Raw genomic sequence first — 131,592 nt, forward strand, 5'->3', positions numbered from 1 at the left:
TCACTGCTGGTTTTCAGCCTCAAATTGCTCCCTCAAGGCATCCCTAATCCTTGCAGCCCCGCGCTGAGCCCCTGTAATAGCCCTGCTCTCTGGCTGTGCAAATTCAGCCTCCAGGTGTTGAACCTCGGAGGTCCATGCCTGAGTGAAGCATTCATCCTTCCCTTTACAAATATTATGGAGGGCACAGCACGCGGATATAACCGCGGGGATGCTGTTTTCGGCTAAGTCCAGCTTCCCATACAGAGATCGCCAGTGGCCCTTTAAACGGCCAAAGGCACACTCCACAGTCATTCGGCACCGGCTCAGCCTGTAGTTGAACCGTTCCTTGCTGCTGTCAAGGCTCCCTGTGTAGGGTTTCATGAGCCAAGGCATTAACAGGTAAGCGAGATCTCCAAGGATCACAATGGGCATTTCAACTTCCCCTACCGGGATCTTCCGCTCTGGGAAAAAAATCCCGGCCTGCATCTTCCTGAACAGCCAAGTGTTCCGAAAGATGCGTGTGTCATGCACCTTTCCGGGCCAGCCTGTGTTAATGTCAATGAAATGCCCACGGTGATCCACAAGCGCCTGGAGAACCATAGAGAAATACCCCTTCCGATTAACGTACTCGGATCCTAGGTGGGGTGGTGCCAGAATTGGAATGTGCGTCCCATCTAGCGCCCCTCCACAGTTAGGGAACCCCATTTGTGCAAAGCCATCCACTATTCCCTGCATGTTACCCAGAGTCACGGTTCTTCTGAGTAGGATGCGATTAATGGCCTTGCAAACTTGCATCAACACGATTCCAACGGTCGACTTTCCCACTCCAAACTGGGTTGCGACCGACCGGTAGCTGTCTGGAGTTGCCAGCTTCCAGATTGCAATAGCCACCCGCTTCTCCACTGGCAGGGCAGCTCTCAATCTCGTGTCCTTGCGCCGCAGGGTGGGGGCAAGCTCCTCACACAGTCCCATGAAAGTGGCTTTTCTCATCCGAAAGTTCTGCAGCCACTGCTCATCATCCCAGACTTCCATGACGATGTGATCCCACCACTCAGTGCTTGTTTCCCGAGCCCCAAAGCGGCGTTCCACGGTGCTGAGCATGTCCGTGAATGCCACAAGCAATTTCGTGTCGTACGCATTACGCGGCTCGATAGCATCGTCGGACTCCTCACCCTCACTCTCACTGTCACTTTGGATCTTAAGGAATAGTTCGACAGCCAAACGTGACGTGCTGGCGAGACTCGTCAGCATACGCCTCAGCAGTTCGGACTCCATTTTCCGCAGACAGATCGCGCTGCACAGAAACCGTTGAAAGATGGCGCCAAAGGTGGATGGAAACAAAGGGATTTCTGGGATGCGAAGCGATGCATCACGGGGCATTGGGACAGGACCCAGATTCCTCCTGCACCCACGCCCCCTTCCCACAACCCACGGCGCCAGAATGGGAAAAGGTGCTCTGTGGGATAGCTGCCCATAATGCACCACTCCCAATAGCGCTGAAATTGCCGCAAATGTGGCCACAACAGTGCGCTGGGCAGCTGTCAGTGTGGACAGACTGCAGCGCTTTCCCTACTCAGCTGCACGAAGTCAGGTTTAACTCACAGTGCTGTACATCTGCAAGTGTAGCCAAGGCCTGTGTTACTGGATTCGGACCTGACTGTGAAGATTGGTACATTTGTGGCTTCCAGGCTTGTTTATTGCAACTTAGGAAAGAAGCCACACACCTTGAAAAAGCTCCACCTGATACAGAATGCATCAGACTGCATGAATAACACATTCTCTGTGAACACATCATCCAACTGCATTGTTTCACTGGCTCCCAAGCCTTTATGTTAATATTCAGAGGCCTCCGGGATTAATCGTAACTGTCCAATGATGCATTTTTCATTCCGTGACCGTTACTTCAATGTAACAGAGCTTGATGTTTGGATAAATTAGACGGTGAGTACAGGAGACAGAAATTCACCAAGAATTGCATGAAGACAGTGGAACTCAGTTCCACAAGAGCTCATCGTAATTACAATCAGATCTTCACTCTTTCAGGACTAAAGGCAAAACTCCATTTTTAGTCCTGCAGTTCATGGACTTGATTCTCCTCTCACTGGTATAAATTAGGAGTGATTTAACTGAAGTCAATGAAGTTATAGTGAAGTAAAACTAATAAGTGAAATCAGGACCAACTGCTGTAATTAATGCTTACAATTGCTGAGGCTGAAGAGTAATGCACATAGCTGGTTGAAAAATGCCAATTCTTTTTCATGGTTTTTTTTTTTTTTTTTTTTTAATTCCTCATGAAATTCTTTTGGTTCCTTTTAAATGAAAAACTGAAATCACACCCCAAAAGAATTTGATTTTCAAAAACTGTAATCAATCTTTTAGGTTTCAAAAATCAAACTAAGAATTTTTTTTTACCAAAAACTAAACATTTTTTTTCAGAAAAGTTTTTTTGATTTCCCATTTTTTGATGTAAAACCATTAAAAATCCAACCAAATTCTGCAACATTTTCTTTGTAGTTGAAAAGCCATTTTTGATTAAAAACGTGTTTCCTCCTCCTGACAATTTCAGCCAAAAGATTTTTTTTTTTTACAACAGAAAAATAAATGGGGCACCAGCACAGAGATATAAAAATGGGGATAGAGAAAAGGCTGGCATCATCAAATATAGAAAGTCCCATAGCAGAATTCCCTATAAATGAAATTGACCAGTGCACTCATAGAGTGTGTGTGTGTGTGTGTGTGTGTGTGTGTGTGTGTGTGTGTGAGAGAGAGAGAGACACACACACACACAATTTCATAAGGAGAAAAAGGGAAAAAAAGGTATTTTTCTAGGAATTTCCCCCCAAATTGGACAGAAGTCACCATAGTTATTGTACAGATGTAGGTAAGAAAAATTCCTCAGTGTAGGGGAACAGAAATAGAAATGCTTCTGGTTACATTTCTACTGGCAAACATACTGCACTAGATTCTCAGGTATGTCTTGGCACATCCAAGGTTGAGGGGGAATAGAAGGTTTCCTCCAGGCTGCCCGTGACACCTAGAAAGCCCCCAGAACACTGGAGTCCACTGTGACAGGTTCACACCAGGGTATCACCTGGAACTGGGGTACTCCTGAGTACCCTGACCCACCAGCCCTGGCTCCCTCTTGCACTGTACTGCTGTGACAAACTGCACAGCCCTCCAGCCTGCACTTTCACCAGCAAACATACAGGTAGGGACACACCCAGCTGCAGTTACGTGCAGGCTCTCTGACCAGCCCCTGTGTGACGGTGCCCCCATAAGGCTTTATGGAATATGCTTATGATTGTATATGTGACATAACTGGAATATGTTTTAGGCTACATATGCCATGTAACATATCTATGTAAAGGTTATTATCTACTGAATGTATTCATCCTATTTGTATGCATGTATCATTTTTGTATTCAAAGTTTTGAATATTGGCTGTGTACTGGCTTGATTTTAACTAGCCCAGTAAAGCATTTGGTCAGCTTCTTGAGAAAAGTGCAAATTAAGTGCCCAATTGAAAAACACTTAAGCCAACAATGAACTTGAAGATGCCAATCCACATCTGAACCTTCCCAGAAATGTGGCTTGGCTGGTAAAAACTGAGTCATGCATGGACATGTGACTTGCCCATGTGTCTCCAAAACTCCATCTTGGAGCTGGACTTTGCATAGGAATGAGGAGGGGGGTATTCACCCACAAGAGAAAGTCTATTTAAACCCCTGGGAGACCCCTCCATTTTTTCTTCAGCTGGCAAAGAGAGAGCCTCTACACCCCCAAGGATACCTAAAAGAAACTGGAACAAAGGACAGTAACTACAGGAGATGTGAGTGATTGCTGGACCCAGATTAGCAGGAGTCTAGTCTGTAAAAAGGAAGCTTACTGGAACTGGTGAGGTTTTATTTGTATTCAGTTTCTTAGACATAGACTTGCGTGTTCTATTTTATTTTACTTGGTAATTCACTTTGTTGTTACTACTGGAACCACTTAAATCCTACTTTCTATATTTAATAAAATCACTTTTTACTTATTAATTAACCCAGAGTATGTATTAATACCTGCGTGCGGGGGGGCAGCTGTGCATATCTCTCTATCAGTGCTATAGAGGGTGAACAATTTATGAGTTTACCCTGTATAAGCTTTATACAGGGTAAAACGGATTTATTTGGGGTTTGGACCCCATTGGGAGTTGGACATCTGAGTATTAAAGACAGGAACACTTCTGTAAGTTGCTTTCAGTCAAGCCTACAGCTGTTAGGGGACGTGGTTCAGACCTTAGGTCTGGGTTTGCAGCAGGCTAGCAGGTCTGGCTCAAACTAGGCAGGGCACTGAAGTCCTAAGCTGCCAGGGCAGGAAAGCAGGGGCAGAAGTAGTCTTGGCACATCAGTTGGCAGCCCCAAGGTGGTTTCTGTGATCTAAGCCGTCACACCCTGCATAGGAAGGATACAGATAAGGCAACTCCCAGCTCCTCAGGCATGCACCTCCTCTGGAGTATAAACCCAAAAATGATACCGTCTTGCACTGCACAGGGAACTGTATAGCGTACGCTCATAAAATTCACCCTCTTCCCTCAATGTGGAGAGGAATATACAACAGCCTTTGCCCATGAGTTATGATTCCCATGCACACCACTCCAACTCACTGGTTTAGATAAAACAAAAACAAGTTTATTAACTACAAAAGATAGATTTTAACTGATTATAAGGGATAGCAAACAGATCAAAGCAGATTACCTAGCAAATTATAAAAAACACAAATTAAGCTTAATATACTAAATAGATTGGACATAACTAGCAGATTCTTACCCTAAGAGATAATACATGCAGGCTTCAGATTCTTAAGGGGGAAGCTGCACTTGCTTTATAGCTTGGAATCCCGAGGTGTTTCATTCACAGGCTAGAAATCTCTTGAGACTCAGTCTTTGTTCCTCAGGTGTTTTTAGGAGTCTTCTTGGGTGGGGAGTGAAGAACCCCAGATGATGTCACTCCCCTGCCTTATATAGCTTTTGCATAGGGCGGGAACCCTTTGTTCCCAAAGCTTGGTTCCAGTCTGTGGAAAACCACTGACATCCCAAGATGGAGTCTAGAGACATGTGGTCTCAGAACATGTCCTTGTAGAGTCATAGCAGCCATTGCTAGGAGGAGGCTGTCTGTAGCGTTCTCAGGAAGGCTCCCCAGGTGGGAGAGAAGCTTCTCCTAAGGCCTATTGTTTTTTCCTAATGGCCCATTGCCCTGAACAGGCCCTTCCCATCTAGACTGAAAGCATGTTGTCTAGTGGGCATTACCCAGGTGTAACTACATTTGAAATACAAATACATAGTCAATAGTCATAACTTCAGATACAAAAATGATACATAGGATAATCATATTCAGCAAATTATAACTTCTCCAGTGATACTTCACATGACTTATCTTGCATAATTATGCTATACTCATATCATAATAATATCACTGTGAAGAATATGCTCCCTGTGTTGGGCCTGGGCTAGGAGCAGATGACACAGAGCACACTATGTATCTTTAACCTGCTTCGGGATTCTCCTGGGCAAGGAGAACACACAGCTGTCCCATTAGGATGGATTTCCAGCTTCTGGCACCTTAGAGGAGCAGGAATGGGCAGCAGTGGATGGAATGGGAATGAAGATCTGGCCCACTTTATGTAATCGAGTGATGGGCCACAGTGTTAAGATTGGAATATGGATTACATTTAGCTGGGATTCATGTTTAGTTTCAAGGCCTAATCAGGGCTAGGATTCGATTTTGGGTTATGAACTCTCTCAATGTTTGTTCTTGTGAGACTTTGTCCCTAAATAATGGAACTCGCAAGAGATTAGTTACTCACAGAATCAGATGATCACCATCTGGGGATAAAATCTCACAAGAACAGTTCTCAAGAGAGATTGGTCACATCAGAACAAAAATTGTAAAACTTTTTTTGGTTCTGGATCCAGCTCAGAACTAAAACGACTGGGGTGGGTTTGAATCTAAGAATTTGAATCTGAAAACAGCCATCCTGAAATTTATGGTGGTTCAGATTAGGAATTGATGTTTGCTCTCCCCGCTATTGTAACCCATCATCTGATCTCTTTAGATTTGAACTCAAGAGAGAGACTATAATCAAAATGCTTTGTTTTGTTACCAAACAGAAGCATTTTTAGATGGGTCATTCTAAAATTAACCTTATAACCAGAGTTACAGCAAACAGCTTTTACCTACAGTTTAATAAAACTTCTAAATGGACCTGAAATAGGGGGGATGAGGGTAGTGTTGATTGTCTTCACCTTTGAAGAGGATTTCCATATTCCTTTCTCTTTTCATTTTCTTGTATTAACAGGTTTCTAGTCTATACAAATTATGTTAATTGCAAGGATTTTACAGTAACAATAGAAAACTATCTAACTAATTTCAAGTATGGATTACCCATGCCATTTTCAAGTGGAAAAGTACACAGGCACCTGTGTGTGGTTTAAATAACTGTAGGTTACAGTTCCAAGTAATGTTAGCTTTCTCACTTTTCCATAGTTCAAGTAAGATGCTATTCTATTAACACTGCTGTTTCTCGTACTGTTGAGTCATGCAGTATAGATATTTTATCTTGCACATGTCTCTGTTCTCAGACCACAGATCATGTTATCACTGTACAAATATAGCATATTAGTGCATGTGGAAGGCTAGTCAGCTGTGGGGTTCAAACAGATCTGGCTCACCATGAACTATGTTGCTGCTGTAAACAACCTCAGCGTCTCCAATTAACTAACCACAGTGCATACCCAGGAGCTCTGGATACTTGTGTTCCTTTAGTTGTAGGTAAGTGGCAATTTTGCTGATTACAGTTTACAGTCTCTTTGGATTCATGGGGTCAGGGTGGGAAGCAGGAAGGAGAAATTGTCATCAGGTCTTTGTTGCTTCTAATGAACTGCAAAAGAGAAAGATATGTATATGAGAAAGAGAACAGAAATGCAGCATATTACACCCTAAGAGATGTATATGTTTTATATTTTAAAGATAGCTGGCCAAATTCACCTCCGGTGTAACTCCACTGATTTCAATAGATTTACACCTGGGACAAATTCAACCCAGCGTGTTGTATTATACACACACAATGCTTGTGACTCCAGATATTTGCTCTCTCCACGTCTGCGCTGTAATAAACCTTTGCTATTACATCTCAAGGACATATGTTGGTGTGAAAATGCTTTTCAATAAAATAAATGGTTGGAGAGATTGGTCATTTATTTTCACTGGCTGTCAAAATTTACGGTAGAATTGAAAAAGAGTTATAGAACTTCAGCCTCTGAAGGCCACTTACACCTAAACTAGCACTGGTAGAGGAACTCTAACCAGCTAATAGATCCTTGTGAACAAAACATACCATTTTAAGTTAAACATAGTTGTTGTCTTTAGTAAAAGTATTTGTATGGTGTCCATCGCTGTGATATGAGGGCATGTGTTCCTTACTGTAGGCTAAAATGGTACTGAACATCCCCACACCCCAAAAACTGTGAGCATGCACTGTGTGAACCTCTATAGCAACTAACTCAGCATCCTTGAGAAGATCAGTGATGTGAGATACCACCCAGTGCACAAAGGTTCAGATCTTGGGTGCTGGCTCCATCCCCTATGCACCTCTCTGACAGCACAAAGGAGATAGAGAACTGCTTTAATGGGGAAGCTGAGGACTGCCCTGATGGAAAGTGAATCCCTGGGGGATGTAAACCTGGTGTCACCAGTTCTGTGCCACCTGGTCCCTAGATACCAAGGCATGTAGAGGGAATTCTTGGAGAGGCTGAGGACATGTCCATGATCAGGAGGAGGCAGAGCTGGAGTGTACTGTCCTCCAGAGCTCCTCAGCCAGTGGAGTGGCCCTGAGGTGACAAGTCTTGATGGCATAATATAGTCACTGGAGCAGGAGTAATTTAGAGCAGCTCTCCCTCTAATCTGTCTAATTGGTGTGCCCTAAATTCTTATACTGCACTCATCACCATGACATCAGAGTGTGAAGGAACTGAGCTGGCAAGAGCACATTGCCCCGGCTCCCATGATTTTGAGACTGATAGCTGAAGTGTTCCTTCCAAGTGCAGTAACTGGGGCAGATGTGGGGCCTGATTCACAGGTCAGACATAGGCATTTTACTCTGTTCCTGCAACATAAAAGGGTCTTAAACTGGCCAGGGAATACTTCTCATGTAAGGGAATGGTGCAGAACGCTAGCAAAATGGCTTGCTGACATCCCCTTTCACAGATCCCTGTGAAGGGACTGTGACTAGTGCAGAAGAAGGCGAGGCTAGAATGAAGGGACACAAGGGCTCCATGGGCAACTGAGCCCAGTTTAGAGAGAGCCTTAGGATGCTATAATCTCTGAAGGGGGCTAAACTTGCCTCTGGAGGACTCTGGGATATGGAAAAGATAAAGGTAGTTTAAAACTAGGGTCCTATACCATGTGGTACTTGGCCAGACCTGAGAATAAAGTCTGTAGTCCTTAAGTCAACCAGGGACTAAGTCAATGGGGCGTCCTGCTTAAAAACTGGTGACATAAAATAGCCCTGAGGTAAGTGGGCCCTTAATTTTCCTGTTTTTAATTAACAGAGATACATTGTAGCTAAGAGCCTATATGATTCCCTCATTAAAAAATATTCTGCTTTATTTTTAAATTTCAGTTTTCCCTTTCACATAGACATGTCCCCAAATTCAGCTTCATTATAAATATAGCAGGTCTCTTTCAATATTTATGAAAATTAGTCAGCTTCTCTGTGAAGTCCAGTAAATAAAAGGAAGAAAATATACCACAAACATCAGCAAAAAAATTTTTGGTTCCATTGTAGGAGAAAGAATCACTTTGCTGAATAGATTGTCTGTCTGTTCACTGAGGTGCTGGGGAAATACATCTGTAATAAATCCCCTTGCAAATGTAACATCTATCATGCTTGATGACAAACACATTAGTGCTACAAGAGTTGACAAGTATAAGGAATACTGTAATTCAACTGCTAATTAATCCACGATTAAAAGACCTAATTAATGAATAACCCAGTGAGAAACTGTCTCAGAAGGTGCAATGAGAAAAATGATAAAGGGGAATCTCGTTTATGAGATCAGTTAATTTAACTAAGAGTAGAATTTGAACAGATTAATGAAAATTGTTACCTAGACATTGTGCTACAGTGATAGGCAATCTAGAAATATGTACATAGAAAACAATGCAGGAGACAAGCTCAGTTTTTGCATACCTGTTATCTGCACGTTTTTGTTATTGCTGCTGCTTAAAATAGCATTAACTTGATCTTTAATGGAAAAGTTAAAGGAAGAAATATCTAAGTGACTTATATCAACTTTATTATTAAATGGCCACTTTTATAATATGACTTTTATTATGGTCTTTTCTTTTTTAATGTATTGTTACTACAGTATAGCCACATGACATCCATCAGTGAGAACTGTGCTCAGAAGAAAATAAATTGTAAGGTGCCACACACACCTAGGCCACTATATAAATAGGTGCTTAAATGAACTGGGGGCTTGGATGAGCACTCACTGGCTGCAATTCACTCCCAACAAGACAGAAGAGATGATGGTGGGCTGGTAGAAGCAGCTGGAAGAGTTGGTAGACATTTTTACTCCTGGAGTCCTAAGTAATGGCTGCCAAAGAGTTCTTTCTTCCATATCCACCAGGCAAGATGGGTGTGATTTATCTCTACAGTGTGGCTCTGTCACAATTACTCATGCTTTCATTGCTTCAAAATTAGATAAATGGGTTGTGCTCAACCCAGGGCTATGATTTGGTACCATTCAGAAGCTAAAGCAGGATGCTGCAGCCTGTTTATTAAGAGAAACTGCACATTTGGAGCACATGCTCTGTGATCTGCACTGGTTTCCCTGGAGCTTCTGAGTAGAATTCAGTGTTAGTTTTATCTTATAAAGTTTTACGTTGTTTGGGTCATGGTTACCTCAGAGATTGCCACTCTTCCCATGACTTCCACAGGTGAGTTTAACCAAAGTGATTTAGCTGGAGCTCCCTCAGTATAAATGAGAGGTGGTGCACTGATGGGAGGGCTTCTCCTGTCAGCAAAGGTAATCCACCTCCCAAGGAGGCAATAGCTAGATTGATGGAAGCGCTGTCTACACCAGAATTTTTTATGGCCCTGAGAGACGTAGCTAAATTCCTAGTGTAGACCAGGCCTCAGTGAGGAGTTGTCAGTTCTGGCCCTTGCTTCCTCACTTGGTCTGCCAGGCCCAGATTTATTAATCTTCTGAACACATTGCAAAGGCCATTTGTTCTCTCTCTTGGTTAAAGCTGGTGAGGATCGTGTGGCTGAGATAGATATATTTATGTGTAGTCCTTGTTTATGTTCATATTGTGAAATTGTAAACTTCTTGGGGCAGGGACTATCTTTTGGTTCTGTATTTGTACAGTACCTAACACAGTGGGATCCTAGTTCTCAAGTAGGGTTCCTAGGTGTTACCTTAATACTAATAATTTTTTATTTATGGGATAAGCACCTAGAACATTGGACAGACAATTATAGATTTTTTTCAAAAATTGCTACAAGCCATAGCCTGTGGTGCCTGTTGTCATGCATGCAGATACTTAGCAGATACTCATCCTGATGATGGAGTTGTGCATAAATACTACAATTATTTCAGTAAAACATCTGATAAATACCATCTCTTTATTCTTGGCCTTTTGGGCCCTGATTCTACCAATGCTTATATACACAAATAGATTTATCCAAACGAGTACTCCCATTGACTTCAATAGCCTACTCGTTTTAAAAGTACTCACATGAGTATAAGTTTTCAGGACTGGGCCCTAAGTTGTATTTCTGAAGAATAAGTAAAACAGAAAATTGATTTTAAATCCCTTTATGTCTGGAAAACAAATGTGAAAATAACAAAAGCAGAAAGAATGAGATATGAGAACAACAACATTCAACTTCTACAGCCTGCAGCTATGAGATAATGTTGGAACTACGTATTTATAATGGTACTTTAAAATCATTCAGCAGTTGATACCAGAAAAGGACATTTCACCCCCAATTTAATTATTTAAAAATAATATACACTACTTTGAAAAATAGTCTGTATGCAATGTATCATATTCCCTTAAACAGCAGGCAAAGATTTTACAATATTCTTTACAATAGACATGAATTATAGTTAATGGATGAGCTTAGTTCCTGATCGAACTCTACTGAAATCAATAAAGATACACCAGGGATGAATCTGGCCCAATGTGTTACATTTGAGGATATTGATTAAGGCCCACTAAATTGCCCATATGTGAGTGTGAATTACTAGTGGTAAAATTATCTGCTACCATCGACTCCCATATGCAGAACTCCTTTTTCCAGAGGTGATGCTATTGTAAATCATACCCATGCTTTCTCTTTATAGTCCTGGAGCCTTCCTTCCCTGGAAGGCACTGTGCTTTCATTATACAGTAGTATATTACCAAAGAGCCTTGCTTTCATGATCTGTCTCACTAACACTTCATAAGACGGAGTGAACATTATAACAATGCATCATCCGAGAAAGGGGCTTTGATGATCTGTAATATAATTCAGAAGCAGACCTCATCCACGGAAGAAGGTATTCAGCTGCAAACTCAATACAGTTAAAGAGTAAACTTTGCAGACATTAGAGCAAATGCTCCTCTGGCCTGGATGGTGAAAGCCTGCACAAGATAAGAAATATGCTGGATTCAGTGTATTCTCCTCTCTCACCTACTGGTTCCTTCTAGTTAGAGGCAGAAGCTGTGTGCAGAGCTTGACAGCCCTCTCACTCATGGCTGAGACTACTCCCACGTCTGCTGGTGCGAGGACGGGGAGGAAAGGGAGCTGAGTTTTGTTCAGGATGACTGGGCATGTGGGGGAGCATGATGAAACTGTGATGCGGAAAGGATTCCTGCCACCTTCCTCCTGTGAAGGTCTTTAGCAGCTAGCCCAGCTATCTGTGAAGTAGAGAAGAGTATTTTCTCCTAAGTGGTAAACTGTAAATTGATAGTGAAGTTAGGTTATGTCTACACTAGCACTTTTGTCGGTATAACTTATGTCACTCAGGGTGTGAAACAAATACCCCTCTGAGCAACATAAGTTACTCCGACAGAAGGGCCAGTGTGGCCAGCACTATGTCGGCAGGAGATGCTCTCCCGCTGACATAGCTACTGCCACTCATTGGGGGTGGTTTAATTATGCCGACGGGAGAGCAACACGAGCGATCTGGCAGCGGTACAGCTGTGCCACTGTAAGCTCGCTAGTGTAGACATGGCCTTTGTACAACACATCTGATTATAGACAAAGCTTTCCATAGAGGAGTAAGGTCAGTGTTCTCATGACATTGCTATTAATGGGGTTTTGACTTTGCTGTTGTCAGCAGTAGGTTGAAGAGACACTGGGAGTTATTTGTTGCTTCATTGTTAACACTCAGATATAAACAAACAACAGAAGCTTCTTTACAAGCAGGAAAGGTAAAGTTCATATAGTCATCCAAAGATACAAAAGACACTGGCATAGCAAAATACCTGACCTATCCCTATGTCAGAGTTCAGAGGCACTGTATCGTCATGATAGTACTTAGGATTTTTCTTACAGATATAACAAATAGGATATAACCCTACTTGTTGTTCTTATCAGTCTGCATTTGCCTAAGTCACCCCAAGGGTTTGGTTAGGGGAGACTAGGGTGCTGTGTTGATAAACAATGTATTTTTGTATTTCTTAATATGCCCTCTTGTATGGAGATATTTTGTAGGTTAAGAGAAAAAGAGCATTAAGAAAAGGTAGAATAAAAGAAAAAAATAGGGATTTGGTGACCATTTCTCCCTGCCTTCCCCTGCCCCAAGTGTTTTGACTCAAGGCCAGACTGTAAGTGACCCCCGTGGAAGGATAGGAGGCCTGGAAACAGTGATCAGAAAAATTGGAAAAATTAATAGCTGAAACCTTGAAAATACACACTACGGTAAGGGACAGACTATTTGTTCAACAGTAGCTTGACAGCTCAAGGCCTTTGTGTGTTTTACTAATGAACAATGTAATAAAAGTGGCATCTAATGAAATCTCAAGTGAAGTTAAAAAAAGAGAAGAAACAGCAGTTTTTATCTTGGTGGAAGCAATTATTTTTAAAAGGCTTTCAGAGTTCTGTTTTATAAGTTTTCCTCATGTTGGCTCAGTGAACCATTGTATGAACAAGTAGGCATAACAAAAGCCCTCTATAGATAGATTAGCTGCATCTCATGATAAAAAAATGGAGTTGAGATGATTACATCTTCAGCAATGACTCTGAGCAAGAGAGAACAGTTCCCACTCTGCTCCTATTAAAAGCAATGGGAATTTAGCCATTGACTTCACTAAGGGCTTGTCTACACTGCGACATTGTCGACAAAAAAGCCCCCCCGCGAAAGACAAAAGTTTTGCGGACGTGAGTGGCAGTTCTCCTGCCGACTAAGCGAACACCGCTCACGGGGCTGGAAGTATTTTGTCGGCCAAAGTGCCGACAAAATACCAACAGAGAGCATTCACACACGCTGACTTTTAGTGACAAGGCCGTGTCGACACAGCCTTGTCGCTAAAAGCTGCGTAGTGTAGACAAGCCCTAAGAGCAGGAGCAGGCTGCAGGTAATAGCCCTGTATCTAATTTGTCTCTGCAGTTTTGGCTGGACACAGCATACTTTACTTCCTGGCTTAGGCTCCAATTCAGAACTGTACTCAATGGCTTGCTTAAAAGTAGGCATGTGAAGGTCTGGCTAAATGGAGGTCCTATTGCTATGTTCTACTAAACAACTGCCACCTTTCACAAATTGGTGATTGCATTTCAGTAGTAGATGAAGTGATTTCTGTATCTGATGGGACTGATCCTGCAGCCCTTAATCACATGATGAACACTTACTTGTGCAAGTAGTCCCATTGATTGGAATAAGGATTAGTAGCATGAAAAAGGGTCAATAGGATGATGGCCTAAATTTGGTAAACACTTTAGGATCATTTGGGATTGACAGGAACTTTATAAACTGTTATTATTACTATTATTGTTAATTGAATCATTAAAGAAAAAAATATTTTTTTTGGATGATACTTAAACAAGTTAATATTTCTTTGTCCATTTTTTCCCAAGCAAGCTATAAGGAACTGGACCAGAACATTAAATATTTGTATTAATTGTTTTCTTCCCTTTTTATGATGACATCTTAATGATATACTTGTTTTTTACAGGAAAAGCTTAATGTCAGTAACATGGGACATCAGGTGATAATATTTGACATTTCTGTTGTAAGAGGCTTCTGGGAAACTCAAGTCAAGAAGTATAAAGAAACTCGAAAGAAGGAGAAGGAAAGATTAGCACAAAGCTCATTAGAGAAGTAAGCCAACCTACTGTTCTTCTGTTTAACTGAATTCATTAACATATTTGTTAATTTCATTACATACAAAGGATAGTCAAATGATCCTAGGAATCCAATTTAATTTAGTTGGTTTGGATTTGCTGACGCAACTTTCTACCTCCCCTCAAATGACTGTAAGAGAAATACAGCACAGATTATATGTATATTGCCTTGTCTTATTAGTTACTGAACTTTGTGTGTAGACTGCAGTTTACTGATGGGATATTTTGCTAGTTCATTGCATAGATTTAATTAAAAAATACGGAAGTGCTTTCCCCTTCTTCTATTCTTGTTCATGAAAAGTGCAATATTAAGGTACTGCATTTATTGTGAAAAACTTATGAAAATATACTTGTGAAATTCAATAGTAAGAAACGTTTTGTTATGTTGTCAGCAGAAAAAAAAGGGAAGAAAGATACATGCAGGTACAGTGTTGCTGAATACCATAAAGGAGAAAAAAGGGATAAGAACAAAAGAACTATCAAATGAGCCTTCTGTTGACCCAACCTAAATGCAAAACAAAAGGCTTGAATACAATAGTGTTCACCCCTACTGTTCATACTGATTGCTTTACTATAGTTTATTAATGATTTGTTTAAGTGATATTTCTGTTTCTTTCTGATCATCTCCATTAGAGTAACTGGAATATTATACTAGGAAGATAGTGTAAGCATAGGTGCTGACTCCATGAATGCTCCAGGGCTGGAGTGGGGGGCAGGCCTGGGGCGATACAGGTGTCAAGCACCCCCAGGGCCGCCCAGAGGATTCAGGAGGCCTGGGGCAAAGCAATTTTGGGGGCCCTTTCCATAAAAAAAAGTTGCAATACCATAGAATACTATATTCTCGTGGGGGCCCCTCTGGGTGGCCCTAAGCACCCCCCGGGAATGTAGAAAGTCGGCACCTATGCAGGAGTTATAGGACTTGACTGATACCATCTTTATTGCTCAGGGAAGAGGAAAAAAAAAGAAAAGAATCTCTTTGCTGAACAGTGCCTAGGGCTGAATGGTGCCTTTGGTGAAGGGGACAGCATAAATCTCTAGAATGAAATCTGGCTGACCCAGCAGGAGTTACTCCTGGATTCTCTGGTGCAACTCAGCCTGATATAGTAGCTACATCACTGTTTAAAAGCCCAGGACAAGGCACATGACCGAAAGCACTCTTGTGTCAGGGATCTGGCTATGGAGCAAACTTCCAGAGGAGATCAGGCGAATCCAGAATCTTTTGGAAATGCTGTAAAATCTTCTTCTTTGAAAAAAGTTTTTCCAACATAAGAGTGACACAACACTGACACCTCCTGCTGTCCCTAAATCACTACCAAACAAAGACAAAACAACATACCCTAAGCAGAGCTTTTACCCCAAAAAGGAGACAGTGCCAGAGAGTTCATGAAGTCCCACAGAGATTTATCTATTGCTATTGATTTTACATAGGAGGGACTCAAATACTCTCATGATGGGTGGCAGTATAAAACCCTAAGACAGTTAAGCTGCTTGAAGGAGGTGCAAAGTGCTTCTTTTTCTGTGCCAGGCAGCTTCTCTGACTGCTCTGGGGATGAGAGACAGGCCAGTGGCCTCACCTTCACCTTTCATCTTCTTGCCCCCTTTCAGGCAACTAGTGCCCACAAAGTTGTTAGGAGGAACCAGGGCCTGCACTTTCCAGCCAGACTATTGCTGGCCCCTGCAAAGGGGAAAAAGGCAGGAAAAGTCCATGCACCCTTTGGGCACCGATGTAGTGGCTGGCCACAATCTGACCCCTAATTTGTGCATCTCTCCATCTCTCTGCTTTTCTCTCTCCGACTCATTTGTACAGAGTGTAGGTTTTCTAAACATTCAGAACCACAAATCATTTTGTTTCCTATTTGTGTTGGCTAGTACAAAAGCAAACCACAACTGACATACATCGGGGAAATTCAACAGAGATAAAAAAAGAGGGCACCTTAATATGGTAAGGAGTAGTTTTTTCTGCTGCAATGCAGCTAATTTTAGCTACCTCACTTTTTGCCAGTGGACTAGGGCAAGACCCAGAGCTGTTCTGTGAGTCATGTTTTCCATGAAGACAACAATCTCGCTGTAGTTGACATCTGTGCTTCTCATTACCCATCTCTTCTACTAAAGTAACAGTGCTTGGTGATCTGTTCTGCCCAATCTTACATTCATTAACGAGGTTCCAAATTCCTTCATTATATTTTCTGTACCAATGAGGGTAGGCCCAGGATTTGGTATAGAATACAGCAATATATAGCATTTGAACTTTCTATATCCACAAGGGAAATTTTTTAAAGACTGAAATGTATACAATACTTTGTCCCACAACACTAGGCCAGTTTCTGATGCTCTTAATTTATGTTGAGAAGCATCACACTCTCCAAATAATCCCATTGATTTCAAACGGGAGTACTCCAGGAATAAGATATTACTCAGTGTAAGTATATCAGAACCTAAACCTGTGTTGTTATAGATTGATATTGTACCTCTTGAAATTAATTTCAAAACTCCCATTGATTTCAGTGGTGCAGGATCAAGCAGTTAAAACAGGGGTGGGCAAACTACGGCCCGTAGGCCACATCAGGCCGCGGGACCGTCCTGCCCAGCCCCCGAGCTCCTGGCCCGGGAGGCTAGCCCCTGGACCCTCCCCTGCTGTCTCCCCTTCCCCACAATGCTCTGGGCGGCGGGGCTGTGAGCTCCTGGGGCAACATAGCTGCAGAGCCGGCCTAACTTGGTCTCTGTGCTGTGTGGTGGCAGCGGCGGCGGTGGCAGCGTGGCCCGGCTCTAGCCAGGCGGCGCGGCTGTAGCACTGCCAGCCATCGGTGCTCCAGGCAGTGCGGTAAGGGGGCAGGGAGCAGGGGGGGTTTGGATAGAGGGCAGGGGAATTCGGGCTGGTGGTCAGGGGGTGGGGGTGTGGATGGTGGTCGGTGGGGAAAACAGGGAGTTGAATGGGGGCGGGGTCCCGGGGGGCAGTCAGGAAGGAAGGGGGGTTGGATGGGGCAGCAGGGGGCAGTCAGGGCAGGGGTTCTGGGGGCAGTCAGGGGACAGGGAGAAGGGGTGGTTGGATGGGGCAGGGGTCCCCAGGGGGCTGTCAGGAATGAGAGGAGGGGTTGGATGGGGTGGCGGGGGTCCGGGGGCAGTCAGGGGACAGGGAGCAGGTGTGTGTGGATGGGGCAGGGGTCCCAGAGGGGCCGTCAGGGAACAGGGGAGGTTGGATGGGGCAGGAGTCCCAGGGGGAGGGGGGGTGATGCAGATAGGAAGTGGGGGCCAGACCACAACCCCCTTCCCTAACCAGCCCTCCATACAATTTATGAAACCTGATGCGGCACTCAGGCCAAAAAGTTTGCCTGCCCCTGAGTTAAAATAATGTGGCCAAAGTCACAAAGAAAATGGCAATTAATGCAAAACTCACAATTAGAGGAAAAACCCTCTTGTCACATGACAGAATTTCCAAGAGACGTGTGTGCTTAAAAACACATATATCAGCTACTGTTGCCTATTGTGTCTCCTGGGCCAGATTGTCAAAAGAGCACTCAGACCAGTTTTCAAATTCTCAGTAGCAACAACTGTTGGTGGCGCCCTTTCAAAAATTCTAACCTTAATGCACCATCCTACATTAGTGGATGCAGCAAAGGCTCATTATCCCAGCAGGAGCCCCTCAAAGCTTGATGGCTTTTAAAGCAGGAGCAGGTGAGGTGGGAAGAAACCGCTCTCTGCAATTGGTAGAGAGTTACTTTCTGAGAGCTATTAATCCAAAAGTTTTTTTCTCTGCTTTTAGTTTGTTTTAATACACAGCACTTACACAGTGTATTATGCTTTTCACCAAAGTAACAGTTTTGCCTGAAAAGAAAAGAGCACTGACTGAATTCAGACAGTAAGTTGATCTGCTGAGTAAGAAAGTGCCATTTTTACAATCTCTCCCTGAGTAAAAACAACATGGAGTCTTGTGGCACCTTAAGACTCCTCATTTTTTTTGCTGAAACAGACTAACACGGCTACCCCTCTGAAACTTGTCTCCCTGAGTAGAAGTTCAAGATAAATCTTCCTGTTTATATTTACAAGGATATCCAGATCAGATTAAGAATCCCTGTTTTCAAGTTTATATAACAGTCATGAACATGTTGTGCAATAGTCACAGTATTATGCCTGAAGTGGTCTCCTACTACACTGGGAGTAGGATTTGGCACTATAAATATTCATGTACTGTAAAGTCTATTTTGTGACATGTAGCCACAATCCTTGAGTAGGGTGTGCTGTGGACTGCACCATCCCAGAGAAGTGTTAGTGAGATTTTGCCTTAGACATTCATTATTTCTCCAGTATTGCTCCCTGCATGTGTTGTGTGTGTGTAAGGATTTGGAATCAGTGATTAGGCTGGTATAGAATTCCCCCCACTCCGTGGGCCAGTGGTGTGTGTGTATATGGGGGCAGGCATTATTAATACATGACCCCGCCTCCTTCCCACTCCTCCTCACCATCTTTTGGTCACCTACCTCCATGCAGAGATCAAGAGCAAGTAGTCCCTGCTATCCACAGAGCACAGGGAGTGGACTTGACTTTGGCCAGGTTTCTTGTATGTTAACATTGGCCAGGTTTCTTGCATGCTACTTCACCCCTGTGCAGGAGAGCAAGGGTAGCACACAATCTGTCCCTACTTATGTTGTATATGCGTTCACATAATATCTGAGAAACCATCCATAAAAGCTGCCCACTAGAGAGATTATGATTGCTAACCACTTAAAAAAAAGAGACAGAAATTCAGCTTTAGATTTTGCTGCTTGTTATCAATCAAAACATGCATATGACTTTCCTAAAAGCCACTTCCCACATGGAAAGAGTAGGTGCTCATGCACCTAGTTTGTACTGATCACTGGGGCTCCAAATTATAAGGATCAGATTGGAAGTGATTCCTTTGATTTGTTTTGATGCTTTGAAAGGCAGGAAAATATTTTGAACCTTTCCAAGTAACCCTCAACTACAGATAAAGAATGTACCTGGGATTAAATTCCTAACAGGAGCCACTGTCTCCTGGTAAGGAGGAATAAAACCTCACTGTTTTAGGGAGTCTCATGTAGGACCAGATTCTGATGCCCTTCTTCACATTGAGTAGTTCCTTACTTCGCAAGTATTTCCACTGAAATCAATAGAAGTACTCAGTGCATACTCAGTGTGAGTAAGGGTATCAGAATCTGGCCCACAGTGATCATTTAGAAGTAGGGATTCAAAGAGAAGGCTGTTTCAAACAGCAGTAGGTCAAAAGGGACCTTTTAGTGTACAGTAGCTGGGTCCACATGGTAATTTGGTGTGTGACAAAGTAGTACGCTATAGATTTACACCCTGGCTTGCCACAAACTAAGTCTCATATGGACAAGCCCTGAGTTTGAAGGGACTTGCTATTATTTAGTCAAATTCTGTAAGCCTTAGTTGAAAGAAACTCCCAGTGAGTTTTGCTGGAGTAGAGAAAGCAGAATTTAGCTCTTAAAAGTTCTAAAACAGTCTCACTGTGAAAAATGTAAGATTCTCCTCCATTTGTAATCCTCTGAGATACAAGATTTTACAAAGAGGAAACCTTACCTATGCAAACATGGATTTTGATAAAGGAATTCCATACATTTTTGAACTGTGTTTATGTTAAAAGTGACAAAGATTATGAACCTTTTACTAAGAATTCCACTCTAAAGTGTTAACAGCTTGTCAGCAAAACCTAACTCTGAAGTATGATGATGTGAGAAATTGTGACTGGGTGTGTTGCCTATCTGGGTCCTATGATGAGGCCCTGGATAGCTGGGCCCTGGATCCACTTGGGCAAAGTCAAGTGAACCATCTGTTTCCCTGTTGGCTCTCCAGAGTTGTGAAATTAGAAAGAAAAGGATTAAGGAGTGGAGCCAATGGAGCTGGGCTACATAAACAATCAGGACCCAGCATAGGGTATGAAAGGGAAAAGCAAACAAGTAGGGGTAGGTTGTGGAATGAACCCAGTTCTAGTAGGAAGTAGAGTGTGTTGAATAAGTGCTATAGAGGGAATGATATTTATTATGCCCCTAGTGAAAGAAAAGGTTTGCTGTTGTTGTTGCTGTTCTATATTTTATGTCTCACACCAGGAAAGACTTTGTTTGTTTGGGTAAAGGTTGATTGTACCCCTGGTGGGGGACAGCTTCTGCTAGGATGAAGCTTTTTCTGCAAACTTGTTTCTATTTTGGAGAGGAACTTAATGGATTGAAAAGAAACCGACTTTCTACATAAGCAGGGAGGTTCTGTATGCTTCCCAAAGCACTTGAAAGTTGTGTGTTGGTATTTCAATGCACTTGGGGAGACAGAAGTACTGTACGAGAGGTGGTTTTCGGAAATGGAGATGGGTTAGATAAACTCAGAAAAGCGGGTGTATTGCTGAATAGTGGGGCACTTTTACAGGCCAGTAGGTAGCTTAGTGTTTTGCTTTTCTGTCTCTTAAAACACTGGCCACAGTATTCTCCTCAGGAGTAAATGATGGTTTTATTCAAGATCCCAAAACCTACCAGAAAACCTCATAGTAAATTTTCCGGATCATGGCTTAAATTATAAGTCACAATATGTTAGAGATGTACAGTATTGTATGTTCACTACATCTGTATAGAAATCAACACAAATTCTAGAGAATAGAGCCAGCAGCTAATGCGTGGGAATGGGTTTGGTTTAATGCAATGTCAGCATGTAAATAAAGACTATCATTTTAAAATGTAAATAATGTTGCTTACAATACAGCTTCAAATTGGTTCTTCTACATTCTGATGATACTCAGTGATTTTTTGTTGCATCCTGTAATACTGAAGTGTAAATACAAATCTGGCATGCTGTCAGAGAAGCTTCATGTAATATGTTAAGTGCACTCATCACGTGGAAGTCTACCTCCACCTTCTGTCTTCTTTAAAAAAAATAAAATAAAAGGTAAGTACCTTATAACTTATGCCATAATGTACACTTAAAACACAAACACACTGTTAATACAAAGCTAAGACTGCACCATTAAGCTCTGAAAAATGTGGAAATGTCCAGTCTAGCCACCTAAGGTTCTCCCCAAGAAGTGGCTCAGTAAATACCCTTGGTTCATTCCCAGCCCACCAACAAAACATGAAGTGAATAAGGCAGAGCTTACAGAACTGTCTCTCACATTTCTTATCTTCACTTACTTTTTCAGTGTGTAGCTAAGTTAACCATGAGTTGGACTCTTTCTGAATGTATGAAAAAAGCTTGGACAATATTCAGTCGATATGCAGCGTGTAACTTTTTTTCAAAGGCTTATAACTTTGTTGATCAAAACTAACTCTCACTAGAACACTCAAAGCCTCTCCTCTATTTCTCTGCTGGACTTTATTGTTTGAGTTCCAGTTGTTTTACTGCTCGTGGCTATTTTTTTTAAGCTGTAAGAATTTTTATAATAGTGAAAGTATTTTATTTTTGGTCCTTCATTGAGCAAAAAATGGTTCAGCTATTTCTGAGAAACTTTCTGACCACTCACCCTCAGAGGAAGCAGGTACCTGGGGCGGCACATTCTGAGGGGCGGCATTCTGGCTATTCAGTTCGTCGGCCGGCTTTTTTTTTTGCTTGGGGCGGCAAAAAAGGTAGAGCCGGCCCTGATAACCAAAACAATAACACTTAAACAAATAGTCATAATCTCTGCTGATCCTACTCCATACCTCAAAAATACTACCTTGAGGGCTTACTGAAAACTGATACTCGATTGGTCTGTAGCGAGGTTATCACAATGTTGACAGATTTCTAGGGCAAGAGTGACTTCTGTTTCAGCAAGGTGTACTTATTCATATACCTAGCTATCAGCACAGAAATAACCTCATTGAAGCCAGTGTGACTACTTCCATGTTTAACGTTAGGCATATGCTTAAGTATTTTGCTGAACTGGGGCCTCAGATCGCACTTGGGCCCAATTGTGGCCAAATTATCTCTTAAATACCATGAGAATGATAGCCATCTCTTTAAAACAAGTGAAACATTAACTAACGATTAGGATGAGGATCAAGCTATTGCACAGCTTAATAACAGTAAAACTATTACTAATTCATAAAAAGAACACAAAAAATAAACTTTAGGGGTTATGAGGTTTGTCTCTCTGTAACTATCTTACATGTTGCCATATTGGTCCCAGAGTTACCCAGCGCTTTCAGAACTCAAAGCAGTGGTAACAGTTTCTCTCAATAGCCAATAACAATTCATTATTCTCCTGATTAGCAAAGCAGCTTCAGCAAAAAAATTTCAAAGTCAGTTCCCCATATTTCTTTCCCCTTTTCATGAATCTGTCCTTTCACTTTATCGCGCTCAGTAAAACTGCAGTGTGCAGCTGGTTTTGTTCTGTCTGCCTTAGGAATAATTTGTCCTTGCTATGTGGTGTCCTCGCTTCCATTTAGGCGGGGGATGGCGCTACGTACACAAGATGGCTGCAAGTTATGTCAAATCCTGTTTTCTCACAACACCAGGATATTAGAGAGACAAGGCAGATGAGTTAAGAAGTTGGTCCAATAAAATATTTCCTCACTGTTTTATGCATTTGTTGTAGGGGAAAATGTGTTCCAGGGATTTCCTTTAAAAGAAAGCCAGTGTTCAAAACAAAGCATTTAGACTGGAAATCTACTTACTTTCCTCAGAGAAATGTTAACAGATTTAAAAAGGACTGGAAGTGTTAAATAGTTGCTGGTGGAGTGTTTTCTTAAAACAACCCTCCCCCCCCCCCCGCCCCCGGCACCAACCACCCAAGAATTTGTTGAACTGTTTTATAGAATTTTCTCACTCACAACAGAGGCTTTTTTTTTGTTTTTCAAAGGCATGCATGATAGCATTTGATAGCAGAAGTGTGATAATACATAATTTCCCTTATATGAAATTGTCAATCAGAGATAAAACAGTTTATTTTGATAAGGGTTCCATAAGAAATAATGGCAATCACATACTTTTACAGTGACTAGCTAGAACGGAGTGATGAACCCCTAGTTGTCCCTGTCACCTTGGTCTGATATTACCTGTAGCATACAAATGACAGATGTATCATTATATTTAATGATGTTTATCAATTTGTCTGCGAAAATTCTCTGAATTTTGTACCTGGCATCAGATTAGACTAGTAGATTGAATAATGAGCCAACCATTGATTTATAAGTAGGCTTGGCAGAATTTAATTTTTATTTTTTCTAATTTTGATGGATAATATCAACATTAACTTTAAAGCATTTTTTTTTAGGTTTTTACCTATTTAAATTTTCACAGTTGTCGGTAATTAATGACAGTAAAGATGGAGATTCAAAAAATTAAAGCTTTATAACTACTAAAACACAAACTGTCAACATCACATCAAAATATACACAGAAAATATACTTAAATCAGTCCCTAAGAAGTTGTCAAGAAGTATTTTTCTTACTTTGCCTATCTGTAAATTTAGATTATTATAGATGAATTTTTTTTGTTCGTTTGTGTGTGTATGGTGAAAATCGATGTTTACTGATAAAAATCAAATTCTTCCAAGCCTATATAGAAGTCTTTTTCTGTGCAAGGAAAGCTGTATTGATTCATATTTGGTTGGTGATGCAGCCCCAGTGGTACAAGCAGTGATTGCAAGTGATTAGAATATCTGCCCTTGGAATTGACCATGTCTTTATTCTGACACATACTGGATAAAATCAGACAAGTTTGTTGCCCCATTGGTATAATTCACTCTCCATCCACATGCAGTATTTCTCTATGATGCTTAACCTGATGACCATGCGAGATCGTTCTATAAAAGCTCTGAAGAGCATATTGCATTAAGCTGACATTAAAAGGCTATGTAAAATTTCTTCTTCACTGTGTGATTATATTCTTGCTGAATTTGTCATCAAGTTTGTAGTTGTCATAACTCTTTTGCATTCAGTTCCTCTTTTGCTGCATTGATCTATAATTGAATTATCAGAGGTTTGGGTTTTGTTTAACTGCATTTTACTCAACTAACAATGTATTGTTGCCTCTAGATGTTTGTATTTTCTACATTTTATCAGTAAAATATCAGAGGAAAGTACATTCTCTTGTCATTAATGCTTCCCTGGTTGTTACCACAGTTAAAGGATTTAGAGCTAAATCTTCCCCTTTGTGGGTTTTATTGTGTTGTCTTAAGTCTCCCTGGGTTGGGAATAACGGTCAGCGTGGAGGTGGCCTGCTTCTGGGCTGAGGGAAGATTTTTGTGCTCCCACCTCGTCTACTTACTTCAGGTTTCCTGAATTCAACCAGCTAGAAATGAAACAACCATTTAAGGGACTGGCTGAGTAAAGGGCAAGCAAGGCACAAAAAAGCCAATTTTCAGTTCACTGAATTATCACAGTGAAATTTTTAATTCTTTGTGGATGATCAAGGAATTCCACGGGTGTGTGAGGATTGTGCCACAGAATCAAAATTCAACAATTATAGAATGCATATACCTGGAGGACAAGTGAAGGAGGAGAGTACAAAGAAGGAGCAGCACAACAGTGGTATCTAAGTTAGGATTATTTCTAAGATATCAGAGAAAAGAACTCTAGGGGTTTGGGTACTTTTTAGTTTTCCCCTTTGAATGGTTCAAATCCTGTTGTTTTTCTTTTTCTCTTCCCTCTTTTTCCTTCTGGGGTTTATTTTAATTTTTCTCTGCATACTTCTGTCTTGCCCACCTTTTCGCTCACAACAACAAAAAGCTTTTATAGTTAATTAGATGCACTCACTGGTAGAATAATTTTAGAAAACAGTATGTAGGTGTCTTGGACCTATTTTTCCCAATGTATATTATAACAGTGTTTTTTAGATTTTTCCTAGTTGTTCCTATGTGAACTCTCTATTAACTCTTACCTTGCCACTGTCTGCTCCCTGTTTTGCCAGTGATCTCTGGGTTCATAGAAGAGTTTGTCTCCATTACCAAATTGCATCAGTATAATTTAAATTGGCTTTTAAACTAATATGGTTAAACTGGGGCAAAAGGCTCTGTGGAGACTCTTCTTTTGGTATAAAAATGGCTTATTTTGGTTTAGTTACACCTGTTCCTTAATTGACTTGAGCCAAACCAAAATAAGCTACCCTTAAACCAAAATATGTGTCTCTAAAATTAAATGCCTCCCTCATTTATACTGGTGCAACTTTTTCCATAGTCAAGCCCTAAGTAACATTCATGTTGAAATTAGCAGGGGTAAAATATATTACCTGACCTTTAACTTCACCTCTTCTATGACGTACACATCATAATTTTAGAAGACAACGGTTTTTCTTTTCTAGGTAAAAACTCTTTACTTGAATCTAAAAAGTCAGGAGGAAAAATTATTTCCAATGGCTGCGAAAGGTTGGGAAAATATTTTTCCAGTTGCAAAATTATGGGCATAAACCCAGGACCAATGTAGGGTCTTCATTGTATTCATATATATTTGTAACTTGTTTAGTGTGAGCCTACTCCTATTGAAATCAATGGCAAAATTCATATAGGATAGGCCCTATATATGTGCATTATTTTCTGGAGCTGATCTTGTTCGCATATGCATTAAAGAAGACCCTACTCATCTGAATTATACTATTCATCCTTACAAACCCAAGCATTACTCTTGGGCCAGGAGTTCTAAAAATGGCCTCTAAATTTACATGCATAATTTACATCTTTAGTCATTTGCCTATGCAAAGATGCCTATGCATTTCCAAGTGCAAGTAGGACTGTTTTAGTACAAAAATCAAATGGGTTTCCATCTGATTTGCGTGTATTCAAATGTTATTTACATGTATGAAATGTGTGCACTAATTTGGAGGTTGGAGTGAGTCTCCTTTTAAAATATAAGACTTTAAGTTTTTGAGTTCTGTTATTTGGATTCATAGAAACTCTTTATCTGCACTATTTCAGGATAAAACAAGAGTGGGACTTTGTACTAGAGTGCAGAAAGAAAGGCATTCCACAATCTGCATACCTAAAGAATGGTTTCATAGATACCACTGTGAAGGTCTTGGATAAAACTGAGAAGAACTCTCAGCTCTGTAAGAAGAGAACTTTGTCAGATGAAACAGACAAAGAAAGAAGCAAGTTTATTTTTCAACTTTCTGGAGATCACTGGACGGTAAGCTTAGTCTGAGCCTTTTTCTGCAATATTTGGCTGATTAGCATGGCACATTTTTTTTCCCTAACAAAACATTTTATGCCAAAGCCTGACATGCTAGTCCATTCTGAGTAGTTTTCTACTGCATTAGAAGTGACAATAATATTACCTTCCTTTCTTGCTATAAGTTAATAACATTTTTAGTTTTAAAATATGTTCGACGGTTTGGATCACAAAAACCCCCTTGGGGCTGCCACTGATGTGCCAAGACTACTTCTGCCCCTGCTTTCCCTGCCAGCTTGGGACTCCAGCACCCTGTCTTGCTGAGCCAGTCACGCCCGTCTGCTCCAACACAGACCCAGGGTCTAAACCACGTGCCCCAAAGCTGTAGATTTAACTGAAAGCAGCCTAGGAAGTGTTCCTGTCTTTAACACTCAGATGCCCAACTCCCAATGGGGTCCAAACCCCAAATAAATCTGTTTTACCCTGTATAAAGCTTATACAGGGTAAACTCATAAATTGTTTGCCCTCTATAACACTGATAGAGAGATATGCACAGCTGTTTGCCCCCCCTCCCCCCAGGTATTAGTACATACTCTGGGTTAAATAATAAGTAAAAAGTGATTTTATTAAATACAGAAAGTAGGATTTAAGTGGTTCCAAGTAATAACAGACAGAACAAAGTGAATTACCAAGCAAAATAAAATAAACTGAATACAGATAAAATCTCACCCTCAGAGATGTTTCAATAAGTTTCTTTCACAGACTGGATGCCTTCCTAGTCTGGGCACAATCCTTTCCCCTGGTCCAGCACTTGTTCCAGCTCAGGTGGTAGCTAGGGGATTTCTCATGATGGCTGCACCATTTGTTCTGTTCCACCCACTTATATATCTTTTGCATAAGGCGGGAATCCTTTGTCCCTCTGGGTTCCCACCCCTCCTTCTCAATGGAAATGCACCAGGTTAAAGATGGATTCCAGTTCAGGTGACATTATCACGTCACTGACAGACTTCATTGCCCACTTGCCAGCACACACGTATACAGGAAGACTTACAAGTAAAACAGAGCAATCTACAGTCAATTGTCCTGGTTAATGGGAGCCATTAAGATTCCAAACCACCATTAATGGCCCACACTTTGCATAACTCAATAGGACATCAGAGTTATATTTCATATTTCTAGTTTCAGATACACGAGTGATACATTTATACAAATAGGATGACCACACTCAGTAGATTATACCTTACAAGAGACCTTTTGCATGAAGCATATTTTAGTTACATTATATTCACACTCATCATATAATCATTATGATTTTCATAAAATCATATAGAGTGCAATGTCACACTGTTGATCATTAATTCTGCACTGATGTGTGTAATGTAGTCCTCTGGAAAGCTTGGTAGTAAACCATCACAATACAATGGGATTGTTCCCGAGTTCCACCTATGGTGCAAAGGAGATGGCAGTAACGATATCAGTTTAGGTTGGCTTGTCAATTACTTTTAAAATACCCAAAGGTTTGCTTGCATTCCTTGATGGTTCAGAGACAAATTTTGTTCTGCATTTGTTTAAAACAAAATGATAAGTAAAACTTACCAGTCATGGAGTAGTAGAAATAACACTTGGCATTGCTTTTCATGATACTTCAGTTTAGAAGTGAGATCAGGAGTCCACTTCCTCAACTGATGCCAGTCAATTAGTAGTGGAGTTGGTTTCTAGAGAGATAAAAGTGTTCTGAAGCATATCCTATTTTCACAATCAGAGATAATTCATTATGTGTGTATTATGAGAAAAGGGGGGAAATCATAAAGCTACTCAGAGAGTAGCTTTTGTCTGCCTAGCTATTTAACTAGGGGCATGTCTATACTACTGCAGCAAGAGCAGCACAGCTACAGTGTAGATTGACCTTGAATCTGTGGAATTCCTACAGAAATGAAGGACCATCACAAACTTCATCACCTTCTGCTATAAGAGCAAGGCATGCTTCTTTGACCTTGCTTTCTGTGATATAAACATATAGCAGCATCTACAGTTAAAAACCCTCCAACAAACCCTAATAAAACAAAGCACTTCACTGCACCCACTATTCTCTCCCTGGGGAGAGCATGAAAGAGAGAGTTAACCATACATGACAGATGTTAGTCATAATGTAATGCACTACTGGAAGGTGCTGAGTTGATGAGGGTGGTAGAAGAACATGTATAGATTAATTTCTGGAACCACAGTTTGGGTTGAAGTGTAGATTTCCAGTTCACAGATAGAGCTAACCCGGCAGCAAACAGTAAGTACTGAGTAGTCCTGGGACAGTGGATCTAGTGTATTGGTCTACAAAACTTTTTCCAAGTGGTGTCATTTGAATCTTCCAGGTTAGTGGGAAGATTGTCCATCCAGGAATTAACTATTATAGGGTGTACTTGCCAAATAGGAAAGAAAACTTCTATGCCAGAATAACATCAGAATTTATGGAGTCACTCTCACTCTCATTTGTCCTCCCATTGCATGACTCTTCTCTCTGCAGCTCCTTCAGAGGTCTCCCTTTATAGTGCAATTCCCTCTCCATGTTGTTTATCCTTATCTGCCCTTAGAGAATCTCCCAAGTGAACCCCTGATGAAAAAATAATGTTGTAGTGCTTTTAGACTCTGAACAACATGTGTCTGAATCAGCTACCTAGCAGAGAATGACAACCATTGATAAAGCTCTTAGCTGAGATTCTTTGTGATTTTACCACAAACGTGTACCAACTGAATTAAATAAGTTCTTCAGAGAAAGCTTTAGCTACTGCAGATGGGTGAAGGCTGTAAAAAAAACCCCCAATGTCATGAATATTTATTTGAATTATTAAATGAATTTACTTTGACTGGCTTCTTGCCATTTAAGTGTTTCATTCATTAGTTATTCACAGAAAGCAGTTTACCGTCAAGAATGTTCGTGGAATCAGCAAATTTTAAGTGAATGTTGGAAAATTTTCAGGAAAAGCAACTTTTGAATTTGTGACTGTCAGCATTAGCACTAGAAAAAGTGCCTATACTTATCCAGTCACGCAGTCAGAGAACTGAAAAACACCATGGACCAGATCTTGGCTATATTGCTTTATGCCAGCTGGGGATCTTGACCCTCATTTCCAGCAGTACATGTCCAATAAAAAAGCTTGAATATCAAATGCATTCAACAAACTCCTTGCTAATGAACTACAGTAAAATAATTATTTATGAACAAATCATGACCTGAGGTACAATTAATGAAGATTAAAATACATGAAATTCACAGAAAAAAATAATTTATTGCAAATTATTCTCTCAGTTTTACTCTGCGAATTTCAGTTACTTTGTGACTCAGTAAGGAGGCTACTTCCATTTGTTATTCCAAACCTGCTGGTGACAGTGAGTTATGTGTTTGCCATAATAAGTCAAGTTTCTTTATGTGAAATAACCACACCAGAGGGGACAAATTCTGTCGCATCATTATATCATTATTATACACCCCCAGATGTTTTATGAGATCATGAAGAACCTGCCCTGGTTAGGGAGTAGAGATGGGTCTGAGTCTTAAAGTTTGGAACCAGCTCCAAACTTTCTCAAAACTAAGGGAGGTATTTGATTCCAGGCTGTTGGTTTGGCCCATTGCAGATAGAGTGGTAAGTTTGGATTGAGATCAGAATCTGAACTTCTCTAAAAATTGAGTGTTTGGAGTCCAGAGTTTTGGTTCAGAAACATCTCTAGTAGGTAGATTCTGTTCTCACTGGTGATACTTAAATAAGTGGTGGGTACCTTGGTATATTGCCTTTAAATAGTTTTTCAAAATCAAGGTGTTTTGTGATATTGTTTTACTCTTAGAGGCTAAAACTCAACATTTTCCAAGTGGCATTCTTCATGGAGTAATTTATCAGTAATTTGCCAGCTTCAATACAGTGGCTGAAGATTACAAAAAAACCACCAGGGAATCGAAGAGGAAAGCAAAAATATAAAGCCTGTGTAAATTTCAGTTCCTACTACTCACTGGTTTAGCAACACAGATATATGTATTGAAAGAGGGAATATCCTGAAAAAATGGCATACTATAGAAAAACATTAGGTTGTTTATCCCATATAATACTGGGTATAAAGAAAGATTGTCAGAGAAAACTTGGAAGTCTAGACAATTGATATAAATTCAGACCTTGTGTGAGTGGGTTCAACTCCACTGCAATCAGGTTTGAATTTGGCCTGATTACTGTACCAAAAGTCCAGAAAGAATATCTTGATACTGGGACTGTTGATTAATCACACTTAACTCATGCGATTAACTCAAAAAATTAATTGCGATTAAAACAATTAATTTTTAACAGTTTTAATTGCACTGTTAAACAATAGAATACCAATTGAAATTTATTAAATATTTTGGATGTTTTTCTACATTTTCATATATATTGTATTCTGTGTTGTAATTGAAAACAAAGTGTATATTATTTTTGAGTATAAATATTTGCATTGTAAAAATGATAAACAAAAGAAATAGTATTTATATATAAGTACTGTAGTGCAATCTCTTTGTCGTGAAAGTGCAACTTACAAACGTAGATTTTTTTTGTTATATAACTGCACTCCAAAACAAAATAATGTAAAACTTTGGAGCCTACAAGTCCACTCAGTCCTACTTCTTGTTCAGCCAATGGCTAAGACAAACAAGTTTGTTTACATTTACAGGAGATAATTTGCCCTCTTCTTATTTACAATGTCACCAGACAATAAGAACAGACATTTGCATGGCATTTTGTAGCCAGCATTGCAAGGTATTTATGTGCCAGATATGCTAAATATTCGTATGCCCCTTCATGCTTTGGCCACCATTCCAGAGGACATGCTTCCATGCTGATGATGCTCTTAAAAAAAATAATGCGTTAATTAAATTTGTGACTGAACTCCTTGGGGGAGAATTCTATGTCCCTTGCTCTGTTTTACCCGCATTTTGCCATATATTTCATGTTACAGCAGTCTTGGATGATGACCCAGCACGTTGTTCATTTTAAGAACACTTTCACTGCAGATTTGACAAAACGCAAAGAAGGTATTAATGTGAGATTTCTAAAGATAGCTACAGCACTTGACCCAAGATTTAGGAATCTGAAGTGCCTTCCAAAATCTGAGAGGGATGAGGTGTGGAGCATGCTTTCAGAAGTCTTAAAAGAGCAACACTCTGATGCGGAAACTACAGAACCCGAACCACCAAAAATGAAAATCAACCGTGTTCTGGTGGCATCTGACTCAGATAATGAAAAGGAACATGTGTCAGTCTGCACTGCTTTAGATTGTTATCGAATAGAACCCGTCATCAGCATGGACGCATGTCCCCTGGTATGGTGGTTGAAGCATGAAGGGACATATGACTCTTTAGCACATCTGGCACATAAATATCTTGCAATACTGGCTACAAGAGTGCCATGAGAACACCTGTTCTCACGTTCAGGTGACATTGTAAACAAGAAGCGGACAGCATTATCTCCTGCAAATGTAAACAAGAAGTGGGACTGAATGGATTTGCAGGCTCTCAAATTTTACATTGTTTTATTTTTAAATGCAGGGTTTTTTGTACATAATTCTACATTTGTAAGTTCAACTTTCGTGATAAAGATATTGCACTACAGTACTTGTAGTAGATAAGTTGAAAAATACTATTTCTTTTGTTTTTTTTACAGTGAAAATATTTGTAATAAAAATAAATATAGAGTGGGCACTGTATACTTTGTATTCTGTGTTGTAATTGAAATCAATATATTTGAAAATGTAGAAAACATCCAAAAATATTTAAATAAATGGTATTCTATTATTGTTTAACAGTGTGATAAATCACGATTAATTTTTTTAATCACTTGAGAGCCCTACTTGATACTAATATAGCAATCCTTAGTTCTTAATGAAACATAAGTAAAATTTTCTAAGCCTTTCAGATTGATTCCAGACAATGGAATAAATCCCTAAATTGTTATTTATTCATTCCCAAAGTTATGAAGGAGTCAGATGGCTGGGATCTGTGTCTGAGATAGCAGAGAAAAGCCCAGCACGTTGGATCAGTTTCTCTCTAACAAAGAAAAAGGTTTTGCATGATTATCTTTTTACTTATGGAGAACACTCAGGATGAAATCCTGGCCTCAGTGAAGCTGATGGGAGTTTTGCCATGTGTCTCCAATAGGACCAGGATTTCACCCTCAGTGCTCACTTTGGTGAATTAGGAATAACAGATGTTAGGAGAATGTGTACAAGATGGAAAGAAATGGCAGACCAGTGAAGGGACAGCAATAGAGCTAGATCACTGCAGAGCCAGGGAACAAGGAAGTGTAATGTGCTTTCTCTCTGCCGTCCACTCTTCCCAACTTCCAAGGAGCAGCTACCTGAACCTTGCCCCTGGGATGGGAGGAGAGCATGCCAAAGACTGTCCCTCCCTAGCAAGTGGGAATGAAGTGGATGAGGAGAGGAGTGTGCACCAGTCAGTGGGGGAAGAGAAATACCTTGGGTTTGGTAAAGGGATAATGCAACGTCCATCTAACCCTCATGCCAAAGTGGAGCTCTGAAGGAATTGTGACTAAATGGAGTGTCTCTAATCTATCTAGTTACTTACATGGCCCTTATTACCATCCTATCTGAACACCTCACAGTCTTTATCTTCACAACACCCCAGTGAGGTAAGGAAGTGCTAATATCTCCATTTTACAGATGGGAAACTGAGACATAGAAAGGCTAAGTGACTTGCCCACAGTCACATGTGGTAGAGAAGGCCTTTGAACCTGCATCATGTAAGTCGTAGGTTAGCCCCTTAAGTACTGGGCCACCCCGCCACTTCCTCCCTGACTCCCAATTCCTTCTGAGAGCTCCTCCTTGGCTGGTACAAGTATGTGTTACCCCATAGGTTGAAGCTTCAAGTTAAGTCTCAGTTTAGCCCGTAATGGTGGGGAAAATCAAGAATGAGATGAAAGAAAGCAGTCATAGTTTGAACCTTTATGATTTATTTATTTATAATAGATGTAAAAATAAGTACTGCACATTTGGAGGGGTTGGGGGGAAGGAAAGGGTGGGGTAATCTTCCCCAAGAATTTAGAAAGATTGCTCATTACCAGCCTTGAGGCAATTCAGGCATTTTATTTTTTAACTACCACAAACTGACAAATATATAAAATGGATCAAAATATGATATATACTTCCTGGGCAAATAAAGCCAAAAATGAAACAATCCATATGAAAAAGAGAAGGGGGAACAAAAAGAATTACATACAGACTCAATGTCTGCAGATTTATATATATATGAAGTCATGGAATTAGAACTAGCATTAAATTATTCTTTAAAAAAAATCCCAGTGGTCAGCATTTGAATGTCTGTTTCAATGTACTGCTAATCAAGTTAAGATGAATGATTTAGCTGTACATAAGTAGCACTATTACTGGTGCTTAATTAAGAGGAACCTATTAAAATATGTCACCGTATTAATATTTTGGGGGAAACTAACAAATCTAAAGAAAAACTGAGGTTTCTGATCTTAAAAACAAGTTAAAATTGTGGCCTTCGCAGTTAAAGTTGCCTTTGTAATGTAAAATTCTAAAAGAACAAAACAAAACCCCCACACAAAGATTTAAAGGGAGTAAAGGTGGAAACTATTAAAACTCATTTTATGAGGCAGAGTTACTGCTGCAGAGATGGTAATGGCGCCTCAGCTAGATTATTTATTTCAGATGTTACCACTGCAGAATGATATAAAACCTAGCAGTAAGATTGCTAGATGATATGCTACTTTACAAAAATAGGGTCTAAAATTACCTAATTTTCATCTTTATCAACTGATTTCTATCTGACCCAAGTTTAGGGCATTTGTTGCATAATTCAAACCATGAAAAGTTGGTCAGAATTGAAAACCAATTAACTAAAACAATTTAGTATGAATTCAAAGGCTTAAAAAACCTGCACTCCCCATCATTCAAAACACCTGAAACACATGGGTTAAACTGAATGGAGTTTTGAAAATTACCCCAGTAGCAAATTCTTTCCCAAGTATTTGAAATAATTCTAGAAATTGGCAAGGCAAAAATTGCTTCTAATTAATGAGCTGTTTAAAGACACTATTTCCATGCTTCCTGGAGCCAAAAGAAAGATCCGGGGGTAACATTTTCAAAAGCGCTTAAGTGATTTAGGAGTCCTATGTCAGAAAGTGAAAGTGAATGGGAGTTGGGCTCCTAAGTGCCCAGGTCACTTTTTGAAAATGGGATTTAGACTTCCCAGTCACTTAGGCTTGGTCCACACTGGGCCGGGGGATCGATCTAGGAAACGCAACTTCAGCTACGAGAATAGCGTAGCTGAAGTCGACGTTTCCTAGATCGAGCTAAGTTTACTTACTGCGGGTCCACGCGGCGCAGGCAAGCTCCCCCGTCGACAGCGCTTCCTCCTCTCGGCGAGCAGGAGTTCCGCAGTCGACATGGGAGCGCTTCTGGGATCGATCTCTATCCGCCGAATCAGGCGGGTAGTGTGGACCTAGCCTTAGACACTTCTGAAAATTTTACCCATGATTTTGACCCAGTGTTGCTATGTCGCTATATGACCAAGTTAAAAAGAGTTTGCACTCTTCAGTCTCAGTGGGTATGTCTACATAGCAATTAGAGACCCACAGCTGGCCTGTGCCAGCTGACTCTGGCTGCGGGGCTCTTTAATTGTGGTGTAGATGTTGGGGCTCGGGCCGGTGCCCGAACTCTGACCTTCCCCCTCGCAGGGTCCTAGAGCCCAAGCTTTAGCCTGAGCCCAAAAGTCTACACTACAGTTGCATAGCCCCTTAGCCTGACACCTTCAAGCCTGAGTCAGCTGGCATAGTCCAGCCACAGGTTTTTAATGGCAGTGTAGACATACCCTATATTCCTTCTCAGCAGGAGACAAATTCGGAAACATTGATAAATGCTAAAAGGCAGATTTCAAAGGACCAGACTATTCTGGACCTGATTCAACAAAACACTTAAGCAGATGCTGAAGTCAATAAGACTTAAGCATATGTTTTGCTAAATGAGCATGAGATTACTCATGTGCTGATAGATAAGCATCTACTTATATGATTTGCTTAATTTGTGGCCTCTATGACTAAACTTATTTGAGTTCAAGACTGAAGAAACCCAACATCCAAACTAGCATGAGAACATTAAATATTTTTATAGTCAAAAGTAAGGGAGCAACTTGCTATGCTTAAATTTGGAGGCATATAGGAATGCAAACTTTATTTATTCTACAGTTTAGTGAGGCCAAAGTTGTCAAATCTGGGTGCCTAACATTAGATGCCTAATTGTGTAAATAACGGTTTGCCTATATAAGGTGATGTAATGCACTCTATGTAGGTGTGATTACTAAAGCAAACTAATGTGTTGTACATTAATTGGTCCATGTAGACCCTGCTGAAATGCATCCATTCTTTTTCTGTTGTTTGTGAATAAAGTCTTAGTGAGATACTTTGGGAATAAGTCCACTGCTTTTGCCCTTTCTCCAAGACAAATTGAATATTAATACAGTGGGTTTGTTGAGAATACGCACAGCCTTATTTAGGCAACATTCACAGTAAATAACCATCATCATATGCAGAAATAACTATTCCCTCCCTCTCCTTCCCAAGTCTAAGGTCATCACCTTCACTGACTTCTCATAGTGACTTTGGTCACTCCGGTATCCTGGGTGAGTCTTGGCCTTCCCTACTTGTGGGGAAGTCCTTGGTTTGTGTCACACTCCCTGCCTTGCTGGTTATGGTAGCACTTAGGCCTTCCATAAGAAGGTCCTGTTGAATTCCAACAAATGAGCCTGATTTTGCCATCAGTTTTCTGCATAGAGAAGTCTAATTGAAGTCACTGGGAGTTGTGTGTGTATACTAAAAGGCAAAATCTGACCCAGTGGCTTTGGATGGTGATCTGTCTGCACTTCTTCGAAGTCTTTTCAACACCTTTGATTATAACTGCTTTGCAAAGACAATATTTACCATCCTGTTGCAATAAATTGTAAATGATGTGCACTATGCACTGCAGCCCTATTGACCAAATACACTTTGGTACCTGGATAGGATGGTTGAAAACGATCACTGGCTGGACAGGACCCACAGTCCAGGCTGACTGTTGTAAACCAATTTAGGTAGCAGTGAGCAGTGGCAAAGCAAACTCCTGGAAGGGATGTTAGCAAAGTACCATCCTACCCCAAGACAACCAAAGGGAAATTAAGAGGATAGATGTTAGCCTGGCTTTAATTCAGAAATATGGAAAAATAAAACACTAGCCAAATACTCTTGATTTATGTAATCTCATTTCATTATAGGAATTTCCAGATTCATTGAAAGAACAGACACATCTGAAAGAATGGCATATCTACAAAACACAGATACAAACCATTCCAGCCTACATTGCCCGGTTTCAAGAGCTGAAAGTATTGGAGTTATCAAATAACCAGATCACACATCTTCCAGTTGAAATTGGTATGTTGATTTGGATTTAGCTGTTTAATTTTATGGTTAAATGTGCAAATGCATGGTGATCAATTGGCATGAAGCTACGAGTAAATATAGACCAACCCAGTCCCAAAGTCTATTCTCTCTACCGTTTTCAGCAAATAGTTATGCCTTGATGTTTACTGTTTTTCAGATACTTTATATGTACTGAATCATGAATGATATTTTGCAGTCAAACCTGGCCAAAATATAAGAGAAAATGACACTCACCTATTGTTAGGCAGTGACTTTGGTTTCTATGGTGCCATTGTTTGTTTTTAAGTTCTACTTAAGAATGGACAGCATTTTATGGCCCATTGTTAGATTATCAACAATGAGAACAACATCACAGAACACCAACCTGAAACACACAAGTTAAAGCACGTGCACGCGCGCGCGCACACACACACACACACACACACAAATTAAAATAAATAAATAAAAATTCAGATACTAGCAATGGGGAAACCCACAACATATAATTTTGGATAAAATGCCTTCTTTTAATCCATCCATTTCGCCTCAGTAGTGAAGGGGTCTTAAAAAAAGTGCTGTTTCCAATCCAGGCAACCAGAGGTTTTGCTAAAGACAGAATTTAATTCTTAACTCTTATATAGTCTGGCTTTTATGACTTTAAATTTAAACAAATGCTCATACTATTTGGCCTTTTAGTGGTTTACAGTGGTCTCTCAAAATTGTATTTTGTTTTGAAAGATTCTACCAGTTTGAGAGAGCTTTGTTATACTTAAAATGAGGAATATTGCTGGAATTGGTACTACCAAAGTAGAAAAAACCCTCTGTGCAGCTGTAAACCACACTAACATAGTAGGGCTATTGCCCTACTCTAGTGCCTAGGCCAGGCAGAGAGATTTGAGTCTGCTATTGCTACCTACTCTTTTGGCAGTAGAGACTCTTGCTTTGAGATCGAGAGGTCCCAGGTCCATGCCCTGCAGATGACGCAACTGGGGTGTCAGTATATATATCTATATACTATGCCAGTATATTCATTCAAGTAAAGAAATGAAAAAGAAAAAAGACTTAAAAAATGAAACCGCCCTCTTTTCAATTATCTATCCCAGAATCTTACGCAATAACTTTGCTGGAAACACTGCAGCGGAGCTGCTGTAGCGCTTCATTCATTCATTCATTCATTCATTCAAGACACTCAATACAGTGATGGGAGGGGTTTTCCCGTCAAGGGAGTTAATCCGTCTCCCCAAGAATTCTTCTATTGACCTAGCACTGTCTACACTGGGAGTTAGGTTGGCATAGTCATTTTGCTCAGGGGTGTGGATTTTTCACACCTCTGAGCAATGTAGCTGTGTCAACATAACTTTTTAGTGTAGACCTGGCCTTAGCTTTTATTTCTATTTCTTTTAGTTAGAGACTTGGTACTTGGAGTTCACTGCCACATTTGGCTTTCCCAGATGGTAGATTAACAATGATACTTTTGATTTATTTGTTTACTTACATTGTATTTTATACAGATAATTGCCCACTGACATAAAAAAATATTTTATAGGGGCATTCCGGTGGCTAAATAGTGTAACAAATTGTAAACAAGACATAACGAGGAGATTATGAACATAAAGTAAACACTCCTGGTCTGGCTGTTTTATCCATTCTTTAACCTTAGAACTGACATAGGCCAGTGGGCGTAATTGGCGGAAACATTCCACGATGCGGCAGTAGGGAATGGGGGGAAACATGATTCCAAAATTAGATTCTATGTGAGGTAACATGAAAAAAATGGCTAACCATAGTTGTCTTAAATTAACTAAAGACAGGACTGCCTAGACTATTGTGTGCCATATTAAAAAATTACCACAGCTTGACCATTTGAAGCAGGTAAAGGCCATTACAGTTTCTTCAGTCTCTGGTGATACTGGATATTAAGAAAGGAGTCAGTCCTGCCAATCAAAGCTGATTAAGAAAAGTAATAACATTTGTTTCAAGGAATAAAGACATAAAACTAGGTATTACTGGCATGACCTGTTCTCTACAGAAGGATGATTTTGAAGCCATTCAAGACCTAACTTGGTAAATGAGGATAAAAAGTTTCAGATTTGTTTGCTACCAACCACTTATCTTTTTTTAAAAAAATCGATACATTCATTGGACTAAATTTTGCCTATGATAATTTTCATGCAACTCCCACTGAAAGAATTATTTTGGGGAAGTTCTATGACTTGTGTTATACAGGAGGCCAGTCTAGATGATCACAATGATCCCTTCTGGCCTTGGAATCTATGAATAGCAGCTGGAGTTTCTCTGCTCTATGGGTGAAATTCAGCCCTGTGTGTAGGGACTGTGTGGGGTTTATAATTACCAATTAAGTTCTGTTTTGTGTTTTTTCAATGGTACTTAGCTTTGTGTGGTCTCACTGCATAATGTTGAGTTTTGAAGGTTTGGGGCCCTACTATGCCAGTGTGAGGTTCTCCACACCACATAAGCCCTGTGCTGAGAGGAACTGCCTGCACAGCAGACAAAGAAGGGTGTCTTCACAACCCTTACCTGCAGTGGAAAAGTCTACAGGTCAACTGTGCATACGTTGGTCTTGAAAACCGTGGTTGGCTGTGGGTCCCAGCAATCCAAATCTTGCCGTGTAATTGTCTGTGACATAAGGGCCTGATCTACAGCCCATTAAAGTCAATGGGAGTATTTGGGTCCCTTTGTATCAGGTGCCTCACGAGAAGAGGCTGCTGCTGCTATTTCAAGATATAGACTAGAATACCAGCTAAGGGGGTGGATTTCATTTCCCCAATACCTTTGCAATCTACCTGTGTAGAACTTGATTACTCAGGCTTTATGCAGGTGGAAAACTTTAAGCACATGTCTTTCCATGCAAACCTCTGTGAATATTGACAGGTATAAACAGAAGGATGCCCTTGATAGCTGACTTCCTAAGATGAGCCAGGCTGGCAGAGGGTCACTACTGAAGACCTCATAAACTAGATGGGATGGAGGTTTTGGGGGATATCTAGCCAAATTTTCACTTTACAGATTTTTTTTGTTTAAAGCAAACCCCCAAGAATTTCCATACACAAAGCTGTATTTTGTTTTTGAAATAAAAGAATTGTAGGATATTGTGTTGCATTATTTGAAAAGTACTATGTGGTCATATAATTAGAGTGTCTTTATGGGATTGTTGATTGTGTGTTCAACCTTAACTTTGGGATTGCCTGATTTTGAGCACTTAACTGTGAAACCTTGATGTTCTCTCCAATATAGGCTTTTTTTTTTTTTTTTTTTATGGAACATGTAATCAGTTAGTTCAAGTCTAATCTAGAAAATGTACTTTAGTCTAAAAAGGCAGCTTGGCTTTTAAAGTTTCTTTGACTATTAACATGCTGGCTGAGACATCAGTTTGGAAACCACATAAGCATGATCTTAACATCCATTGACTTAATGGGATGTACGTACGCTCTTAATCTCTTTGCTGAAGCAGGCCCTGAATGTGTTTACCCCGCTCTAATGACTAGTCTGCTACCACCTAGTCAAGCTGCTCCTGCAGCTCATGTGGTGGAGAGTTGTGCTTTGGCATTGAAAGTCCTGGCTTAAATCCCTGCTGATGGATGACCCCTGGTAGGAGTTGTTCTTAGGGAAACAACTACTTTTTGCACCATTGAGCTGTTAAAAATAGCTCTCAATGACATTATTCCCTGTTGTTTATTCTGTTACTTTGACAAACATTCCATCACTTGGTAGTAAGTTTAAAAGTGAAAACTTCTATTAAAGTGGCAGTTAAATTGATCATGCTGTTGGTGATATGTGAATTATAGACTTGTAAATCACAAATTATCATCTCCCTCACACACACCCACTCTTGTAGAAATCAGGGTGGTTTTTTTTCCATTTCAGGTTGAGCAATCATGGGTACTGTATTTGCATAGATAATATCCTGTTTGGCAATATTAACTGTAGCATTACACGAACATAGAAACTTGTTAAATCAGGGGTATTTTAAAAAGTAAATTAAATGGTAGCAAAATAACTTCTAGCAAGTATCAAGGTATCTTCATTAGGTTGGACTTAAGCCTCCTTGATGCTGCAACTTCAAGCTTGCTGTTTTATGCTCCTGTTGCAACCCCAGGAAACTTATGAACCATGGTGAATATTCTATACTCTGTTTGTAGCTTCATGATAATTGACAGTTACCTTGCATAACCAGAATGAAACATGCTGCTACAGGGATGGCTTTAGAGAATTTTTTACAATATTCCCTCTTGATTGCAAATGCTTTGGCTTTTAAGTAATCTTTGCATATGGAACTCCCCATTGGAATTCACTATGAACGTGATCCAAAGTCCACTGAAGCCAATGGAAAGACATCTGTTAGCTTCAATGATGAGACCACACGGCTCTGTCTAAACTAGAGTTTTATAGACATGTACTATGGATCCAGTTGTACAAAACTCTGAGTGGGGAAAAAATAATGAATTACATTTTAAAATTGATTTCATAATACCTAAAATTCTCAGTGTGCTATCTCAGTGAGCTTCCAGAATTAAGCTGGGAACTCAACCCCCCTTTTCCAATGTTATATAGTCCAGAGGAGTTGGATAGTAGGATAGTAGATCTTAACTTTTTCACATGTTCAGTACTGAATATTGTCCAGAGGAGGGTAACATTTGAAGAAAAACTCCCATTTGGGGGAAGGTGGAAACATTTCTCTGGCAGGTTGACTTTTTAAGAAGTGGCAGTTGTTTGCAGCTGCTCACAGGTTTGGGATATTATAATAAATACTGGGAGACATGGATTTATAGGCATAGGGGAAGTGTGAGGTTATCATAAGATAATTTATCCCATGGCTGTCTCCTCCACATATGTGTTATATTCTATTTTATCTATCTGTCTAATCTATCTTTTAATTTGCTTAAGATATCAAGAAGGTGAATAATACACTAAAATGTAAAAAAACCAAACAAATAACCCCCCTCTGCTTTCTAGACAACAAGGGACTTTGCCAAGGTCAATGAAAATAAATAAATAAAAATTTGCTTAATTACTTCCAAGGGCTTCAGATAGTGGCATTGTATAAATCAGAGCTCCCACTGTGAATTCTGACATGCACATGCCCCATTTATGTAACCTCTCTTTGCTAAAAAAAATTGTATCTATTGATTTATCTTTTGGTTTTATGCTACCTCCCATCACTGTAGTATCTCAGAACATTACAGATAAAATAATCTGGTAAAAAAAAAATCCCCTGGTGGACATATCCGGCTCTATTCTCCTTTTAAATAATAGGAAGATCTGGGTGGGGTGGGAGGAAAAAAGCTTTATCAAATAGAAAGAATTTGCTGCATTTCTTAAAAGTGATTGGACTCTGGATTCCTCTAACCTTCTCCAGATGTTAATCTGACAGCTAGATCCCTTCCACTGAGAATGCTTTATCCCTGGTTTCCATACACTTTGTACTGGACTTTGTGATCTCCATTGTCCCAGAAGAATACAATTGTTTTGGTGGTCCCCAGAGAGATTAGAGTTCGTATTCCATTTATCTGTTCAGAAAAAAAAAATCATAGTTAGATAAAGTTTATATGGAGCCTTGATCCATCAAATTCCCTCCTTCCAAAACAAATAAAACTAAAACCACACATCTTCCCTCTCCTCACCACAGAGATTTCTTCCCACCACTCCTTGCACCTCTCTGACTCCTTGAACTTCCTCCTCAGTCTTCACAAATGGTCTCTTACTCCTAGTTCTTTTTCCCCAGGTGGAGTCTGTTTCCATCCTCCCAACCTACATGGACTTCCTCATCTTCCCCTTCCACACATTCTACTAGAGAGGGACTTCTAGGTTCTCTTTGACTCACTGCCATATCCGTAACCCTCTGACCCTAGATCCCCCATCCCAAAGATAATATCTCAATCTGTCCATGAAAAATAGTGCAATTGCAAACAGGATTGATCTTGTCTTTCTGATTTATTAAATCCAAAATTTTAGATGTGGATACATAAAAACTGGACAAAGAACAAAATTTCACTAACCAAGGTCACTTTGTTGAATAATAATAATGATAATTTTAAAAAATGGTAGTAGTTTCTGAAGCACCACCCACAACCCCAAGCTTTGCCTATTTGTTATGCCACAATCTGATGCCAAAGTAGATAGTTCAAAAAATTATAATCCCTCTCTTTTTCTGGGATGCTTTGATTAGCAGTGAAATAATGAACAATGTTGACATTTAAATTGTCATCAGTAAGCTACAGAGTTTATACCCCTTGAAATGAAACAAGGCCGGAATCACTGGTGTACCAGAGAGGATGAGGAAAAGAGACAATTTACCATTTAATGGACCAAAAGAAGCTCTTGTGTCCAGCTAATTTGACTATTTCGGACCAATGCAGACACCTGCTTTGCAGTTTTCTGTAGGCTTATACGGGTGGAAGAACATTGGTGAAGAATACTGTCCTTAGGTGATAAAAACTACTTTATAATTTTGTCTGCTTTTACTCACTTAGCCATCCCCTTAGAAACTCTAATGCAGGCTTGTCTACCTCTTCAAGTGGCATGGCAATCACTATTGTGCTGCTTTGCATATTAAAAATTAAAAGTTATAGGGTTTAATTACTGGGTTTAATTTTTTAAATAATGAGTTTAAAAAATCACAATGAGAATAAATGGTATCTTATGCAACAACTGTGATGGCATAGCAGGTTCTAATTAAAAATAAAATATTCTTAGACATGAAATTGCCAGGGAAACTATGGGTTTCATTACTGCTTTAACTGCCTCTGCTTGGAAAATACAAGAAGATGTTAGCTGTTTAATGCTCTAATTTATATTTTTTATGGAATGGAAAACTCAGTGCACTAGCCTCATAAAGAGAAGTCAACCACAAAGCTGTACCAGCAGCAAGTTTATTATTGTGGGTTTTTTAAAATTGTGAATTTATGCTTGAGCACCATCTGACACATGTGGGGCCAAATCCTGATCCATTCCATGCAGCCAAAAAGGGGGAGTACCCCTATAGGACTACATAAACGGGCTGCATTTCAGGCTGCTCAATCTTAAGGGTGGCTGGGCCTGATACATAAGGTCTGGTTTTAGAGGGAAGGAAATACAAATACGGCAGTGCTTGTCCACCTCATCCTGCTCAATCAGTAGGACAATTTTGTTAAGATTTCTCACTGTTGCTATCACCAGTTCAGCTTCACAAGTGGTAATGCTGCATTCTGCAGATCTACCCTGAGCAGGGTTAGACAACAAATGGCTTAATGGTCCTCTGAAGCCTGGTGTACGTTAACACTCCATCCGCCAATGGAGCAGAAATGGTAGTAGGGATGGCGAGAAATTTTAGCAAAAATTTCCTGGCAGGGACCAAATTCTCCTCTGGTCTAAATGATTCCAACTCCTATTAACTTCAATGGGAGTTACTCCTGTTTAAAGCCAGGAAGTAATTGGGCCCACGTTGAAACAAATCTTTCCCATCAGACTTGATGTGTTCTTCCTCCACACATCTACAGCTCAATGATTTATTTTTGCTATAACAAGGTGATAAATTGATGTAAGATAGGCTAAATAGTACAAATAATACCTTCATTTCTCTAAATCATGTTACACTCGATAGGCTAACATTATATTTTGATGCACTTGTAAATAGGATAAGCGGTTCACACATTAACACCCTAACTACTGCTATTATCCTCTTGCACCAGCCAAATGAATCTTTTGCAATAATACTACACTGCCAAATCTATGTCTATTGTAGTCTAAAGGCTAATTCTTCTCTTGCCAGTTTAACTGAAACATCACTTAAGAGGAAAAAGGGAAAACAATAATTTCATATGTGCATAGAGCTTAAATACTTACTCAGTTCTTTGTGAGGCAAAGCTTCACCGAAGGCAATGGGAGTTTTGCCTGAGTAAAAGAACTTAAATAAAAACTAAAGTCCAGGTCATGCCTCTTAGCTCAGTGAATCTGCCTCAGATGCCACAGAACAAGGGAGGGGGCTTCTACTTCCACAGAACCATCCTAGGCCCTGTCCCTGGGAGGGTTCACTGTGGATATGGGGCTCGGTAGCTGGGGAGAATGTAGGCCAGGGCAGGCTGACATGGAGGCAGGCATATCATCCTTCCCTGCAATCTGTAGAGGCTCCCCTTGCAGAGCAGATTAACTCTCCTGTGGCCCGGGGCTATTAGATTTTGTGGGGCCCCTGTATACAAGTCTTTTTCCTAATTTAAAACAAAATGATCACAATTGTGGCATTGAGACTACTAATGCTATACTAAACTTGCCTTTTAATTAATATAAAGTCATTCTGTGGTTACATTTCAGTCTTAAAACATGTAGAATGTAGTTAAGTTAATTCAAAATAACCTACTTCTTACCTTAGAAGAGTTGTTATATTCGTTTGGGTGCAGGAGGGGACTCCAGGCTGGGGCAGAGTGTTGGGGTGCAGGAGAGGGTGAGGGGTGCAGGCTCTGGGAGGGAGTTTGGTGCAGGAGGGGATTCTGACCTGGGGCAGGGGGTTGGGTTGCAGGAGTGGGTGCGAGGTGCAGGCTCCGGCCGGGAGGCGCTTACCACAGGCGGTTCTCGGCCGGCAGCCCAGCAGAGCTCAGGCAGGCTGTCTGCTGCCATGACCCCACGCCACTCTCGGAAGCGGCCAGCTGCAGGCACATCTCTGTGGCCCCTGATGGGGGATGGGGGAAGGGGGCTCCATGCACTGCCCCTGCCCCCAGCACCATCCCCGCAGCTCCCATTGGCCAGGAATCCCCTGGCCCCACTGCCTAGGAGCCACTGCCAGAGGGATGTGCCGGTTGCTTTTGGGAGCCGCCCGAGGTAAGCACCGCCTGGCCGGAGCCCGCACCCCTCACCTCCTCCTGCATCCAACCCCGCTGCCCCAGCCCAGAGCCCGTACCCCCCCCCCCCCCCCAACCCCCCCCCCGAGTCTTCCCCCCCCCCCCCCCCCCCCCACAGGTTGCGGTGCAGGAAAGGGTGCGGGATGTGGGCTCTGGGAGGGAGTTTGGGTGTGGGGTGTGGGCTCTGGGCTGGGGCAGGGGGGTTGGGTGCAGGAAGGGGTGAGGGGTGTGGGCTGCGGCTGGGTGGCGCTTACCTTGGGCGGCTCCCAAAAGCAACCAGCACATCCCTCTGGCAGCAGCTCCTAGGCAGGGGGGCTAGGGGGTTTCCGCGTGCTGCCTCTGCCCGCAGACACCGCCCCCACAGCTCCCATTGGTTGCAGTTCCCAGCCAATGGGAGTTGCAGAGTTGGCTCTTGGGGCAGAGGCAGTGCGTGGAGACTCCTTGCCCCCCTCACCCAAGGGCCACAGGGATACTAGCCGCTTCTGGGAGCGATGCAGAGCCAGTGCAGGTAGTTAGCCTGTTCCCCAGTGTGCTGGGAGGGAGAGGAGTTGGGGGTGGGAGGAGTTTCTCAGTGGGGCCCGCGGACCCCCTGGAGTACCCTCGGGGCCCCCAGTTTGAGAAACGCTGCCCTAAGATATCATCAGTGCCTAAGATCCAGCTGACAAGGAGCATAGCTTTCAGTAAAGCAAATAATGTAATAACTGTACATTCTCCTTGTCTTTAATATCAGATATGAGCACCAAAGTCACCAAGATTACACAAAAGAGTGTATAATGCTTGATACTTGCCAGATGCAATTCTTGATGTCCTCCAGTAAGTTTGGTGGCAGGAGAAATCAATGATGATAAAGGCCATGCCAATTGTCACAGCACTCTCCAGCCAAAAGGCAAACTCTTTATTCCTTTTTAGCAGTAACTGAGGGCCTAATTCTGCACATGAGCCAGTTCCTACTGAAGTCAATAGGAGTTTTGCCATTAATACCAATAGAAGCATGATCAGACCTTTTGTGAGATGCTGAGTCCTTTAAACTCCCACGGAACTCATTGGGAGTTGAGGGCATTCCACACCTTGAAGGACTGGGCCCATAGTGACTTCAGTAGGGGTGGCTCCAGACACCAGCGCACCAAGTGCGTGCCTGGGGCAGCAAGCCACGGGGGGCAGCAGTGAGGCAGCCTTCGGCGGCATGCCTGTGGGAGGTCCGCCGGTCCCGCGGCTTCGGCGGCAATTCGGCGGCGGGGACGCGAAGGTGTGGGACCGGCGGACCTCCCGCAGGCGCGCCGCCGAAGGCTGCCTCACTGCCATGCTTGGGGCGGCAAAATACATAGAGCCGCCCCTGGACTTCAGTGATGTTCTGAACAATATTTATGTCTGAATACTTTTTCTTTTAACTAACTGGCACATAGGGTGGCTGTTCCTTTGTTAACCTGAATAGACTTTTGATTCCTTTGTGCTTCTGCCCTACTGATTTTAGCTCTTTATTTTAACAGGTTGTTTAAAACAACTGAAAGAACTCAATGTGAGTTTTAATAATTTGAAGAGCATCCCTCCAGAATTGGGAAACTGTGAGAATCTGGAAAAACTGGATTTGGCTGGAAATATAGAACTTACAGAGCTCCCATTTGAAGTAAGATCTCCAACTGCATTTCTTGTATCTGATTTATTTGGGCTGTTAGATATTTCATCACATGCAGCATAAACAGAGATTCTTACAAACTGATTTCACACACCATCTCATACTTCAACAATACAGTTTTAGTAGCAATGTCATTGAAAATATCTTAGAACAGAGCAGGACAGAGCGTCTGAGTGTCACTTGACAAATGGCTAAATCCTGCTCACATTTGCTGTAGTGCATAAGGCTGGGAAAGGGGCCAAAAGGGATTTTGCATAATGTTGGTGGCTAAGGGAAGGCTGCTGAAGGCTTCCTGCCATGAAACACAAGTGTGAGTTGTCAGCTTTATCCATGTAATACCCCAAGTTGCAACCCCATGTCTATGGGGTGATGGTTTGTTAAAGGAACACGGTGCTGTCCCAAGCAAATAATGCTGTATGCTTCCATGAGCAGCAAAAAATGGTTGGCAGAAATGTAGGTGCTTACATTACTCCTGAGGATCAGTAAGCTCTACTTACTGCATTGTGATGGTGCATGGAGAGACACCCAGCCCTGCAACAGCAGTATATCCCTTATGTTGGATGTGTGGTTGTCTACTCACTGCATACACACTCAACAGGTGTTTGCTATTTAAGGCAGCAATTTGGTCCAAAATGTCTATGGTGAAATTAAATAAAGTTGCTAATTTCATTTTTAATCTAGAAATTTCCTGCATTTTGCCAATGTCACCATCACTTCTCTAAACCTTGATATTTTTTAAACTTCTTGGTTCTGTTGTAGGTCAGATGTTTGGGTGGAAAGTAGGTGTTCAGTTGTGTAGTAGGGAGAAACTGAGGTGCACACAAGCCTGTCTCCCACAACCTCATGTCACAAGCAAACATTGCATATGGACATAAATTATAGTATCAGGCCAGCCAGCAAATCCCATGTGTGCCTGTCTCTCTGTCTTTATAATCTTTATCGTAGTGGTTAGGGTATCTGCCTGGGATGTAGGGGATCAAAATTTGAATCCCCATTCCAGACTTGAACTCAGATCTCCCCTGCAACCAAAGTGAGTGCTCTAACCACCAGGGTGTAGGCTATTCTGAGGTGGTTGCATTCAGTGTCTTCTATTGAAGTTGTTCCACTTTATGTAGCTACATAAATATTCATTGGGCCAGCGAGAGAGAGAGAGTGGTTAATGCACTCACTTGGAGGTAGGATACGTGGATTTAAATCTTCTCTGTCTGATTCAGATATACAGATAAATAGGCTATTTGCCTGGGAAATTTTAAATTTTAAACCACAGTTTTTTAAAGTAATAACATTATCCTTGATAATGTAATATGTGTCTGACATCTGATTGTTAGATGGGCAAGAGATGGTAACTAGGGTGACCAGATGTCCCAATTTTTATAGGGACAGCCCCAATATCCGGGGCTTTGTCTTATATAGGTTCCTATTACCTCCACCTCCATACCAGTTTTTCACACTTGCTGTCTGGTCACCCTAATAATAACTGGCAATAATTGCTTCTTCATGAATGAAAACTATTGAAATAACTTGAATTGTGTTTGGAAGATGAGAGAGACAGAGAAAGAGAGAGATTTTGAAATGCTTATAATACCTGAAAGAGATGAACATATTTACTTCTGAAAATTACCAATCGGGTGAAATGAGTGATTCACAAGAGAAACATCACAACCTCCAATATGACTAGAGGTATGGTGTGTGTGTGTGTGTGTGTGTACAGAAAAATTACCCACAAAGATATTTTTTATTAATAGATTGTCATTTGGAAAGTTCAACTTTTATTTGACTTTCAAAATCCTTAAAAAAAATCTTCCTTGGAAGGTTACAGAAATGTGCAACTTGAAGAAAGCAGGTAATATTCTCCAATGTAAAACTTGCTTGAGAGAAATAATGACAAACTTCAACACAGCAGAAATGATCAGAGTCTAATTTTACCTTGGTATTGTACATAGAATAATGGCCAGGGAGAACCTGATAATATATATGATGATAGATTCAGGGAGATTGATAACATGCCTGTAATTCAGTCAAGATTTTCTGGCAGTACCATAAAAAGTTTATGAGATCATCAGAACTCTGAGACTGAATTACATCTTCAGTAATCAGTCTCCCTACTCTCTTTCTATCCATTTTCTTTATGACAGCTGTAGAATATATAGAAGTTTTTGAGCTTTTAAAGCAATTTATTGAGGAATTTTATAAGGAGAGAATTCTGGATTTTTAAACAGATACAGAAAGAAAATATTACAAACTGACTGAATTAGAGGGGAAAAATTCAGTTGTGTGTGTCACATAACCTGCTACCACTTTCTACATAATAGTGGCAAAAGCATTGTGCACAATCAGTCTGATCCACCTGCAATTCCATGTACAAATCATGCACTTGCATCCCCAAACACCCATTTGACAACCAGCTGTCCAATCTGTGGGCACACTCACTGTGTTCTGGAACTGCAATATGTGTTCATGCATTTTTGCAGGTGCACCAGTTGCTCCTGTTTTTAACATTTCGTCCACAGTGACAAAGGATGTGCATAAGCCCCAGAATTTGCAAGTCAGCTATATATGAAGTCAACAGATAACTGCTATATATCAGGAATTTTCTGTAGTTTTTTATGGGGTCAAATACTGAGAGGTGCTGAGCACCTGCAACTCACATTTACTTCAGTGTAAGATCCAGCTGCTAGCAGATGTGCAGCACCTTTAATGATAAGGACCATTAACAATACACGATGACTTAGGTCTTTTACATTACATTTTGCTTTGTGTATGGTATAGTATACCTTAGAAACCATATATAGTTAAGTCTTTTTTTCACAGAACAGCTCTGCTTGTAGTCAAATAAACTGCCGTATGAATATTGATATAATTCTGGACTTTTATATCATTATTCCATACCAAAAAAATCCTCCCAAAGCCCCCCAAAAGTCTATGTTAAAAGAACATTATGGTTGCAAACTCAAAGAACTCAAAAGTTAGGAAATACCAGAATTAACACACACTTAATTCTGCCCCCTTTTCCAAATGCATTATGATATAGACCTTAACTACATGAGCTTATACTTTTTTCCCCACAGGTAACTTGTGCTTGGAGCGCTTTACTAGTGAAGGAATACCGGCATACTATCCTGCCAATCGCTTTTAGTGTGCGTGCAGATGCCACTATGAATGAAATTAACGAGCTTGGTACAGGACAGATTTGCTGGTATAGCTGTATCTACATTAGGGGCTTCTGTAACTTGGCACCCTGTGTCAGTCAGGGATTACACCTCTTCACACCTCTGACTGACATAGCTCTGCTGACAGAAGTTTGTAGCATAGACCTGGCGCCAGCGTCAATAAGGACTGCTTTGTGTGAGTTAGAGTTGGTAGGATCATGTGTCTCTCCTTCTCTATCCTCCCTAATGGGCAAGTCCTCACAAAGTATCATAGATTCATTGTCTTCTATGGAGCTGTGACAATTGATACCAGCTGGTGATCTGCCCTATGATGTCTTCTTTCCCCCAAAATCATGTTCTCTTCACATTTGGATGTATCTGGACTAGAAAGAAAGATTTGTTTATTTATTTACTTTACAAACACCACCACCACCCAACATTTTGCTAACACATTTTCATGAACACATTTTAAAGGTCTCATGTAGACAGCACAAGTTATATTTTAATATGTCTTATCTGGTTCAGGTGAAACCAAGCTAACACTACAAAGCTAATTTTTTTTTAAATGTTTTTATTCTAGTCTAGACATGCTTTTTGTGTGCATATACAACAGAGTGGAAACAGCTTGAATCCTAATGTCTGAAGCTCTGGGATTCAAGTGACAATGACTTGAAATCCCAGCACTTCAGACCCTAGATTTCAAGTCATTTTAACTCAGCTCTGTACACACACACACACAGTGGGGCAGAAAACAATGCAGGGTGGAGGGGTAATTTTTACCATGTGCCTTTAAAACAAGTATCTCTGATAGGAAATATTAAGTAGCTACTTTGGATTTGCTGTTCAGGAAAATCAAATTTCAAAAAGGTTAATGGAGGGTGCGTCTGGTGTTCTGAACTTCCTATGCAGTGAATAGTGTATGCTGCTGTTAGGGGGGATCCCAGCAGGTTATTTGGACATCCCTTTGTGCAGCCTGAACAATGCAGAGTGAGTGAAATGGGGTAGAGAATCTGCTCCTGCTCCAGCATATGAATATTTTGTCAGAGAAGAGCATCCTAAAATATCACGAGAGGGAGTGAAAAGAATGTGTGTGTATATATATATAATATCTTGAGCACCTTGAATAAATTAATCAAAATTAGTAAATTTAGCTCTAAGCAGCATAAGGAATCATAGTGTGGTTTGTTTATTTTTAACATAAGGTGTAACACTTCTGCAGAGTGAGCATGTGCGTGTGTGTGTGTGCGCCTCTGTGTTTTCATGTGTATGCATATGTATTTTAATTTTATTACTTAATATCCGGCCTCCAAAGTTCAGAGGGCTGGGAGATCATGTTTTCTTTTTGGCATGCCATAATCTCAGTGTAACAGGTGGTAATCTTGTTTCGCATTATTGCTGCACAGATGGGTTCAAATAAACTGGAAACACTGGTCAACAGTTTCCCAGAGGCCTCCTTACTTTAATCACCCAGAAAGGAAAAAGGCTCACCTTTTCTCTTAACTTCACCTAACTTTCTCCTTGAGCAGCCGTGTTACTAGCCTGTTCACCGTTTACAAGATGCAAGACCTTTATCTTGTTACAGGAGTTTTGCCTGAGTAAGGAGTGAAGTATTGGATCATAAGTAAAAAATGAACTTTATTAGTGCCCAAATCATTTGAGTTTGGTTTGTCCATGCACAGGTTCAGAATCACAAAACTGTGTGCATTGGCTATTCCTTCAGTGAGGAGGTAGCAAGTCAGTGGCAAAAGGCCTACTGTAGGTGAAATCCAGCTTCTACTGAAATCTGTTGCAATGGGACCAGCATTTCACAGAGTATGTTTTGCAGTTTAAGAAAGGTACAGTTGCTTAGCCTTGCTGACTTTCTGTTTGAGAGAATTTTATCTTGCTTTGGTTGTTCGTTCAATGCACGTACTCGCCTGCAAAGATTAAAGCTTTTTGGATGGCAAATCCACCTAACGCTCATGCCAAGTTTCACACTATCATAGCATTTGCCAAAATGCTGTCAATCCAAGGTAAGGAACAGCTGCTTTGTGAAACTGGCATAAGATATAATACCAGACATTAGCAGGAGTGTGTGAAAATCGAAAGGGGTGGGTGCAAAGGTGTTAGGTATCGGAGGAGATAGACAAAGGCATTAGCACTGCATGAGTTCTTATAAATGTTTTGAAAAGACAAGAGAGTAAAGAAGGACATGCAAATGTGTTAGGAAACAGGATTATGTAGTTAGACAAAGGAATGTCTGCATTAGTTGATGTAGTTCTTGACCATGTGATTCAAAAATCTTATAATTAATATAACATCACTTCAAAGACATTGCATTCTCTACCAGAGCAAGTCATTTGCCAATAATAGCTCTGCCTTGTTAGAGAACTGATCCCTGTATACCTTTGTATTGTGATACCAGTGACCTTTACCTTTCACTTGAATTTTAAACAAAAGTAGCATCTCCTTCTACAAGCAGAGTTTAAATGGCACCAAAAACTTTATATAAACAAAGAATTATTAGTGGTGACCAAATGCTACCAAAAACTGAGCAAAAGGGAATTATGTGAACATTAGAATGTCACTAATTCATTATAAAAATGTAGATTTAATTTTAAAAAGGTTTTGTTCTCTGTAAATGAGGAGTGGGGTTTTCAATAGTGTTCAGCATTGGCCCAACCTTGCTATCTTTTAAAGTCAAAAGTTAAATTTTGTTACAGGAGTTTTGCCTGAGTAAGGAGTGAAGTATTGGATCATAAGTAAAAAATGAACAATTCAGTGGCAGGAAAAGTTAGACCAACTCTGAGTGCTTGTGAAAATCTTACCCTCAAATGTTATCTATTCACAAAAGCTAGAAAATCAGAGCCAGATTCTGCCTGATCCATAAATAGGTGTACAGTGGTGGGAGAGGGAATGCAGAACTTTCCCTCATTTGCATGGCCTGCATAAAGAGAACACAGGGATTGCTTTCTCTGTCTCTTTCTTCCCCTGGGGATGTACAGCATCTCAAGGGGGTGAAGAGAGTTAGGGAAAAAGCAAGTCACTTCTCCACAGTGGACCATGGAGTGAAACTAGTGAAGTGGGAAGGATAGCATAACTGGTTCCTGATCATGACTGGAGTTTTTGGGCAGTACCAAATATTAAATAGGAATGTATTAAATTAATTACTGTGTACATTCATCTCAGTTATCAGCTAATTACAGGCTAGTTACATGATTACGAGTTAAATTTTTATAGCTGTCAGCAACATTTAATACTGTTAACCATGCATTTCTGTATATCCTCAACAGACTCTTGTGCGGGTGGACAGGAAGATGGGATGCAGTGCTATCAGTCAGCAGATGGTGCACTGTGGGCTTGAATTCTCTCAGCTGAGCCTGGGGTTTGCTGGGTATGCCCAGTTAATGAGCCTAGCTGGGCTATGGCAGAATTGCCTGATTTGCTGGCCTGCCCTGTTGGCTGGAAGGAGCCATCACGTGTGCATTTAAGCTCAGCAGTAGTGGTGGCAGGCTGCTGGAAACTTAATGCTTACTCCTGCAGCTGCAATCGCTTCTGTGCCGGCCTTGTTCCCAGTCCCGCTCCTGCCTTATTTCTGGCCAGCTTCAGCCCTGCTGCCTTGCTCCAGCTCTGACTCCTGATCGCTGGCCGTGGCTTTGAACTTTGGCTCTGTTTGTGGCCTCTATGATGCTTTGGAGTTTCACCTGCAGCATTAAGTACCCTGGAACCCTGGGTGCTTCTGTGCTGCGTGGCTTTGGCTCAGAGCCCTGACACTAGCCGCCTGCTTACAATACAATGTCCTCACCCTGGCTTCCATCAGCCTGGTTACTCCTTGCAGAGTGACAGCAACAGCCTTTCCAGTCCCAAGTCTGTCCAAAACCACCTCCCTTGCAGTGTCCAGTCCCTCTCATTGGATACTCAGAAATTATTACGTTCGCTGCCTCCAAAGAGACAGAGCTCACATCAGCCTGTTAGTTTAGCTGAGGATTTCATCCTTCAGTTTCATACACAAAACTGAGATGGTTTTGTAATAAACATTCTTGTTTTATTAACAAAGAACAGAAATTTGAATGACAATAAGTAAGAATAGAAGACACAGATATGGTTACAGTGAAACAAAACAAAACACACTTTTTTGTGGCTAAAACAACTTCAGCAAGTTACAATCTTTGTCTAAGCAGGTTTCTCACCTATAGACAGTTCCAGCTACTCTTGGTTTTCAGGCCAAGAGGATCCACTTTTCATCAGCTCAAGGGGCGCTGCTTCCCCTTTGTCACCTAGGTGATGGATGACAAAATGGCTTTTTTTTTTTTTTGGACTTTGCTTATATTTCCCAAAGTCTATTGTCTCTGTTTCAAGAGCCAGAAAGCTTCCTGGGAGTGCAGGCTCCATCCCCTGTCATGATCATTAAGCGGTCTTCTCCCTCTTAAGCTTGATGGCTTAGTTTAACTTGCATGTACTTTTCATTGTCCTCCTGAGGTATTACCTGTCTACATTGGAGACACTGGAAAACAGGGAAAACAATGTTTTTTGTCTTGGATAGGCTAGTTTTATACAATGCTTGCTAAACACCTTTTAAGAACATATTTTCAACACAGATCTAAAATTCTTTATACACCGCTGGTACATACATCACACAATAATATTCATGACCAATGTGTTATCAGTTTGCATATCATAGAATCATAGAAGATTAGGGTTGGAAGAGACCTCAGGAGGTCATCCAGTCTAACCTGCTGCTCAAAGCAGGACCAACCCCAACTAAATCATATGACACCTCACTAAATATGACACCTCACATGATACCTTTTAGATACAGATTATGTCAACTGTGTGTTGAGGCAATGAGTATGTTAGGCTTGATGTGAGTTATGGTTTGATGTGCCCTCTGCCAGTTGGTAGTGAAAGGCTCCCAGCCTCTCACTGCCTCCAGGCCTGACTGCCCATGTCCCAGTTCGTGACACACAGCTCCATATTATTTTTCCATTTTACCTGGAAGATGCCGTGTCTGTACTTTTTCAGTGTCAGGCAAAGATTGGGACTTAAAGGTGAACAAGTTGGCTGACGCTGAGCCTACATATAATGGAAGTGATGTTAGTGGCTTGGTGGAAGTAGATTGAAGACATAGTAGAGTGGTTACTGCTCCTGTTGTTGAAGAGGTTTGTCATAAGAACATAAGAATGTCCATACTGGGTTAGACCAATGGTCCATCTAGCCCAGTAATGCCAGATGTGTCAAAGGGAATGAACAGAACAGGGCAATTATCAAGTGTCCACACACTGTGCAAGAGTTTTACAGCTGTGGGTGATTCCGGGCCCCCAAAGGAGTCCAAGGAGGCATTGTTTGATAAAAGTGAAGGCTTTTGTGTATGTCTGATTAGGTGGATGTTGTGAACTTTTCTTTTCCATCTATGTATTGGTTGTTTGCTCCAACCTCCTTCTGCCTCATTTCCTCATTGTCTCTCTGTGGCCAGCTTCATTCTCCCTGTCCCTCTTTATGTTCCCCTCAATCCGTATATCTTTTCCTCTCTTCTCAGAACCTAGCAGGAGACACCCAGTACCTCTCAGAGCTGGGCTCTGTAATATATCAGAAGTGACATGGAAAGGACAAAGAATCTCATATTATGAAATTAATGGCTGGTAAATTTAGAACAAATGTAAAGAAATGTGTCTTCATACAGCCGATAGGCAACCTATGAAATTCACTGCTGCAGCATGCCATTGAGCCAGTTATTTTGGCTGAATATTAGAAAGTCCTGGATAATTTTATGAACAATATCATTTATAGTTATGCAGGCTATGATAAGGTTAATTAAATCTTATTCTTCAGGTTATAAGCAGATCACTTCAGGGATAAAGAAAGATTTTTGTCACCATGTAAAGCTTTGCAAAATTGATGTTGGATATTGACTGTGGCACAGCATTTTAAAATTGCATCAAGGAGCTTGTGGATCTTCTGTGAAGGAAGCCATGATCTGGTCTCTCCTGACTGCTCTCCAGCTTTGCTGCAGAAAGGAATGCATTCACGGGAAATCAGAGAGGAGTCAGTGCTTTGAAATGTGATTTTTGTTTTCTTAGGCCTCAGGCCAGTACATCACTTAAGCACATGCTTAATTTTAATGGGAGCAGCCCTATTGCAGTTAAGCAAATGCTTAAATGCTTTGCTGGTTCAAGATCTTATTTCTTGGCAGATTCTACACTGAATGCTAATCATATCTATAGCTTCACCCCAGAAGAGACTTCAAAGATTTTAGTCCAAATGAATTGATGAATTAGTAATAAATTCAGAATTTAGATACATAGGATTATTATCCAGATCAGATAAGTCATCCATTTAGTTCAATATCCTATCTGACTGTGGCTTCTAACAGATTCCTCAAAAGGTTGTGTTCCTGTCATGGATTATAATGGAATAGACAGCCCCTTGGAGAAATTTTTTCCTACCCCAGGCAGGTAGTGGTTGACTTATGTCCTGAAGCATGAAGGTTTATATCTCTTATTTTTCTATCCTATCTAATGTACCTGTGAATGTTTTCATTATCTATATAAATGTCAAATCCTCTTCAGAATCCTGCTACACTCTTAGACTCAGTAATACACTTATAAAGTTTGTGGACAATACCAAGCTGGGAGGGGTTACAAGTGCTTTGGAGGATAGGATTATAATTCAAAATGATCTGGACAAACGGAGAAATGGTCTGAAGTAAATAGGATGAAATTCAATAAGGACAAATGCAAAGTACTCCACTTAGGAAGGAACACTCAGTTGAACACATACAAAATGGGAAATGATTGCCTAGGAAGGAGTACTGTGGATCTGGGGGTCATAGTGTCAACCATGTAACACTGTTGGAAAAAAAGCAAACATCAGTCTGGGATGTATTAGCAGGAGTATTGTAAGCAAGACATGAGAAGTTATTCTTCCGCTCTACTCCACGCTGATTAGGCCTCAACTGGAGTACTGTGTCCAGTTCTCAGCACCACATTTCAAGAAAGATGTGGACAAATTGGAGAAAGTCGAGAGAAGAGCAACAAAAATGATTAAAGGTCTAGAAAACATGATCTATGAGGGAAGATTGAAAAAACTGGGTTTGTTTAGTCTGGAAAAGAGAAGCCTGAGAGGGGACATGATAACAGTTTTCAAGTACATAAAAGGTTGTTACAAAGAGGGGGGAGAAAAATTGTTCTTCTTAACCACTGAGGATAGGACAAGAAGTCATGGACTTAAATGGGCAGCAAGGGAGGTTTAGATTGGACATCAGGAAAAACTTCCTAACTGTCAGGGTGGTTAAGCACTGGAATAAATTGCCTAGGGAGGTTGTGGAATCTCCATCATCAGAGATTTTTAAGAGCAGGTTACACAAACAGCTGTCAGGGATGGTCTAGATAATACTTAGTCCTGACATGAGTGCAGGGGACTGGACTAGATGAGCTCTTGAGGTCCCTTCCAGTCCTATGATTCTATAGCAGCGAGTTCCATAGGTTAATTATGTAAAGAAAACTATTTCCTTTTATCAGTTTAAATTTATTGCTTTTCGGATTAATTGGAATCCTTCTTGTTCTTGTAATTATAAGGGAATATATAGAGGAGCAGCTGATTTACCATTTCTCTATTGTTCATTGTTCTGAAAATTTCTTTTTTATTCATCAGCTCTTTCAACTAAAGTGTTATCGTCTTTTCAATTTTTCTTCAGCTTGATTGAGCTCTTTGGGTATTACTGCAATGCAAATATTTAGTAAAGATGATAGAGAAAATTTCTTTCCATTCCTCTGATAGTTTTTGTTGTTCATCTCTGGACCCCTTCTATTTTTTCTGTATCTTTCTTGGCGACAGAGTGACCAGACATCAACATAGTATTGCAGGTCAAGGTGTACTATTGATATATATAGTGACACTATAATAATTTCACTGTTCTAATATATCCCACTCCTTATGTATTAAAGTAGTATTTTCTTTGGCCTCCAGTGTACATTGAACAGAAGTTTTCATTCACCTAAATAATTATCTTTCCATCCCTCCTGGGTTCCAGTTAATTTAGTAATCAGCAATGTGCATGTTAGTAATTGACATTATTTCTTCCAGTTTATATTTGTCAGCACTGAATTTCATATACCATCATGAAAACTCAAATATTTCAGATATGTACCATTAATCATTATTAATTTTGTTCACTTAAATAATTGTTCATTATCCACAGTTTCCTTTCCCAGCCCCATGTTCTGATATATTCATGCTATACTATAGGTATTATTGAAATGCTATCTGCACAGAAAATATTCTGTGACAGTATACAGATTATACACAACCATGCAGAACTATTCAATTGGCTAATACAGATTAAAGCTTATGGGAATACACATCATCAGCAATTGCACAGAGCTAAGCAAAGAAAAGTTTAGGCAACACATTAGAAAAAGGTTCCTAAGAGTCAGAGAACATGGGTAGAGAAATAGACTTTTTTGGAAGGTGCATATGGACACAGTACAAAACTAGCAGCCCCGGGGAGGCGTGGCTAAGGTAGCTTTGAGCCCTGCTCATCTGGGGGTTGGAGAAGCTCCTAACATATCTTAGACAGCACTAGGAGCCTATCCAAGTTATAGCTGCCTCTCTGGACTGCCCGATGGGTGGCAGCACTGCTTGGAATTTCTGCAGCACTGTGTGCTGTGACTCCACCTCAAGGTGCCTCTCCCACCCTTGGCATGCCCCCTACACCAGGGCTTATGAGGGGGTCCTTAGAAGGCAGCCTTCTGGTTGTCTCTGCAGTGTCTGTGCTGGAGGAAACCACTCTCAGCTGGAACTGTTTTGTTTTTTTTTAGGACCCCTTTATACTGCTCCAGACCTTTAATTGGGGTAAAAGAGCAAGTGAGGGGTGAGGACCTCACTCATTGGTTTTACATAGGAATATTTATACAACTGTATGTAATTCTGTTTGATTCACTGCTCCTCCTGTCATATACAGATTGCTTGTTCAGGGCTGAGCCAGCTGGCTAAATATCGAGCCAGATAATTTATTATTATTTTATTTTATTTATTATTTATTTATCACTAATCTAAAGAAGTAAATGTTCTAGCATCTACATCAATTGTATTTCCATCAGCAGACATTTGTAACAAATGAATACGTAATTCTAATAATACAATGTATTCTGTGGGATGTTTGTGTTTTAAAGATACAGCCCCAAGTTAGGGTGATGCAGAGTGGGAGTGATCCAGTGGGAGCTGCTGGAGGCTTTGTGCTGAGAGCCGGCTCCCTTGTGTACAAGAAGGTCCTTGTTAGGCAGCCTTATGGGTGTCTCCTCATGACCACTGTGCCACCTGTCGAGAGGGGGCAGTGTGCACACTCTTCTTCAGCCAGCTAGTTCCCCAGGCCAGGGCAGAGAGGGGTGGAGCCATAGTTCCATCTCCTCTTTCTGAATCCCCTAGAGGTACATGCTTTATAGAGTTTTTGTGCATGCATACAGGGGCAGGACATAAAGAAACCTGTTACATGTTACAAATATTGAGAATTATGTGGAGAGAAAAAGAATAATGCAGGATAATAAACAGGATAGATGAGATGAAAACATTCCACGCTAGCCTGGTGGTGGTAATTAATTAAAGCACAGTAAAAGTAGTTACTCCATCTAAGGCCATTCTAGCTATAATTGGATCTGTGCATAAAAAGTTTTAAAAGAAAACCTCTGGAATGGAAGTGCAAATCTGAGAGCACTCTGCGTGGGTGAAGGAGGGAGACTGCTGAAATCCTGGCAGGGGACAAGACTTTGAATTGCCAGGTGAATTGTTGAAATTGTGCCCAGCTGTAGGCTCATGAAATGTGTCATACCCAAAGGCAGATTCTGTGGATCTACCTATATTAAGAAAATGAGCCATATTTGATAATAGACTTTCAGGCAGCACTGAAAAGGTCATCCACTGATGTGGACAGGCAAATATCCCAAATATTCAGCTGAGTTTTACACCTGATCTGTTAAAGAATGGGACAGGGTTATCCCTGGTGTGACTCCATTGAATCTTGGGATTTTGGCTATGAAAGTGTTAGCTTAGGAAGCAGCAAGCCCAAGCCTAATTGTGGAGGCTTTTCCACCAAAGACTGAGCGGGAGTACTTTTGCCTGCTTTCCTAATTATTATTTATAGACATGTCTGTGGTGCTCATCAACATAGTAGATAAGGACCTCCCAAAGGCTAGTGAACTAAGGTTGACAAAGCCATGGTGAGGTATAGAGAAAGTATTATCACTACCATTTCTACAGATAAGAATACTGAGGCCGAGCGTGATTGATTCTCAGTATGACACAGGAAGTCTGACACTTAGGAATGGAACCCAAAGCTTTTAACTTCTAGTCCTGTTCTGTAACTACAAGACCATTTTTATTCCTCTATTCTCAGCTCCTAAAAATAGGGGGACTGTTCCTGAATTTAACCTCTACAAGTTTTGTTTTAAACTATGGTTCATTACTAAAAACAATTTATTCTTTAAAACAAAGACCTTTACTTTTATAGAACAGCTGAACTCTGACTGGTTGAAGCACCCCAAAAGCCTGGTTTCTTAGTTAATCAGAATCAACAATTCCATAGTGGTACAGTCAGCCATTGTCACTGCACCGCACCAATATCCATCAGACCAAATATATCTACTGTATATCAGTCAGCAACTGTAACAGTACTGAGGCACAGGATCAGTGCCTTTCAGCTTTGCCTTAACATTTATATCTCATCTTTTCTTGATTTTTTTTTAGCATTCGCCAATATTATCCTATGACAACATTCTATTGTACTGATACTGTCTCTTTAAATGTCCTCTGTATATCTTCTAAAGTGAGTCGTTACTAGTTTACCAACCTAAAAGAAAACTGTCAACCAGTGCTTTACAGTTCTTAATGCATTTGTCATCTTCTTGGTTTATAATACTCTTTCTAGCTGCTTGAAAATAAAATTTACTTCTCTACTGATTTTTTTTTTCATTCTCCCTTTGGCAAATATTGATTGATTTACTGTGTGTTTCTGTAAGATCTAAAACGAATATGACCATTTTTAACAAACAAAATGACAACTTTAGTAGATATAGTGCCTGGTCATGCCAAAATGTTTTTGTTTGTGTGTTTATATCATTACGTCTGTGTCACTCTAATAGTATTTCTCCATTAATTGCTGCTGCAGTGTGTAGAGGGAGCATAACAAAATGGTATATTTGTACCTGTTCTGTTATAAAAGTAGACATACATTTTTTTTCATTTATTGGTGATGGAGCAGAATATGTTTTAAAAGAGATCTTTGAAAATCAAAAGATATTTACCATCAGAACATTACTGAGAGGTCAAATAATATGCAATACTATTGACAGGGTTCTTCTAACTAGTGTTTTTAATTAAAGAATATGAAAAGTAAGCCCTTGGTGTGACTTTCTAGGTCCAGGTAAGTAAGTGAGAGTTTTGCTATTGACTTCAGTGGGGCTAGATTTTCACCCCCTCATGTTCCTATGCTATCTGATTTGGAGATCTAGAAAACAGAGCTATTTTGTATTGGCAAATTGCATTGATATGTGGATTACATGTGGTTGGAGTACTAGCAGTATGAAGATTTATAATTTTAACTCTAATCAACAGGAAGTAACCCTTTGGGATATTTGCCGTTTATATGGCCCCAATCCAGCAAAGCACTTAAGCACATGCTTAATTTTAAGCACCTTTGTAGTCCCATTGACTGAAATGGATTTACATGCTTAAATGTAAGTGTGTGCTTTTCTTGCTGGATCAGGTCTTTATGCAGTATAGAGCTTTTGTTATTACCATGCAGTTCTTCAATCATGTATGTTGATCAAGGGATGAAACAAAAGTACAGGAGTCAATGGAATAAAGGAAAAATTTGGTAATTTTAACCAGTTAAAACACTTCCACACATCATGGCTCTTTGCTTGCATAGTCTAGTAATCCTGCTGCCTTTAGTGTCAGTGGTAGTTTTGCTGTTGATTTTGTCTACATTGTGATCAGAGGTATGACTACAGCACCTGTAGACATACCTGTGCTAACTCTGATCTAGCTAGCTTGTGTAGCAATAGCAGTGCAAGCCTGCGTGGGACGGTGAGTGCTTGAGGGCTAGTCTGTGCTGCCACCTATGCTGCTGCAACTTCACTGCTATTGTTGTTCAAGCTAGTCAGATCAAAGCTAGTTCGGGTATGTCTATACATGCTGTTGTCACACCACTGATTGCACTGCAGACATACTCAACGGGAGAAGGATTGGTCCTGCTAGAGCTACAGAACTAACGCTGGAGCAGAGACCATCATTTTATTATACAGTGTGCGCACAGTACCTAGCACAGTGTGGCTGGGTTCTCCAGGAGCTACAGCTATACAAATAAATAACAACAACAATGAGTACATGGTTGTTTTTCTTCTCACCCCCAACGTGGTCCTGATGCCACTTTTACAGTCTACTGTAGGTCATTTCCCAATGTTACAATAATAATTAGTATTTTATATGCAGCCAGTTTACTCATTCTTTGAAATAGTTGGCATTTTTGCTTGCTTCTCAAATCACACGAGACATTTTACTTCATCACTGTTTTCTTTAAGTATATGTAATTTTTTAAAGATAAAAGGGTGAAAGGAAATAGGGCCAACATTTTAAAACTTGGGTGCCTAAAGTTAAACTCCTAAATCCAGAATTAGGCATCAAAATAAATGTGGCCTGATTTTCAGAGGCGCTGCTCTGACTGACTCCAGTGGTACAAGATAAGGGTGTCCAATGCCTCTGAAAATCTTCTTTTGGGACCAATTTAACATTCTTCAATTACCAGAATTCTGTCGTCTAGTTAGGAACCTGCCCCATGTTAAGACTTTGGGGTGAGTTTCTTTATGTTACTGTCAAGATCCTGGGTTGATGAAATCACAGGCTCTAACCCTAGGAATGGTTTTGCCGCAGTTTCATCTAGCATCCTGTCTCTGGTGGAGAATAGGGTATACTTCTTGTTACCAACTCCCTGCTAACTGCTGTACTCTTCTGCAAAAAACCTTGATGGTAATAATAATAATTATTTTTTAAAAATACATACGAAAGAAATGTTAAGGGTGTGGTTTAAATTGACAAGAGCTAGTTAGCTAAGAGTTAAAGCTAAAGAATTGACCTGAGTAGTTCTCTTGTCATCCGTATTGCAGCACAGATGTGTCCCAGTCCTGGAAGTTACTGAGTGCCTCCTGCAAGGTGTTGAGTGACATCCAAACCTGGCAGGAGAGGTTGGGTGACATCCTGGCCTCATTAAAATCAATGATGCCAAACTCATGTTGACTTCAATGGGGCCAGGATTTTCTTGCAAAATTGGGCTCCTCGTGTGTTAGGTCACCAATTGTTTGGACAGAACTGAAAGCAGTTGAGCGTAGCTGTGCTAATTCTCTGTATTTCCTGGCTTATGTTGGTTTTAGTCAGATTGTTTCTGCCACACAATATTTGTATCTAATTTAGTGTTGTAATTTCAGATCTTTGCATTTGCTGATGCCTTGCAATGGGCAGCTCATACTAAAACCACAAGCAACAGACCTTATCAGTAAATCCCTTTCAATGACAAAAATAAAGCAGAAATAAAAACACACCCATTAATCAAACAACTCATTCAACTCAGGGACATAGTGTCCTTTTCTCTCAACTGAAACTTTAACTGTCAGAGAAAAGAAAAGCAGTGGAGCTCTGGAATGCTGCAACAACTATTTTCTTTAAAAGCAAAATTATTAAGATAAGAAGCAATATGGGTAGTTTGTCAAATAAAGATGACAATTATGATTAACAGAAAGGACCTCAATAACTGTGGCCAGGTAGTTAGACTGTCAAATAAATGGAGCTTGCATAAAGCCTATATTCTGACTGATTCAAAGTCAGATAACCAAGTTAAATAGCAAAAATAAACCGCTTAAGTAAAAATGATAAGGTTGGCAGGCTTGTTTATAAATGAAATGTTATAGGAGGTGCAAAAATCCATTAGTCTTTCAAAAGGAAATAAATATATATAGGATTTTCTTTAGTAAATATAATATGTAGCTGCCATAATTTCCAGTGTGTCATATTCCCCAGGGGTTTGTTGGTAGCATTTCAGTGACAGATTAAATCAAAACTCCATTTTGCTGGAACACGGTGTAGAAACCAGATAGATTTTGTTAACTATTTCCCTAAAAGAAAGAGCAATGAGGGCTTGTCGCCTACACAATATAATTAGAGCCCCATATATTGTGAGGCATGCCAAACCAAAGTGTTGTATCAAGACAATCATATTTCTGTGGCAAATTCATTTTTGTGGGATTATAAACTCTGAAGAAATACAAAATTAAATATTAAAAAGATCATTTGTCAATAGCATATAATAAATGGAAAAATAGCTATTCTTATAACATGCAGTCATGCAGTATTGATGTTCCTTTTAACATGTAATTCAGTAAAACACTTTGTTTTTATATGTTTTCTGATTTATGCTGGGCAGAAATTTCTGTTTGCCGTGGAATGTAGTATTAACATTACAGAACTGTTGCAGTGTGGCAGTTGTCTGGGAAAACTGAAGTGTTTGGCAGCTTGTGAAAGGGGTGATGTCAGGTAGGTCCTGTTGGAAGTGAGAGACCAGGGATCTTGTTACTTGAGGAGAGTTTGCAACCTTTGCATTGGCATCTGGTTGTTTGGGGTTCTGTTTTAACCCTGTCCTTGCTAGACTCTGTGTCAGATCCATTTATGCTTTCTATGTCAGAACCAGAGACACACTTTTAACAATTTAATTTTTTTGAGTTGAGAGAAATTTGAACTGCGTGCGTGGCAATTTTGCTTTTGGAAAATGAAATGAGACGTGGTTTGGAAATGAGACACATCACTCTTTAAAATGTTTTCCTGGAAGCTTTGACTCACTTGTGAAGGGTTTCCACTTTGATGCTTCCTGAAAGCAGCTTTAAAGTGGGAGCAGGCAGACTTTTAACTTGTATCTTGACTTTGAGAGCCTCTGTGCCTCTATCTTGATTCTGCACCTCTATCTTGATTCTGAAGGCTGAATTTAATAGTATCCTATGTAATCCAATATTCTTCAATAAAGCTCTTTGAATAGGTTCCCTCAAGTTCTAAAGCCTGTTCTTGGAAAGCTGGCAGCAATATCAGGTTGTATCTGAAAGGAAGCTAGAGCTTTGACACAGCATCACACTGGGAATATGAACATTGTAAAGGAGCCGTGTGAAGTTAAATATTAAGGGTGAAATTCTGCCTCCATTTAAATTAATAAAAATTTTGCCATTCACTTCAGTAGAGCCAGGATCTCATCCTGAAAAAGAAAATTCCCTTACCAATGTCACTAATAACACCCTGCATTATTACAAATGAAATAATTTTAAAAATCATACTTTCCCTTGTTTATACTGTTTGTTTAGAAAATTTCCCCTGCATTCTAAAATGCCTTAGTTCAAGTATAGGTGAAGTCCTGCACATCTCACTTCAGGACTGGAGTAGGTTATCATCTCATATACCTGCTTAGAAGTTAATTTCCACTCTTAAAATATTTCTTTTTTTGTTATCTGCTTTGACAGTCACTTAAGATGTCTGCATAGTTTCATGAACACTAGTACTGTAAATTAGGGCTGTCAAGCGATTAAAAAACTAATTGTGATTAATTGCACTGTTAAACAATAATAGAATACAATATAATTTAAATATTTTTGGAAGTTTTCTACATTTTCAAATATATTGATTTCAATTACAACACAGAATATAAAGTATACAGTGCTCATTTAATATTTATTTTTGATTACAAATATTTTCACTGTAAAAAACACAAGCTATAGTATTTTTCAATTCACCTAATACAATTACTGTAGTGCAATCTCTTTATCATGAAAGTTGAACTTACAAATGTAGAATTATGTACAAAAAAACCTGCATTCAAAAATAAAACAACATAAAACTTTAGAGCCTACAAGTCCACACAGTCCTATTCCTTGTTCAGCCAATCGCTTAGACAAACAAATTTGTTTAAATTTTCAGGAGATAATGCTGCCCGCTTCTTGTTTACAGTGTTACCTGAAAGTGAGAACAGGCATTCGCATGGCACTGTTGCCCACGCCCCCTGCCACTGCCCCCCCGACTCCACCCCATCCCCGCCCCCATTCCAACCCCATCCCCAAAGTCCCTGTCCTAACTCCGCCCCCTCCCTGCCCCTATTGGATCCCTTCCCCAAATCCCCACCCCGGCCCCACCTCTTCCCCCAGCGCGCCGCGTTCCCCTTCCTCCCCCTTCCCTCCCTGCCCCGCGAATCAGCTGTTTTGTGGCAAAAGCCCTGGGAGGGAGGGGGGGAGAAGCAGGACGTGGCGGCATGCTCACGGAGGAGGCGGAGGTGAGCTGAAGCAAGGGGGCAGGGGCACGAGGAGCTGCCGATGGGTGCTGAGCACCCACCAATTTTTTTCCTTGGGTGCTCCAGCCCCGGAGCACCCACGGAGTCGGCGCCTATGCACTGTTCTAGCTGGCGTCACAAGATGTTTACATGCCAGATGCGCTAAAGATTCATATGTCCCTTCATGCTTCAACCACCATTTCAGAGGACATGCGTCCATGCTGATGACTGGTTCTGCTTGATAACAACCCAAAGCAGTGCGGACCGACGCATGTTCATTTTCATCATTTGAGTCAGATGCCACCAGCAGAAGGTTGATTTTCTTTTTTGGTGGTTTGGGTTCTGTAGTTTCTGCATCGGAGTGTTGCTCTTTTAAGACTTCTGAAAGCATGCTCCACACCTCACCCCTCTCAGATTTTGGAAGGCACTTCAGATTCCTAAACCTTGGGTCGAGTGCTGTAGCTATCTTTAGAAATCTCACATTGGTACCGTCTTTGCGTTTTGTCAAATTTGTAGCGAAAGTGTTTTTAAAATGAACATGTGCTGGATCATCATCCGAGACTGCTATAACATGAAATATATGGCAGAATGCGAGTAAAACAGAGCCGGAGACGTACAATTCTCCCCCAAGGAGTTCAGTCACAAATATAATTAACGCAATATTTTTTTAATGAGCATCATCAGCATGGAAGCATGTCCTCTGGAATGGTGGCTGAAGCATGAAGGGGCATACGAATGTTTAGTCTATCTGGCATGTAAATACCTTGCAATGCCGGCTACAAAAGTCCCATGCGAACTCCTTTGCTCACTTTCTGGTGACATTGTAAATAAGAAGTGGGCAACATTATCTCCTGTAAATGTAAACAAACTTGTTTGTCTTAATGATTGGCTGAACAAGAAGTAGAACTGAGTGGACTTGTAGGCTCTAAAGTTTTGCATTGTTTTGTTTTTGAGTGCAGTTATGTAACAAAAAAATCTACATTTGTAAGTTGCACTTTCACAACAAAGAGATTGCACTACAGTATTTGTATGAGGTGAATTGAAAAATTCTATTTCTTTTATCATTTTTACAGTGCAAATATTTGTAATAAAAATATTATAAAGTGAGCACTGTACACTTTGTATTCTGTGTTGTAATCGAAATCAATATAATTGAAAATGTAAAGAAACATCCAAAAACATTAATAAATTTCAATTGGTATTCTATTGTTTAACAGTGTGATTTAAAACTGAGATTAATCACGATTAATTTTTTAAATCACAATTAATTTTTTTGAGTTAATTGTGTGAGTTTACTTACTGCGATTAATTGATAGCCCTACTATAAAGAATTGATTTAGTACACAGAGCCCTTCATTTAACACATTTAATTCTTAAACTGGTCTACTTTACATTTGTAGTTAACCTTGGATACACTAGCAGTTTATTATTTAAAAATGTAATTCCTTGGCAGGTCTTCAAATAAAAGGATTTAGTGCATTTTTTATATATATATTTAGTTTGGGACACAGAAAATGTATTTTTAAACAGCTTTAGTTAACAAAATATTGGATCGTATTCTAGGCTGACGTGAACTGGTAAAGTTGCAATTCTCAAGTGGTCTTTTAGCTAAACATTTTCAATGCATTACATGAGTTTATAGTCAAAGAAGTCTATTTAAAGTAAATAGATGATATATTGATAAAACCTCCATGATGTTTTTAAAAATGACTTTTTAGTATATATATATAGTGTGTAATAACTAAGTCTATTAGTTATCAAAACAGTTTTATTTACTGGTTGTTAGTTTTCTGTACCATTTTGGGGAAAGACCAGGGTCAATACTTTGTCCCAGTTGCTGTTTTCCCAGACTCCAGGCTTTTTAAAAGGGGAAATAATACTTCATGTCATTTTAGAGGTCTCTCTGGTGAATTTAGAGGTGTTGAAAAGTTCTGGAGGGAGTTATGTCTGGTATCCCGCTACCTGAACAATGATGGCTGTGATGTGTGTGGCATAAAGACGAGTACAAATCAGAAACATTATGCAATCCTCAGTACTCAAAGTGATCTGGAGAAGCAATAATATTTATTTGAAGAGTTTAATGATTGCTCATAAAATATTCTGTAGAATGTACCTAAAATGCTGCATTGTTTCTTTCCAGCTAAGTAACTTGAAACAAGTCACATTTGTGGATGTGTCAGCAAACAAGTTCCCCACTATTCCAATTTGTATACTCCGGATGTCAAGTTTGCACTGGCTGGATATTAGCAACAACAAACTGAAAGATCTCCCACAAGATATAGACAGGTAGTTCCTTACATAGTTTCATAAATAGGCTCATGAACTAGAAAATTTGTTTAGAATGTAACATGACAGTAACCAGCAAATTTTAATTTACTAATTATTGTTTGAAAGGGACACCATCACTGGAAAACTCCATTTCCACCTGCAAATGTATCTAGTATTTTACAAGTCAAGCCTACCATTTTCATTACTGAAAGATATTGGAGAACAAAATATATTTTCCTCAATTTTCTAGTGTGTTGACCACATGGTGTGTAGTCAGTTTCCCTGTTTTGTGGTTAGCTAGTTGCTCTTCCTGTCTTATTTCTGAGCAACATAATGTTCTGTGTGGAGATAGAAGCAGCAAACTTGCAACTGAAGGGGCAGCAACTGTGCAGCTACACAGAAAGGAATATGAGGTGGGGCGAAAGGTCAAGCCAAAGCATGCTTAATGTGGCTATAGAGCCTGGTAAACATCAGTAGGTAAGCAAACTAATCTGTATGAATTTTAAATTTCCACCCTCCTCCCTACAAAATCATTACAAATCCTTGCTATTGGGCTTGAAATTTCATGTCCCAGTTCCTGTAATATTCTTGGATGGAGGTTATTTGGCTCCCCAATTTGGCCAGTAAGCTGTTTGAGTTTGACTTCCACCTCCCATGTGGTATTTTCTACTTCCATATCCCCATTTCCATTAGCCACCCTAGCAGTACCCCAAAGCCCCTCATTACCCTTATTAAAAGCTAAGGGAAAATATTCATGTAGGTGTTGAGCCTTGCCTATATTATCTTTGATCTCCACCCCATCCTCAGAGCTTAGCAGTTCCACTTTTTCTTTTTTTGTTTTCTTTTTATTTATATGGCTAAAGAACCTTGGGTCTAATCGGTTTTAATTTCCTTTTGCAAGGTGCAACTCTGCTTTGCTTTTGGCAGTTCTCACTTTTCCCCCCTACATCTTCTGACCTCCAAGAGGTAGCATTCCTTGTTGATCCATACCATCTTCCATTCCTTTTAGGATTTCTGCTTTCTCTTAATAACCTGTTCATCTAGTTCGGTCTGCAACCCTTCCCTACAATTTCCTGCCCCCCCTTGCTTGGGATGCTGGCTCCAGATAGCTTATGCAACTTTGACTTAAACGAATTACAAGCCTCTTCCTCATTCAGATCCTTTTGTTCTTCAGTTCAGTCCACTTCCCTATATACCTCCCATAAGTTTTTTAAGTTTGCCCTTTTGAAACCAAGGATCCTAGTTACATACCTATTTTTATCTTTCCATTTAGTTTAAACTGAATTAGCTCATGATCACTTGAATCAAAATTGTCCTCTACAACCAATTCTTCTGTGAGGTTCTTGGTACTTACTAATACTAAATATAAAATGGCATCACCTGTTGTTGGTTCGGTGACTTTGATGGAAGAAATCTGTCAGCTATCACATCCAGGAATATCTGGGCCCTACCATTATTAGTAGCACTTGTCCTCCAATGGATATCGAAGAAATTAAAGTCTCCCATAATCACACAATTCCAAGTAGTATTTATTTCATTAAAAATATTAAAGAGGTCTCTATCCATATCCAGATCAGATCCTGGGGGGCTGTAGCATACCCTATCCACTATCCCAGTGGAGTATTAGTTAGCTTTCTTCCCCAAAGTGATTTTCAACCAAATAGATTCCATTTTATCCATTCCATCACTTCTAATTTCTTTACAGTATACCTCATCATTAATATACAATGCTACTCTACTATTTTTACCCTTTTTTCTTTCCTGAACAGCAAATACCCTTCAGTATCTATAATCTAGCCATGACTACTATTCCACTATGTTTCTGTTATCCCTATAATATCTGGTTTCACTCTCTCTCTTGCTTTTTCCAGGGTCACACTGGGCTCATGTGCTACTGCTTGGCTTTCGTGCTTCATTTCCTTTGCTTCTTTCTCTCTGTTCTTGCCTGTGACCTCAGTATCTGTTTGTCACACACCCCTCCCTACCCAAAGCAATACTCAGCCCATAAGCTCCTGAGTGAGTTCATACACACCTTTGGTCTCAGATGGGACATATGTTTACAGTTATGATAACTGAAGGGTGAGTTCACGCCTATCAACATCAATGGGGTTTTAACCCAACTCATTACAAAGTTTCATCCAGCTGATAACCTAGCATTGCGAACTCCAAATATTAAAACTCTCAGCTAGGCCCCTCCAAATCAAAAGATTGGATTAAAAATAATGTATATTTAAATACGTACATTTTTGGTTCTTTTTATTAACCTTCTGGTTTCTGAGATTTTAGAGTGCTCTTGCTTCAGTCTTTTCTCTGCAAGGATGAGGACTAAAAACTTTTACTCTTTATATAAGAGAAACACCAAATATCATGAGGTTCACAATACAAATCATGAGAGTTGGCAACACTGTCTAATGTGCTGAAGCATCACTTGCCGCACCTTCTAGAACTCAAAGGAAATGTCTCTCATGCAATACAGCTGCATCACTATTCTAGAAGTAGAACCAGCACCTATACGGGGTTAATGAGAAAAACAATAGTACCTCAGGTTTTATAGTTCTGGCCCCCACATTCACTCTCAAGACCAAATGTTCAGCCCCAAATTACTATTGTGTGAAGAAAGGATAAGGGGACACAAAACAAATGAAAGAAGCCTACTTCCTAAACCACAAGATTAGGTCCTTTATATTGATTTCAGTCGTACTTGTAAGAGTTCCCATATATATTTTGTTCCCACCTATATTTTGGGGAACAAAATAAAGGCCAAATCCTGGTCACATGATTCTTACAAGTAGTCCCCATATATATTTTTGTTCCCACCTATATTTTGATGACTTTCTGACAGAATGAGGTACATGAGAACTTTGCATCACGTTGTGTGGCATGGCATCGTGTGCACACACCTTCACTGTACCACGAAAGTGCACACTGCTGTTCTAGCTTCTGATTTCACAACTGTTAGTTCTTCTCACGGGTGTATTATTAGCATCTATATTGTCAAACCATGTATGAAACTTCCCATTGAAGTCATTGGAGTGTTCTGTGAAAATACAAAACAGCATAAGGAAAAGCATATGGTTCATGTGAATATTTTCATACTTCTTTCCCAGAGGAAGAAATTAACAGTTGGTGTTTGAATAGATACACATATATAATAAAAGATCTTTAAAATATATTGTATTTTTAAGCCACATTTCTCTGTTACGCTTCCTTAGGCTCGATGAACTGCAGACATTTCTCCTGCAGAAAAACAAGTTGACTTATCTTCCACGAGCTTTGCTCAATATGCCAAAACTCAGCTTGCTGGTGGTTAGTGGTGATGATCTGGTCGAGATACCCACAGATGTTTGTGAATCACCCACAGGTTTAAAGTAAGTTATAGTTAGGGAGAAATGAATATGCTCAAAAGTAGAAAGGTAAGTGACCCAGTGCAGTAATGGTCCTCAAAAACAGTTTTACAATTCTCTTTTCCTTTCCTTTTATTGGATTCTGCATTCATGCTTGCTGGGCTGGGTATGTTGTTACCTGTGCAACTTCCACCAAACCTGGGGCAAAATTCTGACCTCATTTACATGAGAACCACTCTTTAAGGTCAATGAAATCACTGAAGTCCAGTGGTGAATTATACAAGTATACCTCAGGGTTCCTGATATTTCACCTGCTACCAAGGAGTGCTTTTGTACTTTTACTGAGACTTTATTGCCTCTCAACGTTCAGTGTTTGTGTCAGTTTAATAATGTGTATATTCTTGGCTGAGAGACTATATCCTATAGATGCAGATTGATGGACTCGTAAGTCTTTCCCATTTGTAACTATGATAATCCCATGTCTTGATTTGACACTCAGGATTTAGGACCTGAAGTCATTTGAATATGACAGAGCAGTTCCTGGTAGTGTTACTATGCCATATGATTAATTGGAGTGATATTTTTTCTTTTTGATAGTTGAAATTTCACTGATTAATTACTTTTTGTTGCTTTAAAGAGATGTTCCCATAATTTTCAGAATGATGTACACATACTTTGTGCATGGAATTACTGAGCAGTTTGTGCAACCATGTGATTTTCATTTTCAAAGTATTGGTTTAGTATATTTACAAACATGACAAAAAGGGGACGCAGATTGAACTTCTCTGTTGTAATGGATGTTGGGAAGTAACTGTAACTCCCAAGGGTGTGCATCATCAACTAAGGAATTCTGCCTAAATCCTGGAATGCTGTGAAACCTGGATAGGATGGGGTCTATGTTGAAGTTTTTTGTTCTGATCAGGAGTTGCTGTAGAATTATGGTACAGCTGGTCAGATGTTGTGAAGTGTGATATGTACAGATGTCCCAAAATGCTAAAACTCTGTTCCTACAGAAAAAAATATTGCAGTATGGACGTACTGAATTGTATTAGGGAGAACAGAGTGTAAAGACAGTGCTACCTAAAATATTTACTTGCTCCGTAATAGAAAGACCATAAAACACTTTTGTTCAATTACTTAAGCATAGTGATTCTTCACAACTCCCCCTCTGCCTGCGAGTTGCCACTTTTAAGTAATGTTGACTGGCTTATAAAACTGACAGGCCTGTTGGTCACATGCATGGACTGTGTGTGGGATACACCCAAACAAGACAAGTTAGTAAATATAATTCATAGAGCTAATCAATTCAAACTGTTTGTAATTTCAGAAGAGGGATTTATTTTTAATATAATCAATATTTGACATATAGCAAACTACATTTGGCTGTTCATGTTAAGAAGTTATCCTTTCATGTTAATATTTCTTTTTCTACAGATTTATAAGCCTTAAGGATAATCCTCTTGAAACATTCTTGTATCACGATACTGAAGACATCGTAGAAAGTCAACGTGATCGAGAGCAATTTGAGAAAGAATTTATGAAAGCCTACATTGCAGACATAAAAGAAAGAGGTATATGCACTAAATTTTTAGTACATCTCCCATTATTTCTGATATAAATGTAGATTTCATAAAGATTTCCTGGCCACATCAAAATAATATGCTTGGGTTATACAGAGAGATCAACAATATCCTGAATCTTTATAAAAAAGTGAAGACAAGTGTAAGAGCACAATCGTATGTAAGAGCACATGAAACAAGCAATTTTAAAAGCTGTAAAAGTTCTATATGCTATTGGAGGAGGGTGAAAGTTCTTTGTCTTTTTTTCAAAATAAGATGAGCTTTCAGTTATGTTTTGATGAGAGATGCCAGAATCCGAGCCCTGGATCTGAACAAACATATACAAACTTTGTGGAGGGGTCAAAATTCGTTATGGTTAGGGCCCTACCAAATTCATGGTCCATTTTGGTGATAGGATTTTAAAAATCGTAAATTTCATGATTTCAGCTACTTAAATTTGAAATTTCACTGTGTTGTAATTGTAGGGGTCCTGACTCATAAAGGAGTTGTGTGGGGGTCGCAAGGTTATTGTAGGGCAGGGGTTGCGGTACTGCTACATTTACTTCTGTGCTGCTGCTGGCAGCAGCGCTGCCTTCAGAGCTGGGCATCTGGAAAGGGGTGGCTGCTGGCTGGGAGCTCAGCTCTGAAGGCTCAGCTCTGAAGGCAGAGCCACCGCCAGCAGCAGCGCAGAAGTAAGGATGGCATGGTATGATATTGCCACCCTTACTTCTGCGCTGCTGCCTGTAGAGATGTGCCCTCAATCAGCGGCCTCCACTCTTCGGCTGCCCAGCTCTGAAGATAGCAGCGCAGAAGTAAGGGTGGCATGGTACGGTATTGCACTGCCTTCAGAGCTGGTGCCCGGCTAACAGCTGCTGTTCTCCTGCCACCCAGATCTGAAAGCAGCGCAGAAGTAAGGGTGGGAATACCATAACCCCCCTAAAATAACCTTGTAATTCCCCCCCTGCAACTCCCTTTTGGGTCAGGAACCCCAATTTGAGAAACGCTGGTCTCCCCTGTGAAATCTGTATAGTATAGGTTAAAAGCACACAAAAGACGAGATTTCATGGGGGGAGACCAGATTTCACAGTCTGTGACGCATTTTTCATGGTCGTGAATTTGGTAGGGCCCTAATTATGGTTATTATTATGCCAAGAGGCCCTGATTAGAGAACAGGCCCACACTGAACTTGGAATTATACTCTAGAGCTGGGTCACCCCCTCTGCTCCCTTAGTAGTACCACCATGGAGGGAAAATAAACAAAAAATGTCAGATCAGAATTTGGCCTGAAAGGTGTTGAAGATGTGTACAAAACAAGTGTGTAGTGATGGTGTTCTATTTGCATGACTGGTGGGGATGTCATATGTGAGGAAGTCCATTCATTTGTGGTGTTCCTGGGTTATTTGGTTTGATCTGGGATAATTGACAGATTTTTTTTTTAATGAATGTAGTCTTTAAAAATTGTCCTGGGAGCCTGGGGCATTGGATATATACTCATTTATTTTTGTGCAAATTTAAATAAATTATTATTATTATTAATAAAACACTATGGTGTTTTGTTGGTTTTTTTGGTAAAAGTGAACTGCAAATCAATAAATATATATTTAAAAATTGTTTCTACCCATAAGTGCTAATCCTGTGAAGTCAGACAGGCACAAAATATATTCACCTTTGCAGATGCACAGTTTCAATTTTAAGGCCAGTTATGATAATCTAGATTGACATTCTGCATAACTCAGACCAGTAGAAGCTGAAATTTTAAATAGTATATTTTTTCTCCTTTTACAGAAACTATGCCTTGCTATACTACAAAGGTATCATTTAGTCTCCAGCTCTGAAGATCAGAAATCTCTAAGACACTGAGGGATACCAGAAAAACTCAATTTTTGTCTATGTGAATGGAAAACATTGATATCATGGAAAGTCATAAGCAGCTCTTAAATAATGATCACAGAATTTCTTATTTGTTACCATACTTGCTTTCAACAACTACAGACAAAATTGCAAGGACTAAATAGTTTTCATCAGATGAAATTTCACTTTTTAAATTAACATATTTATTTTCAAGTCAACAGCAACAAGCACTAAATTATACGCGGCTAAGGCCCTCATCGTGCAAACACTTATACATGTGCTGTACTTCATGACTGTGAATAGTACTATTGCAATCAATGGGGTTACAGTAGTAAAGTTAAGCAGATATGTGTTTGCAGGATAGGGGCCTTAAACAGTATCTGGTTTATATTCTGTTGTGGTTCAGCTGAAAAAAGATTTGTTCCTGTGCAAACAGTGGAAGTGTTAATGCTTTAGAAAATGCATGTGATCTATTATATTTTAAAGACCAAATGACTAATTCAATTGTTTGCAATAGTTCTTAATGGTAGATTTAAATACATTGTTTACGGGTGATGTTTTTACTTTCTGCTGTTCAGAAAGGTCCTTCTCTGGTTTTTCAGCTTAAATAAATTCCAGCAAGTAGACACTCAGTATGGAGTCGTTTAAAATACTGTTGCTTTTTTCAATTATATTACAAGCATTGAAATGATCACAAATATTAGTACACAGGTGACTGGAATTTTTGTGGTAAGCAATTTTTAAATAATAGTTTGGCAATGGCTTAATAGGACTTTAAAGAAAAATAATCTCTGGGAAGAAGTTTGAATGAATAAAACATCATGAAAATATTTAAAAACCAAGCAGTTTGACTAATATTGATAGTTCTGAATTACAGTATTTTTGTTGGTATAACAATGAATTTTTTTTTTATGTAATGCAAATGCCTTAGTTCTATAAGTATGATGATTTTGCTGGTTATGATATTTGTTTTGCTTATTTTGTAATCTGTTATACATAATTCTGTAAGTGTACATACTGTAGAATGATTTAGTTTTGCATATGAACAATTTTCATTTATTAAATCAACTTTAAATCTAAAAATACTAATTGAAACTTGAAGCCATTTAATTAAAATCATCCTAAACTGTGTAAGTGTGAATGTGGGAGAAACATGTAATAAAGAGTAGTAACATCATGAGGATGACATATTACAGAAGAGTGATAGTTCTGCTATAGCCGGTGAGATAAAGACCAGTTTCTGGTTAAAGTTCACCAATACTATATGGTGAGCAAAGAGGAGTATCAGAAATACTACTTAGGCCTGGGCTACACTAGTGGGGTGGTTCGAACTAAGATACGCAACTTCAGCTACGCTATTTGCGTAGCTGAAATTGAAGTATCTTAGTTCAACTTACCTGGCTGTCCTCACGGCGGCGAGTTGACTGCCACGGCTCCCCCGTCGACACCGCTTACTCCTCCTGCCGAGGTGGAGTACGGGCGTCGATTCGTGGATCGATTTATCGTGTCCAGACGAGACATGATAAATCGATCCCAGTTACATCGAACTGTATCCGCCGATCTGGTGGGTAGTACAGACGTACCCTCAAAGAGGTAACTAAAATAATATTTTTATTGCATTTATAAGAACAATTTTGAAAATATGATTTTACAATATTAAATTATTTTTCTACATTTGTTATACTGGTAAAGATAAGGTGAGATTCATTGGCCCCCAAATATTATGTAAAATACCTCAGATCAATAATATGGTGTGAAAATAATACAACTTATTAAACTCTAAGACCCTGATCCTGTAAACACTTACCAACATGCTCAACATTAACCATATTAATAGTCCTATGACTACTCATTTGCATCACACATGGGTACCATAGATCATACCACTAAAATGATATAAGGGATATAGAAGTTACTGCATGACATTAGAAAGGGAGAAAAGACGGATTGTATTTAATTAATACTTTATGGCATGGAAAATCATATAATATATCAATATTATTTTAGTTTCTCTCCTTTATTTACTGATTTCGTGTAAACAACAATTGTAGAATGCCAGTTTTCAGCAAATACATATTTTTTGTTGCTTATACCCTTATGGCTTTTGCTAAAAAGAGTATTTTAAATAAATTTATTTTCAGGTTTATAGACTCAGATAATACAATTATCCTCTTATATGTTGTTATAAAGTACAGTAAATAAAATCATATATGGGATGTACTAATAAAACTGGGATCACCTTGCTGATCTTATAACAAATGCTAGGTAACAGGACCTTAGAGGTTTTATATATTTATTCATTTTATGAAGACTTAAAAAATTTACCAAACACCAACTAGATTGAGAGACTAAACCTATTAGACTTGGGCCAGATCCATTGGTAACACACTAGTCAGGTGCACTATTCCCCAGCTATCAGCTATTGGTAATGGGAAAAGTACTGGGATTTTGGTCCCGTCTTGGGTCCTGTATCTATCACATCAGCAGTGGATAGCAAGTGTTTTATAAAGGTGATGTTCCACCCTTTCTAGCTGCTAGGAGTTTTCTGTCTTTTTTTGCCTCATCCAGTGCTTCCTGACTGCTGTGAGAGGTGAGAGATGTATTGCTATTCTACTCCCCTGGACTGTCTATTTTTTTAGGTCTTCCTCCAAGCTAGTGACTAACTCCTGTGCCTGCCACTGCTACTGTTTACAGCTTTTCCAAGTAGCAATAATAAAGTTAAACTGTCCCAATTCTTGGCAGCTGAGACTCCCATGGTTGCTTGTAGTATCAAGGGCACAGGGCCGGCTTTAGGCCAATTCCCCCGATGCGGGCCCCGCGGGTAAGAGGGCCCCGCGCCCGTGCCTAAGAGGCCCCCGTGCCTTAGGCTCACCCGGCGGCGGTCCGCTCTGGCGGCATTTCAGCAGAGGAAGGGGGGGTCCGCTCCAGGGTCTTCCGTGGCATTTCGGCGGTGGGGGGTCTTTCAGTGCCGCGGAAGATGTGGAGTGGACCCCCCGCCACCGAAGTGCCGCCGAAGACCCGGATCACGGAATCGGGCCCCGCAGGTCCTAAAGCTGGCCCTGCAAGGGTATATTTTTTACATTCTTCAGGAAGTGTGTAGAGCTGACCTACATGTCAAATATATATTTTTGTGCTGCTGCTATTCCAGTTTACAAAACGGTCTGGATTTTTTGGTGCAAGCAAAGTGACTACACTTGTTCTTTATGTATTTGGTGTAGCGCTCATGTTCTGAGATGCATAAGGGTCTGGAAATGCAGTCAGTCATTCTCTATACTCGTGTTGCAATTGGGGCCAAAATTAGACAGGTTCTGCTTTTATCTTAGAGTTACTCTAGATTTATCCCAGTGTAGTTGTGGGCAGCATTCACTGTTGCTAGCTCATAATTAAATCTGCGAGTCTTTCACAGAAGTCACGGATTCTGTGATTTTCCGAGCCCTCCATGACTTCTGCAGCTGCAACAGCTGTCCACAGGGCCTTACTCATACTACTTGGCATTTTTCCTTGAAGGATTCTGATTATTAGCAACCTCTTGGCTCCCAGAAAAACTCTTATCCAAGAGTTGTCCATAAGTGAAAGACAAGGTGGATGAGGTAGTAGTGACCTGTTTCTGTTGGTGAAAGAGAGACAAGCTTTCCATATCCTTGGACCAACAGGGCTACAACAACAATGCCTAAAATAAGTGAAAGGAAGGCTTGTGGGGCTTCAATCAAGGAAGAAAGTGCTGGGATGTGCCTTCAGTGGATGCAGACTACAAACCTGCCTGTTCCCCACAAGTGGTATGTGACTGGGGCACCCACATTACCACCCAATGGGGGAGCCTCTGCCAGAGTCCCGGTGCTGTGGGCTGGGAAGGGTGGATGTGGCCAAGGCAACAGTGGGCTGAGGGGCTGCAGCCCCGATTCAGGGGCTTTCCCCAGGGACCGTGGATGATTGAGGCCTGTGGAGACGGATGGTACCTCTCCCTGTGGTCTACAGACCGTGCCCTTCCCTGACATCTGGCCTCGGCATTCCTAGCACTTCCCTCCCTGCCAACCTGCCTGCAGCCAGAGCCTTTCTTTCAAAAAAGTTGTTCCTAAGCAGGAAGTAGCATGCCTGTTGCTAACATCCGAATCCCATTCACACTCAAGTCAATGGGATGGGATCAGTTCTGGGCATAATGTTGCTATTAAGCAAATGTTAATATGGGCATTGCTAGGCAGTGGCATCTCCCTAATGACGTGAGAACCTCGCTTGTCATTTTCAATCGTTCCTAACCCTCCCGCCTGCAGAGACCCGCTGGACTTTCTCGCCCTAGGTTATCCTGCAGGCGCGGGAACCAAAAGACCCCCGCTGGCAATGCTGGAGCTGCTCTTTGGCTGCGTGTTTCTTCCCGAGCTCCGCTTGCTGCTAAAGCAGATCCAGGGATTAACACCACACCGGGCACCGCAAGGGCTCCTGCGGCCTTAGGCAACCCCACTGCCCAGGGGTAGAGCAACGAGGGCGCGTCCCCCTTCTGCGGCTCCGCCCGGCGCGGTCTCCCCAGCGGCGGGAAGCCGGCGCCAAAGCCCCGGGGAGCCGCCCGGCGGGTGGGAAGGGAAGCGAGCACAGCAGGGGAATCCCCGCGCGGCCGCAGGTGCAGGCAGGGAGCTAATGCGCCCAGCGCAGGCGGCGACGGCAGCGCTCGGGCTATGTAGGGGCGCGGGGATGCGCGGGCTCCCGGCAGCATGGCAGAGCAGCTCTTCCGTAAGGGGGTGTCCGCGGTGATCAGCTGTGCGGGCTGCGAGGAGAGGTGAGTGCCGCCGGGAGCTGGGGGAGGGTCCGCTCCGGGAGAGAGCCGGGCTGGGCTCCAGGGGGGTAAGCAGAGCCTGCAAAGGGAAGCCAGGTGCGAAGGCTGGTTCCGCGCTGCGAAAGGAGGGGTCTGGAGGAAGTACCCCCAAGCTTCTTGCATGTTGTTTTCAGAAATGTTGGGCTAGGCAGTATTGTTAATTGGGATCACTAGCCCCAGCTGCGTGGTAACAGCCGCAGCCTCACCCAAACTGACAAACTCAGAACACTTTACTTGTAGCATTAAAAAACACTCCTGCTTTCCTCTTCTAATAACCCCCTTGCTTTATAAATATATTCGCACAAGATACTGATGCCTTAAAGCCTTGTCACAAACACATTCAATAGTTCAGAGCTGTCAACTGTAAACATGCAGGACTCATGAGTTTGGGTTAAAAATGATTTTGTTCTTAAATGGTAAATGTTGTATTCTTTTTATCTGCTTTTTGTGTTTTTGAGCCTGTGGGGGAGTCCCGTTTTCAAGTCTTCCCCACAACCAGGAGGACTAGAAACTTTTATTTTTTTTAAAATAAGTTGAGATTTTCATCTAACCACATGACTCAAGGATTGGGGGCTTTAAGAAACACCAAATATTATGAGACTCATGAAAATATTGTGAGAATTATCAATGTTGCAAATTGTTAGGCAGTGACATAAAATGGTCTCACAGAAGTGCAAGGTAAGTCATAAACATGCTTTGTACATTCTAAAGGAAAATCTTGAATAATCCTAGTTTGAGGAGCAGTATGTATGCTATATTGCAGGGGTCAGCAACCTTTCAGAAGTGGTGTGCCGAGTCTTCATTTATTCACTCTAATTTAAGGTTTCGTGTGCCAGTAATACATTTTAACGTTTTTAGAAAGTCTCTTTCTATAAGTCTATAATATATAACTAAACTTGTTGTATGTAAAGTAAATAAGGTTTTTAAAATGTTTAAGAAACTTCATTTAAAATTAAATTAAAATGCAGAGCCCCTGGACGGGTGGCCAGGACCCGGGCAGTGTGAGTGCCACTGAAAATCTGCTCGTGTGCCGCCTTTGGCACGTGTGCCATAGGTTGCCTACCCCTGCTATGTTGTCTTTCTCTCATATATCACACACTATTTTTCTTCTCCCTTCCCATTATTTCTACAACCTCCTGCCTTCATAAATATCAAAACTACTTACAAAAATCTAAAAGTCATATTAGTATCATTTTTTTTATATCCAGTAGTTCTACCACCTTAATTCTTTCCTACAAATTAAACGATAAAACTTTAAATTTAATGTGTAGTCAGCTGTTTAGTTATCTGGTGTTAAGAACTCGCTGTTATGCTGGGATAGGCCTTGAAGCAGTTGATGTGATCAGTACTTTGCACATTACATGCAGACAGGGCTGGACCCTAGATCAAATAGCACACCAGGTGAGGAGCATCTTCGGCACCCTCCCCTCCATTAGTAAATGTTTGAATACCTTATTTTTATTGCATTTGTAGCCCATTTCATGACTTTGATGCATGATTTATCTCTGTCATATAAGAAAATAAATTCGCACACTAGAATCTGTAAATCTGTATTTATTCATGCCATATATAAGCAAATAAAAAAAGTAGTTTCCTCTAGGCTTATAGAAACTTTTAAATTTTAAGAATAACTGAAATGTACTAATATCAAGAAATTGAACTGTGTATCAACATTGGGCGGACCAGTAGTAAATAGTGTTACAGTAAGTGACCGCCTTAGAATGTTAAACATAGTCCTTTAGTTCAAAAGGTCGCTTTTCTCGCCTTTGCCGTTGTGAACTGAAGCACAGCGTCCGAGAGATCCAAAGACTGGTCAATGGCATTTCCAAGAGATAAAATAGTAAGCTATGTCAGTCTCTCATCGGGCATTGTCGATTGAAGATATGTTTTAATGAGCTTCAGCTTTGAAAAGCTGCTCTCACTACTTGACTGACCGGCAGCATGAACAGAATCCTCAAAGCTATCCACACATTAGGAAAAGCATCCTTCAGCTCTGCATCATGAATGAATTGGAGAACTTGGAGTGGAGACTGCTTACTTAGGTCATACAATCCTCCCTCTCCTCACCCCCCACCCCCCAGGTCTTTTTGTGGTGCTTCATTTGTCCGAACCTTTCTTCGATGGACAATCGAGCAGGGTCAATGAGCAAGCAAAAAACCTCCGTCTTTAATTTTTCTTCCACGCTTCCCATCACCTCATCTCTGCCCTTGCAATCAACTCTCTCTTCTTCCAATGAATGAGTTTCCTTGAAGACAGGCTCAACTCCTAAGTTTTCTGCCATTTCTTTGGCAGCAGTGCTGGATCTTCAAAACTGTTGTCTCTGGAGGCCATAACGAAATCAAGGCATCTTCTCATCAAAAGTGGTAGCAGTCGCGATGTCCATCGACTGAGTTTGTAATGCCTTGCTTACAACATTTACTTGGAACAGGATATCATGCCAAACCACAATTGAGATCAGAAATTTGAAGTTAGTTCAAAATTGTACGATCAGTATCAGCAGAGTTTTATCTACGGCCATAAAGCAGGATCTGATGTATCCATTTGTGGCATGCAATTTTTCTCACTGCTGTTTCTGTCATCATGCAAGGCTGATTCTTCTCTATTGCTTCTCTTTTTCATGTAAACCAGATTTTTCTTCGTCATTGCTCTCCTTTTCACGTGAGCAACATTCTTCATCATCACTCTCTTTTACGCTGCTAGGAAAACTGGATGATTCTCCATCACTTTCCTGACATTTCCATTCCTTATCTTTAGGTAAATCTGCTAATAACTTAATAATAGGACTTCCATCATTTACGCTTTGCTCCTCAATTTCCTCTGCACTGGGACAATCGCTACCAGTATATGTTCTGTTTCAGATATTTCCCCATCAATTTGCCCCTTGCTGCAAACTAGATAGCAATGGAGCTTTTCGCTTCACATACTGAGCTCCTGAAGTCTTCTTTGCAAGATGCCCCCAAAGGTGGCATGGGAACCTTATTTTCCACATATGGCCGAGTTGTCTATTAAGTTTCAGCTAAAGGATGGCGTCTGCAGCACCCAATGCCCCCTAGGACCCTGTTGGGTGCTGGTTCAGTATTAAATCAGATGGAGGAGTGCATAGGTGCCGACTTCCCTTCTGCCCAGTGGGTGCTCGACCCCCTCCCCACCGGCCTGCCCCTGCACTGCCCGTGCTCCACCCCCATTCCACCCCTTCCCCAAAGTCCCCACCCCAGCCCTTCACCCATTCCAGCCCCTTCCCCCAAGTCCCCGCCCCTGCCCTGCTTCTTCTCCGCTTCCTCCCCTGAGCACGCCGCATCCCCACTCCTCCCCCTCCCTCCCGGAAAGTCCTAAGCGCCGCCAAACAGCTGTTAGGCGGTGTGTGTGTGTGGGAGGAAATGGGAAGCGCTGGGAGGGAGGGGGAGGAGCAGGGACGCGGCGGGCTCGGGAGAATGGCTGCCGGTGGGTGTGGAGCACCTGCTAATTTTTCCCTGTGGGTACTCCAGCCCCAGAGCACCCATGGAGTCAGCACCTATGGAGGAGTGTCACCTTCTGAGTGCCCAACTCTGGGTCTCTCAAGATTTAATTATTCCATGTAAGTATCTCATCTGAATGCTGACCTAGCTTGGGAGAACTGAGTAAATATTCCTACGTGCTGAAATGGACCTGGACTGAAATCACATATTCAGTCACAAATGTCAATTATCTTAAATTCTTCCTGGTCTCCATTTGCGCAGATTACAAACCCACCACATAAATCAGTATGACTTGCACACTGCTAAAGAGCAGCCTAGAAGAGTTGGAAGGAGAAAGTGAGAAATGTAAAAATCGTACTCTAGGCATGACATTACTCTTGTCTCCTCTGTTAGTTGTTTTCCTGGCTATATTACTTTGTTTTGTATTTGCCAACTGCAGTAGTGTCATAGTATTGTCTTACAAACTTGAGGATTTCTTTGATAAATATCACAGAATGATGTGGCAAGGTAAAGCTGCGACCAGATTGTTGCTGTAGCTGGGTCATGATACATCTTGTAGGAATGTTTCAGGACTGCAGTGCATGACTTAAATCAGGGTTATTTGTTGGAAGCACTTGAATGGCAAATTTAGCACAGTCTCTGCTCCCCTCCCATGAATTCAGGAAGAGCGCTCTGGTGGGAATTTCAGGACCTCACTGAAGCATCATCTTTGCTATCATCCTGGACTCAGAAGGAGTATGGTAAATGTTTAGAACTCTATACATGAGAGAGAGTCCCATGAGGAGAACTAACAGGTCAGCAAGAGCCTAGAAAGATTACTAGGGAAGGTGGTACACTTGAGCATGTCTACACTGCAATAAAACCATGGCTGGCCCATGTAGTTGACACAAGGTCACGGGCCTCAGGCTGTGGGGCTATAAAATTGCAGTGTACATGTTTGGGCTCCCTTGGGGTACCAGAGCCTGAACATCTACACTGCAATTTCATAGCCCCATAGCCCTGCAAGCCTGAGTCAGCTGACATGAGCCAGCCGTGAGTGTTTTATGCAGTGTAGACATATCCTTGGATGTTACAGTCCAAGCAGACTGAAAGCTATAAGCAAATATCATACACAGTGTTAGTGTTGGCTTTAAAAAAGCAGATTTTCTTGGATATGACTAAAATTACAGCACTACTGTCAGATTGATAAGCAAAATCACTCTAGGGAGGGAGAGTATAATGTAGAAAGGAATCGTTTAGGGCACTAATTGGATATCTTAAAATATTAGAAATAGGATATGCAGACATTCTAGGCTGTCAGTTTGAACCCTGCTCAGATAGCTATTTGGTCTATAAGAAGTGAGTAGAGTGATGAGTTGTCCACATGAAATCCACAACCATAAATGCCATTGGTGGCTTTGTTGGTAACCTTGGAATAGAAGCCAAGTATGGAAAGCACACGGTTGAGTCACTTCAGTGGGATAGTTCAAACATGTCCATACTGTTTCTTTGTTTCTTCCTGTGCTCTGTGTGTTTTGTGTTTTAAAGAGATAAGTTTAGTTTCTGTGCTGTTTTCTGGTGTCTTATGAGCATTATGCTTTTCTTTCTTTCTTTTTCTTTCTTACTTTTAAACACACACCACTTTTCCAAAACACAGTTTTAAAGATCTTTCCTAACCATCAATATCTTTCCTCCCCCACCTAGCAATAATTCATAGAGTGAGCAATAAAAAGAGATCCTGGCCATTAGCTGTCTTAGCAATCATGACTTGGAGTAGGATTCCTGTATGCCTCATTACGCTGCCTTGATTAGGAGTGGTTGATGTGTTTTTGTTCAGTTTTGATGAGAAGTTGCTCCCAAAATTTCTATTCCATGATAAAAAGGAATAGTAAATTGACAAATGGTTTTTTTAATTTCGTCTCATTTTTGACTATCTCTAGACTTGTGTCCAAGCAGAGCAGCAAGGCTCACTTTATTGGAAGGAAACATTGATGTGTATTCTCACATCAAATGTAAGCATGATTCTGCAGTCTTAAAAAAAAAATTAACCTACTTTGTGTTTTTGATCTACCTGCTTTCCCAAAGTGTGTCTGATGAAGATTGTCTTCCTCTTGCAGGTAAATGTTTAGATGAGCATGAAGATAGTTTCAAAAAGATAACACCTTTTGCGAAACATCATATTTTTAAATGAACCATGTAAAGACGTGTCATTTTTGTGAACCTTTGGCTAGCTTGATTCTGTACTCTCTGAGGGTATGTCTAGGCTGCTGTAAGCCCAGGGTTCATACTCTGGATCAAGCATAACCACCCTTCCATCTAAACACAAATTATGTTATCCCAGGGCTCAGATCCACCCAATGAGGGTGGATGGTCTGAATCTGAGTCAAACCAGGACCCACGGTTCAAGCACTATTGCTTTGCAGTGTAGATGCAGCCACACTGGACTTTTGCTCTGGGAGTGCACCAAAAGTATTCCATGATCCCATGGGCTGACTGTTCTCTGGACACTCTAGTTTGTGGACAGTAAAATTTTCCTATGCTGCACCACGAACGAAGAACTAGAGTGGCCACATTTTGGGAGGGCACTAGGAAACTTGGGATACGGGTGGTTGGACTCAGGCCCACGTAATGTAGTGTAGACTCTGGAATCCCAGGTTGAGATTCAGGGTTCAACAGTTCTTAACCTGGGGTTACAAATGTGTGTCAGTGCTGAAGCTATAGGTTAACAAACCCAGCATCTGCTAACTCGAGATCTACTAACCATCTGAAGGATGACCCCTCAAACACTATAGGACACAGTAATTATAACTTTTGATTTCTAAATATTGTATAAGTAAAGAAGCGCACATTCACATTCCTCCAAGTCAGCTGTGCTAATTGTCACATCAGATGTTTTTGTCATGGGATACCATTTTTTCTTTAATTTTAGTGGATTTAGTTCTAAATTGACACTTTTGGACACTCAATTCTTTTATTTAATTAACAAAACAAATACTGGGCAGCAGAAGTACAAACTTCCCCATACTGCCCTGCCAACATCTCTCAACCCTGAAACGGGGGGGAAGGGAGGCATCTTTAAAGGTAAGAGCGTTCCATTGTATTTTACTGTAGCAGTGGCTTACATGTATGCAAGACTTGAAAATTGCTCATGTCAAAAGGGATTCCAACTGAACAGTGAATGAATGTAGCCCTATAACCTGCTTGTCTGATAGCAGCACTTCCATGACACTGATCATCACTGTAGCCTTGCTGTAAGGACTTGGGCTGAGTGAGGAGCATATGACTGATCACAAGAGTGCTTCCAGCTTAGCCTAACGCAGAATACTCATGGACCAGGGCAGTATGGGGAGCTCCAATGTATATGCCATGGCATATACGGGACTAATTGGTAGAGATTATTCACATTTAAGATTGTAGACAGCCTTCTATTTATGCCTGAAACAGGCCTCCCTCTATGAAATGGTCTTTCAGTTTCAAATCTCTACCTGGCATATGTGTGTACTTTTTTTTTTGTTAGCTAAATTTGGGGAAAATCAGAAGTAATTTCTGAGATAAAGGAGTTTGGAAAGTCAGATGCGAATTGCCCCTCAGGTATTGTGTGTTTATCTAGTGTGCAAATGATCTGATGGACTTCGGAAACCTCTGAAAAGTTCTGATGGGCTCTTACTCTGTTGCTCAAGTACTGTACCTTCCCTCCAGCATGTGTGCACACATTATCATCTCCTCCTGTCGTAAACTTGGTTTAATACACTTATTCTTACAGGTACATGGCTCTTTTTGTGCTCACAAGGAGCTACAAGTGTTCTAAACGTGTTGTGGGCTCCTCATGACTCTGAGACCAGGCCAACACTAGGAATTTACATTGGTATGGGTACGATTCTCAAGGGTGTGAAAAATCTACAGCCCTGGAAGACATAGCTATACCAACCTAACCCCTGGCGTTGACAGTGCTAGGTCGACGGAAGAATTCTTCCGTCGACCTACCTACTGCCTCTCGGGGAGGTGGATTATCTAAACAGATGGGAGTTGCGCCATTGTAGTGTTTTAAGTATAGACATACCCTTTAGGCCTTATGTAGATTTCAGGGGAATTAGTAATCTGCCATATTCCCTGAGACAAAGGTGCAAACCACCACCTTGTAAATGTATCACCTCCCATTTCCTCTTGCATGCCCGTGGTTTAATGTATTTGGTCCTTCAGCAATTCTAAATACCACAGGATCCTTAGCAGTGCTGATGGGTTCAATTCTGATGACTCTCAATCAGATAGATAAATCAGCCCAATACAGAAAGGGTTAATACTTTACCCAATCTGGAGAACAGGCATGCAGCTTACATCTTCACTGTTCCAAAACTATTAACTCAGTTTTGCTCATATTTATACCTTGCTTGTTTACAGCAGAGAGCGATTTTATAGTATTACCACAAACCTTTCATCCCTTTTCTTATCTAATTTTCTACATATTTTGAAGTTCACACAGACCTTTGTAACAATTATCCCTAGAAGATAACAAGCTGCTTCTAGCACAATGTTTATTTTTGACAATACTTCTGACAGATTCTGCATATGCAAACAGAGATTACATATAGTTTACTTGCTAATAAGTTTCTACAATAAAGGGTAGCATGAATACAAAACATTCTGTAAAATGCAACATATTTATACAACTTAGCATGCTTTTAAACTTTTCTGAGAAATATGATATTGTCTAACAGTAGAACCACCTTGTCTAAGAAATGGAGGAATTCTTGAGGCTTTGCTTCCACAGGATAACTGGATAACTGGAACATTCTGATTTCTTAAGTCCAAAGCTGAGACTTGGTTCTGAAATTTAATCATCTGTATATGCAGCTTTGAGGAATTTATGGTGCAGTTTTAGCAAGGCAGGGGACCACAAGATGTTAATTAGCATAGTGTAACTTCATGTAGGATGTAATTAAATTTATATAATTGGAGAATAAACAATTTCCTGTCACAACAGTACCATTATTTTTTCTTTAAAACTTTTATTAAAAATAATTAAGAAATTGTTCAATCTTGCCTGTGTCCCTTTGTACTCACTGTATTTGCTCCTGTTGCGCCGTCTGACTTGGATTAAGATGATAGGTTGGTGGCCCCATTGGTGTTGCCAGACTGGAGCCTTTCAAATCTTGTACTCCTGGTTTCTAATTGCCAGTATGTCATTGAATTCTTGAGAACATTTTATGGGAGTGATGCAACACAGCTGAGACAGGGAAGATATTTTACTTTAGCTTTTAATGCTTTAATTTAGCGTAGACTGATTGCTAAGATGGCATTTTTCAGAAGAGCTCAGCTCCCATTTAGGCATCAAAATAACTGGCCAGATTTTCATAAGTTATCACCACATTTGATGCTGAGTTGTTTTGAAACTCTAGCACATATTTAGGTGCCTAAATGGGAGCTGACCCCTGAGTAGGTGCTGAGCTCTTCTGAAAATTTGGCTCTCAGCATTGAAAATAGAGGATCTAGTTAGTGCTGTAGTTTTTATTCTTGGTTTAGCGTTCTCCATGTCTCTCAAGGTGAAGTAACCACAGTATGGAGAGGCCTGGGGAATTTAAGGTCCTGTCTACTAGAGATCTGTCACTGCTGTTTCTGGTGGTTGGATAATGCCCAGACCCTTTCCTGTAGAGGCTCCCCGTTCCTCTGAGAGTGTGAATACTCCGTACTAAGGAAGATTTATTTAATAAAAATAAAATAATAAAAAAAAGTAACTTCTGAGAGTTCATTCCAAGAAGTTTTATAGGCTACTAAATCATTAGAAGAAAGTATTGATAAAAAGTTGAAACTTTGTTCCATTTATTTCTGAACTTAAGAAAAAAGTTGTAATGGTTGAAGAATCTCTTCAGTCCATGGACTCATGACTACAACACTAGCCAGTATTAAACACCCAAAATGAAAACCGGAAACAGTTAATATTGCAGTACACGGAAATCTAAAAGTATTAGGTCTGAAAGAGTGTTTGTAGATAGAAACAATACAGAGGATTAAGTTGTGCTGGTAACTATGGTACAAAATAGGGCAACAATTTTGAAAAGACTCATTGCATGTGCTTAACTTTGTGCACTGAGAGACGTCAGTCTTCATTAAATATTGATTACTGAACCTATTGACTGGTTAGGCTTTTGCAACTTCACTCAAATGTTTATAAATTTGTCTAGCCATACATAATTTTATTCCTAGGAGGAATGGAATTGTTTTGTTTTTTGTTTTTTTTTTTTTTTTTTTTTTTTTAACACCATGTTACAATATGTTTGTAGAAAGCATGAGTTCAAATGTTAATCTAGACCTTTTGATGAAATGTCTTTTGTTGAGTGTGAGAGTCTCTATTTATATTGCAGGAGGGCTGATATAAGGCTAACTGTTGAAACTTGTACATCATCAAGTCCTATCCATAAGAAGGTATGCTCTGTATCAAAAAATCATCTTTTGTACATCTGCTATCTTTTGTGTGCTAAAACAGAATGTAAAACTGCCTTGATGCAGTGACACAGGCTTTTTTGCTTTTTGCATTGCTTAAGATTCTGTAAGGTGCTATGAAACGTTTTTTGTAAATCTCTGTATAAACATATAATCTTGTGTTTAAATGTACCGTGATGTGTTTAGGGATCATACAAAATATTATTCTGATGATTTAAAATGCACATTGTAGATAAACTTGTCTACACTTGTCAATGTGAGTCACCACTAATATCTGCTATTATTTACCAAAATAAAAAAAGTCTGAACCAAAGGTGTGATAAAAGCACCACTTTAGTCACCTTGTACTTTGTATCTTAATTGTAGTACATTTGTCTTTTTTGTAAATGTAAATTTTTTGTGTCGTGTCTCCTGTATACTTTAACAGCATGCCGCTTGGCACCATAATGTTCAACAAAAAATGTTAATATAAATCTATCCTGACAGGAACTTACTGTGCGTATTACAGATGATGCAGATCCATTATTCTTGTATTCTGTTGCTATAGGAGAGGAAGATTTTCAGAGGTAATTGCTATTTGCTGCTTTTATCCAGGAAACAATGGAACTTGCTATCGTTGTGAACGTTGTTTTAAGAACAAATATGTACAATATTCTATGTTTCTTACTTAATTTACTGTTACTATAAACTCTTTGCAGTTTACATACCAGCTGCATTGTATTGTCATTTTAATATAATGTACTTACTGGTTGGTGTACGTGTCAGCATTTGAGTTCGGAAGCAGATTCTGTTCTGAAAGATTTCTTTGTGTCGTAGAGGAGTATAATTATAGGAAATGAGATGATGATCCTTCTTTAAAGTATTGTATTAATAATGTAAAACTTCTGTTAACATTGTAAAAAGTTGTCCTTGTTAGATACGCTGCCTAACAGAATGAATTCGGTTCTTTGAAAGTTCTGTTTTATGCTGTTAAAAATTAATTTTGTGAACTTTTGAGTTTTGTTCATGTAGTGTCAGAAGTTATGGTGCATATAGTATTGCTGTCTTTAGTAAAGTCAGTGTCTGGTGGCTTTTTACATAAGGGCGGGCGTTGGTATTAAAAAAGAAATGATGATGCTTTTCTCTTAAACTGTTTTGTAGTAACTATCTTTGTGTGTTCTCAAAGATATGGCTGTCTCATTTACTATCCAGGTCCTACTTTAATAGGAGGGAAGAAACTGAAACCTCCTAATAAGAGTACAGAGGAAAAACTGCCCAACTAAGGGAAACTGCTAATGACAAAAAAAAAATGTTGTTTGAATAATATAGAACTACCACCCAGATCCCATTTAGAAAAGCTAATTTGTTTTCTAGACTGACAATGTTTCAGAATAACGATTGTTTTCCCTTGACTGTTATCCTTTACCTTTGCCATCCTTTTGTTTCCTTTGCAGTTTAAAGAGCCAACAAGGATTGCTTGTAGATTTTTCAGCTTTTTCCCAGAAATTCATTGATTTGTTAGAACAATGCATTCTGGAACAAGGAAAACAAGTGCCTCGGTAAGGGCAGTTTCATTATTTTGATAGAATTTGGATTAGAAAGAACCATTCAATAAATGGAAATTCCTACCTGAGGGAGCATTTCACTGGAACCCTCACAGTTGGTTGTATGGGTGCTTGGATATCGTGGTGATGATGAGTAATGCCTTTACAAGTGCCAGCGATAGAGGTAGCCAGGGGAGCTGTTCATGTGGTTTTGTTTCTGAAATGTTCCTTAACTCTGCTAAGAAAAAATGGTAGAGGAAGACCACTTTGCTGTCCTATTGGTAATTTAAGAACTAAAATTCTCTTTCCTTGTCAAAGCTGAGGAAGATTAATTTTGTGAACTTTTGAGTTTTGTTCACATTCTCTCCATCACTCAGGACTGCAATGTGGATGTTGACTTGATTCCTCCATCGCCTCACATCCAGGCCATATCTAAATCTTGCCACTTCTTCCTCAGCTTTTCCAAGATTTCTCTTTCCATCCTCTCAAACAAATCTCTCATTCAGGCCCTCACTGTATGTCACTTTGCCTACTGCAACAACTTCCTCTCTGGTCTCCTTGAAATCCACACTGTCCCTGTCTGCTCCCTGCAAGATATTGCAGTTAAGGCCATTTTCATTGCCTCTTGTTTTGATGATGTTACTGCCCACTTTCAACCCTTCCACTTTCTCCCCATTCACTATTGAATCAGATTAAATCATCTAGTTACCATCTTCAAAGTTCTACATAACTCTGCCCTCTCTTACTTATTATCTGAGCTCGTCTCAGTTTGTGTGATTACCTGTTCTCAGCTTTGTGCATAAGCATTTATGGGTATGTCTGCACTGCAATCAGGAGGTGTGATTATAGCATCAAAGCTAGCTCAACTAACAATAGCAGTGAAGGTGTGGCAGCATAGGCAGATGCATAAGCTAGTCCTGCCTGCCCGTGTCCATAGGTGAGTACTCAAGTACCACTGCCCGGGCTGCTGCTGCTTCACTGCTTTTGTTACTTGAGCTAACTTTAATGCTGTAATCACATTTCCCAATTGGAGTGCAGACATACCCCGAATGCCATCTTTCATGCTGCCCTTGTGCATTGTATATTGGAACAGATGTTTGGGGAATATCTATCCTAGCCTTTTCAAATGCATTAGCTCCCAGAGTTAACTGTAAAAAAGAACTGTTGTAGATGAGGCCTAAAGGTTTTTAGTCTTCATGTGTGTTAGCAGGTTGAGGTAAACACAAAGGGAGAACCTAGGTATTACCTTGACCTGCTAGCATATGTTAAAACTACAATTGTCTTGTTTTTACTAGAATTTTATCTTGTTACCATGTGTTAGTAAACACACAATACACCTTTTTTCTAGTGAAGACAAATCCTGAGGGGCTACAACATTGTACCCAGCACTATTATTATTGTGTTAAACTGTGTATGCTAGATGTTAAGTGGTGCATCAAATCATGTAAGCTAACTCTGGGGGGGGGGGGGGACACGTTTTCCTTTAGTCCAGTGCTTCTCAAAGTCAGGCCGCCACTTGTTCAGGGAAAGACCCTGGCGGTCCAGGCCGGTTTGTTTACCTGCTGCGTCCGCAGGTTCGGCCAATCGCGGCTCCCACTGGCCGTGGTTCGCTGCTCCAGGCCAATGGGGGCTGCGGGAAGCAGCGCGGGCCGAGGGATGTGCTGGCCGCTCTTCCCGCAGCCCCCATTGGCCTGGAGTGGCGAACCATGGCCAGTGGGAGCTGCGATCGGCCAAACCTACGGACGCGGCAGGTAAACAAACCGGCCTGGACCGCCAGGGGCTTTCCCTGAACAAGCGGCGGCCCGACTTTGAGAAGTACTGCTCTAGTCTATTTCTCATGTAGATAGAACAACTTTGTACTTCTTGCTCCTTGATTAGTGCAGCACATCTAGGGTCTGTACTGGAGAAAGATGGGTCTAAAACTCATTTGAAAACGCAGTTTAAAAATGGCTTTCTCAATACCAGATTTGAACATAATTTGTCTACCTGTCTAGACAGTCAACATTGTTGTTCAAATAATTTTCCGAATTGATGTGATTGTCCATTCTGGTGGCCAGAATGTTGAGAGCTGGTCAAGAGGAGGCTCTTGGTTGAATTCTCAGATGTCTCAGTGTATCTATAAAATAATGGTGGGAGAAGCCCAGGGAGTCAGTGAAGTTTAAATGGCTGTAACCTTTTTAATTCAAGAGACTGTTGTTTTAAATACTTGTCTTTTTGTTGGTGTGTTTATAGGTTTTTAATTCAACTTGTAACATCTTCCCCAGCATTGGATTGCATGCCTGCATGTTTAAATGTAGTGGAAACCAATCCATTCAAACATCTCACTCACTTGTCTCTAAAGCTTTTGGCAGGAAGTGACAGTGACGTCAAGAAATATCTTGCCATCTGCATTAAAAATTTAAAGGTTAGCTTTAAGTCTTTCTTTTATTAAGAAATAACACAAATACTATCAATTAAAACCTTAATAGATCAGATAGAACAAGATAAGCCTTGAACCTTGGTACGATCCATGAAGGTTCATCCTTCCATGTAGAGCCCCATTGACTTGAATGGGTTTCCCAGTGGGGGTAGTGGTCCACACATGCAAATCCAATTCCAAGATCAAGCACCAAATTAGAAGGATATTTAAAGCATATGATTAGTACACTGGCTAGCTCTTATTGCTAAGCTGGTGCTATATGCATGTACCATATGTATAAGCAGTAAGCCTGATTCTCATCTTGGGTGTAACTCAAGTGACTTCAAAAGAGTTGCCTTTTTTTTGTTTTGTTTTTGTTTAGTTACCAGTTTAAATTAGATGAAAATTGGGCCCAATGTCTTAGATGTATATAAATACAAGTTTTTATCTTGTTGTATATTTATGCTTGAAAATAATAAGCAGTAACATTAGAAAGTTTCCATTTAATAGGCCTGCCTGGTATAACTAGACTGCAGTGGTTTGAAAACTATACTATGAGAGGGAAAAACTAAAGATGCTGAATGTGTTAAACCTATAATTAGTTCAAAACTCCTTCCTGGATCTTAAGCTAATGAATTTCCCTCAACTCCCAATGAGGATAATTTTGTAGCTAAAGGGAAGTTTTGTGCTATGGGAAAGAATTCCCTCCTCTCTAAATCTAGGCTGGCACAAGTAAGTCCCTTGCAGATGGTGTATATGCTGTTTGCTTCATAAGGATATTTCCCCCCCACCCATCTGCTATTTTAAAATCTCTTAAGTGAAGTGTGACTCCAATAACAGCTGAGTCTAAGTTTCAAACTATGATGAACAAGTGGGTTTGAAGTTAGGCAAAAGTATTCTGTTTCTAGAAGAAACAGAGAAATAAATACACATGACCAGCAAATTTGCATGGAGAATAAAAAATATTTAAGTGCTTTAGAGATCTTCCTTTTTAAATCAAATCCATTACAATATTGTGAGCAGATTTCTTTCCTCCATTTCTGCTTCTTCAATCATATAACTTACTGACATATTACTTACAATATTTGCTGTGTAGAAAGTGTAATGAAATTTTTTTTATTTTTTATTTTGCTAGTGGTTTGGAAGGAGACTTCCTAATTATTGTATATGGTCACCACTGATGATAATAATATGGTCATTTTACATATTGGTAAAGGTTCTTATTATAAAAGAAAAATCTAATTTTAGCGTGGACTGCTTAATGATTTATAATATAGTTTGTGGGGATTTGGTGTTTTTTAATAGATGGAAAACAGTATGTTGGAAGATAAACTACACAGATCAGAAGAGGGACTTTCAAAAAGACTAACTGTAACACAGCAGGTAGGAAGGAACCTTTATTTTAAAAAAACAAAACAAACCCTGAAAGTCTGGTGCTAAATCTATACTAAATTGACTTTAAAAAAAAAAATGTTACTGCTATACAAACAGAAATCAGCATGTGGTGATTTTTTTCAGGCTTTGGCAGAAAAAAGTAAGGAACTGGATAAACTGCAAAATGAATGGACATCACAGACCACTTCATTGACTAACAGGTACTCCCAAGAAATCACAGCAGAAAAGGAGAAAGTGCTACGGGTAAGTAGAAATATAGGCATCTGGCTCAGATAGAGCAGCACCAGAGTAACCTATAGATTGAATACTTCCTATCTATAGCATAGATATGCAAGAGTACTTCTTGGCAATCTGTTGAAGTAAATAGTCCCTCATCTAATAGCTTCTTCTTCTTTTAAAAAAAAAAAAAAAAAAAAAAGACTTCCTGAACTCTACAGTGAAGGGGGAATGTGTAAATGTTGAGTTTTAATATTGTTTGTATCTCTTGTGAGCCTGGTGTATGTTTTTTCTTTAACTGTATTTAATTGAATTTTAAATTAATATATCTGTATGTAAAATCAGATGTTTGTCTGTATGCTGTATATATGCATGATTAATATCCTTGTCTTCCTGCTTAAGATTCAAGCACAGTACCAGCTTCAGCATGAACAGCAAAAGAAAGAGATGGAAGCAACTTGCAACAGAAAAGTACATCACTTAGAAACCAGGGTATCTGAATTTGAAACTGTTAATAAGGATCTCACAGAGAAAAAATACAAGTCTGAATCTTCTATAAGGGAGCTGAAGTCCAAATTTGCAGGACTTGAAGAGGTATAGTAAAAGTAGTGTAATAAATGGTATGCTTATTGGGGAATTAAAAGTTGTTACTGGTAACATTTTTGCCTTTAAAAATCAATTCACTTAATGAATTCCAGTAAATTTAAGTCTTTTTGTGTCAGATATTTAGCTGATGTAAATCAGCATAGCTTCGCTTTAGTCATTGGAGCTCTGCCAGTTCACACCAGCTAAGGATCTGGCCCCTTATTTTGATACACTTAGGATGGGATATCCCAACCTTAAGATATTGTTACAGCTTGCTCCAGAGTAGTTCTGGGAGCTCTACAAGACCTTTATGTGTATGATGAGGAGGGGAGAATAAATAAAGCATATAAAATTGCTACATAAGTAGTTCTGACTTGAAATACAGTCTGTACTGAAATGTTTCCTCCAACCCAAACGTAACTGCTGTGTAATTATTGACCATAATTGTATGTTTATTTCTATTATGCAAATCTTTGCACTCTGGCTCAGGAAAATCTATTTGCATAAGCACTGTATAGCTGGATAATTGCTGTAGGGTTATTCAGAAACAAACCCCTGCACGGTAACTGGCTATTGCCCTCAGAATGCCCCATCCCTATACCTTTATCAAAGCTATTTGCCTAAACATTTACTCCTCTTTCTGTGCTATTGCTTCATATTAAATACAACTTAATTTAAGGAAGAGATTGCTTTTAATTAAGGAAGGAGGGAGATAAAGCATTTGTGGGAACTAAAGGCTAATTAGGGGGAGAGGCTTTTAGGTTGACCCAGGTCCTCAAAGGTTATGGACCCACAATGCTTATTGAAAGACATGTGACTGTGTTTTTCTAAATTAAAATACTTAAATCAAATCAAGAGAACATATCACCAAAGCTAATATATTCTTACTAATATTCAACTAAAAATAAGTCAAATCAAAACCTTTAGTAGTACTATTGAATTTGGGTTAAATCAAATTTAATACCAAAATAATCAGCTCTTATAAATTCTAGGAATGTGGCTGTCTGATAAAATTCTTTTAGTTGGGATTATTATTACAGATTTGATTGACTTTGTTTTTGGAGTTGGTTAAATGTCTTAACACAAATTATTATCTAACATTTGAAACTCAACATCAATGCCAGTTATAAAGGTTTCTTCTTAAAATTCAGTTCTTAGGTTTAGCCAGCACATTTCCTCTCTCCTTCAGGTGACCTGAAGAAGAGCTCTGTGTAAACTGGAAAGCTTATCTCTCTTACCAACAGAAGTTGGTCCCAGAAAAAATATTACCTTGCCCATCTTGTCTCTCTCATATCCTGGGACTGACACTTCTACAACACATCATCCTTAGTTTTAGCATCTGTTTTGTGAAAAGTCCCATTTAAATTAGCAATTTAAAAAGTATTCAGTGGTTTACATACTGCAGAGACTAAGTCTGTGACCCCTGAAAAATATCAAAAAGCCAGATACATGAGACCACCTTGAGGAAGCTGACAGTCTTATCCAGGTGACAGTCTAGGGATGTCACCAGTTTATGGGAAAACTTGACACACACATTCTATAAAAACAGCTGATTGCTAGGGCTCTTTTTCAACAATTAGTTCAACATTCATTCATCAATCAGCGAGACGATAATTAATCTTGAACAACTTATGACCAGTATCATTCTTGCAAATCAGACAGTACAATAATCTTTCTCTTTTGGAACTGGGTTATAAATCAAACAGCTTCTCTTCTCTAATCTTCATCTTGCTAGATTTGAGAAAAAAATTTCTTTATCAAAATAAAACTCATTTAAGAAATAAAAATGTTTAAAGTTTTCTGTGTTGCCATATAAGCTATTTCTCTAACACCTTTATTGAAGCATGGGGGAGAGATAGGGTCTTATACTGTAGGAGTCATGCTTGCTATGTGTGTACAGTAACTCCTCACTTAAAGTTGTCCCGGTTAATGTTGTTTCATTGTTATGTTGCTGATCAATTAGGGAACATGCTCGTTTAAAGTTGTGCAATACTCCCTTATAACATTGTTTGGCAGCCACCTGTTTTGTCCACTGCTTGCAGGAAGAGCAGCCTGTTGGAGCTAGCTGGTGAGGGCTTGGAACCAGGGTGAACCAGCAGCCCCCCTTTCAGCTCCCAGTTCCCCTAAGTTCCCAGTGCAGCAGCCGCCCAGCAGGCTACCAGTGCCGGCAGTTCAGCTGTCCCTCCCCCCCACTGCCATGTGCTGCTCCTGCCCTCTGCCTCGGGGCTGCTCCCGGGAGCCTCTTGCTTGCTGGGTGGGGGTGGGGGGAGGGCTAATGTCAGGGTATCCCCCTCCCCCTTACCCCTTCTCCATATAGAGCAGGGTGGGGACAGGACAGGGCTCAGGATGAAGAGAGCTTGCTGGCCGCAGCTGCTGTCTCAACTTCCTGATCTTTTTAAAGGCAATGTACTTAAAGTGATGTCAGCGTACTTAAAGGGGCAATGCACATCTCTCTCTCTCCCACACACAGGGTGTGTGTCTGTCTCTGTCTGCCGTGCTGTCTCCCCTCCCTCCATTCATGCTGCCTTGTAGAGTGTGAGGCTACATTAACAACAATGTGTTAACCCTTGAGGGCTCAGCCCAACGCTAGTTCATCATTTAGCAGTAAGGCATTCCCTGGGGAATATCCCACCCTCTAATTTCACCACCTCAACCAAGCTTCACAATCATCATTGCTGTGTACCAGTATTAAATTGTTTGTTTAAAACTTATACTGTGTGTGTGTGTGTGTGTGTGTGTGTGTGTGTACACACGTATGTTTTTTGTCTGGTGGGAAAAAAAAAATTCCCTGGAACCTAACTTCCCCCTCCCCCCCATTTACATGAATTCTTATGGGGAAATTGGATTTGCTTAACATCATTTCGCTTAGTCGCATTTTTCAGGAACATAACGTTGTAGTTAAGTGAGGAGTTACTGTATATAAATGGATAGTTCAGAGGCATTCGCTAGCCAGTGAGAATGAAGTGTTCAGTTAGTAATAAACCTGAAGATGTTGCCTATTAACTTGGTAATAACCGTGGGCCAGAGCTCATACTTCGGTGACAGAAACCCATGGGTGGGGTACCAAAGGGAAGACAAAAATCTTTTGTTGAGAGAGGGGTCAGGGTTTCCACCCTACAAAATAAGCTGCAGTAGCTGCTTGTAGGCTCACCTAATAAAGCAACGCCCAGAGCCTCGGACTCTGTGGATCTGAGTTTGCATGAGGTGAGGGTTGGTTTGAGGAATTTAAGGGTTAGTTTTTGAAAAGCTTCATGTAGATCAGGGCTGCAACACTGTCATGTGAGAGAGGACATCGTTCCTGAAGTGCACATGTATATACCCAACCTGCTTTCTGTCAGCTGAACTGGTCAATGGCCTGTCAGCTGGCCATTTTGCTGACATTTACAAAAAAGCTAGAGGAAAACCTGGTGTTCTTGTAATACAGAACAAGAATGTTGGGAAAGATCCTGAAAGTGACATATGGTTACATTGTTGATAAACTGAAATTGTGTAGTTCATTCATATTAATGTGCAGTAAGGTGTGAGCATGGCAGATAAGAGTTAGTTAATGGTTTTTTTTGGTGGAAGAGAATGAATAGGCATTAATGTTTTGTGGACCTTGCAGACCCTGATAGTGTCACTGCTAACTTTGCAAAAGGAATTCCCCTGAGCATGATCTCTGGTACCCTGGTGTAAAAAGAGATGGTCTCCAGCTGACTTAAAGTTTAATTTTTGTTCTTCTCAACAAAACTTTCAGATATGACCTGGCAAACTATTTGGGTGTCCCCAAAAAACAAAAGACATGAGGGAGGGGGAAACTATTAAACTTTTCATGCCTCACAGTCCTTGGCAAAAACATTTTAAAAATCTAAATAGAATCTATCCTGCTACTATTTAAAATTAGATTGATCCCTGCCCAAGAGGTTATAATCACTGGATTTGTTCTGTAAAGTGCCTAGCAAAATTCTGAATTAATACTGAATTCAGTGCTAGCATGCAGTGTTACCTCTCATGTAGCAGTGCCCTGGTCAGCCATATTGTTAGGCAAGATAATCAGACTGACATTGTGTGTCTGAGTTATAGGCAGCAGCAGGAAAATTGGATTTTATCTTCCCCATTTCTCTGGCATTGTTTCTAGAAACTTCTATTTGAAATGGATAGGGAAGAAATAAAGAAACCTGCCTATGTGAACACCTTCTCAACATCTGGCATTGGGATTCTCTTTTAAGGCCTGGCAAATATTTTTGACTCAATTCAGCAATAATTATTTTTTGCATAGGTATAGTTTATTCAAGTCTAAATTGCAAATTTTATTACAACATGCTTGATCACTAAACCATACACGGTACAATCTTGATAGTCTAAATTTGCTGTTCTTTATTACAGTAACAGAGTTTTAGATCATACCATCATCTTCTAATTATAATGAAAAGTCATTAAAGTTCCGATAATGTGTGCCCAAGTGATCTGGATAATCAAGGGTACTGTAAGGCTATGATGTTGTTTCAATGACATAGGTGTGGCCGCTTCCACTATACACTCAGCAGTGAGAGTGAAACTTGGAGACCAGCTGCATCGTTGCTGAACAGCAGCACTACATTGAATAGTGTCACTGGAGAGGCTGTGGCCTTCCAGTCCCTAGAGCTCATGAGTGGAGTTGGGCAGGAAATGCTTCCTGTTCTGTGAAAGTTTTCACAACTTCGGAATTTTTTCCTTTTGCACATAAAGACAAAGTAGGGACCTTCCAATTTTTTTTGCAAAAAATGAGTGAGATCGATCTAGAGAGACCTACTTCAGAATAGCCAGGAGCCTGGTGGTTAGGGCACTCATGGGAGACCTGGGTTCAAGTTCCTGCTCTGTCTGATTTTGAAGTGACGTGGGATGGAAAAACTACGCTGAGCCAGCCAGAGCAAGGACTTCCACCTAGGTCTCCCACATCCCAAATGAGTGCCCTAACCACAAGGCCATTGGTTATTCTGAGGAAGGTTGGTCTATCTGTCGCTTTTCCTGCCCCTTACCTCCCAACCCTGAGCTATTGGCTGAGGTGGGTTTCTCTGGTTTTCACTCTAACTCCTTCCTGCCAAAAACTTGCATTTTCTAACCAGGGTGGTGGTGGTTTAAAAAATACCCAACTTCATAAGACCTGGTTTAGTCTTGCATGATCCAAGCTTCGGAGAGCTCCATGCTGTATTGCAGATAAAGAATATGCACAATCAGAAACCCATCACTGTTGTTAAGCCCTGGAACTCTTTAAGATAAGAGGGGTCACTAAGGAGAAGAAGATGGCAGGGCCCATTGTTATGTTCTTGGAATTAATTCTTTCCTCTGCTGAAATCCTCCTTCCATTGACAGATATTCAGCCTCACTCTCCGACCTACCAACTTTCACGCTCCATGACACTGTTTGAGGCACCACATTTTTTACCTGCTATTTAATCTAATTCTTTTAATGTAGTACTATCATTATATACCGTTAGCAGTGGTGGTAGGCTTCCATTACAGTGAATTGAACAAGATGTTGTCTCTTTAGTTGTTATACATGCCATATGTACAATTATTACTCTTCCATTACACTTTAATTGACCAGAGAGAGAGAGACACACACTTGTTTGCAGTTAGTAAGAGGATTTGATTTTTTTCTTTTTTCTTTTCACAAACATTTGCGTGTAGACGGGGTATTTTTCCGCCCCAAGCACGGCAGTCAGGCAGCCTTCGGCGGCGCACCTGCAGGAGGTCTGCTGGTAACGCAGATTTGGCGGCATGCCTGCGGGAGGTCCGCCAGTCCTGCGCCTTCGGCGTACCCGCCGCCAAATTGCCGCCGAAACCATGGGACCGGCGGACCTCCCGCAGGCATGCCGCCGAAGGCAGCCTGACTGCCGCACTCACAGCAACCGACAGGCCACCCCCTGCGGCTTGCCGCCCCAGGCACGCGCTTGATGCGCTGGTGCCTGGAGCCGCCCCTGCATGTAGAAGGAGGTGGCCTAACCAAAGGCATATGACAAGATAGATGAGAATTATTCTGAAATCAGTACAGATGAGCTTCCCCCGCCCCATTTGCATAACACAGTACAGCCATAAAATGAACAGGTTACTCCATAATAAAAGAAGAATAATGAAAAAATCATTGGATTTTTTGAGAATAAGGTATAGTAACAGCAGGAAAACACAAACAAAACTGCACTGTGAACTGTTTGTGTGCAATTTTCTCTGACCTCTACTCTATGCCAATGGTCTCCATTAGCACAGTAGCAATATTGGTATGTTGCCCGTCTGATGTTTTTGTTTCTTTCCTTGTCTTGTGAATAGGATTCTACAGTTATTTGTCACTTGTTCACACAGAGATGTTGCAAGGGCTAGATAGTATTGCTTTTGAGGCAAGGCCAAATGGTGCTTTTGTAAAAGTTTGCTTAAGAATCTACTAGACATTTTGAGTTCTATTATTGTGTAAAATATGATCACAAATTCCCCGAACAAATGAAATCAAAACTATAGTAACTGTAATTTGCTTCAAGCATTGACACTCAGGTGTTCACTTTTTCAAAGACAAAATCCATATAGTTAGGAGAGGATCATTAAATTATTCTTGCATCTTTATTATTAGTGCATTTGTATAACTGTTTAATTATTGTCAAGTATCAGGGGGTAGCCGTGTTAGTCTGGATCTGTAAAAAGCAACAGAGTCCTGTGGCACCTTTAAGACTAACGGATGTATTGGAGCATAAGCTTTTGTGGGTGAATACCCACTTCGTCAGACGCATGTCATGTGTCTGACGAAGTGGGTATTCACCCATGAAAGCTTATGCTCCAATACATCCGTTAGTCTTAAAGGTGCCACAGGACTCTGTTTAATTATTGGTATTAATTGGCTAGCACCAAAGCATGCTAAGTGTTGTACAAACATACAAGAAAACACTATCCTTGTCTCAGAAACATTTACAATTGGTCTATAAGTTATCATAAAAGTGTGAGGAGGTTTTTGTGAGGCTCCACACTGGACCAGAGTGATTTGCAGGGAAGCTAATAGCCTCTGAGGAAAATTTTGGCTAGAGAAGAATAGAAATATAATGAAGGTGAGTCTGTCTAAAGGGCTAATCCCTTGGATAGAGCTGACCAAACTCATTATAATTTTTCATTAGTTTTTCATCTACAATTCTCCAGTCCTCCCAGAGAACTGCTCAGCTGCTCATCCTAAAATTCTTCCATAACACTTTAATGTAAAGACTTTTTTTTTTCTATTTTCCCCTGAATCTTCATTTGATAGGAGTATCAGAGGGCAAAACAAGAAGTTCTGTCCCTTCGAAGAGAAAATTCAACTCTTGACACAGAGTGCCATGAAAAGGAGAAACTCCTAAACCAGCTAAGAACACGCATTGCAGTCCTAGAACAAGAAGTGAAGGATAAAGAGCAAGTAGTAATAAGAAGCACAGATGTCTGTGAAAGTGCACAAGAACACAAGGTTGGCAATAGCAACTCCTGGCTTGAAAGATGTTCCCTAGAAGTGTAAAACACGCACATCTTGAAGATTTCTTTAAATATTCCTCTAGAAAGTAAACCAGTTTTGAAATGACATGGTGTTAATGTGAGGATTATGGCTTAAAACAAAAAAGTCTTATTTTGTCAGGGTGTGTATGTTGGCATGGCTACACTATAAACTTAAACTGACCTACGTTAGGTCAATTTACAGCAACCGCAGTGATTACTGAGGTGGTTCATGTCCACACTGCCTTTCTTCTGTCAGTGGTGCACATCCTCACTAGGAGCACTATCATCGCAATGTGGGGGGCTGAGAGTCAGGGCTCTCTGCTCTGTGTGCAGATCCCCGCCGGTAGCCTGGCTCCCTGCTCCCCTCTCTGCTTGGCTACCGCTCCCCACTGGGCTTCTCGGCTTACCGTTGGGAGTGGGGCAGCTGCACCAGGCTTCTCAGCTCTGTGCTCCCAGTGTGGGGAGCCAGGGGCACGGGGGGCATCCAGGCTCTCACCAACCCGGACTCTGAGCACGGAGCTCCCCACCAGGTGCAGCTGTGCTCCCAGTGGGGGGCCGGGATGCTTGGAGTGGCTGCCCCATTCCTGGGGGGGAGGGGAGAGGGAAGCCATGAAATTTACAAGAATGATAGCTAATAGATGTAAGTAACGCACTTCATCGCCCTAACTACACCAACATAAGCCCTTTGTCTCTCGTGGAGGTGGAATTATGTTGGTGTAGTAGGGCACTTACAGCAGTGGGAGCAAGGCTGTAGTGTTACGCTCACATAAATAGGCCAATGTAAGCTGCCTTATGTTGACCTAATGCTCTAGTGTAGACCCGGCCTATGTGTATATATACATAGATATAATTCTTTTCTTCCCCCTTGGATCCCACCAATTTTTTTTTAAACAGTTTCCTTTAAATTTGAAACAGTCCAATGTGGCTACAGTCAAATTGGTTTGTTTAATTTTACTTTTTAAAACAAACAATACATTAATGAATTCAGTGCTCATGAAAGAATTGATAGCCTTGGAAACTGAAGTCCTATTTACAGACCAGGCAGCAGCAGTGTACATTTCCCCATGCTGCCCTGCTTGTGTACATTAACCTTGAGATGGAAGATCTACTCTAAAGTGACCCTTCCTCACCAGGTCTTCCTTGCAAGTGCAACCTCTGGTCTCTTTCTACATCTGCCAGCAAAGATGACAGTTGAGATGGTACTTTCTGAGAGGGACAGTTCTCCACTAGGCCTATCAGGACAGCCTCCCTCTCGCGACCCCCCCCCCCCCCCCCCCCTTTTTTTTTAAACACACACACTTTAACCAGCAGAGGCACCGACTTTCTAATTTGCCGGGTGGTGCTTGACCCCCCGCTCCACTCCTCTTCCTCCAAGGCCCCAACCCCACACCACTTCCTGCCCCTGCCCCCAAGTGCGCCCCACCCTCGCTCCACCTCTTCCTGCCCCTGCTCCTCTCCTTCTCCCCGCACCTTCTGCTCGCTGCTGAACAGCTGATCCTCGGTGGATGGGAGGCACTGGGAGGGAGGGGGAGGCGCTGGAAGGGAGATGGAGGAGCTGATTGGCAGGGCCCACCGATGGGTGCTGAGCACCCACATTTCCCCCCCCCCCCCACCCCGTTGGTGCTCCAGCCCCGTACCACCCACGGAGTGGCACCTATGTTAACCAGATCTCCTTCACAGGCTGTCAAGGGTTGCTACTGAAAAGGACTAATTTCAGTTGGTGACCTAGAAATAAAATGCATACTCTCTCCCATTACTAATCCCTGGAGTCTTGCAGTCACCAGCACCACTAAATTTCAGCATTTGGTTATGTTGACATTGTCCTGTCATGAATATAAAACTATCTTTCAGAAAAAGTTGGAAGAATCTCTGGAGATGAAACAGCTTCAAATTGGAAAATTTGAAACCGCTGTGAAGTCTATTTCTGAGGAACTTCTGAAAGTAAGACACTTATGAGCATTTATTAAATTTAATCGATGGGGCAGGTTTGTTCACTTGGGTTTATTTATTTATTTTTTGGGGTGTGGGTAGGCTAATGAAATTATCAAAAAGCTCCAGGGAGAGATGAAGAAACTAATGGAGAAGATGAAGTTAAAAAATGCAGTGACACTGCAACAAGAAAAAATATTAGGAGAAAAAGAGCAAACCCTTCAAAAGGAGAGATTGGAGCTTAATAATGTGAAACAGGCCCTTCAACAAAAAGAGGAAGAGGTAAGTGCCTGTATGTATATATGTTGCATGGAAAAGTACAGAGCAATGCAAATATTTAATGTTTACGTACAGTATGCAAGCTTTACTACAATCTCCTGGAAGGCAGGTTGATAACCTGACTCTCCCCAACCCTTGTAATTGTCAGTGTGTGTTATTAGAATCATAATGATTGTTATGGAGGAAAATGTAGGAATAGAAAGGTTGGTATTGGTGTCGCTAAATGAGGAAGAATTGTACCAGTTTTAACTTTTTGTTTGTTTCTTTTGAAGACTAGATTGCTCAGATTAATGAATTATAGTAAATAATTTCATTACTGTTCCCAGGTCTTTAAGTTGCAAGAGCAGCTGGACATCACTGTTCAGAAATTGGAAGAAAGCAAACAGCTGCTGAAAACTAATGAGAATGGTAAGGAGAGTAAAGGCACCCTTTAGAATGATGATGTAAACTATCTAACTAAAACCTGTGCCTTATTAAAAACATTTTATATTCCATGGGCATTTTAGTTTTGCTACTTCTCCACTCTGTTATGAGTTGAAACCAATTTCAAGGGCAAAGTTTGATCTTTGAACTGGAAAACGTGGGTATTGAATTTCTGTGTGTGCATATCAAGGCATGAGGCAAGTTCTGATTTGTTAAAATACTATAAAAATGGATTAACCGCACTGAAGTCAGTAGAGTAACTGAGATCAGAATCTGGTACAAAACTTTTACTGTAAGACTGGTACAGTATATAGCTGTGTGGGAGAGGAAACAAGGAGTATTACAATTAATAAAACTTATATTTGCAAAGTCACATTAATGATGGTTGAATAACAACTCTGCCACTCCAACCCCGTCCAAGACCTAGGTATCAGGAAACAAAGAACATTGACTTCAATGGGAGTTGAAGGTGCTTACCACCTCACACTCCGTGCTTAGCACTGCAGGATGGGGTTCAATTGCATCCCCATTATATGTGGTGATAATCCCTAGAATTTCATTTAATTGACTTCTTTCAATCAACCTGAATTCAGCACTTAATATTGTAAATAACTTGTGTGCATGTTTAATATACAATATGATGGATGTTGTGACCAATGCATTTTGATTATTGTTGGCTTTCTGAAAATACATATGCTGTGTAATTCCATTTACAGTATATTGAAATTTAGGTCAGTTGGCCTTGCTTGCATGTGTCCTCAAAGTTAAGGCATTAATTCGTTGTCCTATCTTTAGTCCTCAGTTACAAAAATACAGGCAAGTATATTAGAGTATGAGACAAATCAGAAATCTGTTACATTTTATGTAGAGCTGAATGTTCATTTCATGCATTTTTATTCTCCTTGTAGTAATTTCCTGGCTAAATAAACAACTGAATGAGAATAAAATTGCATCTATGCATGGGGCATCAGGTCACAGTGATATGCCATGTGCTGGAAGTGCCACCAATTCAGCAGCCTTGCAGAATGGCCTGGTAAGTATTTGCGCTGTACTACACTGAATTATGGTTGGGAACTCTTTTTGATTATTTATATGCACAAAACTACAATAAGTCTCCGATCTGAATGAAAACTGAACAAAGCCACACAGTTCTAAACATGCCCATCTCTCGCTCCTGGGGCAAGATTCTTGGCCTTGCCTGTAGCTGTTTGTTTTGCATTTTCTCAGCAGCACAAAGCCACTGTAAACTGCTCTGAGGGCAGCTGAGGATTTCTTCTGAGTCACAAAGAGGATTTGTTGGGGGTTGAGTGGAGTATACAGTGCTCCTCTTGATTTCCAGTGCTAGCCATTTAAAGCAGCTTTTAAACAGCCCCCAGCATAGGTTAGGGCAGTTTCTTGGCCTCTCTCTTCTTCCTCCTCCTCCTCCTCTGCCCCCTATTAACTTTATGCCCACTCTGCTCCCTATCTTTCCACACACCTACCTTTGTCAGCTGTGCTGAGTATCTATCCCTTGAGGTTCAGGTGAGCATGGGTGATTGAGATCTGACTAGGAAGGAAAAACATAATGTGCAGTGGTTGCATGTGAAATGTCTTCCATTTTAAAGGATTCTGGTAGAGTGAGGGCGAGTTCCTACACTTAACCCGAGGGATATGGCTGTACTGGTTACCCCCTCTCAAAGTGGCCAAAACTATACAATGGATACACTTTTATATAGTTTCAATGGACACAGGAGGAAATAATAAATTGGCTGGCCTCCTCTTCATTCAGCAGATGTACTGCCATATTAGAAACAGACATTATCCTGTCTGTGAGACTGCTGAACCCAGGACAGAGTTTTCCAGAAAGGTGTCCATTACTGGTATACATCTGGACAATGGAAATTGTCAGCAGTGCAGAAAATTTAGTGTTATCTTCATGCAGTTTCTTCCTGATGTTTTATCACTTCAGAATCAGCAGGAAAAGATATGTAGCCTCTATCCAGTACATGTTGGCTCATAATGTAAACAAGAAAGGATTAAGAATTGTAAGTAAAATAGTCAATGGAGAAACATTAAATGAAGTCTGAGGTTGTGTAGTGCTTTCCAAATTATACAAACACAGTAGGGGATTTATATATATATCCAAATGATACTTGTCTGAAGAAAAGAGCTGTTTAGGAATTCTGAGGTGTATAACAGATGGCATTAAACTGAAGCTGTGGATGATATTCAAAGCAGAAGAAAAAAATCTTAAGATGATATTGACAGGTGGTACAGAGGTGAAAATGCATCCCAGTGGCTCAGTGACAAATGCAGCAGTGAAGAAATAGACTGATGTACTATGGAAAATTAGACCAGGAGGACATGTTAACAAGCATTTCACTTCTTTCAGGACCATCTGGAACTTGGCTTCTAACAAATGTAAAAAAGGAAAATCAATATGATTGTTAATTCTAAGGGCTGGTTACCCTCACTCAGTCTCTGCATCCAGCTGACAATCATTGAGTGAGTAGTACACAGCTGAAATAGAGGCACTGTGCTTTGTTAGATGGCTGACATAAGTTTGGCTCCAACTTTTAAAATGCCTCAGAAATAATGTGTAAATTTAAAAACTGTTGCCTTCAGAGTTCAGCTTGAACACAATTTGTGAAGAATAATTTTTTTCTTTTAAATGGCAAAGGTAATATTGTGGCTATTATAAATGCAATACAGTAGAGCCAGATTGTAGAAAGAGATTGTTTTGTCCAGCCATGGTCCAGCTATGTGTAACCACTTTTTACTAAGAGCTAACTATTTTAATTTCCATCTCCGTTTCTCGAAAACACTCAAGCCAGTCTGAAACTTCTCCTGCATATCTTTGGCCCACCACTCACTAATGTCAGACTGTTCAGAAGAGTTACTTCACCTTACAATTCTAGTAAATGGACAGGTTGGTTGGTTGGGATTTTTTGTGTCAGTTTAAAAAAAAAAAAAAAATCTGTGGATGGGGAGACTTCCTCAAATATCACTTTAATTTATAACAAAACCCTTAAGGAGCTGCCCCAATGATCATCTGTTTGGAAAGTGTTGCCCTCATTTTCCTCAGTCCTGTTTGGCTTTTTAATTTGTTGATTTGTTCTGAGGAAGTGGGGATTTAAAATCTGCCTGATCCCTCCATTTCCAGAGTAGTGAGAGACAGATACTTTGGCTCTGCTGTCGTTTTAAAATTCTTCTCCATTCCTAACTTGCTGACAGTCAGATGGGAGGTGAAGGACCCAACTCTAGGGATTTTCTGAATTTACTGAGTCCCTAGATTGCCATATACAGAGATCCATACTTAATTTGGTATTCTACAGCCATCAGAATGGGATTATGTTATCCCTTTAGGAATAGTGAACTGACTCCACTGCTGCGGAACCCAAGAAGATGGCTGGGGTTTTCATTGGACAGGAGCCAAGCGAGCTAATTTTTTGTCAAAGAACAACCTAAGGAGTAGTTGTCATAATGGGTTCTTTTTACTAAGGATTTCAATATTACAATCACCCTGGATCTGAATTGAAGAAACCAAATTGCAATTTATGAATCTGTATATCTGTATATCTAGCTAGCTCACTACTGTCAAAATATTTGCAGGAAAATCGTTTGGGTAAAACTCTTCAAGCTGTTCTCTTGATGACAGATACAGCTGTATGGCTCAATTATCTTTTATCCACTTAACATTTTTTGGTTGACAAGAATTTACTTTCTTGAAAATTAGGCTACATGGTGCTAGATGGGTTAAGACGCTTTGCAGGATGTGTGTGCACTAAGATGCCTCTGAAAATAAGTGAAATATTTTCTTAATAGGCAGTTATATATAAAAATAAAGAACCTAGCGATGAGTAAAATTCCAAAAGAGTTCCATGATGATGTTGGGAGTCCCTAGATGATGCTATTATAGTTAGTCTAACAAGTCATGTTTGACTGTGTAGGACTTTTTGGGAGGGGGATGGGGGCAAATCACACTGTTCAGTGTGTGGTGTTTTAGTTTGTTATAAAAACCAGATTTGCTTTGCTTCCTAAATCTTGTCCAGAAATAATATGTTAGTCTGTAGGTATCAGCTCTTTCCTATGTCATGAAAGCAAACCAGTCCATTTAAACAAGGTAAAATTTTCAAGAGCTCTTAAGGAACTTAAGAGCAAAACCCCACTTTTGAAAATGGAACTTTGGCTCCTAACACAGTTTAGGCTCTTTTTTTCAAAATTTTACCCAAGTTGTCTAACTTCATAGTTTCAGAAAACCTGTAAGAACAATACATCCTTAAAAAAACAAAAACAAAAAAACAGGTGGGGTAAGGCTGTCTAGAATAATTGGGAAAAGCATGAATATTCTTAGGGAGAGGAAGAAATTTAGTCAGTGGAGCGTCTTCTCAAGGTTCTCCTAAAATTCAAAGCTGAGGAGCAAAAATGCTAGTGTATATACTTCTTTGGAGAAGAAGAGGAGGTAGAGACATTTCTAATATTTGGATGGATAGATCTGCTGAAGAGAAAAGCAAGCTAAGGGCATATAACAATAGGTTTTGAAACTCTGCAAAAGCTAACCCATTGTTAGTACTCCCCACGTTTAAAACTAAACACAGGTTCCAGCTGAATCCGTATAGTAATCTGAGAAAAAGATAAAGTTCCTGGCCAAGGGCAGAGAAATTACTGACATGAGCAAAGTGATTTGGGATAGGATAATGTTTGTGACTGATTCACTAAAAGTTGTGAAAAGCTGATAAATCAGGAAGCTGAATAAAGACTAGACAGTATAGAACACAAGAAAAGGCTGAAGACCAGTTAAAATTTATTGTTAACATTTTCAAACTTGGATCCCTAAATTCACATATGTACATTTGTCAGTGGCTTGACTTTTCAGAGTTGCTGAGCATCCAGAACTCTCAGTTGAAGTCTACTGGAAACTCCCACTGTTCAGCACCTCTAAAAATCAAGCTATTTAGGTGTCCTGTATATAGATTTGTGTGCCTCACACAAACTTGAAGATTTTGGCCCATATATAAAAGGAGACCGTATATGCAGTAATAATGCCTCACCATGTAATACCTGTAAAGCATCTGTGAACAATTAAAGCTCTTACCATTCACACCTTTCATCCAGAAATTGTTTCATATTTGAGATAAGCCAGTAGACGTTTCTTTTTTGTAGCATAACATACAAGTACAAGGAAAATTCAAATATCTAAAACATGAACACAGATTTACTATCAGTGCTTGGTCTCAGAACATGCCTGATCTTAAATTGATCAGATTCTTTTTCATTTAAAAAAAAAAAAAAAAAAGGCAGACAAAACACTTCCCAGTTCCAGTGGCATTTACCACCTGCTAAGCTACAAGATGTAATGACAGACTACGAAGATATATATTTAATGGAAGTTTCCTGAGAGGGTACGAATCTTGAAGTGCATCCTCCTATAAATCCCATGTTACATACTACTCAAAAATCCCAGTTGCGCTGCAAGACTGATTGGATAAAGAGCTTTGGAGATTTGACAAATTGCCTCTAATTTTTTTCAGAGGTAGATGATAATTTGTAGTGGGTAAACACCATGGAGATGGTGGGGAAAAACCACTTGCAGTAGAACTGAAACTGTGCTGTGTTAATGCCATGTTGATTCAGGCAGTAGGGTTAGAAGATTACATGATGCCTGTGCATTTGATGATATGATATGAGAAAAATCGAGAGCTGGCGTGCCTGTGTTTTTTAAATGTTTTGGATGGATAATCTGAATACTAGTAAATAAGACTGGACAGAGGAAGTTCATTGATAACCATGTTTAATAATCCACAATAGCGATGTAGAATCACCTGCTTACCCTATTCATTCATCCCAAGTAGTGTTTTGAAAAAAGTGGGGAAAACTATTGTCTGGCTACATGTGAATTATATATTGTAATTTTAAGCTATTGTGGAAAATATTAATTATGAAACAATCTATGAATCTCCTTCAGTCGCTCTAATGATGAATTAAAGTGTTTTTGTTTTGTTCTCTCAGCTGAGGGAATAGAGCCCAAACCTGCAAAAGTGGCAGCGTGAAAGGAGGACAGCAGAGAACAGTGTTGAGCTTTAAAATTCCATGCATAGCTAGGGTTATGCAATATAGTTAGGCAAAGAGGTAAGCTTGGCACTACTGAAGCAAAGCTTCCAAAATCCTATGTGGTATTGATGATGGAATGTTCTCATACTAAAAATCAGGAAGTTGATTTTGAATCCATTTGGTCCTGATTAAGACTCAATGTGTTTGTCCCCTCTCCCCCCCAACTAAAAGATGCTTTTCTTTATTGGGAGGGTGATGCAAAACCTTTCACTAAACAAAGTTTTGATGGCTGAGTCCAGTTAACATTGTTGCTTAAATTACTGACACCTTCTGTCCCCCGCTCCCCAGTTGGTACCCAATGAATTCTGTGTTCTCCATCCCAACTGAGCTTCTTTCTGCTCATTCCCCAATCAGCCAAAGTACTGCATCATTGGGTCTGTCTGCTGTTTGTGTCCCGTTGCTGTCTTGGGTTGGAGGTGATACATTGCCTTCCTTATAAATTATGTAAGCCCAAAGGTGTAAAGTCTGAACAGAGCAGCTTCTCTTAGGTCTGAAAAGTTGTACTAACGAAACTAAATCAATTTCAAAAGCTTTTTAATTCTGATATAGACTAAGTCCTTACTTTTGGGAAACAAGATAAATGTAGGATGGGAATCTCTTAAAACAAAGTCATGGCAAGGGATGTGCCAGATTTCTGTAGACTGACACAAGCTCCTTAACTAACCAACGTTTTTAAAAAGAACAGGAGTACTTGTGGCACCTTAGAGACTAACAAATTTATTAGAGCATAAGCTTTCGTGGGCTACAATCCACTTCTTCGGATGCATCTGGAAGATCACCAATGGATTGTAGTTTCCTCAGGAAGTCAGTGGTGTCTCGAAGATAGCTAGGAGTGCTGGTAGCATAGGGTCTAGGAGAGAGTCCACATAACCAGACAAGCCTGATGTTAGGGTGCCAATGCCTGAGATGATGGGGCGTCCAGGATTTCCAGGTTTATGGATCTTGGGTAGCAAATAGAATACCCCTGGTTGGGGTTCTAGGCATGTGTCTGTACAGATTTGTTCCTGTGCTTTGTCAGGGAGTTTTTTTAGCATATGGTGTAGTTTCTTTAGGTAATCCTCAGTGGGATCAGAGGATAATGGCCTGTAGAATGTGGTGTTAGAGAGCTGTCTAGAAGCCTCTTGTTCATATTCCAATTTATTCATGATGACGACAGCACCTCCTTTGTCAGCCTTTTTGATTATGATGTTGCATCCGAAGAAGTGGGCTGTAGCCCACGAAAGCTTATGCTCTAATAAATTTGTTAGTCTCTAAGGTGCCACAAATACTCCTGTTCTTTTTACGGATACAGACTAACACGGCTGCTACTCTGAAACCAACATTTTTAACTGAAAGCTTTCTCTTTTGTGGATGGTAATCTGAACACCTTTATCTTCTGTAAGACGTGAAAGTATGACATAATGAGCACTTGGAAAAAAGTCTTGTTATGGTGAAAGGCTGGGACTAAACTTACAAACAACAAGATTGTCTTTATTAAAAAAAGAGCGGTCACTGACATGTCCTTTATCTGGCTCAAAAATACCCTGTCCTCGAACTACTTTCAAACTCAGTTGACCTCTGGTAACACATCAGAAGAGGTCTATGGCTGACAGTGCTATTGATAGCCCCATGCTTTCATTTTACTATGAAGGGGACTCTTTTTTTTCTAAAACTTTTGGTTCCCTCCATTGGGAAAAAGATGCACAGTGGAAGGGGCTTTTCCACCTTGAAAACATTAATAAAGGGTGGGCACCTTTTTTTTTTTTGAGATAAGGGGAAAAGAGGGGCATTTGTCACAAATCTATTTGCTTAGTGTTTCTTTTTCTATTTAGCTTTCGCTTAGCAACAAAGCTTGTACTATGGACCTATAATGTTATGTTTCTTGCTTAGCACATACTTAGACATTAAAAAAAGTATGTGGATGAAGGGTTTGGGTTTTTTTGTTTTTGTTTGGATAAAACTGACCTTTCTGCCTTATTATACTTGAGACTTTTGTAGGAGTTCTATCACAAAAATATCAAGACAACTTAAGCGTATTTGGGAGGTGTAGAGAGGTTAGCCAGGGCTCATCCATCTCCGGGTGGCAGGGAACCACACCGCCTCCCTTAGTCCTTGCATGGCCTCTTGAGGAATCAGTCAGGCTGCAGGGGTCCTGGCTCAAACAGTCCGGCAGGGGGCTGATCACACACAGGTAACAATTAACAGCTAATAAGCCCAGGCCCTGGGTCAGGGCAGGGCAGTAAAGACTCCAAGGCTCAGGCCCTCAGGCAGGGGCTGAGCAAACACCGGTAAATAGCACACCCAGGCTTCAGGCTCCGAGCAGCCTGGGAGAGGGGGAGACTGCCACCCACGCGTTGGGTGGGAGGGGGGGTGGGACGCTGGCCCTCCCACTCCACTACGTCCCAGCCCGGGGCCCTAGCAGCGGCCAAAGGGCCGCTGCTGTCAGTGGGGATCCTGGCCGCAACACACTGACATGAGTTCCAGCTGTGTTGTAGCCAGACCCGGGTCGGCTGCCCCCAGGCTACTTCCCAACTTCCCCTCTGGAGGTACCTGGGTCAAGGTGGTATCTTCGGGGGGGGGGAGGGGGTGTCAATCACCATTGGATCCTCGGGGTAGCTGTCGAGGGGTAGGCTCAGTGACTCTCCCACATGCTGGTTCGCATCGAGTGTCAGCAAGTCGGGCCAGTCTCCAGGTCCGTTGCTGGAGTCTCCCTGGCGGGAGCTGGGCCAAAGGCATCTGGCCTCTCCAGTGGCTGCCTCTCGTGAGCTCTTGGGTTGAGCTCTTGTACTTCCTGTTCAGCCTCTGACCCTATGTGGGACAGCCTTGGAGTGCCTGGCTTCGCCCACTCTGGTGTCCAGCGGAGCTCATCCTGCACCGGGGAACCACACCGCCTCCCTACAGGAGGCTTGTTTGCTTTTGTCATATTTTACTTTAAACAGCCTTTTCTTCCACTTATTTTTGTTTGTTTCCCTTACAGCCTCGGTTTCTACTTTATAACAGTCCTTTCTCTGTCCCTGTGATGCCTCCACCAATTAGCACTGCTTCCCTTTCTAATAACTATAAAGGCTCTGTTCCTCTGCGAATGAATATCCCATGTGTGGTCACCAGTGCTGCAAGATGTAATCCACAGGCAGGCATATATACTTTTTTATTTTTCACCTCCTTTGCACTATAATGTATTCTGCTGAAGTGTCCTAGTTTTTAACAGCTTAATTCTCCATTGTGATTTGCCTCTGGATAATGCACACCAGAACACTAATGTTAACGTGGAATGTTTTGACACTAATAACTGCATTAGAGAACTGGAACTGTGCTTAATGTAAATGTTGAAAAATAGAACACTTCGAAATGGCCAATACTCTTATCTAAGTATTCCCCTCTGCCCAACAGTTTTGACTTATGTCATAAATACAACATGACAAATGTGTTAAGAAAACATTACTAACCATTTTTGACAGATTATGCACACAGACTACAAGAGAGGAATTGGGTAAATGGTTTTGGAGGAAAGAGGGAAGAAGCGTTTTTCTTAATCATTTTTGCTTATTTGTTCCTCCTGGAAAAATTAACTATGAGCCCAACTATATATCTGAAAAAGCATTATTTTTTTTCGTTTTTCTAAAACTGTACAATAAATGGCCTTTATCTTGTAACTTTCACTGCCTCCCTACGCTCTGCCCGCTAATCCATTTCTGCTAGGGACTACTACTTACATTCCAAATCTCTAGGCAGCTTTTAAGCAGTCTGGCCTTTTGTTAATTTAAAAAACAAAAAGGAATCGGGTACAAGAAATGTTCTCTCTATCCCCTCCCCAAGCAAAACTATCACTAGTCTGCGTCTCAACCCTGACTAAATCCATTCTTGTGCCTGATATCTCACAATTCATCAGAGCTAGAAATGTCTATAACCCACAAAAGAGCTGGGATCTCAGATCTTGTAATAGTATAAAGAATCTGTTCCTGGCTTCAGCCAGCTGCACTATATTGGGCCTTACAATTGCAACATTTGACATGTAGTAGTCTTTCTTTCGAAGTTGTAAAATGTATCGTTTTATCTACCTCCCATTTATAGAGTTAGACTCGAAGCCAAAATTCTTTTAGTACATAGTTGGAGGATATGAAAAACAGAAATTAAAATAATAAAAATTGGCTCTATAGGTGGAGAATATGAAAACAATAAATTTAGATTTAACTGTAAAAAATGTAGCATAAGAAAAATATGTAAATGTGTGTTTAATTTGAAGCTTCTATTGACAATTGTGAGGCAACATTCAAAAAATGGAATAATCTCAAACTTCCCCAGTAAAGCTTTATCCCCCCAACTTTTATTAAGTTAGTTTACCTTTAGATTAATTATTCACATAATGTATTTACTTTTAGATGTGTTAAAAATTAGCCCATTGCCTAAGCCTCTGGTTGCATTTACAGCAATAAATTCAATAATACAGATATTATACTGTTCCAAAGGGGGTACATCAGACATTCCCTCACAGATGCAGTTTCCTCTCAAGAACACAAACTAGGGGCCTTCTCCTGCTCCTCTTGAATTCAATGAGAGTTTTGTCATTGGCTTCAGTGGAAGCAGAATCTAGCTCCAGAAGCCAGTGGGCATGCCTTTTCACTGCGCTGCACCAGTTTGAGCCATGTATTTTCACTGAAGACAATGGAGTCGTGCAATCATAAAACTAGTGTAGTACAGCAGAGATCTAGGCCTGATGTCCCTGAGTAGTTACCCAAGTGATCTTTTAAAAAAGAAGGGACTTTAAAAATCACAAAATATGGTTTAAGGGTACAATGATGATTGTGCTCTATTTGGGAGAGGAAAAATGTGTGCTGTCTATGGTGATGGGAGCCTTATAAACACACAGAAGTCTTGTCCAATGCTTTTGTTTTTCATTCTCTCTAAATTGTATAGGTACGCATCAACTTATCAGCAAATTCCACCAGCACTCCGTTACATGAGACAAGACCTTGTCCACCAACCTCCACTCCTTTAGTGCCCCCAAACTCAGGCCATGTGTAAGTTGTGGTGTTTTGTTTTTGTTTTTTCCTTTTTGTATTTTTGCTGAGTGATCTAACAAACTACATCATTTTGTGGTAACTTCTAAAGACCGAGATTACACAAGTCCTATTTTCACTTTTAAGTGTGTGTGTGTGTGAAGCTTTTATGAAAAATCTCACATTTGGCCAATGTCAAATTGTTCCTGTGTTGTAAGTAACATCAGTCTGAGATTTCAGGCAATGCTATATGGGCTGCTGTTTGACTCTCTTTCCTTCAAGGAATCCATGGGACATCCATTTGTTTGCCAGGAGAATGTTCAAAAGTGCCAGGGAAGATCTGGAAAAGAATTAAACCCTGCAGAGAAGTCTATTTTCACTTTTTTGTTTGTTTTGTTTAACCCTCTCTTCAGGTCCAATAATCCTGGCAATGGATTTTCTCTCCCTAATATCTACTAGGAGGCCAAGCACACTGGTTCAATGACTGGCATTTAGGAACTCCCACTGAGAACCCCTGATGGAACTGTGTGCCTTTTCAAAATCAAAATGTTGCCAGCTAATTAGATTTTACTTGGGCGCGTTTCCAAATAACTTCTAATTCTCTTCAGTATGATCTGGTATGTGGGCAGCTGACCTGAGCTTGCTTGTTTGTCCTTGGAGTCAGGATCCCTGTTCACACACCACCACAACTTCATGAATAGAAATATAACTGTCAAGAGCAAGGAAAGTAAAGACAAGGTTAGAAAGTATTTTGTCTCTAGAAACACTTTTCAATAAAGTGAATTGCCTGGCTTGGAGGCAGATAGCACACTATTTCCAAAGTAAGGTGAAGCCTCCTTATAGTTCCCTGAAGGTAGAGTCCAGCACACCTTGTTGTTGCTCAAGCAACCCCCCAATAAGCAGCAGGAGGAGGATATAGGGGACTGTGCTGCTTGTCTGAGATGTGGGCTATGGAACGTAACCGTTCAGACATCTCTGCAGCCATCTTCAGTCAGTGACCACTGTTCCCACCTTCTCCTCTAATGGTGGGAAGAGCTTGGAGCCAAATAGAAGACTCTACCAACAAAGACCAAACAAAAATCCTTTCTGGAAAGAGAAGAGAAAATGGAAGCAAGAACCTAATGGCTGCGACATCAGCCAGAATATTTTAGCGTTGTATATTATTTATCGAACTCCAGTATTGTACTTTTTGCGAGGCAAGAATAGAGCTGATATTCATCTCCACAGTAAATGATTTTTTTTCATTGGCTTCAAAAGATTATAGCCATTATCTGACCTAAACCCAAGCTTCAAAGAGAGAGAGAGAGAGACTTTGAGGATGTGAGAAGAGCTGTTACAGTAATTTTTCCAAGTAATTTTTTTCTCTTTGTTCCTCTTATCCTGCAGTATAAAGGGGGGAAATATTTAAATCATCAGTTGCTTGCTCCATCAGAACTTGCATAATAGAAGCCTTTATGGCAACACATTAGACTCCAGCACCATATCACAGCTCATTAAAATAGAGGAACAGTGATGCAGTACTTTTTGCAGAAAGAGTATATGCCATATAAGGCAGCCAACTTGATCCTCTGTGGGTAGCACATTTTCAAGGCTCTACAAAAGTAGAGATTCAGGGTGGGATTTTTTCAAAAGTACTTGGCATTGTCCTAATTCTGTTCCCATTGAAGTCTGTGGGAGTTTTACCACTGAGTTCAATGGCAGCAGGGTTACGTCAACGTAGGTTGGCTGGTTTTGAAAGCTTCAAGTGATTCATCTTGTGGTGAAGTGCTAGATGGCGTGTTTTTATTTTTAATTTTTTAATTTTTCTCCTCAGTTACAAATGTCTTGTGGTGTGTGTTTTTTTACGTGAATCCATTATATTTATTTTTAGCTCATTAGGTCAGTTCATTGCCTATAATATTCCACTATGAGGATTGTTGGATGTACATTTCCAGTGTCTGACTCTATCTCCTTTCTGCTGCAAAAAGTACTTCCGGCTGTAGTGTAAATTCCAAATATTTCCCCTTTTTGTGAATATCAAGATGGTGTGCATTTTACTACTGCACCCTAATGTAAGTCTTCATAAGCAGGAAAAATGTGTTGTGGTGTTGTGTGGCTTTTTGTGTGGTGAGTGGTTAGATGGTATTTTAGAGGGTGAGGGAAAAATTCTGAATGATTCAATCTTGTGACAATGGAAATAAATTGAAATAGGTGTTAGGTATTTAGTAAAACTACTCTGTTTTTTTAATCTGCGCTTTTTTTCCCCCCCAGCAATTATTTTTTATAAATTTTGTTTAATGACTTTACTGTTTATCTAAAACTGATAGATAATTTGATTTTATCATTAATGCCAGTAACATCTTTGTACATAGTAACAGAATTGTGTGTCATTTTCAAAGGTATCCTGACTGAGCCTTTTGTTACTAGCCATAGCCTGTAAAAGGTGATGGGTGCTGTTAGCTCTCTGTTCGTTTAAGGCTAAGAAATCATTCTTTTTAGGATTCCTAATCCGAGTGCAATGTTAGATGCAATGTTTCAGTAGCTGCAGAATGAAAGCAATGAACTGTATAACTCCTATTGTTTACAGTCCACTGTTCTGCAACTGAAATTGGTTGCAGTATGCCTTTATTTTATATTACTTCATGCCTCTTCTCTTAGCTGTATTTTTATTTATTTGGTTATCAGGAATACATTGTACTATATTACTTCTGCTCATTTTAAGAATAAAAGCTAATAACTAGAAAACTGGAGAGGAGGAGGGGTGGCATAAGAGACCATATAATTTTAAAAGGATATTAATTACAGGCAGCTTGCTCCCTTTTGAATAACCTTTTCCCCAAACACATTTTGATATTTCAGTGAGCCAACTGGTTTAGACATGAAATATTTGAAGAAAGATGGCAACTTGCCTTTGAGAGGTCTAAAACCTTTGTCTGTAGCAAGTACAGGTAAATGATCTAATGGAGTGCAACTGTTTGAAAGATGATTTGTTTGTTTGACACAATTAGCCAGCAGTTCAGGGCTGTTTGGTGCTACCATAATGTAAATGTTTAGTAATAATACCCTGTGTATTTAACTGTGTGTGATTTGAAACCACGTTACAGTGGTCACCATTTGATGTAGCATGATATCCTAAGATACCTCAATCGTTTCCTGTTCGATGTGTAGGGGAATACTGAGGTAGTTCAGGTTTCACTGTTTGACACACAGTAGTATTTTAATGGATACAATATGAATGTATGGTGGAGTTACTTCTAGAGATGGACCTGAACTGGTAAGTTCTGATCTGAACTTCCTCAGTCTAGAAGAATAGAAATGGCATTTTGGAGTTTTCGTTCAGGCCCATTTCTACTCTTGGCAAATTTATGTTATTAGAATATAACAGTTTAAAGTATATTATTGGCCAAATCTGTTAACCTACACAGGAATGTTTATAGTTTGAGGTCCTGATTCAGCAAAATACTTAAGCAGGTACCTAACTTTTTAAGCACGTGAATAGCCCCGTACTTAAAGTTGGGCATCTGCTTGTGTATGTAGTTGAATCAGAGACAAAATGATTTTTTGGGGGTGGGGTAGGGTAGCAGGGGAGGAAGCTTACTATATGGTGAACTTAAGCTGTCTTTTCAAAACAATTTTAATATGAATAATTGTTTGTATATGCATTTAACCACCTTACAAAGAGTGCAACATCTGGTCGATTTTTTTATTTTATTTTTTCAGCGTTATCAAGAACTATGTTACCCAAGCAAGGAACTCCACCTGTAATATCTGCTTACTTCCCAGGGCAACAGACTAGACTTCCTGCATCATAAGCTCCAATTTTATTAAGAGGATTGCACATGTTAATAGAAGCAACATCAAATATATGCATCTGATTTAGCGTGTCTAATGTAAAAGAAAAAAGAGGTGCTTGAGCGACACTGTCATAAATTTGACTTTATAGTCCATCTGGACTTGGTTACTCTTTTCTGTAAAGTCTGTGCTCATCACAACTGCCAAAATATGGTCTGGAGGTAAAGCCAGCTATTAAAAAACCTAATGAATTCATTTCTAGTTCTAAGTCTTTAAAATGAGTTAATGTTTTTGATTTATTTTGTTTAGTATAAAGCAGTAGCTGACTGACTCTTCAAAGATACAAAGCTGTGCAGGCTAAATGAAAGCATTTATTTCATGTGCTTTTGGTGCTTAGAGCTGTGTGTATGCACACACCTTATTACTACAGGATGTACCAGTTTTTGCCCCTTCTGCTTAGAAGTAGTTCTTAGAAATTCACAATTTGTGGATTACAAAAACAACTTTTTTAAAAAATGGCAAATTACAGCAGGAATACTCCAATGTGTGTGCAATATTTATTCTGTGACATATTAAGTATGACCTCTGTTGATAACTATTCACTATGTGTGGGGGAAAAAAATTATTTCTGCAAGCCAGGGTTTTTTGTTTGTGGTGGTTTTTAACTGCATTCTATTTGGGAATTTTTGCACAAAAACTCTTCAAAACTTTGAAACACCCATTTTATATTAGCTATGCAAAGACTACAAAGTTAAAGTGCCTATTTTATTATGTATTTTATAACTGGGGTCAGACAGTTATCTAATATTTATATTTTTAATAGATATTTGTGTCTAATATTTACTGTTAAAACTTGGACAATTCTAGTAACAGACAACAGATTCAATGAATTCTAGATGCTGAAAACTTTTGTACTGTACCATTCTAAAAATTGTAAGTTTTGATAGATTAGGATGGATACACACTCTCAGTGGGTGCAATTCCATTTACTTATATCAGTTCTTTATTTGACCATTTGTTCTCCAGACAGTTTTAAATCAAACATATTGAATCTACCTTTTTCAAAATGTTTAAAAACTGAGGTCTATTGGCAAAATGTTACAAGATCTGTATTTTATGTGAAACTCAATACAACCAACCCATTTTGTGAGAGATTCAAGATGTCAGCGGAAGAATCTGGCTTTCACCTGATAAGGGTTTGCCCATCTATGTTCCTACATATCTACGGATCATTTTCTCTCCTTCTCCCACACACTTAATTTTTTTCTCTTTTTCTTATATAAAATATAGAGTCCTTGTCCTGATTTCTAAGAAATGATACAGATATCACTGCAGTGTCTCCTCCCATTTTCAGACAGTTCTAGCTTGATCTGTTGTGAATAAATATTTGCAGTCTCAACAGAAAGCATAGTTTGCAGTTGATACTCAAATAGCTTTGATCTATCCTCATTTTTTTCCTTTTGATTCAATAGTCTACTTTTTGGGAGACATGAAATTGGTCATTGGATTATTAAAGTGAGACAGATCTGGTCTAAATTGATGCTCTACTGTAATCTTCAAAACAATGTTAAAATGTAATACCTGGAACTCAGCAGTTTAATTTTCATGTCAGTATTATAAATGTTAACCTTTTTCTAAACTTACTTTTCTTGTAGACCATATATGAGATTGTGGGGAGCAGCAGCGGGTTAACCCTAATTACTATCCATGCTATACCATACTTTCATTTCTGGAACTTTCAAATGCATCTCATGTTTGGATCCAGACAAAATTGGGTATTCATAATTGCAGTTTTTTTTTTTTTTTTTTTTTTGCTTAACCTCTTCCTCTGTGGGTTATTTTATGAGAGGATTTTGCTTGTCTCAAAGAACTGTCCAAGGGTTTGGAATGTGCTTCACCTGTCACTTGATGCCTAACCTGTGTTCCAGTGTGTTGTCTGTCTTGCAGCATGTCAAAAGTGTATATAAAAATGTTACATTTTATATTTCTTTTACATTATGTTGTGAATAAAATATTTGAACTCTTTGGATTTTAATTGCCTAACTTTGTTCTTTTAAAAGAAAACAGAGGTGCTATTTTCCAAATCTATACTATCTGGCAAAAATTTTGCTCTCTGCACACTGCCACCCCACTCGATGAAAGAAGGGTGGGTGACACAGGCATAGCTAAGAGCAAAATATGAAGACCAGGGGATGGGCATAGTAAAGGAGGACAGAATTTGGCTTGGTGACTCTTCAGAAAAATCCCTTGTTTGCTGCCAGAAAACCACCCCCCCCCTTGTAAACTGACCGTATTTGATGTGAATATCATTTAGACATCATAACCATGGAAAGCTTAGTTGGTTGTAGTTCTGTAATGCATTGTACATGGGGCTATGCCTTTAAAGCACTTGGACACTGAAGCTAGTCCAGAATCAACCTAGGAAACTTAGGATTTTTCATACTGGATCAGACCAGATTTTTTTCCCCCTTCAATGTCATGATGCCTGTCCCTCTAGCTTGTTTAAATCTCTCTCTTAAGTTTCTCACAGTCTTCTCTGGTCCTGACTAACCTAAATAACTGTCCTCTACAATTTTTTTTTTTAAACCTAACTGTTCATCCCCTTTCCAGCTCATTTTAATGTATTTGTTAAACAACACAGGATCTAGTGTAACCCTCTTGCCAGGTGGAACCAGCAGCAACCAGGGCTGTGTTCAATATCTAAGGGTTCCTTTTCAACAATACAACACAGAACTGGCTCAAGCCCCCACCCAATAACCGGGGAAAATTACACACCACTCCTGGGTGCCTCTGAGAGGCAATATTTCCCCACTTGCAAGCACAGAGTCTGAGTGTAGAAAAGAAACTTTTAATGAAAGGTAGGAAGTCACCCAACATTAATTAGGGAAAATGCCACAAGCAGGATTCATGATCGTAAAACTGAGCAGGACACCCACCCCAGATTGTATCCCCACCCCTCTTACTTTCATTCTGGCTCCCCTGACTTAATGAGGAACCCTTTCAGCTGAGGTCACCCTCTCATTTGGGACAGGTTAAGCACAGTTCTGCTCCCCTGTATTCATACAATAAAGACAATAACATTCCACTACCCCTGCATTCAGTACTAAAGTGATTTGTAACCCAACACCAGCCAAAGCTGATCACTTTGAGCAACACAGCTCTATCTGCTGGATATCTTGGCAGAGTAGGTGTGTTCATGTAAATACAGTTTGCTTCTGAAGTCTCTCCCCCTCCCACCTAATTGTCAGGGGAGAACTCATTCAGGCCCTGCTTACACTGACACCTTGAATCACCCCACTGTTTACCTTTTGCCATGATGAAAGTTGACTCTTTCATCCTACTCTTTGCTTTGTCTTCTAGCCAGTTTTTGATCTAAGACAATGCTTTGCTTCTCACTGCAAGACTACTTTTCTTCTTTAGTAGCCTCTTGTGTCGGACCTTGTCAGAGGCCTTTTTGAAATTTAAATAGTCAACCAATTTATTCATAATTTAATGACTTATTCAAATAATTCTAAGATTAGTGAGCAAACAAAATATGTTTAGTGACAATTAAGGGTGCATCAAGACTGTCCAAATCCTTGAAAATGTGGAAATTTCCATCATTACTTGCCACCTTCACAGCTCTTGCAACAGTATTGATAACACACTGAAATTTTCATTTCCATCTTCAACTGAGTCCAGAAAGCACTTATGTATCTCAACTTCATCTGTCATGCAAAACCTTGATGGTGATATCTATACTTTCTTGTATCAATAGATTGACACATCTGACTATCACATAGTCCATTAATTTGGAAAATTATTCTGGTAAAACATTGCTGCCATCATCACCTGTGCCTGGATTTGTCAACTATCAAACACACTACAAAACTATTTTCCCCTTGTCCATGGGTATTTTGTGTGTGTGGATTGAGAGGTATGGGTGAAAACTACAGGAGAGATTGGGGTTAGAATTAGTGCTGTTACAAGGGTAAATGTTCATTTGTTTATTTAATATCTATGAAGCAGTTGTGATTCTGTCTTTATTGTTTTGTACTTTGATTTTTAGTGTTTCTTTAGAAAGGCAGGGGTGTGCACACACATGTGAGTTTAAAAAAATACATATTTTGTGAAAGCACAAAGAATGCTTTGGGACTTAAAAATGAAAATAAATCCCATAACAGCACTTAATCACTTCTCAAAAAAAAAAAAAATACACACATACTCTTCCTACTTGAAATGTGCATGTGTGTATTCACAGAGAAACAATTCAAGACAGCTGATAATGTGGTGTGAATTAAAGATAAGTGGGATAAAAATACTGTTCAATGAATAAATAAAAGCATTCAGTCACAAAGTCAGAAACATAGCAATACAATAAAGGCAAAGGGGGGAAAAAAGATGATTTAAGATTAAATTTGAAAACCTGGAAAGACCATGATGGCTGCCATTTGTAGGAGTTGAGAGACTGCTCTCACCACCAATGGTGATATTGTAAGAAGAGATCAAGAATGGTCAGGGACTAGATGTATGTAGGAAGCAAGGAGAGAAGAAAAAGGAGGGGAAAGGATTGGAAAAGTGGCTACTGGGGAGGGGGGGAGTCCAGCTTAAACAAAACAAAAAAAAAGTGATAATGAGGCAGTGATTGCATTCAGTTGTGTGAGAAAGTGAAGTAGCCAAATTCTGGGGAAATTGTGGACCTGGTATAGTCAAGGAAAGACGTAACTAAACTGGCTGAGGATTTCAGCAGAAACAGTCAAGTTAGTTGTTTGGGATCACAGGAAATGCTGCGGTGATGTTGAGAACCAGATTTATAATCATACATTAGTAGACTAGGGAAGAGAATAAAAATTCAGTCAAAATTGATGTGAAGCATTCGAACAGTGCAGGTAAATGGGAAGTTGGAGAGATACTTGAGAAAAGCTTCCTTCAAGATATGTAGCTGGAAAAGATTGGGACAAAGCCACTATCTTACATCTGGATAGAGTGACATTATTTTCTTTACAAACTTAAGAGCTTCTGTAGCAATATGTTACTACTACTACTACTACTAAAAATGTTATCGGTATTTTAATTCATAGTAATGCAAAGTATCAGGTTTATAACAAATGGAGGTGAATTTGAGATCAGAATAAGGGACTATTGTGATGAATGTTACAGAAAGTCTTTGTCTCTCTTTGCTTCCTCTTATAGTTTCAGTGAGATAATGCATTCAGTTTGTGGTGGTACAAGCTCTAGCTCCTCCTAATGGCAGAGCCACACTTGTATCTCTTTCCACACTTGCTTAATCAAAACCAAAGGTGAAGTACAAAACGGGTTAGTACAGACTACTGCTAATTATACTGCAAAATAACACAGCATATTTCCAATCCAGGATGATTTCAATAGAGGTGGTAAATTTAGGGGTGTATATGAACATAAAAATGGCCATACTGAGTCAGACCAAGGGTCCATCTAGCTCAGTATCCAGAGGGCATGAACAGAACAGGTAATCAAGTGGCCCATCCCCTGTCGCCCATTCCCAGCTCCTGGCAAACATGGTTTTGCATCCCTGCCCATCCTGGCTAGTAGCCACTGATGGACCTATCCTACATGAATTTATCTTTTTTATTATTTTTTTTAACCTTATTATAGTCTTGGCCTCCACAACATCCTCTGGCAAAGAGTTCCACAGGTTGACTGTGCAATTGCGTGAAGAAATACTTTCTTTTGTTTGTTTTAAACCTGCTGTCTATTAATTTCATTTGGTGACCCCTAGTTCTTGTGTTATGAGGAGTAAATAACACTTCCTTATTTACTATCGCTACACCAGTCATGATTTTAGAGACCTCTATCATATCTCTCCTTAGTCATCTCCTTTCCAAGCTGAAAAGTCCCAGTAGTGTTAATCTCTCCTCATATGGAAACTGTTCCATACCCCTAATCATTTTTGTTACCCTTTTCTGTACCTTTTTCCAATTCCAATATATTTTTTTTTCAGATGGGGCAAACAGATCTGCACGCAGTATTCAAGATGTGTCTGAACCAAATAATTATATAGAGGCAATATGATATTTTCTATTGTATCTATCCCTTTCCTAATGATTCCCAACATTGTTAGCTTTTTTGACTGCTGCTGCACATTGAGTGGATGTTTTCAGAGAACTATCCACGACTCCAAGATCTTTCTTGAGTAGTAACAGCTAATTTAGATCCCATCATTTTATATGTATACTTGGGATTATGTTTTCCAATGTGCATTACTTTGCATTTATCAACACTGAATTTCATCTGCCATTTTGTTGCCTAGTCACCCAGTTTTGTGAGATCTCTTTGCAGTCTGCTTGGGACTTCAATATCTTGAGTAGTTTTGTATCATCTGCACATTTTGCCACCTCACTGTTTACCCTTTTTTCCAGATCATTTATGAATATGTTGAACAGTACTGGTCCCAGAACAGACTCCTGGGGGACACCACTATTTACCTCTCTCCATTCTGAAAACTGACCATTTATTTCTACTTCATTTCCTATCTTTTAACCACTTACTGATACATGAGAGGATCTTCCCTCTTATCCCATGCTTAAGAGCCTTTGGTCAGAGACCTTGTCAAAGACTTTCTGAAAATCTAAATACACTTGTAACCATTGGATCCCCCTTGTCCACATGCTTATTGACCCCCCTTAAAGAATTCTAGTAGATGTGTCTAGTTATAGATTAGGAAATCTGTAATTGTGAATGAAGAAATGTAGTATCCTTGTCTCCATTTGGCTTGAGAAAAGATCGGCTGCAGGTTTATGATGATGTAAGTTTAAACATCATTACTTGTCAGAACAATCAAGTGTGCATAGCTTTACTTACTGTGGATGAAAAGTAGTAATTTTTCCTCACCTGTTTCACTAAGAAGGGTAAGGAAATATGGCTGTTTATAAATCAAGATACTGAAAAGTTTTTATTTTTTTTATACACACACACACACACACACTAAAGTCACTGGAACTGTGCTGTTTATCATATGGCATTTAAGTAGGACTGTCAAATGATTAAAAAATTAAGTGTGATTGATTGGGTGATTAAAAAAATTTACATGCCTGATACGCTAAAGATTCATATGTCCCTCCATGCTTCAACGACCATTCCAGGGGACATACGTCCATGCTGATGATGGGTTCTGCTCAATAACAATCCAAAGCAGTGTGGACCGATGCATGTTCATTTTCATTATCTGAGTCAGATGCCACCAGCAGAAGGCTGATTTTCTTTTTTGGTGGTTCGGGTTCTGTAGTTTCCGCATCGGAGTGTTGCTCTTTTAAGACTTCTGAAAGCATGCTCCACACCTCATCACTCTCAGATTTTGGAAGGCACTTCAGATTCTTAAACCTTGGGTTGAGTGCTGTAGGTATCTTTAGAAATCTCACATTGGTACCTTCTTTGCGTTTTGTCAAAAGCGTTCTTAAAATTAACATCATGTGCTGGGTCATCATCTGAGACTGCTATAATGTGAAATATAAGGCAGAATGCGAGTACAACAGAGCAGGGGACATACAATTCTCCCCCAAGGAGTTCAGTCACAAATCTAATTAACGCATTGTTTTTGTTTTTTTAACAAGCATCATCAGGATGGATGCATGTTCTCTGGAATGGTGGCCGAAGCATGAAGATGCTAAACATTCGTATGCCTATCTGGCATGTAAATACCTTGCAATGCCAGCTACAAAAGTGCCATGCAAATACCTGTTCCCACTTTCCAGTGACATTGTAAATAGGAAGAGGACAGCATTATCTTGTGTAAATGTAAAAAAACTTGTTTGTCTTAGCAATTGGCTGAACAAGAAGTACGACTGAGTGGAGTTGTAGGCGCTGACGTTTCATATTGTTTTGTTTTTGAGTGCAGTTATGTAACAAAAAAAAAATTCTAGATTTGTAAGTTGCACTTTCATGACAAAGAGAATGCACTACAGCAGTGGTTCCCTGGTGGGCTGGGCTGGTTTGTTTACCTGCCGCGTCCACAGGTTTGGCCAATCGCGGCTCCCACTGGCCGCGGTTCACCGCTCCAGGCCAATGGGGGCTTCAGGAAAGGTGGCCAGCACGTCTCTCAGCCTGCACCACTTCCTGCAGTCCCCATTGGCCTGGAGAGGTGAACCGTGGCCAGTGGGAGCCATGATCGGTCGAACCTGCGGATGCGGCAGGTAAACAAACCAGCCCGGCCCACCAGGGGCTTTCCCTGAACAAGCGGCGGCCCTAGTTTGAGAACCACTGCACTACTGTACTTGTATGAGGGGAATTGAAAAATACTATTTCTTTTGTTTATAATTTTTACAGTGCATATATTTGTAATGAAAAATAATATACACTTTGATTTCAGTTACAACACAGAATACAATATATATGAAAATGTAGAAAAACATCTAAAATATTTAATATATTTCAATTGGTATTCTATTGTTTAACAGTGTGATTAAATTGCGATTACTCGCAAAAAATTTTTTTTAATCGTGATTAATTTTTTTGAATTAACTGCGATTAATCGACAGCCCTACATTTAAGGCAATCATTCAACTTCCCTTATTTTTGGATTTTTTGTTCACAAATACATAGCTTTTTGGTCTTTAACAATGAAAACTGGCATCATATAGGCTAAGATTTCTAACAGGTAACTAAATTTAGGTACCCAGCTTACTGGCCGAATCTTTGCTCAAAGGTGCTGAGCATCTGCAGCTCCAATTAAGCTCAGTTGTGAGTGTTGAGCACTTAAGAAAATCAGGCCATTTGTTCAGGTGCTTCAAAATTGGTTTATATACCTAAATTTAGACTCCTAAATTTGAAAAATTGGGTCAAAAACTTTTGTCTGTGCTGCTTTCTGTTTCTGTAGTACTACGCTTTTTATGCAATTCAGTTGTTAAATAAATAGGGTGTGAGTTCAAAAACAAGCTTGTACTGGATATAGAAGTTAAAAATTAAATGAAGGATTGGGTTCATTGTTGGTACTTTTGAGCTCGTAGTGGATACAATGCTCAGGAATTCCTAGTAACCCATGAATGTACTATGTTTGACATCTCCATGGTAACCAACTGTAAAATTGTTGGACTCAGTGAGCTTCCTTCTTAACCTAGGTTCAGTTACTTAAGATGGTTACACTTATAAATCATTTACTTTAACAAATGTCATAGTACTAGATGCAGCAGCATATCTTATCCAGAGAGTTATTAGAACAGGCACATTGGAAAGCAATATTTAAGGATTTATTTTTAATTGGATTTTTTTTTTAAATGGCACTTCTGCTATCTGAACTGAGCTGGCTGTTCAAGCATATAATGAAACACATCCTGCCATTTTTATTCTCTCCTTGACCTACTGTACATTGCAATGTGTACAAAATTCTGTATATAATAGTATATTTTGTGCAAACAAAGGCAAGGCTATAGATATGAAGACTGACCTGTAAACTCTATAAAAGTGTATCATTATGCCTTACTATGTCCACCTGTACTGACCATCTGGTTTGTTTAGCTAAGCAATTTTTCCTCTTGGCGTAAGTGGCTTATGAACAAGTAGAACAGAACAATAGTTCTTAATGTCATGGTGAGGGATCTTGAGTGTGTTAGACACTGTTCCTTTTAATGAATGGGAATAGCTTGCTTTTCTTCACCTTTTTTTAAAAGAAAAAAAAGCTTTTGGTTCAGAAAAACGGACTTGTACCAGAATGCTGGTCTGACTTTAAGTGTAAGATACTTGAAATTGAAGCACTTTGTGCTTTTCATCTTCAAAGTGCTTTACAAACATTAAATCTTACAATGGTTAATAAGCATTATCTGAGTATTACAGATGGGGAAACTGCGGCAGACAGTTTAAGTGACTAGCCCTGCTGTCTGAATAGAGATGAAAATTTGGGAGTGCCAGACTTCAAGCTCTGTGCTTAGACTACATGTATCAGGACTTTCAACGATGGGGAAATATGGGGGAGAATAATACTGATATGCTAATACCGATCCTGTGTCTCTTTAGATGATGTTGACACACACAACATTCAAAAAGTATTTAGAAGTTATGGTTGTACCTACAATGACCCAGCATTTTACTTACACACACACACACACACACACACACACACACACACACACACACACA

The 131,592-nt window shown here is 40.1% G+C and overlaps 2 protein-coding genes across 2 annotated transcripts; both read left to right on the forward strand.

The window, feature by feature from the left end:
- Positions 1 to 6,678: 6,678 nt before the first annotated feature.
- LRRC2 (leucine rich repeat containing 2) lies at positions 6,679 to 76,665 on the forward strand. The gene is made up of 9 exons (XM_024208978.3): positions 6,679 to 6,788; positions 14,184 to 14,329; positions 26,198 to 26,408; positions 36,685 to 36,841; positions 47,148 to 47,284; positions 68,904 to 69,049; positions 72,244 to 72,399; positions 73,810 to 73,946; positions 75,720 to 76,665. Exons 2-9 carry the CDS (start codon positions 14,205 to 14,207, stop codon positions 75,767 to 75,769), a joined length of 1,119 nt encoding a protein of 372 aa, XP_024064746.1. The 5' UTR covers positions 6,679 to 6,788; positions 14,184 to 14,204; the 3' UTR covers positions 75,770 to 76,665.
- A 3,823-nt stretch (positions 76,666 to 80,488) lies between these two features.
- On the forward strand, positions 80,489 to 121,526 carry LOC112112888 (spindle assembly abnormal protein 6 homolog). The gene is made up of 16 exons (XM_024208979.2): positions 80,489 to 80,553; positions 90,383 to 90,443; positions 90,948 to 91,027; positions 91,895 to 91,999; positions 94,217 to 94,388; positions 95,688 to 95,765; positions 95,901 to 96,020; positions 96,396 to 96,587; positions 103,818 to 104,012; positions 105,890 to 105,979; positions 106,070 to 106,249; positions 106,573 to 106,654; positions 107,578 to 107,702; positions 117,653 to 117,756; positions 120,574 to 120,662; positions 121,435 to 121,526. Exons 1-16 carry the CDS (start codon positions 80,489 to 80,491, stop codon positions 121,524 to 121,526), a joined length of 1,830 nt encoding a protein of 609 aa, XP_024064747.2.
- Positions 121,527 to 131,592: the final 10,066 nt, after the last annotated feature.

The sequence above is a fragment of the Terrapene carolina genome, unplaced genomic scaffold, assembly GCF_002925995.2.
Source record: "Terrapene carolina triunguis isolate 2854851 unplaced genomic scaffold, T_m_triunguis-2.0 Scaffold113, whole genome shotgun sequence".
NCBI classification, from domain to species: domain Eukaryota; kingdom Metazoa; phylum Chordata; order Testudines; family Emydidae; genus Terrapene; species Terrapene triunguis.

Excerpts from the sequence above, each read along its gene's own strand:
- LRRC2 (XM_024208978.3), top strand. The coding sequence starts at position 14,205 with ATGGGACATCAGGTGATAATATTTGACATTTCTGTTGTAAGAGGCTTC. Across the intron at positions 14,330-26,197 it reads GCACAAAGCTCATTAGAGAA|GATAAAACAAGAGTGGGACT; the intron begins GTAAGCCAACCT and ends GCACTATTTCAG. Across the intron at positions 47,285-68,903 it reads TTACAGAGCTCCCATTTGAA|CTAAGTAACTTGAAACAAGT; the intron begins GTAAGATCTCCA and ends GTTTCTTTCCAG.
- LOC112112888 (XM_024208979.2), top strand. The coding sequence starts at position 80,489 with ATGGCAGAGCAGCTCTTCCGTAAGGGGGTGTCCGCGGTGATCAGCTGT. Across the intron at positions 96,588-103,817 it reads AATTTGCAGGACTTGAAGAG|GAGTATCAGAGGGCAAAACA; the intron begins GTATAGTAAAAG and ends TTCATTTGATAG. Across the intron at positions 107,703-117,652 it reads CAGCCTTGCAGAATGGCCTG|GTACGCATCAACTTATCAGC; the intron begins GTAAGTATTTGC and ends TAAATTGTATAG.